General features: G+C 37.6%; 6 protein-coding genes across 15 annotated transcripts in view; 4 read left to right on the forward strand and 2 right to left on the reverse strand.

Annotated features, from left to right (window-relative positions):
* The window catches only part of LOC132111537 (disks large-associated protein 2-like), a 139,975-nt gene extending 117,857 nt beyond the window's left edge, over nucleotides 1–22,118 (forward strand). For 2 of the 3 annotated variants that reach the window (XM_059518919.1, XM_059518920.1), the window contains 12 exons: nucleotides 789–857; nucleotides 1,309–1,468; nucleotides 2,253–2,472; nucleotides 4,841–6,733; nucleotides 10,359–10,418; nucleotides 12,802–12,954; nucleotides 13,509–13,747; nucleotides 17,596–17,681; nucleotides 17,805–18,259; nucleotides 19,486–19,577; nucleotides 20,501–20,653; nucleotides 21,092–22,118. In XM_059518919.1, the coding sequence (XP_059374902.1) occupies nucleotides 789–857; nucleotides 1,309–1,468; nucleotides 2,253–2,472; nucleotides 4,841–6,733; nucleotides 10,359–10,418; nucleotides 12,802–12,954; nucleotides 13,509–13,747; nucleotides 17,596–17,681; nucleotides 17,805–18,259; nucleotides 19,486–19,577; nucleotides 20,501–20,653; nucleotides 21,092–21,292 (3,781 nt within the window). In that variant the 3' untranslated portion in view covers nucleotides 21,293–22,118. The remainder of the gene's footprint in view (nucleotides 1–788; nucleotides 858–1,308; nucleotides 1,469–2,252; nucleotides 2,473–4,840; nucleotides 6,734–10,358; nucleotides 10,419–12,801; nucleotides 12,955–13,508; nucleotides 13,748–17,595; nucleotides 17,682–17,804; nucleotides 18,260–19,485; nucleotides 19,578–20,500; nucleotides 20,654–21,091) is intronic. The other variant, XM_059518918.1, reaches the window with a different exon arrangement.
* A 4,050-nt stretch (nucleotides 22,119–26,168) lies between these two features.
* LOC132111545 (protein CLN8-like) lies at nucleotides 26,169–33,640 on the forward strand. Its single transcript, XM_059518936.1, has 4 exons — nucleotides 26,169–26,331; nucleotides 26,584–26,855; nucleotides 27,691–28,050; nucleotides 33,286–33,640. Exons 2-4 carry the CDS (start codon nucleotides 26,718–26,720, stop codon nucleotides 33,604–33,606), a joined length of 819 nt encoding a protein of 272 aa, XP_059374919.1. The 5' UTR covers nucleotides 26,169–26,331; nucleotides 26,584–26,717; the 3' UTR covers nucleotides 33,607–33,640.
* A 4,143-nt stretch (nucleotides 33,641–37,783) lies between these two features.
* On the forward strand, nucleotides 37,784–74,693 carry LOC132111541 (rho guanine nucleotide exchange factor 10-like). Of its 6 annotated transcripts, none has more exons than XM_059518926.1 (30): nucleotides 37,784–37,944; nucleotides 40,051–40,119; nucleotides 45,512–45,615; nucleotides 48,319–48,660; nucleotides 49,695–50,000; nucleotides 50,488–50,524; nucleotides 50,827–50,927; nucleotides 51,194–51,250; nucleotides 51,682–51,869; nucleotides 52,677–52,793; nucleotides 53,561–53,672; nucleotides 53,779–53,888; nucleotides 54,389–54,466; nucleotides 54,620–54,799; nucleotides 55,213–55,329; nucleotides 55,539–55,631; nucleotides 55,934–56,104; nucleotides 56,758–56,903; nucleotides 57,064–57,254; nucleotides 59,770–59,885; nucleotides 60,001–60,128; nucleotides 61,277–61,377; nucleotides 61,590–61,708; nucleotides 61,798–61,884; nucleotides 62,307–62,518; nucleotides 62,655–62,812; nucleotides 64,933–65,075; nucleotides 66,940–67,114; nucleotides 72,620–72,742; nucleotides 73,412–74,693. In XM_059518926.1, exons 2-30 carry the CDS (start codon nucleotides 40,103–40,105, stop codon nucleotides 73,903–73,905), a joined length of 4,323 nt encoding a protein of 1,440 aa, XP_059374909.1. In that variant the 5' UTR covers nucleotides 37,784–37,944; nucleotides 40,051–40,102; the 3' UTR covers nucleotides 73,906–74,693. The 6 variants fall into 6 exon arrangements, with proteins under 6 accessions (XP_059374909.1, XP_059374910.1, XP_059374912.1 ...); XM_059518927.1 differs by having other exon boundaries at nucleotides 50,839–50,927; XM_059518929.1 differs by lacking the exon at nucleotides 52,677–52,793.
* Nucleotides 60,822–84,520, reverse strand: ppie (peptidylprolyl isomerase E (cyclophilin E)). 2 transcript variants are annotated; one of them, XM_059518935.1, is made up of 11 exons: nucleotides 84,378–84,520; nucleotides 84,065–84,163; nucleotides 83,889–83,932; nucleotides 83,767–83,793; nucleotides 83,589–83,670; nucleotides 83,362–83,465; nucleotides 83,079–83,202; nucleotides 82,725–82,910; nucleotides 82,434–82,576; nucleotides 82,019–82,104; nucleotides 60,822–60,833 (listed from the first exon to the last, which is right to left on the reverse strand). In XM_059518935.1, the coding sequence occupies exons 1-10, from the start codon at nucleotides 84,406–84,408 to the stop codon at nucleotides 82,036–82,038; spliced, it is 909 nt and encodes a 302-aa protein (XP_059374918.1). In that variant the 5' UTR covers nucleotides 84,409–84,520; the 3' UTR covers nucleotides 60,822–60,833; nucleotides 82,019–82,035. The 2 variants fall into 2 exon arrangements, with proteins under 2 accessions (XP_059374918.1, XP_059374917.1); XM_059518934.1 differs by lacking the exon at nucleotides 60,822–60,833 and having other exon boundaries at nucleotides 81,210–82,104.
* Nucleotides 76,181–79,771, forward strand: LOC132111538 (kelch repeat and BTB domain-containing protein 11-like). Of its 2 annotated transcripts, none has more exons than XM_059518923.1 (2): nucleotides 76,181–76,782; nucleotides 77,185–79,771. In XM_059518923.1, the coding sequence occupies exon 2, from the start codon at nucleotides 77,506–77,508 to the stop codon at nucleotides 79,618–79,620; it is 2,115 nt and encodes a 704-aa protein (XP_059374906.1). In that variant the 5' UTR covers nucleotides 76,181–76,782; nucleotides 77,185–77,505; the 3' UTR covers nucleotides 79,621–79,771. The 2 variants fall into 2 exon arrangements, with proteins under 2 accessions (XP_059374906.1, XP_059374904.1); XM_059518921.1 differs by having other exon boundaries at nucleotides 77,188–79,771.
* A 9,131-nt stretch (nucleotides 84,521–93,651) lies between the features above and the next one.
* Nucleotides 93,652–101,674, reverse strand: LOC132111539 (polyadenylate-binding protein 4-like). Its single transcript, XM_059518924.1, has 13 exons — nucleotides 101,486–101,674; nucleotides 99,100–99,215; nucleotides 98,506–98,645; nucleotides 98,335–98,429; nucleotides 98,027–98,164; nucleotides 97,836–97,931; nucleotides 97,045–97,314; nucleotides 96,329–96,542; nucleotides 96,007–96,140; nucleotides 95,117–95,207; nucleotides 94,715–94,845; nucleotides 94,310–94,411; nucleotides 93,652–94,201 (listed from the first exon to the last, which is right to left on the reverse strand). The coding sequence occupies exons 2-12, from the start codon at nucleotides 99,129–99,131 to the stop codon at nucleotides 94,313–94,315; spliced, it is 1,440 nt and encodes a 479-aa protein (XP_059374907.1). The 5' UTR covers nucleotides 99,132–99,215; nucleotides 101,486–101,674; the 3' UTR covers nucleotides 93,652–94,201; nucleotides 94,310–94,312.
* Nucleotides 101,675–110,899: the final 9,225 nt, after the last annotated feature.

The raw sequence follows: 110,899 nt of genomic DNA on the forward strand, positions 1-110,899 counted from the left end.
GAAATGTCACCACGATCTAGACAAGGCGTTCAGGAATGTGTTTGTGTGCACATTTCTGCAGATCTCAGGAGACTGGTGAAGGAGAAAGTGTGATTATATTCCTGGAGGGGACTAGATGCAGTGTTAATACTCCAGGAAAATGTATCCAGCTAATCCCAAACTCCTACATACATGACCAGAGTTTGAAACTATTTTACTAACCTTTAAACCCGATGTTTACCATTTATCCAAGATTCTTTCCAACATAGTTTTTTCTTAGATCTGGCACCTGTATTAAAAGACACTGTTAAATGTAGAATAATATTGAGAAATATTTTTCAAAGTTTAAGAGTCATTTTAATCAAAGGTATTATTATTTTTATTAATATTATTACATATGTGCGTGATGAATTATTCACCTTTTTGGATCATATTTAAACAGTCAGTTGCATACATTGTACTGTATGTAGCATACTTTATTATTAATTTATTTAATATAAGAATATCTAGAATATATATATATATATATATATATATATATATATATATATATATATATATATATATAGTTTATTTTTAGTTTTATTTGATGTTTGATAAGTGTGTATATTACAATTAAAGTTGTATCATTTTTGTCTTTGAACAACTGTAAAAATGTACATTTGCAAGTTTGAGGCATTGCACATTAATTCAAATGACATCCCATAGGAAAATGGTGGAGTTAAGATGGCTTAAAGCATCATTACAGATGTGATTTAAATGTAAAATATTTCTTTTGATCCCAAAAAGTATCTCGTCTCTGTTCACAGCTCATATCGTTTGGACAAGTCAAGCCGAGATGTGGTCAAATACCTCACCAATATCACTGCAGATTTAAGGTGAACATGAGCAGACAAACACACATAGCTGCTTGAAACTTTTTATAGGTAATCTAGACTTTGTTGCACGAGTAGTAAGTAAAATTCATCTTCTAATCTTCTCTGAATCTTTTAGTCACTCCCATTTGAACAATTTTCAGATTTTAATATCTCTTCAAGGTTATTTTGAAGAATGACTTTTGTAAAATAGCATTATTCTTTTTCTTTCTCTGTTACTTTCTTTCCTTCGAAATGCCATTTTTAGCATGCATTGATAAATCTGGTGAAAGAGAAAGAGAGGAAGGCTGTAAAGGAAATGGATACATGATTTAAAAAAAATGTTACACAATCCTTTATCTTATAATCCTTAATAACAGATAAATAGATAGATTGATTATAGACAGATCTTTCTACTTTCTTATTAACTTTCCCTCCTTTCATTGTCGCCTTCACTGCATGTCTCACTGTGTAGTCAAAGCTACCATCTTCATACCTCTAGGGAAATCCATCCCAGCATTACACTGGAACCGTCTCCCAACTACAGCTCCCCGAAGTTCCGCTCCAGGAACCAGAGCTACATGAGAGCGGTCAGCACCCTGAGTCAGGCCAGCTGCGTCAGCCAGGTCAGCCAGGTGAGAGTCACATGTGCCCGGCTCAAGGTAATCCAGGTTTTTTTTTCACACCCATCACAGTGCAAAAAACCACAACACATACAGAGGATTTAGCGCCCGTTTTGCCATTTATATACAATGTAGTTGTTGTGTCTGTCTGTTTTCAAATTGTCAGATTTATCAGCCTCTAACATCTAAATCTCTCTCTTAAAGTAAAGTAATAGGGGTTTTATTGATTTGGCTTGAGGTCTTACAACATGTTTTTTTTTCTCCGAACCCTCATTTTGCACACAGCCACTCTCGCTTTCTAAGCGTCATCAGTGGCTTGCTGTGGTCATTAGAGGATAATTCCCTTTCAATGGAATGCGATGGCAATCTCGGATTTTAGAGATTGCTAAATTGGAATCTGATGGGTAGTAAGAATCCTATCAGACAAGTTCAACTTGACTAGACAGATATCGCTTTATAACAGAGATGCTCATCTCAGATTTTTCAAACCGATTTAAGAAGGTATTGCTCAGGAATGGGAAGGATTCAACGAAAGCATTTCATTTCCTCAGATTTCTGCTGGAAGACTTAATGTTTTATCCACAGAGATTTTATCGTGACCATATCGCAATTTTTATCTTGCGTACAGTCTTTGTAGATAAGATTAGACTGCACACTGGAATTGAGGAAGAAATATAGGCCAGCAAAACAGCAAATAAAGCCAAGAAAATTGAAGAAAGCAGCCAGAGGGGAAAAAAAGGGAGGATGGTTAGAAAAAACATCTATATATTGTCTTGGATTTTCTTTTTTTTTTCAGATGAGTGAGACTGAGGTTAATGGGCAGTTTGAGTCGGTGTGTGAATCTGTTTTCAGCGAGGTGGAGTCTCAGGCCATGGATGCTTTGGACCTGCCGGGCTGCTTCAGGACACGCAGCCACAGTTACGTACGAGCCATCCAGGCCGGATTCTCACAGGACGATGACTGCGTCCCCTCCATGACATCATCCACTGTCACCTCCACCATCAGGTCCACCACAGGTAAGTGGGCTTTCCTTGTGAATAACCATGCACATCTGTGTCTGGTCTCGGCTTGTGGTTATCTCAAAGTAGAAGTTGCGGAAAGATTTCAATGAATGAACTTACTTATTAATGAATGAACAGTTTTTATTAAAACTGTCTTAAGGTTTGCCTTCAAGCCAAAATTAACCACAGCTGTGAATGCTGAGTGATGTAGTAAATTCATGTTTACTACTGGCATTGAAACAGTATTTTTTTCAGTATTTTTTTAATGAAAAAAAAAAAAAAAATCACACACATTTGTTGACAGTTTGACCCAACTGGCAATTAACTGCATTTTATTTTATTGCCAAAGTCAGTTTTTACTATCTTTTGGAGCTTAGTCTGATTCGGATCTTAGAGGCCTTAGGGCATACCTGAGTCAGTTTTGTAAACTTTAAAACAATGAATGAGCGATTTAAATAAAATCAAATTTAAGATTTGCCTGACTTAATTGTTGAGAGTGTAAATGCTGACTCATGCAGAAACCATTGAAGAGAAAAGGATTTGTAAATTAGATTTAGATCAGAGGCAAAGCTGTTCATCCAGATGATTATTTTTCAATGAATGCATCATATTACATGTAGCATGGCATGCATGCATGTGAACTGCTTACAGCCGAGTGACTGATTTGTGTACGGCTTTATAACCGCATATAAGGTAAGTGCTGGTGTGCCTCAGAAGAATATGAACCCTATTGAATTCAATCCCTAAATTTCGTGGCAAACAATAAAATGGTGAAAAGTGATTTTTTTTTTATTATTATTATTTATATATATATATATATATATATATATATATATATATATAAATATTGTGTCCAAATTAAAATATTACCTTTTTATTCTTCCACTGTGTGTTTTGTCTCTCAAGATTTTCAATTTGGATCTCTACCTTGTCCTATTTTCTGCCTCAGTTGACTCATGGCTAACAGACAGGGAGGGGGTGAAAAGCAGTGATGGAGACATGAGGTGGTGTATTGCGATCCCAAAATGTTTCCCAGCTGGATGATTGTCACTCTGTGGGCTTTCTTTTTCTCACTCTCGCACATCTCCTAGTCTCTCTCTCCCTACCTCTCTCACTTTCTCTTTGGGGCGTGAAGCTGGTTTTAAACGCATCAGTTTTGAGTTCTCTCTCCCACAGGGTCCCCAACTGAAGCTGTGCTTGAGGGTTTGAGTTTTCAGACTGTTTAAGGGTCAGTGTTGATACTGCAACCTAAATAGATGTAATTAAGAGTATCAGAGTCCAATCCCTGGAAATGTGTCAATTAAAGCCAAAAATCAAAGGTTAGACAAAGATAAACAGTAAATATACTCTGGCGTTTTTTGCACTGCCTTCTCACTGAAAAATGCTTGCAGAATAATGAGCAATATTGGCTTTCTAACAAAGGGAGTCTCTTTAAAAACACTTGATTTAGAGCTAAATATGACTAAATCCATTATAGTAAGTCCCATATATTTTACAACAGTGACTGGGCAAGGAACATTTCAAAGAATACAATCACTGATCATAAAAATTGCATGTGTTAAACTATTGCTAAAGTAATGAGCTATTTTTTAATTTTTTTTATTTTTTTATTTTTATTTGTTTTTGTGTCAAGGTATCGGTTTGAAGACAATGATTCCCCCAGTAAAGACCTGGTCAGTGATGGGTCAAAGTGGACCTCTCATGTTCAATAGGGTTCATACCTGCTTTGCTGAGACACACACACACACACACACACACACACACACACACACAAAAGAGACTGAAAGCTTTTGCTCGCAGTTGCCTCCTTTCAAGGCACAAAGCACAGACCTGCTCTGTCAGAGGGACCTGATGATGCTCTATGGGATTCCGTTGTTATTATCCCCTGCAGGTGTCCTCAGGCTTCAGTTCTCTGTTTTGTGCTTTGAGAGATGAATATTTGCAAATAAAGGAGTGGAGTGAGAAGGCAGAGTAATAACGGAGAAAAAACGCTGTGAGTCAAAATGGGATCTGTTTGCTAGCATGATCACAATAAGTCAAAATAACTAGCTCCCATCACCTAAAGCACAGGGAGCCAAGATTGCGTTTGTTGCATAATGAGCAAAACTCAAAACAATTTGTACGATTTTACAAAGTCCTTTGATTTAAATTGTGTACATTCTTTTCTATATTCCTTCAATGCATTGTTAACATTTTCATCTGACCTGTGTGATAACGTCATTCACACACAAAAAAAGATTGAATTCTAATCTGGCCTAAAACTTATTTTGGCTCACATATATTTGGTTGAACTCTAAATGAAGCCGGCAAACAGCACAAATCCCCAGCTGGCCTCACCACTGGGCACATTATATACACTGGCATTTTTATATCTTTCTTACAGAGGGAAATGATGTGCTGGAGGGCATTGGTTTTCTTAATGAGGACAATTTACCCATCGAGGGGCCAGACTTTACCTACATGGCCCGTGGGAATACGGGGCTCCATGGGAGAGGAGTTGAATCCAGCAGCCTTTATGGTAATAGCTCACCTACGACGACTCCCCCATTACCCCCGCTGAAAACCAGCGCACCCATCAGGCCACGACCTGTTCAGTCAAGTGTCCAGGAGACAGCGGATCTGGCCCTGGTCATCAGCCATCAGTGGAGGGAGGATGTGTCAGCCATGCGTAAAGAGTTAGCCGAGCTCAGGAAAGATCTGTGCACTGAGCTCAGAGCTTTCAACAGGAACTTTTCCACCTTTACGCAACATTACAGCACCTGGTCACCGAGATGGGTAAGGGAAACCCAGACAACTGCTCCTCAAGTGTCCGTCAGCACCCAGGCAGGAAGCAAGACCCTGGTGCGACAGAACACAGCAGACGCAGCGGTTAACTGCCCCTCACCGGTTGATCCCAATGTTTTATCCATGTCTCCTTCAGAACATGCAGATAAAAATGTCCTGCAAGTCTCTACCTCTTTAACATTTTTTCAAACTGACCCCAACTCTGAATTTGTAGACATTGATGATCCTACTTTTGCAAATCTTACCCCTCCAGATCCTATTGATGTGGCGTCGCTTTGTTGGCCTGATCTAGATTCAGACTCCATGACTCCTCCAGATCCCCCAGAACCAGTGCCAGAGGTAGAACCGTATTGCTTTACGAAGTCATCCACTCCTGGGCATGTGGAATCAGTTGTTTTAGACTTCACAAATGTAGAACTAGTGAACTTGGCCAGTTTGCATTGGCCTAAACTGGATCCGGATGATACTGGTACTCTACCCCAAGAATTTCTTGATCATCCCTCTCAAGAATCTCCAGAACAACCTGGTACAAATACACCAGACCATGGTAGCATGACTACACAGGAACAGTCGGTTCTAGAATCCATGCAGACGTTTTTGCTGAGTCATCCAGATGAAGAACCTATGGACTTCACTTCACTAGAAATGGACTCCTTTGCCTTGAGTCCAGTGACCCCAGATTCTATGAATCTTCAAGACTTAAAATGGCCAAGTTTAGAATCTCTTGAGCTCAATGTTTCTGGCTCTCAAAGCCCCTCTCCTATAGATCTAGCCCTGCCAAACCCTCCGACACCAGAAACTGTCTATGAGTGTTCCTGTGAAGCCACAGTACAAGAACCACCCCTTCCAGAACTACTGGACACCATTTATCTCCAACCAGCAACTCCAGAGCCTGAATCCCGAATAGAATCTGACATATCAAACCCAGCAAGTTTTGAATCTCATTTTCCTACTTGTCAAAAGCCAGCAGCACACGAACTAGACACTCATTCTCTTGTTTTGTGGTCAAAAAAGGAAACATTCATGCGCTGTGCAGAAGAAGGTGGTGCCATGAACATCCCAGAGTCCTACTTCGAAGAAGATATTGGCCAGATTTTTTATTCTTCTGCCTCCATTTTAAATTTCCCAATCCAGCCAGACACTGTGGACTCAGCTCCCCTGGAGTCTGAGACTCTCTTCTCTGCCATTCTGTGCTCAGTTGAGTCAGATAGCTTAGATCCTGAAGTTACTAGCATAGATGGACCAATGTCACAGGAGCTGAACCCACCTGGACTTGCTACCATAGACCCAGCAACTGTGCACCCCTTCAATTTATCCCTGTTAGAGCTCCAGTCTGCCTTAGATGTATCTAAGAGTGAAACAAGCGATAATGGGTCACCAAAGGGAACAGCAGCCATAAGCAGCCCTTCTCATTCACCATCCGCTAGGGATTTCCTTTGGATTCGTTGGCAGCGGAAAGCACGTGGACGGCAGCTGATGTCACGGAGTGCCAGTATGGAAATTTTCCACAAGAAATACTCAAACAATTCAGAGATGTCCTATATGTCACTGTCACTCTGAGCTCTCCGAAAAGTGCATGAAGCTACATGGGATGTGCAATAGATAATCATATGTAATATTTACAGGCAGAATAGAGCACTGTTAGGTTATGTAGCAAGATGTTTACAGGTTTGTGTCTCTCCAGTATGTGTGTGATTATAAGAGAGAATGAGAAGTAAAGAGTGTGAACAGGGAAAATATAAAAGGGTGAGAGATTGTTACATTTGTGGCATGGATGAGGTTATGAGAGAGGTTGTAGCTAAAAGCAGTCTGATGACAGTAATAGCACTGCATTAGTGTACTTCAGACATTAAGCATCTATTTACACTGCAAAACTGGTAAGTCACCTTGAACTTCACTCCTCTCTAGGGACACTCTCTAGCTTTACAGGGACTCCGATGTATACTGTGATTGTTTTTTGGCAGAGAATGAAGACAGTCAAGACTCTCTCCAATGAACTTTAGAAACTAAAGTGTAAACTGTAAAATAAATATCTGTACGAACTGGTCTCGAATATACCAGCAATTTGTACCTTGGTCATGCTGTCTGAGGGTGGGTGTTAGGGAGAATCCTTTTTAAGATGGAACAAGTCAGACTATGAACTGGATGTTGGCCAAAGACTACCTGAAACAACTGCATATATCGCTTGGATATATTTTATGGATTTTGATAATCTTTTTTCTCTGAATGTAATATAATGGTTGTTTCTCTGGTGTAAATTATGGAATCCTTTATTCCATTCTACTCGATGTCTTCAGAGCCAAAGTCTCACTGTAAAAGTGGAGGAAAATTTAGTTCTGCAAAATTTTCAAAGGCCTAACGGCTATGTTATGGTACTCTGTGAAGTGACTGCTGTTTCTTTTTCTCCTTTTTGCCCAAATCTTGATAAGATCTGGAGGGAAATTGGATGAAAACGTTGAATGTGATATTTTCTGTTTAAATTAATATATGGAAATGTATCAGATATTAATATTAAATGGATATTTCTTAAGATTATTTACTTTTAAGGAATTTGGTTGTAGAGGTTTGAATCACTGCTTTCTGGGAACATACACTGAGCATGTGGGTCATTTTGAAGCTTATTTAAACATGGGATGTAGATGTACAGGCCACAAAATTGCATATGGGTTAGGAATTAAAACCTATGGTGTAAATGTGCACAATAAGGTAACTGGCCACTTTTTCTATGGTTAACAGTTACCTTTAAAACAAAATTGATCATGCACACTTAAAAATCCATACAAACCTTGCAAATCCACACTTATTATTATAAGTGAGATACAATATACTGTTAATATACAGTAAACCTTGATGTCTACATATAAAATATTCCCCAATGATTCTCTAAATTGTTGTAAATGTAAAGACTATTGTATACTGTGATTTTTTTTTCCCCCTCTGCATCTCATTAACCGCTCCCCATCTTTAAAATGAGATGCCAGTTCATTTGTGTCGGTAGGTTTACTGAAGATATTTGATGTCACATCAGCAGTCTGTATGTATTATTGTCCACTTCATGTACATACATGAATGGAATACTAAAGAAATAATTAAATAACTAAATACATAAAGAAAATGCTCATGCTATCTCTAACAGTTATGATTTGGTATGTATCAAGAAATACAGTGTCACGGCCTTATATCTGACAATCTGAGGAAATTTTGAAACCAGATACAGTGATTGATTTTGAATTCTTAGCAACAGTTTACATTTAATTGAAGTGACAGACTAAAACATTCTAAAGTAGTTAATGTAGTTGAGTTTGCAGGTTAACCTTATTATTATTATTAGCAGTGAATGTATTTTTTTTATCAAGTGGTTGTAGCTAATTCATCTAATTATGTTTAGATGTGTGTAGATGTGTTCTTGTTTATTTATTTAAAACCAGGACCTTCAGCACTTTCTGCTTTTTTGTTAGTCAGCCATCCAACTGACAGACACCTACAGTGCAATTTTAGAAGAGTGCAAACATTGGATAGTTTTACAAACTTTTGAAGACTTTAAATGTGTTTCCCTGGAAATTAAACCTGGCAACATATCTTTAATCTGTAAATGTTTAGTGTTAGAATGGAAAACTTTGCTAAATCCCAGTTTGCATGCCACTACCACTGTACGTGTAGTCATTAAATTGTCTTATTTCAGCATCAAAGAGCCATTACAAACAATGATCATGATATTCTTATGTAGAGGTTGTAGGAAATATTAACCTAAAAAGCACAGACAGATGCGTATTTAAAACATTCACTAGAAATAGTTTGCATTGTTGACATACTATTTTCATTTAGTGTCATTTGAGACTATTATCCTTATCTGATATACTATAATATGAATAGCATGCGTATTGGGATTTAGCCATTTCTAACAGGTCTTCCTTTATTCATAAAAGAGCCCTCTGCTGTGCTGGAGAGCTATTTGCTGAGTAATAAAAGTGGGTTTTACGTACATATCTAGATCAGACTCACAGGTGCTTTAAAGTTCAGGACATAACTGACTGTAGCAAAACAAATAAACACATTAAGATTCTCATTGGTCCAATCCCCATTTCAGTGAGCAGGAAATACCTGACAGATCCTTATACTGTAGGTAATTTAAGTGTAGTAAAAGCAGTGTTTCTCTGGGCAGAGGGGTTTCCTGGTTCTGTACATTTTCACTGGCTGCTTGTGCATTGTGTGCCTTGTCTGGCTCATGAATGTGGGCGTTTAACCACTCAGCCTCAATATTGTTGTGCCACTGTGATTTTGTTTTATTTTTTCTTAATGGCTTCAGAATTTCAGAATGAAAGCACTTTGACTGTAAAATTTAAAATATTAATCACAGAGATCTGAAGCCTGAAAATCATGTGAAAATATCTGTCAGCTGATTGTTGGATTTTCTGAGATATTCTTAAATGTCTGCAGTCTTATGATCTGCGACTAAGTGAATGTTATTTATTTCATTAAATAATAAAATGAGCACTTTTACATCAGAACCTGAACTGTTGTAGACCGTTGCATGGTGGTCTCTGAACTAGGAGTATTTTTAAACACTTTGTTGTAAGCTACAGTACCTCTCTCTTCTCATTTCTCTTCACACACACATGTACGCATCCTTTAGTTTTCTCTGTACAGGTAAGCTGCATTATAATTCTTGTTTTGCTACAATAATTTCCTATAATAATATTCATTAAGATTAAGATTTAGTTTATAGATGAGCAAATTCCAACAAGCAGTAACACTTTAGATGTCATTGCAAATAATCCTGTGTGATATTACACAAAAGCGCAATGTGATCAGAAGGTTGTGCAAAGCAGCACTGAACTGATGTGTAGGTTTCAAGAGATTCAGGTTTTGTCATTATGATTTAAACTCTGAAATTGTTCGATTTTTTAGTTGTTTTTATTTTTCTGTGGTGTGTGGTATCTCAAATACACAGTGGAAGAATAATTGTGTTTTTGGTTTATTTAAATGGTTGAGCACTTTTCATCAGGTGTAACGCTTTAATGTATGTGTACTGAGCTCAGAATGACGTGTGGTTGTATGTTTGTGTTTTTGTGAGTGTGGTCGGGCTTCAAAACGTTTATGCGTATGTTTGCTTCTAGGAATTCAGTTCCATCTCCCTTCTTCAGGCAGTGTGGACCGTCCTTCCCAGCAACCACCAGGTAAATTATAGCTTTAACTCGCCAAATTCATCCAAACTAATGTTCATGTTCCAGTACCTGCATTAGAATAATCTAATACTGTATGTTCCCAGTATGATCATTAATGCTAATGTTTCATGGTATTTGTTTGGTTTTGATTCTGAGCACTACCTCTTAGCTGAATGACTCTTCTGGCTATAGTGTATTGAAACATGCTGACAGACCCTTCTACACCTCTCTGACATTTCTTTGACCCTTTCACCTCTACCTCCTTCTTACTCACAGATCTTTACAGATGCCATGGAAGCCACGTTTTCTCCTTTTCATCTCTTCTTCTGTATTTTATGTGTCTGCAAGGCAGCACTATGTTTAACATTCTTAGATATTATGGTTGTAATATTGTAAATTAACACTTATTAAACTTCTGCAGTTAATTCAGCTCAACCACTTAATGTTCAAACTGTTTTACAAATGATTTCAGTTTACCTTTTCTCTCTCTCTGTCTTTCTCTTTCTCTCTCTCTCTCTCTCTCTCTCTCTCTCTCTCTCTCTCTCTCTCTCTCTTTAAAAGTGCAGTATTTACAAAAATGTAAGACAAACATTAGAATGAAGATAAAATCTCCTATAGAGTGCATTAGTGCCCACCCACTTTTTTCAGTGGGCTTGGTTCCAAAAGTATATTCCCATTCATTTTTTAAGTTATGAGCCATGAACCAAACCAGCCACCTATAGGTGAATCAAAACATTAAAAACTTTAAACTTTAAGATTTAAAAAATGAAGTATCTGAAAATCAGACAAAAAGATGTGTGAAGTTGTATTTATTTATTTTTTTATAAGTTGTTATAATGCGGCCTGATGGCTTCAACAAAAGAATATACCATTGATTATCAACTTTGAAGCTCACTATACAAAGTGTCATGATTAAAAATGTAACACTATTATTTTGCAGCATTGTACGGACTAGTATGTCCTCTCATTGTAATGCACTCCCACAAACTCCTTCCCCATTCCTCACTTCTTCTCTCTTCATAACGATGAAAGCACAGTGTCATCACTCTCAACTCATTTGATAAAACAGGCAGCACAGAGAGAGTTATGAGTCCCTGTTGCATTATTTGTTTTGCTGTAACATCTATTTTTGTACCAGTGCTGAATCACTCTGCTCAGTCATTCTCCTCCTCTCTCGTATATTCTTGGCTATTCAGTCTTGTCTTTCTGACTCCCTCTTTGTTACGATCCATCTTTCTCTTTTAATCTCTCTTTGTCTCTCTTTCGTTCAATTAGTCTTTCTGATTGAGTTGTACACATGACCTTTCAGTAACGTTTTAAAGCTGGCTGATGTGGTGAGAGGTGGTTTAGCGGGGTTTGATTTAAGACAAATAGTAGGGTCTTAAAGTTTGAGAACACTTAGTTTTGTGCTTCTGTTATGCATAATATGATCATCATTATAAAAACTGGAGTGAAAAGCCAAACTGATACTTCCAGTACTTCCACTACAATACTTTTGCATTAATGGCAGCAGCACTCAAGTCACATTAACTTTTCATATTTTTTAATAAATCCCGATGAATATGTTTTCCAGTATGATTTGAGATGATGTAACCAAGAGCATCTGAAGCATCACATAATCAGTCTCACATCAGTGACCTAGAAATTGTGTTGAATCTGAAATGGTTTTTATAATTTTTTTACACCATAGCATTTCTCTTTTTTTCCCAACTTTCTTTTTCTTTAAAGGTTGAAATTAGATTTTGAATCCCAGATTTTCAATGTAACTTTTAGACCCTAGGGCCTGTGACATGTGACTCACTCAAAAATTAACTATACTACACTGCAAACATGGTTATTCCTTTCATTTGGTCTACTGTAGGTCATAATAAATCCCTTACAGTGACCATCTTTTCTGTCACTTTCAATTATTGTGAATATCTAAATATTCAATACCTTTCAAAAAAATTAGTGACCTTCAAACTTTTCATCCTCAGAAATCTAAAAACATATACAAAATAAAAGGACACATCCAAATCACAGATCCATTTATCTGCCTGGTCCAGCTGTGTGGATTAGAGCAGGAAGAGATCTGCAGATAACCTTTTGCTCATCAGAATGCATGACAGGCTTCACAGTCTGTTTACAAGAACATCAGAGCACTTTTTTCTCCTTTATTAATGAAGAGGGAGTTTGTATATATAACTTGCAGTCAGCAGGCAAATTTTTTTATATATTTGTTCATTTTGAGGATGCTACTTGTCCCTCTCAATATTTAGAAGAGTGACCAGTTAATATTGTAGTTTTGGCCATTTTTTAAATGTTTACATTTGGTCCCCCTCCAGTCTTGAATATTTGGTAGCATCATGTTGATGCACTGGAGATATTTGACATTAAACCTCTCCCTTTCTAACAGCGGTCACCTACACACCCAGTACACCCACCTATAAGAGGACCCCTCCACCTGTGCCCCCTCGTTCCACCTCCAAACCTCTCATCTCCATCACAGCGCAGAGCAGCACAGAGTCCACACAGGACGCCTACCATGAGGGACAACTGGCCAGAGGGGGTATATAAACCAGTGTTATTTTAGTAATATTTATAAATTATTATAGTACTTACCCATATTTTGGGTAAGTACTATAAAATTCAGTTTAAGTTTTGCTCATTTTAGTACTTATTAAACTTATTTATTACAGTTAGCTGCCAAAACATCTAATATTTAGATTTTATTTAACTTCAGCTTTATCTCAATTACAAAAACAATTTTAATAGTTTTAGTTTACAATAACAACACTGCTTTAAATTACATTATATGTTTCTTCCATACTTCTGACTATGAAAACATAATTAAATACATTTTTGAACGAAACTTAAAACAGCAAAGGCTAGTAAGTCATTTTCTTTGTATTAAAATTATGTTAATATGCAGTAAATGTTTAAAATAAAAGAAGGGATAGGACAAAAAAAACATTTTTGTGGTAATCAACAATTGTGCTGTTGATTAAGCTTAACCTGTGACAGAATATTTATTTAATTCTGAAAATTGCATCATTTATAACCACACTATATTCTTATTTGTGGTCAAAATGACACCAGTTTCTCTTTATGCTTGTCCCAAAGGCATCTGGGGCTCTGATGGGTTGAGTCTGAGTTTGGGTCGAGCCCTTTATAACTCCACTGACAGTCTGGACAGTGCCAAGGCCGTCACTATCGCCATGGAAGCAGCTGCCATGGCAATGGCAGGAAAGAGACACCCCTCCACAGACAGCCATAGCTCAGTGATGACCTGTGATAAAGCTGTGCTGGTGTCCAAAGCGGAAGAGTACCTAAAAACACCAAGGTCTTCGATAGGAATACAGGTGAAGTGCAATAGTTTAATCTAAGAACCTGCATCACCACTTAAAAGAATGTTTCAGCTGTTTTTGTCTGTACAATGATTGTCAGTGGGGTCCAAAATAACACTGAAATCCATTGACTTTCATTGTATGGACAAAACAATAACTGAGACATTTTCAAAGCATCTTCTTTTGTGTTCCAAAGAAATTCAAACAGATTTGGAACTTTCATTTATCATTGACATTTTTTTACTACTTTTTACTACTTTTTCCCCCCTAAAAAAGTATTTATCTTTTTAAAATACCCTTTTTCATGTTTAATATGCGACAACTATAAGTATATAATATATGATCTGGGTTTTAGGGTGGGGCTAACCGTTTGGCTGACCAATGGGAAACGGACAAAGTGTTTGAGGAAAACTATTTGCAAACAGTCACCATTTTTTTCTCTCTCTCTTCTGGGTTTTTTTTCTTTCAGTTCTGCTGAAACTTCCACTTTGACTAGCTTGAATATAGAAATCTGCCTTTTTTTCCACTTCCCTCCTGTTTTGAGCTCCTGTCTGTCTGCTATAAACAAAATATTTATAAACAAAGTGCTGACTAGTGATAAATACAACATACAGGCACTCATGCAAACTGAATCTTACCTAACCAAAGCAATGTAGGCTATTTTGGAGTCCAAACACAAAAGTTTATACAAACCCATACACCTCTAGTCTGTGTTGTTATGCTAAAAATAGCTTCCTGTGAGTCGTCATACCGCAATCTATTAATTAACATTCAACTCAGGCTTCACTGAAAGGGCTCTCCCTCTCTCTCCTTCCCTTAATCTCTTTCCCCATCTCCTCTATTCGTCCTCCCTCCCTCTCTCTTGCTGTTTCTTGCCAGCAGTTAACTGTCTTTGCCTTGTGTATATCTGTTGAGATCATGTTCAAATAATGTTAAATGGGTTTGCCCCCTCAGCCATTTAGGTCATGTGTTCTGCATTCATTTTCCACACTGACCCCTAGAGGTTATGCACAGGGAGCACAATGGAGATGAATTGAGTCCATAAATATTTATTACCAGCCATGAAACAGAATTTTATAGCATTATTTTTTATTTAAAAAATATATATATGTTTGCCCCAAAGATGGCAGTTATTTAGATTAAGGTTTTTCTTGCATATTAGTGACAAACAGCACAGGTCTCTCTGTCACTGGTTGGACATGAGCCAGTCTCTATCTTTTAATGAAACAAATTCTGCTATGAAAACAATTAAAAAACACATTGTGTTTTTTTCGGCAGCTTAATGGGAGGAATATTCCATATAATGTGTTACCACATTATATATGAGTTCTGGACAACAACTAGGAAAAGTGTGGTGGTTTTATCCTGAAAATAGTTGTTGTAGCTACCATGGTTAAATTGGTAAAGGGACTTGACATAGTAGCATTTAATCAATCCATTTGAAGCATGACTGCCTGTTTGGCTGAATGACTCATGATAGACTTGTTCAGAAATAACACACTAAAATTAAATAATTTGTGATTTTTTTAGCTTGTGCAGAGGTGAAAGCTTGTTAGGTAGATGCAGAGTGGTTGTATTTTGTGAGCCGTGTTCGACAGCTTGGCTGGAAATCATTCAATATATTCAGAATTCACTTTGCTTTGACTTGTCATTAACATTTAGTAAAGGAATAGGTCATCTAATCATTAGTCATTATTTACATTCATTGAGTTATTATTTACATTATTTCAACCTTTTTTCCAAATCAATGTTCTTTTTTGTGGAAAATTTTTTTTTATTTCTCATTTATTTGTATAGTGCTTTTCACAATACATATTGAAAGTAAATCTTTTTTCTTTTCTTCTTTTTTTCACATTAACTTTTGATGAAAATAGGCTTTAGATTTTGTCAAAGTTTCTTTGTCATCAATTCATTTTAGGAAGTTTTACTCTGATCTACCAATCTACTTTTAGTTGCCACAAAGTGCATAATTAAGCATTTTATACATTAAATAAAAATATTGTTAGTGTTCTGTTAATGTCTTGTGTTATTTTCCCGTCACATCTTTGTTAACAGTATGTTTAATTAATTAATCGTTTAATTATTAGTAAAAAAAAAAAAAAAAAAGGGACAAGAAAATGTGAAATCTTCTTATCTATTTTGTAAATGTGTGTAATTCAATTCAGAAGATGTTGAATTTAACACACAAGTTATCTGTGCTTTTTTGTTTTTGTTGCTTTGATAACCCCTGGTCGCTGTCTGCTGCCCACCCTTTGCACCTCCACCACACCAGTTTGGTAAAATGTGACTGAATGAATAAGGTGGCATGTTTTTTACCTCAGTTACCCTAGGCCTAGAGTACTGCAGTCGAAGGTACTATTTTGTATCACGCAGAATACACATTATCAAAAAGTGAAGGACAGCACTGTTCATCTACTGTACTGTAGCTGTAATACTTCTGGACTGACTTGTGTCTAAAGAAACCTCTTACCCTGGCCTTTATTCTTTCATGTCTGACTCAATCAAACAGAATTCCTGTGCTCAGCCTTTCTGCTTCTTGATGTTCGGTCAGACCGATAGATCAGGGACAGCTGATTTGTCTGATCTGTGATGAGAATCATCTAGTTCTCTGATTCTAAGGTCATTCTTCCTCATCCTGTCCTTCACCAACACTTGTGTGAGTCACACTTTCTTCAGATGGTTTGATGTTCTTAGCAGTCACAGACTTTTCGAAGCATCAGACATCTTTTTTGATATACCTGAAAGATTGACCTTCAGTCCGTTATTACAGTTATTCAGAATGTATTCAGAATGAACTGTAAGTTATTACAGAATTTATTTAAGCTTACTGAGCGTATTTATCATCTCAGGAATAAATTATAACTGCTTTGCTACATTCACTTTTAATAGGAATAATTGTAAAAAATAGCAGCTTCATTATTTAAAGTAAAATAATGTATCACCGTTCAAATGTATTCCAGTCTTCAGTGTCAGACGATCCTTCAGAAATCATTCTAATATGCTGATTTGCTGCTCAAGAAACCTTTTTTATTAGTGTTAATGTTGAAGACAGTTGTATTAATAATTTTTTACTAATTGTGATACATGATTTAGGATTCTTTGATTGAAAGAAATCTCAAAAGCACAGCTTTTAAATATAAAGACTTTATTGTCACTTACTGTCACTTTTGATCAATTTAATGCATCTTTCCAGATATATACGGTTAAGCTTAGGGTCAGGGTTATCATTATACATGATTTTTTTTATTGTAAATTATATTTAAAAATGCATAATTGTATAACATAAATGTAAAATGTCAGTTGTGTAGAGATGCAGTTGGCTTGACTAAACAACTTGAGTTTCCTCAGTTGCTCTTGATCAGGCATGGAAGTTTGTCACTTGTTTGTTTTTTACTTGGAAATTGAGAAAGGAATTACCAGATTAAATTGCCAGATTACATAATGAATACAGTTATTACAATATAAGCTTCTATTCCTCTTTTGAAATGTTTGGATAGCACATTGTAATTTATACACTTGTGGACTAGACTCTGGTAAATCACACTGAACTTTTAGCCCCCCAGTGAAAATTCATAATTGAAAATTTGATGTAAACTTTGAAATAAGTTTTAGTATTTTGAAACAACACCACCAAAAAAGTTATGGTGTATTGACGGTTAAAATATTTTTAAATATAAACTTTGACGTGGACAGGAGTTTGAAACAAAAAAACAGTTATGATGTAACACAAAGAAATATTTCTGCTTCTGCACAATTTCTGGGTCACTGTTGTAATGCTAATCATATAATTTATAATTATGCAAGTATCAGAAGTATGTACATGGTCAGAAATCACCAGTTAAAGCTATGTGTTGTCATTGCAGGTGGAAGCAGCCACTGATTCTGAGTGTGAAAGCAAAGGCTCTCGAGAGTATCATTCTGTTGGGATTCAAGTGGAAGACGAGAGACGGTAGATACCCAGCACCTCTGTTTTATCTCGATGTGTGAAGGGCTTGAGAAGCGTGATTTGCTGAAGTACCAGCTGAATGTGAAATATTGTTGTTCTCATTTGAGATCTTTCTCTCTCATACAGACAGGGCCGGTTTAAGCGGTCCAACAGTGTCACTGCTGCTGTTCAGGCTGATCTGGAGTTGGAGGGTTTCCCTTTAATGGAGGATAAAGGTCTTCAGTTTGGCGGAGGTTTCCAGCGTCACAGCGAGCCCAGCACCCCTACGCAGTATGGCGCTGTTCGGACGGTCCGCACACAGGGTCTCTTCAGCTACCGCGAGGACTACCGCACCCCCACAGAGCCCCCAAGTCCCCAGCGAAGCCCTGAGCCCTGGCTGGAGCCCTCACCACGGGAACCCATCGCCACCGTGGCGGTTACAGTGACGCCACCCCAACCCACGGATTCAGGAAGAGCATCGCCCTCGTGCAGGAGGGACGGATGCTGGTTCATGCAATTGCTGCACACAGAGACAAAAAAGATGGAAGGATGGTGCAAAGAGCTGGAGGGAGAGGCAGAAGAGAACGATCTGTCAGAGGAAAGTGAGTTAACAGAGCTCTGGTTTCATGGGCTGTTAAATCTTTATATTATAATATTTGTTTGGTGTAGAGTTTGGCTCCAGATTTAAAAGTGTCAGGTATGAATCCAAAGAAGTGTCGCATTTAAAGGTGAAATGCACGCAGAGCTCCAGGTTATTAGAGGCTCACGCTGAGAGTGCTGCCATGTGAGCAATTACATCTGTCAACATCTGTCAGGTTTCCATGGCAAAGAGCTTAGAGCAGCACTGAGGCTCTGAATAACAGACTGAGGGAGATGATGCACAGAAACCGATGTGAGAATGCATAACATGATGAAAGTGTTGAGTGTGTGAGTATGCATATGACCACATTCACATACTCTCAGAGTATATACTAACTTTGACAGACACTTATAAAATACTGCATCTGCAATGTTGCCATTGTTTTTTGACCCTGCTGAAAAAGCTGGTCTGCTGGTCTTAGAAGATTTAAGTTTGTCTTCCAGCTGGTGTTTTGCAGGGTGGTCCTGACCAGCTAAAAAAAGTACCCAAGACCCCTATGAATACAGACTACAAGACCAGATAACACCAACAAATTAAGTTAAGCCGAGTTAAGAAACATGAACATTTACTTGGCTATTAAGTACAATTTCACCATAAACAACACATTTCTTAGTATCTACTTAGCACTTGAATTTCAAAAGAATGGACATATATTATGGGATAGTTCCAAAAGTTTCCACAATTCACAATCGTTCAAATGGTTATTGGTTGGAAAGAATTTTTGATGTTTTTGATCTATTTTTATGCTCACCAAGGCTCCATTTATTTGATAAAAATACAGTAAAAACTGTAATATTGTGAAATATTATTATGACTTAAAATACAACAGTTTGCTGCTTTAGTATAATTTAAAATGTAATTTATTCCAGTGATGGCAAAGCTGAATTTGTAGAAGCCATTACTCCAGTCTTCAGTGTCACATCATCCAAAAAAAAAAGAAGATCAGTGTTGAGAACTGTTTAATATTTTTGTAGAAACTTAGTTATATTTGGACATCTTAATGATTTCACATAATACTTTGTAACATAAAGTAAAGAAATGCATCTGCATGTTCATGTGCAAATTCACAGGTATATGAGTGTATTTATTAACTGCATAAACAGTTAAATATGTACTGTATAAACGTGTGAGTTCAATAGCTCTCGTGGTTATTAAACATGTATCTCTTTTTCCCTGTTTGCGTGTTAGTCCTAGGGAAGATCCGGAGTGCTGTAGGAAGCGCACAGCTCCTAATGTCCCAGAAATTCCAGCAATTTTATTGGCTTTGCCAGCAGAATCTAGTAGGTAACATCAGAGTGCACATATGCCAATTTGTGCACGAGTATCTGTGTTATATTTATGTTATTGTTATTGTGCTATGCTTTATACTATGCCACACTTCAATGGGGGTTGTCTGTGCTGGAGTAATTGTGGTGTAGTTGATGGCCTTTTGTTCTGCTGTCACATTCATTAAATATGATACACAGCAGCACATCAGTTAAATCTGAGCCAGGCATGCAGAGAACGCAAATGACCAAGTACTGTGGCATGCACAATAGAGCGATGTTTTAGTAAACAACCTAATTCCTTAATGAATAAATACTCCTCTGTTCAATGAGAAACACTCACAGTGGTAATTTGGCCACATACAGATTTAAGAAATAACAACAAATTATAACAATATAGTTACTGCATCAAATAAATATGGTTACACTTCAGCTTTCGACTTTAATACAATCTTTTATTAAGATGTGCATCATTTGGAGGATTAGGAGTGCCACCTAAAAATAAAATGAAGAAATAAACTATGATTGCATTTAATTCTGTATTTAAAATGAACTAAATCACTAGTTAACAAATTATTTAATCTGTTAAAAAATAAATTTACAGATAACAATAAATAATAACCTGATAAATGAAATGACATTTTATTTAGCGTTTAAAATAGTTTATTGTATTTTCCAAATGCTTTTGTTTATTATTTATCATTTGAGTTGCCAATGTACACTTCATAACTCTAGCAATACATAAACAAACGTATTTTAAATGATTTATAAAATAAAATTTTAATGGAGCATTTTTCAATTTCTTAGTATTTATTGTTATAATTAATACTATTTTTGAATAGTGAATTAAAAAAAATATGTGTGTCGATTTGTGATTTGTCTTAATTACACTAAAGACACTAAAGAATGTAGTGTCTTAAATCTTCATTGTGTTGCAGGACCCCAGTGCCATGCCTCGGCCCACCTCTCAGGACCTGGCCGGGTTCTGGGACCTGCTGCAGCTCTCCATCGATGATGTTACCTCCAAATTCAATGAGCTGCAGAAGATTAAATCCAATGACTGGAGACTTATTGAAAGTCCTGTGAAGAAGGTGAGAGCTTAATGGTTAGAGATTTTGTGTTGGTTGTATTTGAAATCAAAGCTAATCTGATGCTCGAGGCTGTGCTGTAAAAGATTTTTTAAAGAAATCAATACAGTAAAGACATTCATTACGTTGCAAAAAAAATCTGTTCTTTTGAACTGTCTATTCATCAAAGAATCCTAAAAAAAAAGAACCACAGTCCCCACAAAAATGTTACAAAAACTATTTTCTGTTATGTTTTCAGCTTTGGAATAAATTACATTTAAAAAAAATATATAATAATAATAATAAAAAAAAAAATTAGTGTATAGTTTATTAATTCAATTAAAATCATAATGTATCTCTAGTCTGATGCAGATATTACTTGACACACATTTAAATGAAAATATTAACACAATATTTGTACATTCATATCTTGTGTTTGTATATTATTTGTCATGGTTCCAGCTCCCGCCGCCAGTTCCAAAGAAGACATTGCGTAAGAGTGTGACAAGGGAAAAATCTCTGGACCTCCCTGACCGTCAGAGACAGGAGGCACGACGGCGCCTCATGGCAGCCAAACGTGCAGCTTCATTCCGCCAAAACTCAGCATCAGAGCGGGCCGACAGCATTGAGATCTATATACCAGAGGCCCAAACGCGGCTCTGAGAATCACAGGGAACACCTTTATCACACCATCATCACTCTCAGTGACACAGCCTGATCCTACGAAATACCACAATACATTCATCAAACAAATCATCTGAAACAAAAGAGTTTCATTCCTGTCAGAAGGGTTTTGTACCTTTCAGAACTGCCTGTGACATCCATATGAAGTTCTCCCTGTTTAAGGAGACATACTTCACCAAAATTGCACAACATATCGCAATTGTAGACCCACATTATGTTGCTTGACGAAGCAAAACTTTACATATAAGCTTTAATCACAGTCAATCTGATGAAATATCTGAGTGTCTTTATGACATCTGTTAAGCACTTTCAAAATTTAAAAATTGACATTTTTGAGGCCTCAAATTTAAACAATTCATTGGTTTTCATTACATTAAAAAACCTGAAAAGAAGTATTTAGTTCCGGTTCCATCTGGTTCCATTCATTTAAGTTCTGTAGCTTTGTTTTTCCGTTCTTACAATTAATTTATCTCTCTCTTTGTCTTTGTATTTGTGTTTTTCTTTCTTTTCTTTTCTTTCCTTTCCATCTCGCTCCACAGTGAAGTCCTTCGTATTTTTCTCATGGACTCTCTTGTGAGCATTTATGTAAGTGCCAGTGTTGAAATACCTCAATCATACATTTTAGACTGAAGCCGTTGGTCAGAGCGGACAGTCGCAGCCTTTTAAAAAACGTTGTTGGTCGGGAAAATGTAAATCTCGGCTTGAGGGTTCACATTGCCGGATTGAAGATGAGTTTTTATCATTCACCTACTTACTGATATCAAATATACAGCTGTCACATTGCTTCATACTTGATGTTATTTTAGAGGAATTGTAGTAGGTTTTGGGTGCAATTGCTTAAAACCTTAATTCAACGATTTAAACGTTCAAAAATGCATTTTTGCACTTTCTTCTAAATGTATGTTTGTATGTGTTTCCAAGGGAAATTAAGTTCTAAAAGATATCGTTGCAGTTGAATTGCAAGGTATTGTGTGACTATCGATTTATCATTTCATGTCTCTGAATGTTTAATTCCTTCAGCCTCACCTAGTCATTCATCAGTTTTATTTATTTTTATTGAACCATTTTCCACTCCATCTGCTGTTATCAAGCATCTGGCCCATGTTCTCCACAAAAAAAGAAAAAAAAAACAGCTTTTTACGTATTTTCTGTGTGTCTTGACAAAGAGAATCAATGATTCTGCCTCGACTGAAGGAGACTTTGGGTGTTCCCATTATTATCTAGATGACATGGCGGTTGGTGATAGATGTACTGTAGGCTGCATGCAGTCCACATACAGTACCACACATCTGTGAGAACGGAACGTGCAGAATGATTTAACTATACAATTCAACTGTTCTTGAGTCTATTTGATGGCATTTGTCCGAACAGGCAGTACACAGGACGGTTTATTATAGTAAATTATCAAAACCAAAAAAGTCAGTGTTGTTTTAGATTGTTATACAATCATTTAATTTTTTTTAAATGCATGCTTCATTAAGAATATATCACTGAAGGGACCCACTTTCTGTTCCAGAGAGAGATTTCAGCTTAAACCTGCAGCAGTCCAACTCTAACACTTCAGATAAAAGAGTTTGATGTTTTGTTAATAGGAAGCATAAATGCATGACCACTTATGGTTGTCTCTGAGTGACTCGCAGCCACTGAAGTATCACTGTCGACAGTCTCAAAAACCTTCACAAAGACTTACTTTATACCATATTATTTAAAAATGCCATATTTTATCCACTTTTATCCCTATCTATCATACATGGTCACGTTTAATTTCAAAAGTCAAACTATTTCGCTACGTTCTGTTGAGACTGCCCTGTTTTTGCCTCTGCATCATTGAAGGAGAGGAAGCCAGAGATTAGAGGAGATTAGTTTTGTCACTTCCATTCGACATCCTTGTAGCTTTATATTCTCAATTTCCTTCGTGAGATGACCTTGAGAAGAGCTTGTTGTTAGAAGCAAAGATTTTCTTTTAATTTCCCTGTGCTGTTTTTTTTTTTTTTTTTGCTTAAGTCATTGTTCAAACACAATTACAGCATTTCATCTAAGAGAGGCTTGTAATCGATGAAACTGGCTTCAAGCTAGAGGAAATTTTTTGAGTATTTTTTCAAAACAGCATTTCTGCTGTAAATTGTGCCTAAAGTCACAATACAGTGTTTTGGCTCTCATTTCACACCTGCGGAATTTTTGATGGATTATTTTGTTAGTCATTATTTGGAACAATTTCTGGGCAATTTATAGTTTTGTATTGCGAGTTGTGGGCTTCAGGGTTTACAGAAATCCACAGGTCATTACTGACACCCTCCTGGCCTTACCAACTTGTCAGACTGTTGAAAAATATAAAATAAATACACACTCGATGGGTAACATTTTACAATAAGGTCTCATTTGTTAACTTTAGTTAATGCATTGATTAACCTGAACTAACAATGAGCAATATATTTTTTGCAGAATTAATCTTTGTTAATGTTAATAAAATAATGAAGTCGTTCATTGTTTGTTCATGTTAACTATTGGAACGTTTTTGTAAGTGCTACCAGCTGATTATGTGATATTCATTTTTTTTATTATGGCAAATTTAAATATTGATAATGAACTTATTATTTTAATCAAGTTTTGTTTATATGCCCCCCCCCCCCATGGCAAAGATGTGTTTGTGACTATGCGGTCCTGAAATGTGGCAGCTGCTCTTTCTGATTAACCTGCTTAATTATCAATATGCAAACATGCCAATAATGCAGGCAGTGTTTATGTGCCAAATATGTTTATGTGCCACAGCTTCTGCTGTTCACAGACCTTCATGCACTTTGTCTTCTCCATGCTTCATCATATCATTTCAACATGACATCTAAACAAACATCCGGAAGAACAAATGCTCTTGCCAACTTTTAGAACAGTGGAATCAGTTTTCAAATGTTGATTTGTTTGTAGGATTGCCATATTTCCATCAGCAGGGTTGCACTGAGTTTTTTTTTTTACAGATGCTTTCATAAACACCATGTGCATTTACTCTATTCATATGTACATTTATTTCCATCAAAATAAATCATTAGTCAGTATTAAACAAAAAGAAATGATTAATTGAATATGGTTAACCCTCCGGACCACAGTATTTGAAAACAGCCAGCAGGCCTTTGGTACCTGTGCGGACAGAGATGCGCCTGTTAGCTTCATCTTGGGACTGGATTAATCCTGGATCTCAGAATGTGAAAAGATTATAAAATTTTTGTGAAATGAAAAAGGTAGTTGTTTAGCTGAGAATATTTTAATTTAATATACTGTATCATATCTATCTGAAGGGTGAATATAATACCAAATATTCATTATTTGTACAGAATTATATAAATATAAATAGTTATATATAAATATATATATATATATATAATATAAATACATAATTGTTCCTTTGTTGAAGCAAAACTCTTTCTCTGCTCTTTCTTATTTGATGAAGTATTTTTTTTGTGTGTGTGTGGCGGGGGGGGGGGGGGGGGGGGTGTGGCATGCACCATTCTGATGCTGAATGTGGGTTTTCCTGCTTCATTGCTTTCCCAAATAACTTTTTTGAATGTTGTTTATTGTTAAACTTATCAGTTTTGTTTATTTTTATGTATTCATAAAATGTTTAAATTGTGTTCTATATTTGACTTCTTTTTTTTTCATCTGGATTATTTGTGTTTCTTTTCATGACTTGATTATTGCTATGATCATATATTGTAAATAATTCAGTCATTAAATTTTTGAAGGAAATATTTTTTTGGGATTGTCTTTGCACAACATTAACAACACAATGACTTTAAGTTAACTTTCCCCAACAGTTGTCTCGCATTTGTTTCACTAGTCCAGCACCAGCAAACAAATGTGTTCAACTGTGTCTGTTTAGGGAAGTCGTGGCCTAATGGTTAGAGAGTCGGACTCCCAATTGAAGGGTTGTGAGTTTGAGTCTCGGGCCGGCAGTAATTGTGGGTGGGGGGAGTGCATGTACAGTTCTCTCCACCTTCAATACCACGACTTAGGTGCCCTTGAGCAAGGCATTGAACCCCCAACTGCTCCCTGGGCGCTGCAGCATAAATGGCTGCCCACTGCTCTGGGTGTGTGTTCACTGTGTGTGTGTGTGTGTGTGTGTGTGTGTGTGTGTGTTCACTGCTCTGTGTGTGTGCACTTTGGATGGGTTAAATGTAGAGCACGAATTCTGAGTATGGGTCACCATACTTGGCTGACTTTCACTTTCACTTTCTTAAACCCTGATCTGAGGACATTTTGATAGTCTGGCTAAACATTAACTAAAGCTCAAAACAAAACACATTCATCAAAACAGATTTAAATTTTGATTGACAGCTCTACAAAATGCCCACCACATTGGTTTTCAGATAAATTTATAACAATATCGAATTCTAAATTTCAATGTATTTCAAATTTCAATTTGTTTCAATATATAATTATTATTCAATAAAATGAAATCAAAATGAAAAGTTTCTGTAAGTAGCACTGGAACATTGATTATTAATTAAGTGTTTTTGGGTAATATATATATATATGTATATATATATATATAGATAGATAGATAGATAGATAGATAGATAGATAGATAGATAGATAGATAGATAGATAGATAGATAGATAGATAGATAGATAGATAGATAGATATATGGGGGGGGGGGGGTAGCCTACAATCATACTGGAAAATAAAGCATATTATTAAAAATGACATTTGCTGCTTTCCCAAAGAGGAAAGACGGACAGACCCTTCTCGCTATCCCTTCTAAATTCTACATCCTTTTTGTCAGCAGGGGGTGACAGACTAGGGTTTATATATTAACCATAGACCTGGTCATGTGATTGGATGAGATCACGTGAGGTCACGTGACGTAGTTTAACTGTGCAGTTGTTCGCCTCGGCTTCGCACCGGTGAAGGAGTTTGAGCTATATTATTGTCGAGCTCACATCAAAAGACATAATTCATAGTTTATGTCTTTAATGCGCAAAGCTATTAGGAATCTGTTTCATGGACGTTATTTCGTCTACAAGAGGTAAGAACAATGACAACAAGCTAAAAAAAACAGAAACTTGTAACATGTAGAAATTAAATATATTTATAGTAACTTACTAGTAAATGAGGAGGAAGCATATGGATGATGAGATTTAGATTGCAGTTTCTATTTACTTCTCATGTTGTCAGAATTTGGTTTTTAATACCGTAGTAAAGGGCAGAGTATTTTCTCAGTGTTGAATGGGCCAAAGGGCATGTCTGTATGATATAATGAGTGTCTGTCTTGTTCTAGACTGGTAATTGGTTTCATGGGAGCTGACTTTCATGTATTACCAAAGGACACTGCAGTCTGACATTCTTTCGGAGATCTGAGCAGTGTCCTCCCAACCAGATCATTTAATACTGTCCTCGAGCCACAACATCAGCATGGACTACTCCTCCCAGGACTTTCACCTGAAAATCATCAGCCTGGGCTTCATCTTCTACACCTTTATCTTCCTCCTCTCTCACATCCTATCTAGCCTGCTGTTTCACATCTACTGCTCACTGCCAGCCAAAGAAAAGGTGCCCATTAATATGGTTGAATGTTTGTTTGTTTGTTTTTAAATTGAATAAAAAACAAATTTAAATTTGCTGAAAATTCACTCATCCTTAGGCCATCCAAGATGTAGAAGTTTGTTTTTTTAACAGAGCAGATTTTGAGAAATTTAGCATTACATCACTTGCTCATTGATGGGTCCTCTGCAATGAATGGTTGCCGTCAGAACAAGAGTTCAAACAGCTGATTAAAAACATCATAATAATCCGATTAATGTCTTCTGAAGCAAAAATAATAATAATTTTTTTTAAAATCTGTCATTCAGTTTCAACTTTAAATGTCCATAACCCATAATAATGCTTCCAGCGAAAAAGTCTATCCCCTGTTGTCGTTTCACATCTGAATCTGCTGACATATTTATTTAGAACTGTTATGCACAGTTTTTACTTGTAAATGGTGTTTGATCTGTATATTTCTCTCCTAAATCAGACAAGACAGCTTTTTCACTGGAGAAAGCAATGGCTTGAAGTTAAGAGAGAATTAATTATAAACACGTTAATTGAACTGGAGTTGCATTGATTACTTGTGGATTTTTCTAATGCTTTTATCAGCTGTTTGGACTCTCATTCTGATGGCACCCATTCACTGCAGAGGATTCATTGGTGAACAAGCAATGTAATGCTAAATTTCTCCAAATCTGTTTTGATGAAAAATCAAACTCATCTACGTCTTAAATGCTCTGAGGGTAAGTCAGTTTTCAGCAAATGTTCATTTTTGCATGAACTATTCCTTTAATATGACAGTGACATTTTTGTGCCTAGATAATTTACCTAACATAACTATCTTTATCTTTCCTTCAAGGTCTTCTGGGATTTGGCTGCGACACGGGCTGTGTTTGGCATCCAGAGCACGGTGGCAGGGCTTCGGGTGCTCATGGAGGACTCTGCCATGTACTCTGATAAGATTCTTGGGCAGGAGGACTGGTCCTGGTTCAACGTGCTGACCGCTACGGGATTCTTCCTGTTTGAAAATGTGGCCCTTCATGCGTCCAATGTGGCATTCCGGTCCTTCGACCTGCCGTTAGCTGTGCATCACTTCTTCGCCCTTGCAGGGTTCGCCGGGTCCGTTGTGTGGAACTGGCTGGGTCATTTCCTCCCTATGGTGACTTTGCTGCTAGAGATGAGCACACCTTTCACCTGCATCTCCTGGATGCTGCTTAAGGTGAGACGCAAAGATCAAAGGAAAACTTTTTACTTGAAAACTCAGTTTGTTGCTATGATTTAGTGCAGTTTGTTAATAAATAATATGTACAGGAAAAGCTTTATAGTCAAAGCTGCAAATAAACAGTTTGTCTTGTGAGCTTCTGAAACGCTTTTGATTTCTCTTCTGCCGGCCAGTTTCACTTCTATTTTGCCATGGCAAAAACATGTTTTCTTCCTCAGTTCAACAGTTTATCATGTTTTAAAGCTGAGAACTCTTTATGCTATATTTATTCTTAGAAAGAGGAACTTTTTCACTAAAGTTCAACCTTTTCAACCTCTTTTAGAAGTTCAAATTCTAAAACAAAAAAAGTTCTCTAGACCTTGAGATTTTCATTCCACTGCCCTGTTTTTTTTTTTTTTTGCAAAATCAAACACATTCTGTAGGAACAACCCTTTAAGAGACATTCAAACAGAATGTGTTTTTGCATTCCACTGCACTGCTTTTCCATTTTTTTTATGTAAATATAAGTAGGCTTTAGTGGTAAATTATCTGTCAGTTTTCTTTTTCAGGTCAACTCTTGTCATGATGGAGCAACATTGACTCTAGTAAATCCTAGAAAACGGAGAAACAAATTGAGACATAATTAGTGTAGCTGCTGTTCTAACCAAGTAAAATTAATTTGTTTAACCCAAGCTAAGGAATATAATAATGCTCATTTGATCAGATATTAGGACATTCCAAGATTATGAGATGCATTATTTGAATGCCTGGCCTAAGTGATGTGTCTTTAATTTATACTTAAAAAGAGAGAGTGTGTCTGAACCCTGAACTTTATCAGGAAGGCTATTCCAGAGTTTGGGAGCCAAATGTGTCAAAGCTCTGCATTAGAGCTGAAACAACGAATCGATTTAATCGATTAAAATCGATTATTAAAATAGTTGTCAACTAATTTAGTCATCGATTCGTTGCTAAATAACTTTTATTTGCCGTAAGCGGCTCATTTCGTGCATATTTCAAATCTGCGGTGACCAAAGTGTGGCAGTAATGAGCCACCGGAGGTTTTACTCAGCCAGTACAACAGGAGAAGTAGCGAATAGCCAATAGCTGGCCTCGTTTTATGTCACGTGCTTCCCGAACAGCGTCTCTGCAGCATTCAGCGTGATGATGTGGGAGTGCTTTACTTTGAGCCTTCAAAAAAGAAGAGTAACCTGTAAACTCTGCACTACTGAACTGTTTAAGGGGACGTTCACATATCGCGTCTTTTGCGCGCTCAAGTTCGTTATTTCCAACACCGCACCGCATCGAGTTAAAAACATTTCAACTTTTCAGAATGCGGCAAGCGCACCGCGGGTCATGTGACAAGAACTAACCAATCAGCTTCATCCTTTCCCGTAACAACTTTAAAAGCTCAGTCAAGATGAAAGGAACAGCTGATCATAGTTGTATATGGATTTCCATTTTGAAATAAATTTAGTAGCAGAGCTACTGCAAGCGATTTTTTTGAGCTGCAAATCCATTTATCCTTTGCTGAAATTTCCGCGTCTTCAAGCAGAGAGCACGTCATGGTTGCTTAGCAAAGGCAGACGCCTCAGGGGTGCTTCTGCGCGAGCGCTTTGGAAAGAAGGAGAAAGCGGTGCGCCTAGCGTTTTCCACGCGTTTTTAGGCGCGATATGTGAATGGCCCCTAAGCCTTTTATTTGTGCAGATTCTCCAGTACAATGTTGTTTGCAAATGTTTAGTCGTAAAAGCTGATAACATTGATTTTTAACAGTTAACATTTAAAGCTTTACAAACATGTTCTGTGATCAGTTTGTCGTTTACCAGTTCAAAATTCAGTCGTGCAGCTTAATTATGACTGAATGAGAGAGGTAAATGTTTAAAGATATTTGAAATGATATCTGAAAAGTATTCACTGCTCTTTTTCACACAGCAGGTTTTTTGTGTGTGTCCAATTTTTTTTTCTGGACAACCTTCTGATGGATTTTACTTTAAACTGAGCTCCATTCAGGTTTCATGCCATTGGCACTTTTTCCGAAGGATTGTTTACAATTTCACAGCAAAAGCTATAAAGCGGTTTTCCAGTAAATAATAAAATACAATGCACTGCAATTTTATTGTTTTATCCTTATTCTTCGTGAAAATATGTTCTGAAAGATTCCTTAATAAGCTTTGTTCGGGATGTTAAACTACTTTAGGAGCTCTTAGGACTGCCATGGTGAAAACATTATTTGAAATCTCCTTGTGAAATTTCAATATGAGTATGGGTCAGTGTTCTGATTGCAGAAGAGTTCGACAAAAGATTACTAACACAGTAAAACAACTCCAGGTATATTTTTGATGAGGATATGACAGTGCAAAATGGTTAAAATCTCTTAAAAATCTATGCTGAAGGATAAAGACCATTTATTAATAATTTACTTGGGGGGGGGGGGGGGGGGAATGGGAAAAACTAAAATATAAGTACATAAACCGATTAACCGTAAAAATAATCGACAGATTAATCGATTATCAAAATAATCGTTAGTTGCAGCCCTACTCTGCATCCTTTAGCAGAATTTGCAATTCTAGGTACTACCAAAAGTCCAGAGTTTTGTGACCTTAGGGAGCGTGATGGATTGTAGCGTGGTAGAAGACTAGTTAAAGGAGCTAAACCATTGAGGGCCTTGTAGGTAAGTCATTATATATTTTGTTACTGATACGGGACTTAATAGGTAGCCAGTGAAGAGACTGTAAAATTGGGGTATTATGATCATATTTTCTTGAGCCGGTAGGCACTGTAGCTACTGCATTTTAGACTACTTGTAGCTTGTTTATTGAAGATGCAGACCAGCCACCTAGCAGTGCGTTAATAGTCCAGTCTAGAGGTCATAAATGCAGAACTAACTATTCTGCATCAAAAACAGGTAACATGTTTAGTAGCTTGGCAATGTTTCTAAGATGGAAGAATGCTGTTTTAGTAACATGGGAAATATGATTTTCAAAAGACAAGTTGGTGTCTGATTTTTGTAGGGCTGCAACTAACGATTATTTTGATAATCGATTAATCTGTCGATTATTTTTACGATTAATCGGTTTATGTACTTATATTTTAGTTTTTCCCATTCCCCCCCCCCCCCCCAAGTAAATTATTAATAAATGGTCTTTATCCTTCACCATAGATTTTTAAGAGATTTTAACCATTTTGCACTGTCATATCCTCATCAAAAATATACCTGGAGTTGTTTTACTGTGTTAGTAATCTTTTGTCGAACTCTTCTGCAATCAGAACACTGACCCATACTCATATTGAAATTTCACAAGGAGATTTCAAATAATGTTTTCACCATGGCAGTCCTAAGAGCTCCTAAAGTAGTTTAACATCCCGAACAAAGCTTATTAAGGAATCTTTCAGAACATATTTTCACGAAGAATAAGGATAAAACAATAAAATTGCAGTGCATTGTATTTTATTATTTACTGGAAAACCGCTTTATAGCTTTTGCTGTGAAATTGTAAACAATCCTTCGGAAAAAGTGCCAATGGCATGAAACCTGAATGGAGCTCAGTTTAAAGTAAAATCCATCAGAAGGTTGTCCAGAAAAAAAAATTGGACACACACAAAAAACCTGCTGTGTGAAAAAGAGCAGTGAATACTTTTCAGATATCATTTCAAATATCTTTAAACATTTACCTCTCTCATTCAGTCATAATTAGGCTGCACGACTGAATTTTGAACTGGTAAACGACAAACTGATCACAGAACATGTTTGTAAAGCTTTAAATGTTAACTGTTAAAAATCAATGTAATCAGCTTTTACGACTAAACATTTGCAAACAACATTGTACTGGAGAATCTGCACAAATAAAAGGCTTAGGGGCCATTCACATATCGCGCCTAAAAACGCGTGGAAAACGCTAGGCGCACCGCTTTCTCCTTCTTTCCAAAGCGCTCGCGCAGAAGCGCCCCTGAGGCGTCTGCCTTTGCTAAGCAACCATGACGTGCTCTCTGCTTGAAGACGCGGAAATTTCAGCAAAGGATAAATGGATTTGCAGCTCAAAAAAAATCGCTTGCAGTAGCTCTGCTACTAAATTTATTTCAAAATGGAAATCCATATACAACTATGATCAGCTGTTCCTTTCATCTTGACTGAGCTTTTAAAGTTGTTACGGGAAAGGATGAAGCTGATTGGTTAGTTCTTGTCACATGACCCGCGGTGCGCTTGCCGCATTCTGAAAAGTTGAAATGTTTTTAACTCGATGCGGTGCGGTGTTGGAAATAACGAACTTGAGCGCGCAAAAGACGCGATATGTGAACGTCCCCTTAAACAGTTCAGTAGTGCAGAGTTTACAGGTTACTCTTCTTTTTTGAAGGCTCAAAGTAAAGCACTCCCACATCATCACGCTGAATGCTGCAGAGACGCTGTTCGGGAAGCACGTGACATAAAACGAGGCCAGCTATTGGCTATTCGCTACTTCTCCTGTTGTACTGGCTGAGTAAAACCTCCGGTGGCTCATTACTGCCACACTTTGGTCACCGCAGATTTGAAATATTCACGAAATGAGCCGCTTACGGCAAATAAAAGTTATTTAGCAACGAATCGATGACTAAATTAGTTGACAACTATTTTAATAATCGATTTTAATCGATTAAATCGATTCGTTGTTTCAGCTCTAGATTTTTGACTGCAGAGGACGTAACAGTACATCTGTCTAGTTGCAAATTGTAATCCAAGAGTATTCTGTGTATTGTTTTTTGGTCCAATAAGTAATATCTCTCTTATCCAAATTTAAAATGAGAAAATTATAGGTCTTCCAATCTTTTACATTTTTAACGCACTCTGTTAGCTTAGATAATTTAAAAGTTTCATCTGGTCTAGTTGAGATATATAGTTGAGTATTATCATCTTAACAGTGGAAACTAATCCTGTATTTTCTAATAATATTACCAAGGGGTAACAGGTACATTGAAAATAGCAGATGACCTAGGACAGATCCTTGTGGCACTTCATATTTTATCGAAGTATTAGATGCTGTAGAATCTACATTTGCTATTGTATTTCTGATGTTCCCTTTTTTTGTCAGTGAAGAAATTCATGAAGTCATTCCTATTTAAACTGTGAGGGAATATTTAGATAAAATCCTTGGATTCTTTTGGTTATTTTCTATGAGCTTGTGGATATGCTCAGCCCTGGCAGATTTTAGAGTCTGTCTATAGCTGGACCCTGCAACCCTGTTTTGAACTTGGTATTGACTCTTACATTCCTTCTTTTCTAAGTTGGGCTGGTCTAAGACTCTGTTCTGGAAAGCTAACCAATGGATGATGATCCACATGTTCCACTGCCGGATGGTTCTGTGCTACTACATGTGGTGGGTGAGTTGGAATCATTGGGAGGAGATGAACACTCACATCCCATTGGTTCAGAGACTTCTGTTCTTCACAGGCCTCTTCCTTCTCACCTTCTTCCTCAACCCCATTTGGACCCATAAAAAAACCCTGCAGCTTCTCAATCCTGTGGACTGGAACTTTGACAACAGACCTGCAGCAGAGAACGGACCGATCCGAGACCAGGCTCAACATAAGCCCCATGCCAGCTGATTAATACTAACATCAAGTTCTTATAGGAAATACATTCTAGAGAAGATAGAGTCTGCTATACAAAGTTGTGTTTTTAGTATTATTTGAAAGTTTGTTTAAAGGGTTAGTTCAACCAAAAATGAAAATTGTCATTAATGACTCACCCTCATGTCGTTCCAAACCAGTGAGACCTCTGTTCATCTTCAGAACACAGTTTAAGATATTTTAGATTTAGTCCGATAGCTTTCTGTCCCTCCATTGAAAATCTATGTACGGTATACTGTCCATGTCCAGAAAGGTAATAAAAACATCATCAAAGTAGTCCATGTGACATCAGAGGGTCAGTTACTCCGTGTCTGTTGTGAGAGAGTTCAAAACAAAGCAGTTTGTCATATCCGGTTCGCGAACGAATCATTCGATTTAACCAGTTCTTCTTAGTGAACCGGTTGAACCAGTTCACCAAATCAAACTGAATCGTTTGAAACGGTCCGCGTCTCCAATAAACATTAATCCACAAATGACTTAAGCTGTTAACTTTTTTAATGTGGCTGACACTCCCTCTGAGTTCAAATAAACCAATATCCGGAGTAATTCATGTACTCAAACAGTACACTGACTGAACTGCTGTGAAGAGAGAACTGAAGATGAACACAGAGCCAAACCAGATAACGAATGAAAGATTGACTCGTTCTCGAGTCAAGAACCGATTGCATCGGTTTTCGGATTCGAGAGTGAGAGCGAGAGTTTGGCTCGGTGTTCATCTTCAGTTCTCTCTCGAACCGGATATCACTACACTGCAGTGAATGCACTCACAACAGACCCGGAAGAGAAGACAATGCTGAATAAAGTCGTAGTTTTTGTTATTTTTGGACCAAAATGTATTTTCGATGCTTCAACAAATTCTAACTGACCCTCTGATGTCACATGGACTACTTTGATTGTTTTTCTTACCTTTCTGGACATGGACAGTATACCGTACACACAGCTTCAATGGAGGGACTGAGAGCTCTCAGACTAAATCTAAAATATCTTAAACTGTGTCCCGAAGATGAACAGAGGTCTTACGGGTTTGGAACAACATGAGGGTGAGTCATTAATGACATAATTTTCATTTTTGGGTGGACTAACCCTTTAAGAGCTTTAAGTTTAGCACTAACTACTACTACTTGCTGTATTTCAAGGATCTGTTCACCCAAAAATGAAAGTTGTATCTTCATTTACTCACCCTTATGTTGTTCTGTCAATTTATTTTATTTTTTGTCCATAAACTGAATATCAATGGGGTCCAAAACACATGACTTCTAACTCATGACTTTCATTATATGGACCAAAATATTCTTTTAAAATACTTTACATATATATTGTCTATTGTGTTTTACTGAAGAATGAATGTCATGAAACATTTGGAATGACATGAGGGTGAGTAAATTATAGCAGAATTTTTAATTTAGGTGAACTATCTCTTTGAGTATTTCTATCTATACAGTATATGATTAGAAGTCGGATGTGTTTCAGGAAGACTTCTTTGAGCCTGCAAAAATCATGAGATCTATTTTATGCAGCTTGCTTTCAACTTCCTGTCTGAGTTGACTTGGGTGTCCTGAAAAGCCTTTTATGTGTGTTTAGGTGTTTCAGGAGTGGCTGTTTGAGTCTCATTTCTCTTTGCACATTGGCAGTCAAAAAGAATCTCTCAAGCTGGGAAATCCTTGTTTTTTTCTTAGGTTTTTATCTGATAGGGTCATGTTTGTTATTCCCACTGTGACTCTTTGTCTTGTGACAAAGAAAACCCTGACTGCTTTATGACTTGAGCATGGTCTGTCATCTCAGCCACACTAGTTCACTAAATGTCACTCAGTCTGCTTCGGAAACTTCAGCTCAAAGCCATCAGACCTGGTTTTTGTTTCAATTTACAAAGGATTTTTCTTTTACAGAAGTTGTGTATTGGTGGTCAATGGATATAGGTGTTTTTTTTAAAGTGTTTATGGATGTTTGACTAAACCCTTTGTGTTCTGCATAAAAGGGTTTGTTCTGACAGAGACTGACTAATCTCTGTAGGAAAGAGTGTGTGTGTGTGTGTGTGTGTGTGTGTGTGTGTGTTCATATGCATGCGCACCAGGGAGGGATAAGGTGTGGAAAGGAAGTTGTTTTATCTAAAAATATTGTTTCATCTCGAGAACTAGATATCGAATTAGAGTTCCTCTGTGTTTGTGTGTTATACCAAATGCTTCCTCTTTTTGTCATGATTTATATAGATTCTTTAAAAGAAGTCAAAAAGCAAAAAAGAAAATTCACATTGATGGCGTTACATTTAAGCCAAATATAACAGACAATACAAAACCTTAATGTACCAAATTAATCTGCACAAGCTAATGCTACTACAGGATATGTAAAAAAAAAATGGTTTAATGCTTGACCTTTGTACAGCTTGGTATTTTGAAAGGATGTGCAGTATTATCTGATAGCAACAGGTGAAAAGGAATTAAGGAATTTATGACAGAACTTATTTATAATGTAATAGTCACAAAAGGGCAGTTTAACTGCTATCACCAGCTGCTAAAATACCTCGGTTTTAGTTGCTCTTGTTTTTTTCAGTGTGGTTTTTTTTTTTAAAAAAAAGAGCATTTCAGCTTTTGCCAGCCTGTTCTTTCGCAATGTGAGAGTCAGAACTGTGGGTTTCTGTAAACTGTGTGATTACGTCATACATGTATAGCAGGCTAAATGATATTTAAACTGCTCACAGACACCATTCATTATTTCTAATGAGAGGGCAGGAAATAACAAAAATGTGACTAACCTTGAAACTAATTTTTTTTTTTTTAATTTCGTATGTACTATTATGGATAACAAAATGCACGAATGTATTTTCATGGTTAATTTAAAATTATTCATTTAATACTGTAACAAACTACTGCTTGTGTTTCCACACCTGTCTTCAGTATGTTTTCTGGAAATCCGTTGTGTATTTAAATATTAATTACTTATTGGGTGCACATTTCAGTTGAAATGATCACTCACAGGGAAATGCATATATTTAAATATAGGCTTAAAATTCAAGATTCAAAGCTTGAAAGCTACTGTGGATGCTCTCCTGTATTTAAGGGGTTTTCTTATTAAAAAGGAGAGCTATTAAAGATTTTACCCCCAAAATGTGTTTGTTTGTTTGTTTTCTCTGGAAACAAATTTTTCTCTCATTTCTAAGACATACCTATTTAACTTTGACAAACAAGTGCACTTCCACAATGTACTTAAAAGTGCTCTATTTTCACGCACTTTGTACTTAATATACAAAAAAATTATCCTTTAGTACTTCTTAAGAAAAGCTTAAGATCAGAAGTGTACTCCACTTTGCTATTTTGAGAAACCATGAATATGAATTAAAATGTGCTTTGATCATCTTTGTATTTAATATTTTTATTTAGTAACCACTTGTAGTACACTTGAATCCATATTCCATTCACTAGTATACACAAGTGGTAGCTAAATAAATTTTTTAAAAGCACATTTAGTTCATATTCATGGTGTCTCAAAATAATACAGTAAAAAGTATCATATGACCCCTTTAATCAGCAAGGCGCAGATATACATGACTAATCCAGTTACGTAATTACTTTATTATTATTATTATTATTAAAGTGCAGAAATTAAATTTGATTCCCCGGCCCACACAAATCGAAATGAATCGCAGGTCAACGCTAATGGATTAAAATTTGAAAACATTCAGCGAGTGTGTGACCACTAGAGTGCAGTACAACGCTGCAAATACACTACAACCATTTGCTAGACTTTGGACATTGGTGAAAGTAATGTTAGATTAAATTACAACCCACTTCAAAATTAATTTTTGATTTTCATTTTATTATTAATGCTTGAGGAAAACAAGTATTTCTGTGAAATGCTTTGATATTGCATTTAATATAGGTGTTTATTTCACCTATTTATTATAACAAACTATGTAAGAAATATCCAGCAAATTTTAGAATTATATCAACTCATGTATAACTCTGGATGTGAGAGAGACCTAAGGTTCAGCGGAGCGGTTCTCACACTTCACGTGACACAGATTGGAACGCGTTTGTCCATCTGCACCACGGAGAAACGCAGGGAATTTGATTGACGTGTCTTGAAACCAATTAGAGACCGGCAACAAACTCTCCACCAATGAGGCTACGGCTGAGGGTGGGGCCATGGAGTATTTGGGACTTGCGCGTTTGGGGAAAGCAGAGGAAAAGTTGCCTACAGTCGTTAAAACAATTATGCAGAGAATATTTTTGGTGTTTAGTCTGTTTTCACATAACCGGTGTTGTGGCAACATAGACGGAATTTATACTTCATTTTCTTCCACAAAGATCCAGAAAGATGGTGAGTTTATAAATCATGCGTATGAAATTCCCAAACACGTTAGAATCCACTGGAAGTCTATTATGTTTGAAATAAGTTTGTAATTTGTAACGCTCACGTTCAGCATAATATTGATGCATTTGTTGCCGTTTGCACCCTATTATGAAGTGTATTGCCTTAGCGCTGTCGCAATGATGATATATTTTAATAACTTAAAGTTTTCAACATCTGTGCTTGATGGGACAGCTGCGTTTTTCCTGCTGGAGTCCGCTTTACGTGGCAAGTGACAACAGCTCACAGTCATGTCAGATTTTATTAAAAAATCTTTATACTTCTGTATTAATAAGCATCGAGCTTTCACAGTAACCACTTAATTCATAAGGCTGGTATAATCTAATCTAAAACTTGTAGACTAGACAACTAGAAATGTTAGGGAATTTTAAAATTGTGATTTCCAGCCCGTGATATTATTTAATTCTCTTAAAATCTTAGAATTTCTTTTATTTAAAAAAATCAGCTAGAAAAGGCCCTATGTTTTAATTGAATTATGCACTCAGTAGTTTTTTAAAACATTAATATAAAGAACACACAAAGAAATTAACTGTACAATTAATATGGCTAATATGATTTACGCTCTATATGATATCAATTATAATCCTATCAGCACTGAGCACTCTAGGAAAAAAAAGAATGGGGAAAAAATATATATTTTATTAAAAATGGAGTAGATGCTGACATGCTGACATCACATGACCAGCTCTGTAATGCAATTGATTAATGTCAGAAATAATCACTTTTTTATCTACTTATAATACATTCAGTTATTGAAACTGTCCAAATGTCCAAACAATAACTACCTGCTAGAGCAACTAAGAATTCACACAAAAATCTGTTAGGATTGAATCCAAGGATATCCATTATATGGATGTTTGTTGTATGAGATGTAGAAAATGCAGAAAACTTACTGAGTAAAGGTGCACTCAGTTCACATTGTGGCTGGTTGAAATGGTATTTAAGAATCCAGTAATCACAAAGTCGTTAAAAAAATCATTTGAACAATCAATTTATTGTGGTACAATTAAAAAAAATAAAAGTTCAATGCTGCTGTGTCTTTCAATATGAAAACAGTTTGACTCATTCTTGAAATGTACTGGTTTGTCCTTCACAGTTTTGACAATCTGTACTAAGGCTGAAGGTTAAATTCTTCTGTGATTGTAGACAAGAAGGTTGCTGAATAGTTCCCACAGCTCTTCTAAAGATCTAAGCTTTCATGCAGACAGTGGGTCACACAGTTCTGAGCTCCATACATCCCAGTTAAATATGTATCAAATGGTTGGAAACATTTAAGGAATGCTCTTTTTAATTCATAAAACTTTCCACTTCCTCTCAGTTTTACTGCATCGTTTCCTTTTCCGGGCGCTGTAGTGCTTTTAGGAATCTGGGGCCCTCTGGCCTTTTCCTAGATGAGTGTGTGTGATACGGTGGAAGAGCTCTCTCATGTGCAACTGCATTGTTTGACTCCATGCTTTTCCGACTCACTTTGCATCAGAGCGCAAAAAAGGACAGGATTTGCTCAGATTGCTGGCAATTTGCTTAGCAAATATAGCCATACCACTGGAACAGGGGGCTTCTCCGCCCACAGTGATCTGCTCCGTAAATAAAGGCTGTGGATTACAAGCTTTTCAAGCTTGCTGAACATAGCTTGAAGCTCACTGGTTCAATCCACATCCAAGCAAGCATTTCTTTTTGTAGCCAGTCATCATTTCCTTGTTTTTCTCTAGTAGTGCTCCAAATGCAGAGAGGTTGGTATACAATAGAGCTCTTTAGGGGTGAAGGACATCCTAGATTTGATGTGGAGTGGCAAACCTTTCCTGAAGGAATCTGCAGGGAAAATGGAATTTATGACGGGGGACTTTCTTTGACCCAGTGAGAGAAAGAGACAAAAGTGCGAGAAAAACTCTTTGTTTGCTTGATATTCATTGGGTTGTTTTGTTGTGCTAACAGGGTTGGTGCAGATGGTGTTTTGTTGGGTCATGAAACATTGTGGTCATACAGTACACTTGGGATCCATGTTTGTTGATTGTTAGAGCTCCCATGTCAATGTATGTGATTGTGTTTTGTGTGAAGGATTACTGAAATCCGTGGACAGTCCAAGGAAATATCAGATTTGCCAGAAGTGATGCTACTCCTTAAAGTGTATATCAGTTAAGCACTATAAATTTGCCTTCCCTGAATGCCTACTCCAAAATGAAAATTCTGTCATTTACTCACCCTTTTGTCATTCCAAACCTAAATGAGTTTTATTCATCAGTAGAACTCAAATGAAAATACTGTATAATCAGGTGAATCTAATCATCATTTAGCCTTCATGGGGCTGTTTTGAAGAGCTTTTGTTACCATGGTGACACTAAGATAACAGGATATTATGGCTGATATATAAGGGTTTATCATCAATCTTAAGTAAGCGTCTCCTCATCCTTTGTCTTAAATGGCTAACCCAGCAGGATTTAGACTGGCTTTGACCTGCCTGTGTGCGTGTGTCTTCTTATTGGGTGTGTTGCATGAGGTCACAGAGTTTCCTTTAGATGCATATTTAACACATTTCAATCTGGCTTAAAAATAGATGGATGTCATGTGGTCTTTACTCTTCCAGGTCATTATTTAGTGGTTTGTAAAATGAACTTCTGTAAGTCTGCTATGAATTAAACTTTTGACCCTGAACAGCAGCCTAAACATCTTTTCAGACTTAATGATTTATTCTAAGAATTTAATTAATTAATTAATTAGTTTATTCTAAGACTTTAAGATATTTATTATGATACAGTGTTATGTGAGAGGGTTTACATGTACCTTTAGCATTCATTTTTTAAAGTTGTCATGAAACAGAAATTCATCCCATTTTCGAAATGCATGTTTTGCAGGTCTTTATGATCTAATTAAAAAAAAATGTTTGAGCCATAATTTTAATACAAAATATCATAACTTGTTCTTCCATGCATCTTTCTTACAAATTATGATAAGCTCACATTCAGATCAGACTCCATCTAATCAACAACCATTTGGATTGAATCAAGTCACATCTTGTTCTTTCTCCTCGTTAATCCGTTTAACTTCAATACGTCACAATATGGAAAATATTGAAAATATGGAAATCTGCTCACAAAACCTCTATTTCCCATCACAGCATTTCCTAGCTCACTGTAAAAGAAGATTAGCAGTGAACTGTGACTTAAAGGAGACATTACACACAGTTTCTGACAATCTCATGTTAATCTTGAGTACCTATAGGGTAGTATTGCATCTTTCTCATATCTCTGAAGAGTTTTTACTTTTATCAGATTTACAAAAGACAGATACAGCTTTACGCATCTTGCCGAAATCAGTCAAGCTCCTCTAGGCATGCTGTGGGCGGAGCTATAGAGTCTCGAGCTCCCTTTAAAAGGAATTCCACGCTTTATGATGTCATACAGGGCCATACTCAAAAAAAAAAAAAAACGTTCCAGAACTTATACAAACCCTCAAAGAGTGTATTTGGCACAGAAATACTCCATCATACATCCAACTTGTCTTTTGAAATTTTGGTCATGTGTAGTATGAGACTCCAACTCTTTAACATTGTAAATAAGTCAGAATGCATCAAATAGCATTAGCCCTCCACTTTAAATTTTGCTCCGTATATCACTACTAATGTTGATTAATATTTATTTACTTTAGCCATTTAGAATGCTATTTACTGTATTAATTACTATTGTGTGGCATTGTAAAATTATGAAGGTCTGGTCTCCCACATTCCATAGATTTGTCTTCTAAATGAAATGTGCGCAATAAAGCATGTCGATGTATATTACATTAACAAGTCAAGTCACCTTTATTTATATAGTGCATTTAACAATACAGATTGTGTCAAAGCAACTGTACAGCATTATTTAGGAAAATAGTGTGTCAGTAATGCAAAATGACAATAGTAAACACAAAATTTTCAGTTAAAGGCAGTTCATCATTGAATTCAGTGATGTCACCATCCGGCTCAGTTCAGGCTAAATAGTATCTGTGCAATCAAGTCAACGATATCACTGGAAATGAACAAAGTGACTTCATTCTCTCAGACGTGTCTGGATTGATACAGGGCACTGCAGACTAGCAGAAGCCCTGCAGCTTCATTTAGAAAGCAGTGTTTTTTCCTCGCTTGTACAATTACACACCCAGTGGTCAAGCTCAAACATCATGGTCAATGCTGACACACACACACGCGCAGTAATAAAAAAAATCAGTTCCCACCTCTCTGGATGTTTCATTCGTATCGCACAAGAACTGTTCTACAACAACTTTTTAAATTTATTTTCTCATGTGTTTCATAAGAAAAAAAAAATAATACATACAATTTTCAGGGAAATATTTACAGTAAAAATGAAAATGAATATAATTTTATTTGAAATATCCTTATCAGTAATAAATGGCTGTTTCAGTGTTGAGTGATTCACATCAGTGGTAGTGTGGTATGAAGGATTTACAGTCTGTTGTTTCATCAGAACAGAGAAAGAAATCTTAAGACTGTCATGTAGGAATGAATTTATATCCCATTGCGGCCTTTTCTAAAGCCACAGACCTCTGGAACGTGTCATTGAAAGCTCCGTCTTGTTAACTACCTGTCATTTGAGTGATATATTGTCATGGTGCTCTGAAGGCAAATGCTCTGTGTTAGTGTTTGATCCATCAATTAGTGTTTCTGCGTATGTAACTGTAATGTTTGTGTTGTTCTGTGCAGGTGAGTTGTTATTACCAGCTTCACACGCAATGTCCTTGCTCGGTTTCCTTTTGGATGGTTTGTGTGTGTGTCTGGTCTTTTCCCTCAAAGCACAGTTTTATCAGAAATTGTTTCACACACACGTTTATGTTGTAAAATGGGGACATACCATACATTTATATCATTATTTTAATTTTAATATTACAATTATTTTATTTATGAGTAGTTTTTTTTTTTTTTCGTATTTATTAATACAACCCGAATTCCGGAAAAGTTGGGACGTTTTTTTAAATTTTAATAAAATGAAAACTAAAGGAATTTCAAATCACATGAGCCAATATTTTATTCACAATAGAACATAGATATTTAAAATTTAATGCCTGCTACAGGTCTCAAAAAAGTTGGCACGGGGGCAACAAATGGCTAAAAAAGCAAGCAGTTTTGAAAAGATTCAGCTGGGAGAACATCTAGTGATTAATTAAGTTAATTGATATCAGGTCTGTAACATGATTAGCTATAAAAGCTTTGTCTTAGAGAAGCAGAGTCTCTCAGAAGTAAAGATGGGCAGAGGCTCTCCAATCTGTGAAAGACTGCGTAAAAAAATTGTGGAAAACTTTAAAAACAATGTTCCTCAACGTCAAATTGCAAAGGCTTTGCAAATCTCATCATCTACAGTGCATAACATCATCAAAAGATTCAGAGAAACTGGAGAAATCTCTGTGCGTAAGGGACAAGGCCGGAGACCTTTATTGGATGCCCGTGGTCTTCGGGCTCTCAGACGACACTGCATCACTCATTGGCATGATTGTGTCAATGACATTACTAAATGGGCCCAGGAATACTTTCAGAAACCACTGTCTGTAAACACAATCCGCCGTGCCATCAGCAGATGCCAACTAAAGCTCTATCATGCAAAAAGGAAGCCATATGTGAACATGGTCCAGAAGCGCCGTCGTGTCCTGTGGGCCAAGGCTCATTTAAAATGGACTATTTCAAAGTGGAATAGTGTTTTATGGTCAGACATGTCCAAATTTGACATTCTTGTTGGAAATCACGGACGCCGTGTCCTCCGGGCTAAAGAGGAGGGAGACCTTCCAGCATGTTATCAGCGTTCAGTTCAAAAGCCAGCATCTCTGATGGTATGGGGGTGCATAAGTGCATACGGTATGGGCAGCTTGCATGTTTTGGAAGGCTCTGTGAATGCTGAAAGGTATATAAAGGTTTTAGAGCAACATATGCTTCCCTCCAAACAACGTCTATTTCAGGGAAGGCCTTGTTTATTTCAGCAGGACAATGCAAAACCACATACTGCAGCTATAACAACAGCATGGCTTCGTCGTAGAAGAGTCCGGGTGCTAACCTGGCCTGCCTGCAGTCCAGATCTTTCACCTATTTCAACAAGCAAAATATATGTCTGATTTTCCTACCCAAAGCTGGGTAGACATCTTTTCTTGTTTCTCTAATATCTCGAAGAACATTATGACGTATGGAAGTAAAAATGCCATTTATTTCTCCACAGAGAAATACATGTACACTAACGGTCAAAAGTTTGGAATAATTAAGATTATTGCAATGCTCTTTTTGCCTCTTATGCTTACAAGGCTGCATTTTATTAAAAAAAAAAAAAAACAGTAATATTGTGAAATATTATTGCATTGTCCAATTGAATATATTGTAAAATGCAAATTATTCCTGTGATTGCAAATCTAAATTTTCAGCACCGTTTCTCCAGTCTTCACTGTCAATTTAAGAAACCTTTCTAATGCTGATTTGGTGCTCAAGAAACATTTATTATTATCAATGTTGAAAACAGTTGTTCTGCTTAATCTTTTTGTGGAATTAGTGCTGTTATAATGGTTGGCAGTGACTTATTGCTGTGTCGTTCCATTTCAAACGGCCGTCAGCAAAACAGATTTTCGTCTTGTTATGTTTGACTCATGAGTCATTGCGTGTAGAATGTATTAAGTGCTGTAAAAGTGAGAGAACAGCTTGCGTGCCTGTGCCAGGATCTTATTGTCTGTGATAATACAGTCGTGCGTCAGTCAGTCCGCCTCGTCTCTTGCTGACCCTGAGGGTCTTGCACACAGCAGCCTCATGAGAAACCCCTCTGTTCCACAGAATGACTTCACTGTTCCACTGACCCTCATCTGGAAACACAGTTAAGAGGAAAACACTGTTGTGTCTGTGTCTGTGCGAGAGAGAGATACAGAAAGAGATAAAGGGTTTTTCTATCCCTCACTGTAACAGATAGGAGGGGGGACGCTCATGCCTGTGCATGAATGTGTGTTTGCAGTTTGGATGTAATAATTGGGCCAAAAGTGAGCTGCCACTCCACTGAATCATGTGACATTTGATTACATATCTGACTTTGACACGCTGTACAGCATAGCTTGCTGAAAGGGTGGTGGGGAATTGTTAGCCCAGTATTTCCTGGTGGAGTACTTTCCTGCAATAATGCAAATCATATCAGTGCAAACAGATGCAAGATAATGAGAGTCATCAGGGTTGAATATGACTGAGGTAAAATGTAAATGTAAATGTAAATATGCACACAGTAATAATATGGACATTTTTAATGGTCCTTTTAGAGCTTGTTGGGCCCTGATCATGACTGTGAACAACCATTGAATAGAAGGAACGGTTTAACAATTATTAAAAAAAATATCAACTTTTTCCCTTGAAAGTATAACATCTTCTGGGATTTTAACAACATGAGGATGAATAAACTATGACATTATCGTATTTTTGGATGAACTGTTGCTTTAGCTGTGAGGTCATTCTTGTGAGTGTTTGTGTGGGTGATCTATGTCTCTGTGGCTAACCGCTGTCTCTCTGCTCCTGTAGGTTTGTAAGAGTTGGTGAAGGATCTTTCCCTGATCATCAGTGTGTGTCTCAGATGAGCATGTTCAGCATGGATGTGGAGGATTTCCCCCCTCCTCCCCCTGACAGTAAGCAGCTCTGTTCTCTCACAGCTCTCAGCACACACACTGTGTTTACATTGACAAGCGGACAGTATGTAAATGCATATATGGGTTTGAAAATTCTGGCACAAATGAAACTGTTAATTTTTAAAGCATTTAAAAGCAACAAAAGTTTTACTGACCAGTATCTTGGTCATAATCACTCTCACTGTGTCGAATGCATTGGAAAATCATGCTTACAGGAGCCCAAAGGACAGAGAGAAGAGAATGAACAGTGTAAACACATTCCATTGCTCAGCCACTAAGGAGCGTGTGGGCTGAAGAATGGAGGAACGCCAGAACGAATGCAGGGGAGGTGAAAAAAAGTAGCCCGAAAACATAGCTCTTTCTTGATGCTGAGAGAATGACAGATGAGAGAGAAGGATTAGTTTTTAGTCAGCAAATTGGTATTCACTTTATGATTTTACACTGCCTGTAGCTCTGAGATCTTTGCCAAAAACAGCTAATCAAGGATCAGCAATTGTAAGGAATGAGACCCATTTGAGGTGATCAGCTGGTGTTAAAGTTTAAACCAAAACTGCACACTTTCCACATTATTTTAAAGCTCTTACTTTATCTCCCTCTTACTCCATTAATTATCATAGAGAGCTGATAAAGCCACTTTCAGGTCTCTCTGTGTTCATGCCTCAGGTACTTTCTTTAGACTAGTATTTTTTCCCATCACTCAGTTAAGTGAAGAAAGCTAACTAATCGGAAGCCCCTCCACCTTTCCTGAACTCTTAACCTTTGACATTTGCCTTTAAAGATGTGGCCAAGTGGAGATCTGCATGCCTGTTCTGCCCTGTACTTCCACACCAGGTGCTCAGTGTCTCACTGTGATGAGTGATCCTTGAGGTCGTAGTTTGACCTTTAGTTTAACCTTTGATGCTGTTTTTACACTGAGTCAGATTTTCCTGTTTGTTTCATTGTAAACTGTTCATTCACAGTACTGAATGTCATGTTGATGGGTACATGGAGATTGTTTCTGTTTGCATGCCGACTGTCATGTGTAGATGTAAGGCATGCAGGGACGTCGCTCCTGCCAGCTCACAGTGAATAAAGATGACATCCCATCTGTCAACAAGTAACAGTGGTAAACCAAACTACTTTAAGATGGGTTCACACTCGACTGTTTTTTTTTTATCATTTAAAATTGTTGCCTGTCAGATTTTATGATATGAGCCCAGTGAGACCTTTGGTACAAGCCAGTGTTCTATGTTCTTTTTATTTTTTTAGGATATTGTGTATAATGTGGCCCTGATGAATGAAAGTATTATTGTTTAAAAAAAAAAAAGCCCAGCAGTAGAGGGTTATTTAATATGTTAAAAAAATTTGTGGTCAAAAACCAAGACGTGTGCACCTGGCTTTAAGTGCCTTAAAATAAGATATTCTTTACATATGGAAGTCAGCAGAGGAAATTGGTCTAACGGGGTTGATTTTGGACTCAAAATTAACCCTGAAGGGGGGACTGAAGGGGGGGGACAGCATGTTTTCACTATGTTTGGAATCTCTGCTATTCCACTGAGCAAACTCATACTAGTGGAACATGGTGGATTTATCAACTTAAGAGATAACTGTTTCCGTCAGCAGAAACATGGTTTCCTGGGCAGAGGTCCAGAGTCTTTCAGTTTTACCACTCCTCTCATTATCCCTGTAAGAGTAAAAAACATTATTTAAAACTCTTAGTGGTTTAAAGATGTTCATGTCTGCATACACATTCTTGTTTTGTAAATAAACTGTCTGTAAAACTCTGTAATGGGCTTAATTGCTGTAGTGTAGTATAATTGCCACTGTGTGTGTGCACTTCTGCCCTGTGAGGGAGGCTGTGATTGGACAGGGGGATCCAGAGCTGAATGGAGGAAAAGAACTCTCACATTACTCACATTTTTAAAGAGTGAGTCACTGGGTCAAGAGAATCCATGAACTGCCAAGTGTTTGCTTCATAATGGCCTCACACCGTCAAGGGCTCCCTCCCTGTCTCTTCTCTATTCCTCTGTCCTCCAATCTTGGATATCTTTCATCCATACTGTAAAGCTGGCATTCTTTTTTTTTTTCAGTTTTTTGCTGATGCAGATTCTTTAATGACTGATGGAAAGAGACCAACTAAGACAAAACGTTCCTTAAAGGGACAGTTCTCCCAAAATGTAAATTCTGACATTTATGCTTCACTTCATGCTGTTCCAAACCAGTACGTTTTCATCTTAAAAAAAAATGCTAATTTTTAAGACTTACAGTGGCTTTCCAATTTATTTATTTATCTTTTTCATTTCTTTCTTTTTTTTTCCCTCTGTCTTTTGTTCTCTGGTCCCAGTAGACTTGTTTCCTCTTCAACACGTCAGCCCTGTGGAAAATAAACAGTTGTTTTTTTTTACCCTGTTTCCTTTCAGCATATGTGTGCTTCCTGTACCCCAGTTTAGTGTTCAATTTTGCTTCACTGTTTCCGTACAACTTTGTGCCATTTGTAACTCTGAGAGGCAGTTTGAGAAGAGGGTTCTTGTACATACCCTAAAATTACATTTTGCTATTAAAAGTCTGAACATGTGTCTTTGTAAACCTTGGCTGGGCAGAGAGGAAGGAGGGAACAAACCTCAACCACAAAATACTCCATTCACAGAGTATCTTGAGCCATTTCTTATTTATAGTTTGTACCATACTCAACATCAGTAAAAGCATCTTTTTCTCTCTCTTTAGTGTTGGATGAGGAAGATGAAGGTGAGAGGTTTGAGTTTGATGACAGTGGTGATGAAGCCCCCGAGGCAGATCGGCCACCCCCTGAACCTGAGGGAATCCCCGTGCCTCCCCCCTGCTCATCAGCAGCTGGGGACGCACCCGTAAATAGAACAAGTCCAAACCCGGAGAACTTACTCACCGCAGAGGCTGATCTGCCCCCTCCACCTCAGGACTGCCCCACTAATAACAGCCCTTTGGCTCTTGCACCCTTCCCACAGTGTGATCTACCCCCTCCTCCTGTAGAACTAGAGAGAGGGCCACCGGAGGGCGCTACAGGAGCTGCTGTTGACAGCGAGCAGGACAGTAAGTTTACAGTACATATTAAGATGAATGATTTCATCTGTGAAATTTGTTTTAAAATTATTTAGTTAATTCTGCTTTAGAAATCACAAGAGTATGATTATTCCATTGACAGAACTATAGTTTTTAGGGAAAAAGTCATAAACTCAGATATGCTTCAGATAAGCTTAATAAACAAAGTATATTACATTTACATTTATTCACTTAGCTGACGCTTTTATCCAAAGCGACTTACAATTGCCACATATGTCAGAGGGCGCACACCTCTGGAGCAACTAGGGGTTAAGTGTCTTGCTCAGGGACACATTGGTGTTTCACAGTGGATTCGAACCCGGGTCTCTCACACCGAAGACATGTGTCTTATCCACTGCGCTAGCACCACCCCATTTATATATTTGCCATGTAATTTTTTTTAATGATTTTGTTTATCTACAATAAAAATATAAAAGACTTATTGCGGTCACTCAGTCACAAGAATTAATTTTGGAATTTTGTATTTTATTTTATTTTCTGTACAATATTACACATCATATTTTTTTTTAAAAATGGGGGTTTTATGCATGAAAATATATAGATGAAGGGGGTCTTTCACAGGAGACCATCATATTTAGGCATCCTTGCTATTAAACATTTTGAAAACCCTGTTCTATGGTATTTCGTTGTGATGGTTTGTGGTTTTTATGGTTTGTGAGTTTTATGCAGTTTAACCACTTCCTTTTGTGAGCATGAAACCATGACAATTCAATTGACAAATCAGTCTGCACCACTACAACAGCTTTGTGTATTACTTATTTTATTTTATTTTATTTTTTTCTTACATGGTTTCTGAGGATACATCTGTCTCTTTCTCTTTCTTTCTAACTGTTGTTAATGTAGGTATTCATCTCAGGAATCCCTCCCACATATGAATTAGCAATGATTATTCACTAGAATAGCTGCAGAAACTGTATTTTCCAAGGGAAATGTAGTTTTCAATTTCCTAGAAGACTTGCAGTCTCAGACTGTCCTGATAAGTCACTGTACTTTCTGATCAATAGTGAACAGAGGTGCTGGTGTGGTTCCTACCTCTGCGTCCAACTCCAGGCTCAAAGTCAGCCCCTACTCTGTGATTGACATCGGCCCTATCCAGCAGCAGCTGCTCTCAGAGCAGAGCGGCACTCCCTCCTCTCCCTCAGCCAATGAGAGTGAAAACGACATTTGGGATGTACCCAGTAGCCCTGGGTTGTCCTCTGGGTATTCAGTGCCAGTGCCATGTGGTTATGCAACGCCCTCAAATGTGCCGTTGATCCCACCAACCTACACCACCCCAGTTATCATCCGACACTTCTCTATGGATGAAGATGGTAAAAAAGAGAGATTATTCCCACCTGTTTCCATTTAATTTGTTCTCTCAATTGGTCTGGTTGGAATAGGGGTTTACCATCCCCATACATATCCTCTCTCTTTTCTCTTTCCTTGCTCTCAACTAATTTCTCTCATGCTATCCATTTTTTTTTATGAAGTTTTGCCATGAAGAAGTTGGGGATAATTTTAGCTGTGGCTTTGGCTGTGATGAAGTTTTCTGTTTTCTCTAAAGTGTAACGGTATCCTGAATGTTAACTCAATTTTACATGATCATCCAGTCTGTAGGTAGACACACAACAGCACATTGCTGTCCTCTTGTGGTATAAAGGTGTTCGAACTATAAACCTGATGCAAACTAAACATTTTTCGGTTTTGACATGGTCTGAACTTGACTTTATGTGATTTTAAGAATTTTATGAAGCATGTTTGAATGTGTTTATCTGTGCTATTCTGTTAATGCATGCATTATTTTGTTGTGTCCTGCAGTGACTGTGGTGGGAGCAGGAAATACTCCAGTGGACAGGTGAGTCAGACCGCACAGATGCAACATTATGTGAGATATAACATTATATGAGTCTGAGATGTCGGATGCATATTAATTTCCTTCTGCTGTATGACAATTATTTTTATTTATCTTTTGTTCTATTTTAGTGCATTTCTTTCTATATTTGTGTGGCGGTTTTTTTAATTGCATGATAATGTACAAAATAGTTTGGACTTCATGTTCTCATATTAATATATAAACACTGCAGTGCAAACACAGATGGATATTTAAAGTGAAGTTTGTGTGTGTGTGTGTGTGTGTGTGTGTGTACTAATTCCAAGTGGTATGTCCAGTGTTTTCAGCGAAGAGTGTCCAGTCATCAGAGAGGAAGATGCTCTTGCTAAGTGGGTGTCAGACCCAGCGAACACGGCCTGGATGGACAGTAAGTTCTTAGCATTTTGCTAAGCTGATAAAATTTTTAGATTTAGACGTGAATGTACTGTACATATGAAGCCTTGTTTGGCTGTTTCCCCTGTTTCTGAAGAGAATCTCAGACATTTCCTTCCTTCTCACTGAGGAACTGCTCAGCTTCCTTCTCAGGATTTGTTAACACATACTGTATGCGTACTCTGAGACCCAATGCTTTGGTTTGGCTGGACATGAGAATTGAGCCTTGTGTGTTTGTTGGCATATTTCTGTTTGCTTTAGGTCCTGATGAAGTGATTTATGATGATGTACCGAGAGAGAACTCTGGATCCACTACAGGTGTGTTCATCTGGTCTTTTTCTTTATCTGAACTTATTGTATGATGTATTTGTTCATGTTTATTAACCTTTCTGGTAACAGCTGGAATACAATCATGTTGAGATTGCACACCACATTGCACATTTTGTATCTGTTTTATCCTCCATATGGTTTTCAATTACTACAGTTATTAGTAATTAGATTCTAATTCAGATTAGTTGATTGATTCAGAATTGTTTGAGAGAATTGATGCATCTATAAATGAATTGTTTTTCCACCCCTGTAGCCTGGCTATGAAAATGTGAGAGATATGAAAACTGAGAGTAAAATGTGACTACTCAGCGATAAGAAAGTGTCATGTGACTGACAGCGCTGATGTTACAGTTGATGACAGTCACGAGGGACTGAATGGGGACTGTTTTTGAACAATGTGAAAACTGTGTGCATGTCAGACCCAGATGAGATGATCTATGATGATGTTGAGCTCGGGGAAGAGGGTGGCAGCAGCTCTCTGGACAACGGCTGGAGCTCCAGTGAGTTTGAAAGCTATGAGGAAGCCAGTGACACAGAGAATGGACATGGAGAGAACGGCCTCCCCGATGCCTTTGTCAGGGGCCGTGCACCCAGCAAGAAAACACACGTGTGTATTCACACTCATACCATCTCTCTCTCTCATGTTATTTCTCTTTTTTCTTCTGCTGTCTATAATTCAACTGTTTCTTTGGCTTGAGCAGCAGAGATAAAGTGTGAAAGCGGTTTAGAGGTGTCTGTGAGTATAATGAGATCTGGTGCCTAGATCATAGGTTTTTCACATTTGCCCACACTAATATTTAGAAACAATAGGAAAAGACAGCTTGTAATGGTTTTGGTTTTGTTTGTGTGTGTGTAAGTACTGATCTAATAAGAAGAGGTTTATTTGAGCCAATACTGTGTGTGTGTGTGTGTGTGTGTGTGTGTGTGTGTGTGTGTGTGTGTGTGTGTGTGTGTGTGTGTGTGTTTATTTAAAAGTCTAGCCAAGGCATTGGTTTATTTCTGAACTGATGGAACAAATGGAGTCATAATTTTGAAACTTCCGATGAGAGAGAGATTTATGGGAGTTTGTTTAAGAGTGTGCGTGTCTGTGTGTGTGTGAGGTATAAGATTCATTTATGAGAAAGTGCCTAAAAAAATTAATTTGTTAAAAGTAATATTTCTGAATTGTAATCTCTAACATTCCATTTATAACCAACAATAATTTTGTTTTTATATAAAATAAGTAATCATGTATTTAAGAATTATTTCAGAATTAATTAGATTTTCATTTTTGTGTATGTTTATATTATGGAATTTTATTTTCAGTGAATAGTAAACAACAGAATGTTATGTAGACATTATTACTGGAATGAGATTCTGAATAGAATGAGGAAATGAAGTGATGGCAGTAACTCGTTCTCTGCCCCTTGTTCAGCTGTCTGAAGATCTGGTGCGTTTGAAAGAGCACTATGAGAGAAAGATGCGAGATCTCATGGTAAACACAGTGGGGACAGTAGAGCTACAGCAGCTCAAACACAAACACGAACAAAAGGTAAAAGAACAAGAATACGTATGTCAGCTTGACTGACAGCTCTCCGTCTCTGCTAGTCGTCCTGGTGTTGGGCTTCCTCTGTGCCATCCCTAGACCTCCGTCATCCCCACTAAACATCTGTTTGTGTCTCCATTGATGTAGCTGTTGTCATCTGTGGAGAGTGAATGTTGTTCACAGTTTTACCTCTCATTCATGCTCACTTCATGTGTGGCTTCGCATGCCGTTCTGTGTTTGAAAACATTGTTGGTATATGATTTTCCCCTTCAGTGACTGCCACAGCAGGGCAAACATTTATTAAATATTTGAATAATGGGACTGCTTTTTGCAAAAGTTCTGCAGATTTGCAGTTGCGGAGCTGCAGTTGCAGTCGCTGTTTCTTTTATTTATCCATCAGTCTTCATGTTCTGTAATCCTTCCTTTTACTCATCTGGTGTCAGTGTCGATCTTTTCATCGTATGTTTAGATGCATGTTTAGTTGAGATCATATGTTCAAGTAGAATAGTTATTCTCCACGGTGGTGGGTATCTTGTTATCTTGAAATCTCAGGGGTGAATTCAGTGTTGCAACGTTTTTGTGTGCGGCATTCCTGAAGCTAACTTTGCTCAAATAAATTAGGAATTGCAGTGTGTGTAGGTTTCTTTATAGTTTTTGTGTATTGTTACCTGATTTGCATAATTTCTTAATCCAATTTTTAGTTAATTTCCCCTTGTTATTTTAAGTGATTGTAATTCAGAACTCACTGCTGAATGATGTTGCATGTGCTACAGATGCAGCGGCTCGTAAAAGCAGCCAAAGATGGAACTAAAGATGGTCTGCAGAAAACCAAAGATGCGGTCAGAAAGGGACGATCTTTCATTCGCACCAGATCTCTCTGTCATGGTAAGAGAACATTAGTACATCTTCCAGCTTAATTAATTCACAAATGACTGTCGTCTTGATTAAATGCCTTCTCCTGTTTTATTCATTTAATTCATTATTTCCTTAGAGAAGAAACCCAGCTGCTTTGATGAAGAGTCAGATCTGTTCATTGAGGTGGAGTGTTTCAATGTGGACCCTGTGCTGGGACCTGCACCAGATGGGCTTTCTCAATACCAGGTACTGTCTCAAAACAGCCTTTTTTGATATACATCACTGTTCAAATGTTTGTGGTCTGTCTTTTTTTTATTATTATTATAAACTAATCTGATAAATACATCATGGTTTCCACAGAAATACTAAGCAGCACAACTGTTTTCAACACTGATAATAGGAAGAACGGTTTCTTAAGCATCAAATCAGCAATAATGGTTTCTGAAAGATCATGTGACACTGGAGTAATGGCATGCTGGAAATTTAGTTTTGCCATCACTGGAATACATTTTGTTTTAAAATATATTAAAATAGAAAAAAAAGTATTTTAAATCGTAATAATATTTTGCAGTGTTATTGTTGTTTCTGTATTTTTGATCAGATAAAGCGACACCATCTTACTGATTCGGTAGTGAATGAAGTCATTTCTTTGAAATAAATACCAGTTCAAGAAATTCATATATTTCCTGCTTGAGACTTAAGTGCAGCTCTATGTTCTTACTATGTGTGCATGATCATTTTAACAGGTGATGAGGAGGTGCATTCTGGAGACGATTCTAGAGAGTGAGAAGAATTATCTGGAAGCTCTGAAGAGAATTTTAGAGGTTTTTACTATTTTTGTCTGTGATACTTTACATTGCAGTGGAAAATTAGCTTTTTTTTAAAAATGCATTATAATGTAAAACCTTTATTTTAGTTTCTGCACACATCAATCATCCAATAATGTAAATTATGTTTACATGCTTTGCACATAACAGCAATATGAGAAGTCCCTGGCTGAGATTGAGCCTCGCTTACTGAGTGACCGCAAGCGTAAGGTGGTGTTTTACCGGATACGTGAGATCCTACAGTCCCATGCCCTGTTCCAGATGGCATTGGCCAGCCGTGTGTCCGACTGGGATGAGCTGGAGATGATCGGAGATGTGTTTGTAGCATCGGTGAGATATCTGATTTTGTGATTGAATTATTTGTTGTGGGAGCTCTGGTGTAAATATTTACAGCACTAATCATCTCAGGGACTGATTTTTTTTATCAGCATTTTATTACATTATGTGTTTTTCTATGTAAAACGAACTACATTAACGTAGCACTTGTGTGCCCTGTCTTAACTCCTAAACATTCATGTTTTAATCACACACCACACCCTCCATCGAAGTTTCTACATGTACAAACTTTCTCCACCCTTTACCTATTGTCAAGTGTGTGTGTGTGTGTGTGTGTGTGTGTGTGTGTGTCTAAAATTTATCTGCATCAGTAAAAACTCCTTTAGTTCATGAGGGAACAATCTTGTTAAAAAAAAAAGCATCATGTCATTTCTGTGCCATCACCACGCTCTCGATCTCTCTTGCAGTTTTCTAAGTCCATGGTGTTGGATGCTTACAGTGAATATGTGAATAACTTCAGCTTGGCGATGGGAGTGGTGAGGAAGGCATGTGCCGCTAAGCCCAGTTTCCTTGACTTCCTCAAGGTTAGATATCCCAAAAGAGCCCAGAATGTTCATGTGGTGCTGTAATTACATGTCAACCAGTTCTACATTGTTCTGCTATGTAAATCACTACACTACTTTCAAGGCTTTGGTGATCTAATCCCAAACCTTTGAATGGTAGTGTATGTTTTTGTTCATAATTCATTCTAAACAACAAGTTTAAGTTAAACAAGTTTGTGTTGTTTCCATAGCATCGTCAGGAAACCAGTAAAGATCATCTGACCCTCTTTGGACTGATGATGAAGCCTATTCAGCGGTTCCCCCAGTTCATACTGCTGCTGCAAGTGTGTCTTATCTCACACAAACACACTCAAACTTTCAGTTCTTGTACTATTTAAAAAAACAATACATGTGCTCCAGTATACTTAAATATTAAAACATCTCCAGAAGAGGGCGCCTCTTTGTTTCTGATCAGCATCACATCAATAGTCTCTCTGATATGGAGTCACTTTCATGTAGTTTGTGAACTCACATAAGAGACAGAATGCTTTCATGCATGCTTAGGTTTTTTATTATATCAGTTTTTCTGTTGTCATACTTTCCCAGGCTACTTTAAAATCCATTGATCTTTTACATCTCTTTGTAGGACATGCTAAAAAACACGCCTGTAGGTCATCCCGACCGTCTTCCACTCCAGATGGCTCTCACTGAACTGGAAACACTTGCCGAAAAATTAAATGAGAGGAAAAGAGAGGCAGATCAGCGCTGTGAGATCAGACACATCGCTAAGGCTATGAATGAACATTACCTCAACAAGGTACTGCAGCCCCTCTGCTCCAAGAGCTGGCGTGAGAACCTGTCCTCAGATTGATCACAGATAAAAATATGAATGTGTATGTGGGTGGGAGGTTAGTCAAATTTGTTATTTGACATTTGGTAGTTTCCGATTGTGTGGTTAAACCCAGAGTGTGTTTGGTTTTAGTGAAGCCCTGCTGTCACTCATATGAAGTCAGTACTGAGCCAATCCTGTAAACAGAACCAGCTTGAACGCTCCACACCATCTGGGGCTCTGATATATTTTGCTAAACTATGACTCTGTGACTGCTTGCTCTTTCTTGTGGATGGATAGGTGTGTTTTATTCCCTCTGAATTAAGTCTAACAAAAGGTATGAAACACATTTTAGCTTTTAATTCTATGGTCTGTTTAGGCTAACAATAGAATATTTTCACTATTTTAAAATGATGTAATAAGTAGATGTTAATGTTTTTAGAATATTATACTTTTGATTATTTTCCTCAAATCAACCCTCAGACCGTTTTGGACGAGTGTGTGTGTGTGTGTGTGTGTCCAGGGTCAACTGATGAATGACTGTGACAAAGAAGAACCCTTACATTTTTAATTCCCAGCTCAGTCCTTTTATTGCTGTTTGTGCTTCTCTCTCCATTTCTCTCTCTTTCTCTGTCTCTCAGCTGCTGAGCAGTGGCAGCCGTTATCTGATTCGTTCTGATGACGTTGTGGAAACCGTTTATAACGATCGCGGGGAGATCATTAAGACAAAAGAACGGCGAGTCTTTCTTCTGAATGATGTGCTCATGTGTGCCACCCCCAACTGGCGGTATGACCCATTACACACATCCATTATCTGTAATAACTGTCAACTGTTTAGCACAGCATCACTCCAGAATACATTTTAATATCTAAATCTTTACAGTAAAATTTCTTCCCCCACATAAATCTCTCCCCTGTCTGAGTAAATTAGCCTTTCTCTCTTTCAGCCCCTCTCAGGATGGTGTGAGTGTGGGACCCGGAGGTGAAGGTGTTCCCTCAGGGCAGCGCTTCCTGCTCAAGTGGAGCGTGCCTTTGAGTTTGGTTGAGGTCGTAGAGTTTGGCTCGAGTGAGGAGTTGGGCGAATCACGATTTCCCCCCTCGCACTCAGGAGATAAAGTCGTCATTAATGCTAAACCTAGTAAGTTCCTGTTTACAGACAAAAATATGTATGCAATTGTAAACACATCTACTTTGTGGCAAATTTCTTTAGTTAACTAGAAGTCTGACTGAATCTTGGTACTGAGTCAGTTTCATGTATTACTGGAGGTCAAGGTCAAATGGTGGTTCAGGTTCTGGGTTGAAAACCCAATCTTTTCCCATTCAAGCACTGGCTGGTCCATGAATTAAAGAGATCACAACTATTTCCTTGAATGAGGCTTTTCCAGAAGTAATAAAGTTGTATTGGATAGAAATTTCAGCTTGATTTAAAAAATAATCAAAAAGCTTACCATTGCCAAGTGATTGTAGCAATAGGTGGAAGTGCTTAGAGAGTAAAAATTCTGCACCACCCTTTAGCAACAATGCACTTATGTTATATTTAATATGCAGAGATGTGACATTTCTGAAAAAAAACATGGTCAGATTTCAGACACATTCAGATAAAGATATCATAGATTATTCCATGTTGTTCTATGGAAAATACGACTCTGAAGATACTGGCGTCAGACACAGTTCACTGTGCTTTTCCAGAGTCCCAGACATTTTGACATGTCTGACAGAATCATGATTGAAGTCTGGATTTTAATGTAACATCCTAAAAATAAATTATTGATGGAAACATGTCAGGAAAAATGGCAAAGACCGAAAACTAAAGAGAGATGGGGACAGGGAGAGAAAAAGTGATAGAGAAAACTAAAAAGCTTTCTGCTTAAAGCGCAGAAGTTAAACACACAACATTTCTCTTCATTATACCAAGCAAAACAAGATGCTTTGAAGTGTTCGCTTAGTGCTGTGCTAGTCCACTAAAAGTAATCTCTCCTGGATTGCTTGTTTCCTCAGGGATTTTAGTTAAAGTGTTGTTTTAAAAAGGCTGCTGTCCCACCTCCTGCTGTTCCAGTGCATTTGTAAATATTGATTTTAATGTAATGCCTGATGAATATTTATAATGTTGTGTATATATAATATGTATAATATATAATCTCTTGGATTCTGCAGTTCTTGCAGCTCTCATAGATGCCAGTGCAGAAAACACAGGATAAAAATAAAACAGCCCTTCAGTGCTTGACCCCTAATGCTGCAACATTTCTTTTCAAAATCATCTGCCGTTGAGGATGTCTTTCCTCCCCTCGGAGGCTGTCTGCTCCGTTTTTGTGGTTTGGAGAGAACGGGTCGGACTGACTCACGAAGCTGAACAACAGAGGAAAAACTTTTTTCTGTTTCATTTCGTGTGTGCTCTATTCAGCACAGCTGAGGTGACAAAAGAAGGGATTCCAGTGGGATTTTTACAAGACATTATGCAAAAACCCAAGCTGTAGAAGTACAACACTGTAGGTCTGTAGGCAATTGGATGCTTGTTTAAGCTTTTACAGTTTTAGACAAAGATGAAACACACCAGACTCTTCAGACTTTTTCAGCGCATTTGAAAAAGAATGTCTCTATGTCTCTATGGTTACTGAAAACACAGTCTGTGTGCAAGAGCAAGTCTGATTTAATCTAGAGCTCTTGCATTCCAAGCCTCTTTCTTTCTCTATTCTCTCTCGTTTTACTTTTCCAAAACTAATTAACCATGAATAATAAAAGCTACCAGGAGGGAAGGTGATATCATTGGTACAGATGCTGTGAAAAGGTTATGGAGAAGTTCTATGTTACATTTATTAGTTTTGCTAAAACTTAATAATGTCTACATTTTCTATGTAGTTTTTCTGTTAAATTTAGTTAGAAACTTTGTGCTGAATTAGTCTTTGTCTGCAGAAGTCTTTGTCGTTGTATATTTAATTTATGTACTATTAGTATTATACTATTAGTGTTAGTATTTATTAATATTTTGTATTTGTTTGTATTTTTATATTTTCATAGTTTACTTTTTAATTGTAATTCATATTTTAGAAATTGTATTGCTTTTTATATTTCCTCATAGCTGTAATTAATTTTTAATTTCACTTTAATAATTTTAGTACTTGAACATATTTCAGCTATTTGGCCTATGGCTGACTCTCCCTTCCGAGCCTCATGTTTGGCATTTTCCTTTGGTGTATCCGTGTGTGTGTGTGTGTGTTTAAATATATATATGTGTGTGTGTTTGTGTGTGAGAGAGAGAGAGAGAGACTCTCATTTTACTTCAGCTCTGAGTAGAAGAAAATACATTCTTGCTCCTTTTGTCTCTCTTTCTCTCTATCTCCTTTTCCCCCTCACTCTCTACTCTACATTTCTGTCTCTCTCTCTATCTCGGAAGAGCAGAGCAGCACAAAGCAGTCTATTGTATGGGACAGTATTTGAGAAACGGACAGCACAGTCTCATAATGACTCATCTGAACCAGCATTTAATGATTCACTGTATAATATGATTCAGTTTCAGCTGTAATCCTTCTAGCTAGGGAAGAAGGGAAATTTGAATGGCCCCAAAATAAACAAACAGCATTGTATTTGTTGGAATTATTTAAGCTTTTTAAACGTAAGAATTGTTATTACTTTAATCGGCTGTGTCTCATTTGCAGATAAATTGTATATGGGTCCAGGGCAGCTTTACCAGGACCTACAGAACCTGATCCATGACCTGGGTTTGGTGAACCAGATCTCCACTATGATCAGCAGTTTGAAGGGGAATTATCAGGTGAGATGTTCATATCACATTCACTGTTATGCTGAAACACTTTAGGATCGATCTTTGAACCAGGGTGCACACAGTTCTTACCACTCAAATTCTGATTTACACTCTCTCTTTCCAGAATGTTAATGGGTCAGTGGCTCAGGATTGGGTTTCAGGTCTCCAGCGCCTGATTTTAAAGAAAGAGGAGGAGATTCGGGCAGCTGATCGCTGTAGGATACAACTACAGTTACCAGGGAAACAAGACAAGTATGTGTGACCTCAATTTGACCGTGACATTTCTTATTATTATCAATGTTAAAAACAGTTGTGCTGATTAATATTTTTGTGGAAACCTTGATGCTATTTTTTCAGGATTCATTGATGAATAGAAATTTTAAAAGAACTGCCTTTGTTTAAAATGAGATCTTTTGTCAAGTTATAAATGTCTTTACTGTTACTTTTGATAAATTTAATGCAGCATTGGTGAATAAAAGTATTAATTTCTTTATAAAGAAATCTTGTCGATCCAGTTTTGAGGGCTTTACATATATTTACATATTTCATTGTAATTAAACTCTTTATTGTAGTTAATTTTGTGTTCATAATGTTACATTGCAATTTTTTTGTATTATTATTATCATTTATTTGAGAGCAGAAATATACCATAATTTGAATTGATTTGATGTCTGTATTGATTTAAATGTCTTAAAACTCAGGCTTTTAAATGATAAAACTTCCATGTCTGTGTTTATGTGACTCAGTGCTTAAAGAATGACCCAAGACTGTCTTGTGCTGTTTTTATCCTCCTCTTGTGGATCAGGGGCTTTGGAGTGTGCAGTCGTCAAAAACATACGCACACACCGATTATTTGCGACTGTATGCTTGGATTTTCGTGTCTGGATTATAGGAGTATCTTTAGCCTGTCAGCTGTCAAACTAATTCCTCTGATAACATAAATATCTCTCACACACTGTGACTTTTGAAAAACGTATGATGTTGATTTGTTTTGTTAATGGTGGGTGTATTCTGGATTACATGCCTCACTATTTTGGTTCTGGTCATTATAATTCTGCACAATGAAAGTTGAAGAGCCCCTTCAAGTCCTAAAAATACTAAGCATTACCAAATTAAACAGTGTAGAAAAGTTATTATGTCTGTGGTCATTAGTATTGAAACTGGCCAATTATGAAATCATATCCTGCAGAGTCACTGATAAACAGGATGGGACCTTGTCTGTTTCTCCAGGTGTCAGACCTTTTGCCAGACCATCTGAACCTGTGCTGAGATATTTAGACTACCCAAGAGATTTGTATACCGCCTGATGCACTTAACTAAATTCAGACAATGTTTGTTTCTATTGTTTACGCATTTGCAGAGAAGAATCTGAACTGTTTTTGTTATTCTGACTTTTTAAGGTACGGTAGACCCACGTTCTTCACTGCAGTCTTCAACGCTTTCAGTCCATCTATCAAGCAAGCTTGGATCAGTAATCTGCAGATGGCTAAATTGGCTCTACGTATGTGTCATGTAATGTTGTAATACATAGAAAAAAAATGGTCCCTTCTGGATTAATATTGTTTAGTGTGTGAATCATCGCTCAGTTTAGCCACAACTAAAAGTTTGGTGCAAACAAATGGATTATAATACTGGCAGCAGGAGGACACATTTGGAAATACCATTTTTTGTAGAATCTGAGGAAAGCTTCACTAATGTGATGTGTTTTTACAGTTGAAGACAACATCCAAGGTTGGTTTTGTGCTGAAGATGATAATCAGATGAGGAAGCAGAACCATCCTCTCTTACTCAAGCAGATGGCTGTGGTCATGTCCAAACTACAGGAGTTCAAGGTGACAAAGCGAACGTCTTGCGTCCTCATTATCGTTATTTGTTTATAATAGCAAAAATGGTCTAACAAACCAATGTGTATTTGTGTTAGGTGGAGTGTGCAGTTCACAACCCTGAGCCTCATGTGAACACTGACAGCACTGCAGATCTGCCTGTTGTGGGTCACGGATGTGTGTGGGTGAGTCTAGAGACAATTTACGGTCAAAACTTCAAATGCTTTTCTATTACATTAGTTCAGCTTCCTTATTAGAGTCCAACATGGGACGAATCTGTCTGGTGTGTGAATCTTTGTTGCCAAATTGCTCTTTTGAGCTCTAAAAGCATCACTAAACACTGTTCTGTGTGGACAGTGTGAGTATAAGGTTGCATTAAAGGCTTTTATGCTGTATTTACGGTGTAGAAGGTCATAAAATAACTCTCCTCTCTGAAACATCTGAGAGCCTGCATTGATGGGCTACATTCCGTTGAGAGCACTCAGCATGTGTACCATCGATCTGAGACATCACCTTTGGAAAAAGCCTCAGACTTTATCACTCAAATCAGTTCTGTTGAGATGTTTTTATTGGTGTGTAGATTCTGAAATCCTCTCTTTCTTTTCAGGTGGCCAGCTGCACCAATCACATGGGTCAGATCTCCATTGTGGCACTGCAGAACTCAAATCCCAAAGTGACTGAGTGTTTCAATGTGGAGTCTCGTATTCTTTGCATGACGTACGTGCCCATGGGTGAACCATTGGAAAATGGCGAGATAAAACCTGAATACCAGAAAGCCGGTGAGACACCGACTGTGTGTCTGGGAATGGAGGAAGGCAGGTGTGTACATCCACCAGTACATCCACAGACACCTTATAGATGAAGAGGAGAGTGCGATGTCTTCCATTTGTTTGTCTTGTGATTCTTGGTCTATTAACCTAAGTCTAATCAGATGAATTGATGTTTTATTTTTCAGTATATCTGTGTATAAAAGCAGCCAACGGTCTAAGAAGGTTCGTCTGCAGCACTTCTTCTCCCCTGATAAGTCTAGCGTCACATGTCTGGTGTACAAGAGTGGCTGTCTGTACGCAGGCCTGGTCAGTGGTTCTCTGGTTGTCTATTCCAGGGCTGATGGTAAGGAGTTTTTTTCTGCTGTATGAATCTTGATAAGGGTTTGATTTGGTTGAATGCTTTTGATTTTTATTTTGGTACTCGGAAAAGTAATCCACCCATCCCTGCTGACAAAAAACAGTATGGGATGCTGGTGTGCTTCTTGACTAGCTTAACCAGCAAGATTTCCTTGGTCAACCAGTCAAAGCGAAGTTTTGCATATGACTATGATATTAAGTAACCAGCATAGACTAGCCTTCAGAATTCACACTGGTCTAAGCAGGTTTCAGCAGGGAGTGCTCTGGAAAGTGAGACGTTTAAAAATATTTTTCCCTGTCTCTCATTAATTCTTTCCACATCTGCTTTTCTCTATGGGACGCTCATATCCCATTTCACTCTCGCTCCAGTTTTCTGCTGCCACAGATATTTAGTAAATAATTTTGAGATATTATTTAATATGCTGAATGAGCTTAATTGATTACTCAGAATTATTAGTGCAATTAAAAAAAAACACACACAACTAACACAACTGACACAACTAAATAGTCTTTATAAATTTGCATTTTTATACCCAAATTTGAGCTGGCACATTCAGCATCTCTCAAAATTCGAGATTTAATCAAGTATAACATCGAACCATTAAAACTTATTTTTCTGTTAAGGACTGTAAGTAAATATCTGTAATTGGGCATCTGAATAAAATTAAGTGTTTTAGGTGTTTTACTTTTTTTTATAGTTATAGTTTTACTGTATTTTGTGATCAAATAACCATTTTTTTAACCAAAATAAAAAATGACCCCAGACTTTAGCTGGTAGTTTGTATAACTATTTTCTAATACTTTTTCCAGTGTTCTCCTCTTAGTATTCATGTAATGTAATGTAATATGTAACTTTTAGTGATACTTATAGAATGAGCCATTTCAGAAATGCTGCACAGTTCCAGATGAATGCAACAACACAGTGAGATTTTCATCATGTGGTAGCATTATCAGATCATGAGCCTTGTGTTCTGAATCTAAACCGGTCTTCATTTACATTTTACTCATTCGGTTAAATACAGAACATCTTTAGTGCTAATCTAAAGATTGACATTTAATCAGTAAAATGTGGGTCTTCATTAAAACTGTGCTCATCACAAGTCTGTTTGAATCAGAGCAAGAGACGAAGAGAGAGGGTTTGGGAATGCTGTGTAGGCGCTGCTGTTATGTAATCAGAGCCTCTTGAGGCAAACAGGCTGAATAAAGATCCGCTCAAATACGCTGGAGGGTGGGAAGGTGCAGGAAGAAACAGATGCAGGCTATCAGTGATTTGTGAAGATTATTATGGGTCACTTTAAATCTTATTAAACCTGTTGTAAATCATTTCATTAAATCTTTTGTTCAGCTTCGCCATCACAGGTATAAATTACATTTTAAAATATATTCAAATGAAAAACAGTTATTTTAAATTGTAATAATTTAGTTTTTGATCAAATAAATCCAGCCTTGGTGGAAAAAAATATATATAATTTTTGAACAACAGTGTGTCACGTTCCACAGTGGAACCAGCCACATTTTTCCTAATCTGTCTTTTATAAAATGATTAAACGTACAAATATCTGTGTTAATTGATTTGCCATTATTTTATTCATTGTATATTTAAGTCCATTGCATTAAAATAATCACTTGCTCCTGAATCAAATTACTTAAATGTCAGACTGTGTTCTCAAAAAATTAGACCTCAACAGAATCGTTCAGTTCAACATTCAGCTGATGCTGAAAGAGGTTTGCTGATACCCAGTCAGAACACCAGCTCCAGGATGAGATCCAACATTTTTCTGGTTTTCTAGTATTTCCACCATGAGAAGTGTTCTTTAACCTCGATTTTCAGGTCTCTCTTCAATAATGCTTTTGTGACTTAAACACTCAACACGCCTCCATTCTGCTCTCTGGATCCTGTGAGGTCACTATATTTTTGCAGGAAACCCACACACGCAGTGTGGGTGAGAAGCACAGGATGTAGTATCAGCCCTACCCTCTGTGGGACAACATCATATGTAACCTTTAACCTAATTTCTCTCAAAAGAAATCTGTCACACTCAGTGCTGACAAACCCTTATCCTCTCTGAGATTCAGATAGTCTCCATGTCTTTCTCTCCCTCACAGACGGTTCCTGGGTCGAGTCAGGGGCCCGTGTGCTGAAGCTGGGGGTGTTGCCGGTTAAAGCCCTGATGGTGGTGGGTGAACACGTCTGGGCCTCATCAGGAGGGCAGATCTTCATCATCAGCACACATACACACACTGTGGAGGTAGTACAGCACTTTTCTCACACATTTCTGCACTGACACCTGTTTTACTACTGAAATAACCAGGTTTTAGTTTAGCAAATAGTGTTACAATTTTCAAAAATCTATTTATTACTATAAAATCTCAATAATATTAACATTATAAAACATGTATATATGTATGTTATGACTTCAGAATAAAATAAGATTTTCCCCACACTCTCAATTCATTATGTCTTATACAAAGTTTGTTGCAATAAACCCAGCTAACAGAATATTGCAAGGGTTCTGCATGGCAAGAGAATCTTGCGTATGGAAATTAGGGTTGTTGTTTTAGCGTGTTAATTAATTAGTTACAGAAAATAATGTGATTAAAATATTTTTATGCAATTTTAATGCTCAGCCCCAGACCAGTACGTAATCTTACATTTCATACAGTTGACTGTTGACAAACATAATGCAGGGCAACAACTGCGTAATGTAGTCCATAAATGCAGTTAGATGTCCTTAAAATGTAAGATATTGGGGCAAAAAATTTCCCTGTGTGATAATATGTATTTATATAATGCCATATCACATGAGCGGCAAAAGTAATATCACATGAGTGCTGTTTTTGTCCCGAATAGCACGAGTGCTGATGTGATTTTAACAGTTCGGCTATGTATTGTGCTATATTTTATATAGGTCACAATATTGTCTGTTTTGCTCCATTTTGCCTAAGAAAATATTACCTATAAAGCCACAGCAGAACTGTTGTGTCTCTTAGCAACATAGAGCAGTGATTCATTTCTGAATGAATCCACATTTTAATGAATCAGGTGAACCAATGATTCAATGGCCCATTCATAAAGAGAGTCATTTACTTTTTTCCTGAATGAATCAGCAGTTTGTACGAGTCGAATGAATGAATGACTCAATTACTTAATCATAAAGACATTAACCATAACCTACTGGCAGTTTTAGTTTCTTATTTAGAGTATAATTTCAGTAAAAAAAATAAAACAAAAAAAAAGAATCTATGTGTTCTCACATTATCTTCTTTTATACTGTAGTTTGTTAGGCCATTGTAGCCTAAACGTTTATGTTTAATATATGTTGAATCAAATAAAATATTTCTTTCTAAAGCTATTTTTTGTAATATCTACTTGATATTTTTCTCATTTAACACAATAATGACTTTAAATTATTTTTAAAATTGTATTTGCTATTAATTAGATTAATTAATCAGCACATCATGTAATGAATTAGATTAAACGTTTTAATCGACTGACAGCCCTAATTTAATTTATTCTCACAGCACATGAGATCTCAGCATATTAACTCTAACATGCAGACAATGACACACTGACCTGTTATCCAGCCAGCTTCTCTAAGCTCATTACCCTTCAACAGCTCTGCTTACTGTTAAACAATTGGCTGGAATGGAAGAGCGAGTGAAGGATGAATATGTGAGAGGTGTGGTAGAAAGAAAGAAATATCAGTGATGCAAATAAAAAGTGGTATTTGAGATCATCTTGAATGAGATGAATATAACAGATTCTGATGTGCTTATGGGACATATATTTGTCAAACCCTGTTAAATTTCCCATTGCAGTTCCTTATTATTTTGTTTGTTCAAACAAGGACATCAAGCTGTCGTATATCAGAATCTAAATGTCATTCTCCCCCTCTCTGAGTGAAGTGGGGGATCTCTTTTTCCTACTCTGGAGCTTCTTTTGAGTTACCTCATTCCTCAGTTCAGCAGGTTACGCAGGCCGAATTTTCCAGAAATTAAGCCAAGCAAAGTCAGACCAGTGTTTTCCAGTCCAGCCAAGCCTAGTATCTGGTGCATAGAAGTATATTTGAATTTGGATGCTTGTGTATTAATGAAAAGTGTGTATGTTAACAGCGTCACTTTGAAGCCCATCAGGAAGAGGGAATGGTCGTGTCCCACATGGTGGTGGCCGGGGTCGGGATCTGGATATCCTTCAGCACCGGCTCCACCCTCCGACTCTTCCACACCGAGACTCTCGACCACCTGCAAGACATCAACATCGCCACAGCTGTCAACAACATACTCCCAGGTACAGTATACTACAATACGTCAACACAAAAATACTCACCTATATATTCTACACTACGATTCTCAAAGATAAGCCCTCAGGAAGTGTTCCCTGTCATTTGTACGTAGTCCTCGGACAGTGAAAGATTACAGGTGACTCTGCCAAAATACAGCTCTCTGTTTATATAACAACATGACATCATGAGTGGACATGTTGCTTTGTCATGTGATTTCTTTCATTTGGACTCCGATACCTCATTTAACACTTTTTAAACAGATCTTGTTCATTTTTGTACTCGGATGAGGTCTTTTTGGTCTGCTTTTGTTTGTCCTTAAAGCAAAACAAATAAGTATTCTGTTTTTGGCATTATTGAATTGAAGCAACCTTATTTATAGAAAAGCTTTTTAGGGGATATCCGGGGTGGAGTCTCCTTAGTGGGGCAGCATTTCACATTTCTACTCATTGTGTTATTTGGATTTCATCCAGCATTTGTTGTACTGAATGGGCCATTTGTGCAGCTCAACACAAACCAGTGTGTTCCGGAAGCCATTCAGAGAGCGATTATACTAGAAATGACCTCACCATTGATTTTTGTTCTGTCTTTCTGCTTTTAATGGTGGCTACATAATAGATTTAATGTTTTTGTGTGTGTGTGTGTGCGCTCTTGTTTTTGTGACATATCAGGACACAACTCTGTATAATGACATGGGTATGACACAGGTATTACAAGGAGAGGGTGACTTGTGAGGACATAACCCATGTCCCCATTTTTCAAAACGCTTATAAACCATACAGAATGATTTTTTTTTTTTGAGAAAGTAAAAATGCACAAAGTTTCCTGTAAGGGTTAGGGTTAGGTGTAGGGTTGGTGTAGGGCCATAGAATATACAGTTTGTACAGTATAAAAACCATTACGCCTATGGGATGAACCCACTTTTCACAAAAACAAACGTGTGTGTGTGTGTGTGTGTGTGTGTGTGTGTGAGAGAGATTGGTTCAAATGTTCGAATGCTCAGATCTCTTAATTAAATGTCCACATTGGGCTTTAATAATCCTCGCCAAATATTCCCAAAATAACCAACAGTGTCAGTCGGGCAACAGGCATTTTGGCCTCTTAAACACCAGCTGGGTTTAGGACTGGGGCTGTAATCTCCTTGAACTGTAATCTCTGCCAAAATGTCTTTTGAGTGATTGGTAAAATGCAGTCTTAGGAATTTAGTCTTGCATAGCCAGATAAAACCACATGAGATTTGGTCCATATTGCACATTATTCTGGGCAAGAACCACCTACTTAGACAGGAAGAGACCCTCTGACCAACATTTTAAGCTACTAATCACAGTTTATTTTATATTTATGTGCCATTTTGGGGGCAAGCTCATCTGAAAGAGTCAACAGAATAGTACTAGAAATAGTAGAAAAGCCCAGTTTTGTGGCACTCTGGAATGGTGTGGTATTTCTGGCACTTTTCATTGCAACATCATATAACAGTGTCTTCTGTCTTATAGAGGTGTTTTAGTATGAAAACCTGTCTATAAATGAATCAGATTTTATAGTGTTGAATTTGTAGATAAGGTTTGAGTCACTCCCTGCACATGTGCTCTGTTAATGAGGTGTCTCCAGGGCTGAATAAAGAAGCTTTATTTAACTCTCAACAGTGACAGGGGAGTCCAGGCACGCTCTGACTGTGTGTTGGGGGTTCCTCACTGAATATCTTTTCTCCTTATGCATGTTGTTCTAGACCTGGAAATGGGAAGGATTGTTAGTTTGAGCTCATTTATATAATTTTTCCTAACGTTTTCTAAAATACTTTCATTTTACAGGCAAATATCACAGTAGTAATACTTCTCATTTTGTTTATTATTTTAATACCACTCATATTGATATATAATAAAATAATGTTTGAAGCCCTACAAACAAGCACACCGAACTTGGGGCTTTTATAAATTGCATTTTAAATTGCAATTGCAATTCTTTATTTATTTTTAAATTCCAAGAGAATCCAAATCAAGCAGCCCTGATCTGAAATGGCCTTGTGTAACCCTGGCAGTATAATTCCCCACCACACACTGTATGCTCTGTAGGAAGTTAGAAACATTGCAAAAGACCTCATTTAGATGCGGTGCTTCTGTGCAGCTGCAGAACAATGTTTTTCTAATCTATTATTAGATACATCAAGGATTTGTTTCTAACAGTCAGTGCATGCTAGTATTATTCCCCATGACCTTCATTAGAAGAGGAAATTGCTCTGTCAGCTCTATCACAGTGTTTTGTTTGGGTGGGGAGGGTTTTTTTTTTCTGAGATCAAATGTTTGAAGGATAATGTGGTGAGGTTGAGTAGAGTTCAGCGATCCCTCACCATGAGCTTGTGCAGAAGTTTGCCACACAGGAAACTGTCTGCATGGAGACACTGGCCACAAAGAGGACTTCCTGTGTGAGAGTATCAGGGTGTGTCTCTGACTGCAGTTGTAGTTCCCTCAAGCTGATACACTGCTGCTTATAACAGTGCTTGAATAAATCATGGATTTTTCATTTTATCTAAGTTTAGGACCTCTAATATTTTGGTTTTAGAGGTTACTCATTTTCATAATTCAATAAATCCATTTAATTCACACTTCCTAATTCAACATATAACACAACACTTTGGTCAAGATGAGTCCTGCTAAAGTTTCCTTCGATCTGATTGGTCAGATCTCAGTAATATTTTGGCATATGTCTTTACCTGCTGTTGTTAGGATAACTTGCTAGATTTGTTGCCTAACAATAAAAAGGGCTGTTGGTACTGAGTTGGATTTGACTCATCTTTAAAAGGGTGTGGACCTGCCAGCTTACTGTTCAATTCCCTGCAGAAATCTGTGCATTGGAAGTGCCTACAAACTTTTCATCAAGCTTACTTGTTTAAGGTTAAGGTTACTTTTTTCAACATTTTATGTTATAAACCAAAGAATGCATTGATTACCACCAGGATTGCTTTGTAATGTCATATGGCATTATTGAATGCATCAAACTGATTTTGAACAGAAGTAACTTTAACTCAAATGCAGGTTGTCTTTTTATATTTCAGCACCATTTTGCCTCTGGCTGGCCTGCAGAATCCTTCAAGCTTGGTTGTGCTGAGTATGTCAGATCATGCCCAGCTATTCCTTAAGCTCTGGGGCTTATTTGTCAGGGCAGGATTTCGTTCATGAAAGGCAGTGCTGGTCACCTCCTTTGCCGTGTTGTGTCATTACTTGTCTCTGAGGTGTTTCTTGGGATTTTAGGGTATTTTCTTTCGTTCTGTTGGCAGATCAGTGGCTTATCATGGGAATGATGTGAAGCTTGAATAACCTTGAAGGACGAGAAACGTTTATTGCTGACACTTAATGGAAATCCATTCAGTTTCAACCCTCAAACTGAAAAAAAATAAAGCTTTATTTTACAAGGTATTGGCTCTACAAAGCATTTTTTACCTTAACACTTTTTTTCTCACAATAAAGATTGGTGTGAACTATCAAAGGAGGGAAATTCGTCTGTATCATATTTCTGCAGTTGTTGAGTTTCACTTCAGTACAGCTGAATACAATAATTTTGCATGGCTAGCAGTAACTTCAGACAGAGAGAACCTGAAACCCTTTTAAGTTTGATTTATGTTCAGTAACGCAAGAGCAGATTTTAGGATGAATTATTGGTAGTGTAATTCCTTTGTGTTGTGTCCTGACCTTGTCACAATGTCACACATCACTTTGTCTGTACAACAGTGTTATTTGTAACATTTGCTGAAATGATTGGTAGACATGGTCATGATCCCTTTGCTTGGTAATGGATTTTACAGCTGCTAAAAGATTTGCTGAACAGATTATTTGTGTTCCATATGTGCTGTTGTTTGTCTGTTATATTACAAATGTTCAGAAGCTCTTTGAATCCATTTGTCATTGTAATATGTATAACCTCCTTTTTTATGAGTTTCAGAAGAGTCATCCTCTATCAAGCATGGAATGAAGGTCTTGAAATGCATATTATGGCCTTTATGGATTATTATTATTAGACCTATATCAGTGTGTGTTTGTATGTGTTAATAGAGGTCTTTGTCTCTGATGGCTTTGTCTCCTGTGACCCAAATATTCACTCACGTGTGCAGTAATGGCACAAACAGAGCCGCCACCACAAAACAGCTGCACTGACTCTTGGGGTTCAGTTAGGTCTTCATTATCACATCAATTATGTATGGACAATATGTTTAATTTTAAATTAAAAGGATGTTACTTAAGGAACTCTTTTAGCCCCATTAGTGGTTAATGGTTGGATAGATTTTTTTCTCTTAATGTCTGGAAAATTGCACAATGTCAGATTTTCCTCCAGCCTGTTAGATCTGCATTAGAGCTTATTAAATTCTGGCATGTTGATACTGGTTATGATTTGGTTGGTTATAATATAATTAAATGCATTACAGAGAGTAATTTTTCATACTATTCATAAGAACAACCCCCCCCCCCCCCACACACACACACACAAACACACACAGTCACCACCAGCACATCAGCACATGATTTTCTGAGTGTCTCATTGACAAATCAGTCTTGATAGTTTGTGACGTCATTTACAACAAAGTGTGTCAGTCTTTTGATGGTAGTGCAAAGACATCAGCTACAATATCAACTGACCACAACAGCTTAGCTTGTTTAAAACACTAAAGACACCTTGTACAGATTTAAAAAAATTTTGACAGTGTTGTTCCTTTTTATCTGCTGTTCTGCTTGCTCGTGTGTAATAAGTGACAAAAGAACAGCTCTGTGCACGATGGCATTCTTCCTTCTGTCACACTATTAAAAATTACAAGCACATTTTTATTGTTTAGATAAGTCTCTGAAAAGTGTAGTGCATAAAATCCTTTAAAATCCTACTAAAACAGATCCCAAAGTTTATATTCTAATCTATACCATATATATTTTTTAATAATTGGAGTAACATACTTTAAATATTATCTAAGAATGTGCTTTTATGGTGTTTTCGTGATGTTCTTCACAGTGTCAATCTATAGCTTATTCTTTACCAATAATGGGTCGAAAATGACAGAAAGTGTCATGAAAGTGCTTATGATTTTATTTAATCAACAAGATGCCATAGATTGAATATCATTCAAAGAACTGTGTGGATTTATAATATTTTTTTTAATTTTAAATTATTCAATTTAATGTACAGTACATGATGTACAGATTTAGAGTTGTTTGTTTAACCAAATGTCTGAACATTTGCCATTCTTTTCTTGCTAATGAGACCTCCTTACCATTTCTAAGTGTGCCTCGTGTCAGGTTTCTTTGGAAACCAACTGCTGTTCAGTTTCGTCCCCATAGTAACCTACCCACACATGCTGTCGGGGTTCCTGCCCACACAGCCTAGCATGTGTGGATGATGTTATTATTCCACTGGGTGAACGTTTCACCAAGTACCTCTAGTCATGAGTGCTTGCCACAAGTGTTTTATAGTATGTGATTTTCTCTGATTTAGTTTACAGTACAAGTAATTAAAGCAAATGAATTGGTCCCTTTCAGGACAGCAGAGAGTCTCTGTGAGCAGTCTGTTAGTGTGTCATGGACTGCTGTTGGTGGGGACCAATCTCGGGGTCACAGTGGCCCTGTCCGTGCCCAGACTGCAGGGCATCCCAAAAGTCACAGGTGGGTGTTATCCATTCTGTCATGTGTAGGACATAGAGATCCAGAAAAACAGTTTTTGATGTGTATTGCTGTGGAATTGTGCTAATGGCAGAGGTTTGTTTGCTGCCCAGTGCCCTGTGGGTAATTTTTAGTCTGAAGCACAAGTTTAGGAACAAACCACACCCAACAATGAAAAAACCTGCCTGAACTTTTGATACCACTTTCATTTTTACAGACCGTTAATGAGCACTGTTAACTAAAACTACAAGAATAAAGCTGAATAAAAGTTGATGAAATAAAATATAAATATTAGATTAACAAAATTTAACTATATAAAAAACCTTGAAATGTAATTTTAAAGTTGAAGTACTACAATGAAATAAAAATACATTTAAATAGAAATATTAAAAGGAAAATAATTGAAAAATAATAATAAATATAAACATATATAAATAATGCTCAAATAAAAAATTTTTATTCATCAGTTTTCAGGGAAAGTTTTTTAATAATCATCATACTAAAATTTTGTTTTGATGAGAAATATATTTTTACTTCCCTTATATATCTTGTTATTGTGTTCTGTTCTGTTTTTGTGTATGTGGGTGTACTTTTATCTATTTTTTGTTTTCTACTGCCTGAGCAAACTTTTTAAAATCTTTGTCATTCCTCTTCCTCGTTGTATCGCTCCAGGTCGAGGAATGGTCTCTTTTCATGCTCACCATGGCCCAGTCAAGTTCCTCACCATGGCAACAGCAGTGTGTAATGTCTCCCAAGCAACAATGGCAACTCTCACCTCCAGCACACCCAGCCAGTGCCAGCCTGGGGCCCATGAGGAGGAGGGAACCCAACTGGATGAGAACTGCTCCGGACTGGGGCGCAGCAGCACCAGCTCTCCCTCACATGCTCCAGTTCTCCAGGACTCCCTGTCCTCCTCATGTGGCTCTCTGGCTCTGTCTCAGGGCTCTTTAGAGCACGGCCCAGAGGACGGGGCAATATACGACCTGCTGAATGAGCCAGCGCACTTCCAGAAGGCCAAGCAGACTGAGAGAGTGAATGTGAGCTCAGTGTTGGTGGTGTCTGGAGGACTGGGACACCGCAGAATCAACAGAAAAACAAAACCATCTAAGCATGAGGAGATGGTGTCCACCATTATGGTGTGGCAGATACCACTGCCCAGCCTGTGAGGGCAAATAATTGAGGATTTCATAGAACAGTGAGGATCAGGTTTAGTCTGGATGCAGCTGCACAAACACCAGTGTCTATGTGTCAATCTTTTTTTTTCTTTTACTCATCTAATGATTTTTTTACTGTATGTCTTCTTTATAGGCCATTGCACGTCATAGAGATCAGTTGCTTAGACTGTCCCTGCATTCAGTCATGGGACAAGGAAAAAAAGATTAATGAATGAAGGGAAAAAAAAGAATGTGTTCCAGGAATGAGCTATACTACCAAGTACTCGGTCATGAATCAGAGAAATGTGTTTTACCACTCGACACATTCAGCCTAAATTAAAAAGTGCATTTGTGAAAATGTCAGTACCACTGCAGTGTGATAATATTCAGGTCTAATTGTGGTGATATACATTTAACATTTTGAACTACTATATAATTACATTTCACAAAAAAGGAAGCAGAACATAGCAAACAGCAGAACTCATGCTATCATTTGTCACATTTTAAACATGCTTACCTGCATCTCTTCAGCTCTTTAATTTCATGTGCTTTTCTTTAAAGAACATTCATGAATGGACATGACATCTCAAAATGTTTGCTTCCAGGAATGTTTGTTATTTTAAAGAAGTCCTAAAACAATTGTTGAATCTGGTTTTATCTGAGGTTTCTGGCCTTTAGATTGGCCTCTGTGAATGGCTACATACTATGACTGACTTGTATGGGATTCTCTGGCGGGCCAGAGTTTCTGTTTGGGTTCTGTAGTGAAGTTGGTGTCCAGTGATGTCCAAAAAAATTTAATTTAAAGGTTGATGCTTATCAATATTAAAAGGTATGGAAAAAGCTTTATATTGACATATTGTGATATATATATATATATATCTGACTTCGTTTTAACCAGTGTTCTTTGTATATCTGTGCAAGTGTAACCATAACCACATGTGATTTTGTTTGCTATGAATTGTTTTCAACTGGATCTTTTTATTTTCTGTCCATTTTAGTTTCTTTTGCTTTTGATGGACTACAACAGCCAGCTCATATATAAGGGAATGACCCATGAAGAACATTGAATTTGAAGCTGAACAGAGGTTGAACGGATTTCTGTGAAATGCACTTTACCAACAGCAACACTGATTTTAGAGCTTAGAGTAAAAAATGTACCTGGGCATGGATAAAAGGAAGGAAAGAAATGTAATTTAAAAATGAAAATGCAAAGTTGTTGTCATCGTTGTTTTCAGTGTGATGCATTTCAGAAAAGAAATTGGTCTTGAAATAAATGATTTTGCAAGGTAACTGCCTAAAAGGGAAATAAAAAAGGTCATATTTATATCTTAACTGTGACTATTGATAATCATTGGATGTTTAGACATTCTAACTTGGATCAACACACTGAGTGAGAATATTAATATTTGTATAAATACGGATAATATTTGAGCAGATTTTTTTTTTACATATCAATACAATAATAGAATACACCCTTAAAATAATCATTTTGCAAAATGCTATATAAACAGTTCTTATAATTATTGTATTTAGAGTTTTTGAGATAATAGCTGATATCTCAGTGTTTGTTAAAATCTCAGTGTTTTGCTCTGAAATCTGTTTGTCATAAAGTGTAGAAAACTTTTGATGTTTGCGATACAAACTTAAGAGTGCTGTAAAAGCATTATGCCTCCTCCAGATAAACTGATGGGTGAGATGTAGTTATCCTGCAGGAGGCCACACTAATAAATGCAATGCTTTCAGACTTTGTGGGCTCAGGGATCTTTGTGAGTCCCCTCAGACACACACCAGCTGATGTGTGTATTTAGAGGACTAATAGTAACATCTCAGTCTGACCATGTGCTGTCAGGCTGACAGATAGCCTCAACTCTGGTGTGTTGCTCTCTGAAATCAAGAGGTTACCCTAGTAACACTCTTAAAGGGCGGTGTAGCCCATAAAATTAGCATGGAGAGTAACGGTCTTCCTTAATGTGCTCCTAAAACTTCACCTCACTTGAGAAAGCCACATGAAGTCGTGCTGCTTTTGACCATTTATCAAGCTTTACTGAGTAGGCTATAACTTGACATTTGTAAACTTTTTATATAGTAGTCATTTATATAGACATGCAAAAAAAAAATTTAATGTAGTTTGTCAAGACTATCAAATATCAAATCCCTGTTCTTCACGGATTGCGCTAGTTTCTGTGCTTTAGAAAATCACTAACACCTTTTGTTACTGTATAATAAGATGATTTAACATAAAATAATTTTGGATTTGAAGCAATAAACGTTGCAATGCGCTGAGCTTTGGGAGTTCCCTTTTGAGCGTTGTGCAACATCCTTCATCTGGGCGCGTGCTGCGCGTCGAGTGTGCGGGAACGTCGCGCTCGCCGTGGATTTAATCATCAGTTCTGATGTGTAGAGGGTGAACATAAAACGGGGGTGTGGTTTAGATCAATAACTACCTCAGCAGACAATGAAATAAATAAAATACTCCAAAGCACTCCGAGGGCAGAGAGGCGGTGTGGATCAGATCCGAAGCACAGGGTCGCTTCTGTGGAATATATTTCGTTTTATTCGCTTCTTTGAGATAATGACATGTTGTGGACGCCGATTCTCCAGTCGAGGCTTTCAGACGCATACAGTTGGACGAGGATGAGGAGAAGGAAGAGAAGTTCTCATTGAACTGCTCTTTTTTTTACATAATGGTATAAATGGTACATTTCTGTGAATGGTTAAGTGGTCTAAATTTGTGAAAAAAACTAAACCAAAACAAAAAAACTCAGCTCGATAGACTAAATGTGTAGATTCACTGCAGCGCGGTGTATTTAGATCTACGTTACAGTCACTGACTTACATAAGATTGCTCTGCGTAAAGGAATTGCGCAAAGAAACCCCGCCGTTTAACGCGTAAGTACTGGGTTTATTGAATCATTTGGAATCTGTTCAATGTGATTATTTTAAAGACCGCTTTATCTGTCTGAAAATGCCTCATCTTTTCCTCAGCCTTAATATCTTTGGCTTCTGTCCGCTCTACATTTTTTGTAGGTCTATTAGAATGGGTGATTCAACAACTATAGTGACAAAACATTAACTAAAGGTGTAAATTAATCTTACTGTTTCACGATCTGTTTAAGATTCAATGTTTCACGATCTGTTTAAGATTCAATCCATAAAGCAGTCAGTAGGTTTGTGAGTAGTGCGCATGCGCATTAGTGATTTATTCATTTGGATTGCATGAATTATTTAAGTGATATGAATTTGGGTAATACAATTGTAATTATATGAATGAATAACATATTCTTTTCTCAGAAGGTTTGGACCCAGAGCTGAGAACACAGAGACAAACGGAGCTGGCGTTAAAGTGTGTTAATTTTTTAATGTTTATCTGGATGAAAATATACATTGATGGAACAAACAGCAAACCTTTCCAGCTTGGACAATCCCAGCAATGTTGACTCTGAGATCATTACCCCAATCATTTTTTATTGCATATGCCAGTCATTCCTGAGGCTCACTGGGATTAATTTTACTCTACTGTTGGGAAAGGAGGAACTTCTGAGTTGTTTTTCTAACCCTATTGTTCTGAAAGCACTAAATGAGTGACCTAAGGTTTACTGCAACTACAGAAAGATGAACAACACTCTGCAAGACAGAAACATGTTTACAGTACAAGCAGACGTTATATTTCACGCGGCAAACCCTGACTCTCCAGAATCACCTATCTCAGCTGAAGGGAACAACAACAATGTCACCGCTATAGGGAAAACAGGCATGGAAATACTGCAGGGTCTCCCGGGTACATGGGATACATCAGAATCAACTGACAATAGTATTTTGGGAAACTATGGCGCTGTAACAGGTGCAGAATACACACAAGATGCCGTCTCTAGTGACAGTGGATTTCAAGAGCACATACAGCCTCTGGACTCATCTAAAGCACAATATCTGGACCTTAGTTTGAGAAATATGTGTGAGGCTCCAAGTCAAGGAAATGTTAGAGAAGAAACGAATGGAACAAAGGTAGCTTCCAGTTTGGCACCCTCTCTGTGCTTCAGACCAGGGAACAAGGAGGAAACTGACAAATTATCCAATCTCCTAAGAGACGGTGAGGTGGCTCGGAGTCAGTTTGACATTAAAAATGTCTCCTCCACATCAGAGGCCAAAAATAATTCCTGTTCAACCTCTCAGAAAATGAGGTCACTTGAAAAAACCCTGGGATGCTTTATAAGTTCCTCTGAAGGAGCAGATCAGACTCACTACAGAACATCGCTTGGACAGACTAGGCAGGAATCGAGCCAAGGGCTAAAGCAAAGTGGATCTGCAGTAAGAGAAGCTCTATCTGCAAAAGAAGAGCCGAATTTAATCATAGAGGTGGGTGGACAGAAAATACAAGCACACAAATCAGTATTAGCAGAGAAAAGTGATTATTTTAAGGCCAGGCTTTCTCGAGACATCCTGAAGGTAAAAGGAATGAGCTACAAGACCTTATTAGTGCTCGTAGATTATGTTTACTCCTCCCAGATGAACGTAAGTAAAGACAATATTGTGGATGTCATCACAGGAGCAAAGATCCTGCAGATGCCCTGTGCAGTACAAGCTGCTATCGACACCATCTCCACACAGATCACTCATGAGAACTGCTATGAGATCCTGATGATCGCCAAAAAGCAGCGACTAAATGAACTGAAAGAAACAGCCTATCGGTTCATGAGTGACAACTTTCTCCAGGTTCTGAGAGATCCCGCTGTCTACGGGCGCCTCACAGGCTCAGAGAGAGAACTCATACTGCGCAAACGGATGGAGAGCCGCCAGTGTCTGATGCTAGCTGAAATCAACGACGTGTTTGAGCGTGTAGGAAGTAGACCGCCCAGCAGAAACAGCAGCCGTCCCCAGAGTCCTCTCTCCATCACCTCTTTTGAGGACAATCACATGATCTACTACTACAATAAAAGCAGTAAGGACTGGCACACCCTGACCGTCATGCCAGAAGACATCAACACCAGGGGCTGCGGTATCTGTACTATGTACAACTACTTGTTTGTGGCCGGCGGGATCAGGGGAACTAGGGAGAAAAGCAAAGTCTCTGACAAAGTATTCTGCTACAATCCCATCACAGACCGCTGGAGCGAAGTCCGACCCATGAACCAAGCACGATCGCAACTCAAACTCGTATCCATGGATGGGAACCTGTATGCCATTGGCGGTGAATGTCTTTTCACCGTGGAGAAGTACGATCCTCGAATGGACCGCTGGATGGCAGTGGCTCCTCTACCTAAAGGAGCATTTGCTGTGGCTCACGAAGCCACTACTTGTAACGGTGAGCTGTATGTCTCAGGAGGATCTCTGTTCTATCGGTTGCTGAAATATGACCCCAAGAGAGACGAATGGCAGGAGTGCCCATACAACAACAGCAGGAAAAAATCCACAGACATGGTGGCTCTCAAGAGCTTCATCTACCGATTTGATGTAAACCGTGAACAGGGCATCAGTGTCTTTAAATACAACACCATCGTGAAGATGTGGCATGATTGTGCCTCCCAGCAGCAGGGCTGCACACTGCCGTTTCGATGCGCTGTCATTGATAACTGCATCTACTGTGTGAATAAATCTCAGACTCTTCAATTCATTGTAGAAGAGGATGGAGGTCGATTCAAAGACGAGTCTCTGAAAGCACCTGTGGATGCCAAAGGCATCTTATTTCCCTTTGTTCTCAGCTTGCCTGAGAGAGGTGGAAGAATTGCATGAGTAGGATATTTCATCCCTCAGATGACACTTCGGAGTCACTCCAAACATGGAGAAAGAGAATGCCTGGTCAATATTTATAGATTAAACATTATCTCCAGAGAAGTTCAAAGAGCCAGCACGTAGTGCTTGAAACTGGAATGTGTTTCTTGCATGGTAAGAAAAACATGTCAAACAAATGTAAAATCACAGCTCCACTATTCAATAGCTCATTTGTGCAGTCTCTTTTTTTTTCTTCTTTTTTTTGTGCACTTTGTATAGGATATTAATTTAGGCTGAATCTAAAAATCCATTCATTTGTAAAGGCTAGTTTATTGCACCAACAGCCCTGACCAACAGCAAATATCACCAGAAATTCCACGACCTCGATTAATACAATTAAACATTCAGTATCTCAATACAAACTTTTGACCAACTCAGGGTTAACACACTGATCCGACTGAACCCAACAAACTTCTGTTGCTGTTGTTCGGCTTCTGTCAGTGCAGTGCGAATTAACCTTAAAATGGCAATGAAGAGCACAAAAGAACAATTGAAGCACATGATGTAATAATGTGACCCTGTTTCCTAGCAACAGATTCTATGCAAATAGATTTTGAAGTAAAAATTATACACTTTTTGAACTACATAGCAAAAAATAGCTCTTAATTCTAGAACTTTGATACAGCAGGGGTCAGCTAACAAATGTCCTGAGGCAGCTGAAGGAGAAGCCATAACTTTGGATGACATTGGAGTAACAAAGGAAACTTAAAGAGCACAAAGCACTTGACTTCTGTAATTGCTGCTCCTCTAATATTACTGGATCGCAGATGTTCAAACCAGTGCATTCTTATGACAGCACACTCAGCAGCTCATTGTCTCTGAGACTCTTCTAGGAGAGATTTTAAGCACTTTCTTTGGGGAAAGTCCAGAAGGCTAAAGAAAAGGTGTGTGTTCCTTATTTCTGAATCATTGCAAAAGAAAAAAGTTGATATTTTGCAGGCAGACAAACAATCATTTAAATTACTTTTTATGAGCAATACCGGTACATTTTTTGTTTGAAATATCATTCATCAGTGTTTTAGGATTTAAGATCAAACTGTTGTTAATGGAGACTACAATTACAGTTTAGCAGAATAACATTTATCCATAATAAACACTCCAGATTCTCAGACACCTGAGATCTTCAACAGCTAGGGAGAAAATATTGTCTTTATGGTGTTGTCTTACATGAATTTAGGATGAACCTATCAAAGAGAAACAGACACTGTCACAAAACTCAAAACATTCATATGGTATCCATAGCATGTAATGAGGTATTGTAATGTCATTTATAACTTGGATGTTGCAATCTGAGTAGACACCCTGTGATATTTATTATCCAGCAGTATTTTACTGAGATATAATTGTCCACGCTTCAGTATTCCCCTAGACATTTACGAGCTGATGGAGAATGTGAGATGAGTAATAGTTCGAGGATATGGATTTTATAAATGTTTCTTTAGTGTTATTCTTTTGAAATAAACTTATGGGAATTTGAATATGATTGTTGGTATGATAATGAACTTGAATGTGAATGTTTTATTAGTTTTTTTTTTTTTAAATCAACCCCATGTGCTTTAATCATGTTTAATGAACCTGGACAAACAACACAATTCCAGTAAACATTTAAAAATGTATTCACTGATAAATTAATCATCAATCCCTCCAACTTTGCAATGGTTCCCTACACATTTAAACCATAACAACTTATTTCTAGGGTTTTTTAAAGATGTTTTTAAATAATCTGGTAATTGGAAAACTCTTCAAACATTTAAATGAAAGTGTATATAATACTGGTCATATGGGTGGTATTGCTTGCTTATGTGTATAAAGCTAATATGCTTTTAAAACAAATGACTTGATGGCTTCACATTTTCAGTGGCTTTATGTCAGTTTAACATCTCACAAACTAATGTTTCTGTGTTTACAATAAAGGATCTTTTGTTTCCTGGTTCATTATTGTAGCTGTTTTACAGTTTGTTTTACTGATTTGTATGTAAATGCGGCTCTATGATCTGAGGAAACAGAACATGTCTCTGTTCTTTAGAGTGTGACATGGCTGCAAAGATTTCCTGGAGCACTAATGCCATCTAGAGGATGGAGTCAGTAACACATTTTACACTCGAGGACAAATTGCAGAGATTCAAACATGAGAAGCAGATGCCCAGTTTAAATCCAACAAATATATGTATGTCATCACATATGACTTGAAAATGAATAAAATAATTGTTATTGAATTACTGACCTAAAATGACAACTTGTATACAAACCACCATTTAACGGAAAAAAAAATGTAAGAAAATATGTATAAACGTTTTCTTTGGAAATAGAATAATGTTTTATTATAAAACAGAAACACTCTCTCTCTCACACACACACACACACAATATGTTGAATTCACACATACTCTCCACAGTTGGAAATGATGACTTTCTGTTTGGTTTTGCCATCTTTTGATCCCTGAGCCTGAGGAAACGGTACAGATACAAAGCCATTAGAAAACAGGACTCCTTAAAAGAATCACTAAATAAATAAGAATAAATGTTTCTTGAACAGCAAATAAGCATATTGCAAAGATTTCTGTAGGATCATGAGACACTGAAGACCACAGTAATGACTTGTGAAATTTCAGCTTTGCAATCAGGACTAATACCATTTTAAATATATTAAATAGAAAACAGTTATTTCAAATTTTAAAGGATATTTCCCAATATCAAATAAATACAGCCTTGGTGAGCAGAAGAGACTTATAGTCATGTGATTGCAAATCTAATCTCCCTCAATCAGTAACTCACCTCCATGGCCCGGAGTACATCCATGCCCTCTATGAGCTCTCCGAACACCACATGTTTGCCATCCAGCCAGTCTGTTTTATCAACAGTGATGAAGAACTGCGAGCCGTTAGAATTGGGACCAGAGTTTGCCATTGACAGCTGACCTATGAGCACACAGCAAAACAACACGAGACCAGTCTTCATTTCAGATCAACCTCAACAGATACACTTACTGATCCTTACTGAATATTCAGTTGAAACAATCTCACACAAAACACACACACAAGTTCCCAAAATGAAGACTGGTCTCACCTGGTTCAGTGTGCTTGAGGACAAAGTTCTCATCGTCAAACTTGTGTCCATATATGGACTTCCCCCCGGTGCCGTTGTGGTTGGTAAAATCTCCACCTTGGCACATAAACTGAGGAATGATTCGGTGGAAGCTGCTGCCCTTGAATCCAAAGCCTTTCTCGTGTGTGCATAAACAACGGAAGTTTTCTACAGAAGAACAAACGAACAAAACAGCTGTGATGCCCTGAGACATGTCGCAATGAAACAAAAGTAGCGACAAATATTTTCTTCCAGATTGTGAAGTACACCCGGGCAAAACAGATTCTCGAAAAAGGAAAAAGAAAGAGCCTCTAAAGCTGGTTTACTGATTCTGACCTGCAGTCATGGGCACGACGTCCGCTCGCAGGAGGAAGCGCAGCCGGCCTGCAGGTTTGTTGCCGATCTTGATGTCCATGTAGACCTGTGGGTTATTTCTGCCTTTTTTCGCCGGAGGTTCTCCCTGCTCGGAAACACAAAATGCTTAATCTAAGAAATTAAAATCTAAAACAGAACATCAGACAGGGAGCAGAAATATTTATAAACAGCTATACAAAATGACAATTTATCACACACTATTATTTTATACTAAAACCAACCAATTATATTTCAACATTCCCACCTCCTGTGTATTTGTACTGGCTGATTCTGCGGCTGACTCCGCCTCCTCGCTCTCCTCAACAGTCTTCCCTGAGAACTTCTTCAGCCAGTCATCTTCAGACCACACTATAAGCAGAACAGCAACGAAACATACATTCACTTTTCATGGGCATGCAAGTATTGAGTTAAAATCACAAATAGTAACGAAAGACAAGCGGCAGATTTATTGAAACCAAAAAAATCCTTCACCTGGTCGAGAGGAACCCTCTTTAATTCTCATGGGTTTGGCAATGTTCACCCGGATGGTTCTTCCGAACAGCTCCGACTCATTCTGCACAACACAAAACCAAACAGACATGACCCAGCACTAATTTAGCTGTGTTTTGGATTTTATGAGACGACAGAAGTCAGTGGTTCAGTCACCTACCATGTTATCGATGGCAGCAGCTGCATCCTAGAGAAAAAGCAGAAAGTAGTTTACATTGGGAGCTAGTGAGTATAGGGAGCTAATGAGGAGCATTTTTAAAGAGGGTTTTAGCAGAAATTCACCTCTGCCAGTTCAAACTCGATGAATGCAAAGCCCCTGTGCTTCTCTGTGGACAGAAAGAGTCAGACACAATAACGTTATTTTGTTAAAGCCTTAAAACTGTTTCTGTGTTAAAGTGTGCTTTTGAGTTATGATGATGAGAGAATGTATTTGGTGTATATTTATGTGCGTTTGTCACCTGTCTCATAATCCAGCGGGATCTGAATATCTGTGATGTCACCAAAGGGAATGAACGCAGCGTGCAACACTTTCTCGTCCACCTCCTCCGCGAGACCACCTGAGAAAAACAGGACCGTAGATTTGTCTTTTTATAATATTTCATTTTCAAAGCACGGAACGTTCAATGTAAGCTCATATTTCATCTTCTGGCGTTTTCCCGACTACAGCTGGTAACTGGAACCGCATCACTGCCATGCATATGCGATTAAATTAGTCGACTTTGAGAACGAAACGGTTGTTATTTTAAACTATTATTTTGATGTTTTTCTTACCGACATAAAGAACACGTTTAGTCGCCGCCATCTTGACTTTTGACTATCTTCTTCGCCACCTCGAGACGGCATGTCAACCTCTAGTGTTGCGGAGGACAAATAACATCACAGGAAAAAAAAAACACAAATCCTTTGCTCAGCGGAGGATTTCAGGTGTATTTTCCCTGCTAAGTGAACAGATGTATTTTACTCCTTGGATAACTGTGTAAAACATTTCCAATTGTGTTTAATTAACAGTCACTGCTGTAAACGGTGGGAAAACCATATGTATGTATAGCCTATTATGACTTAAAGGGTTCAGGGGCGCAGATGGGATTTTTTAACTGGGGGGGACCAAGCTGCTCAGCAGTAAAAAAAATTCAATCCAGAAAAATCACCAGCTCAGTCATAGACAACAGTACAATTGCATCTCAAAAAAATTGAGTATCATAGAAAAGGTCTTGTAACTTAATTAAAAAAGCAAACTTTTTTATATTCTAGATTCATTGCACACAAACTGAAATATTTCAATATTTTTTTTGTTTAAATTCTGATGGTTACGACTTACAGCTTAAGAAAATAAAAAAATTCTGTATCTCAAAAATTAAATTTTTTTTTTTTTTTTTTTTTTTGAGTATAAATACAGGGTACCTCCTGGGCTAGTTCAGAACATGCAACCACACTTATGGGAAAGACTATTGACTTGACAGTTGTCCAGAAGACAATCATCAACACCCTCCACAAGGAGGTTAAGCCACAGAAGATAATTGCTGAAATGACTGGCTGTTCACAGAGTGCTGTATCAAAATATATTCATAGACAGTTGATTAAAAGGAAAAGGTGTGGTAGGAAAAGTGCACAAGCAACAGGGATGACCACAGCCTTGAGAAGATTAACAGGAAACAAGTGTCACAAGGAGTGGACTGAAGCTAGGGTCAGTGCATCAAGAGTCAGACTCAGACGTCTTCAGGAAAAGAGCTACAGCTGTCACATTCCTAGAACCATGCAACTCTTGAACCAGAAAAAACATCAGAAGCATTTCACCTGGGGTAAGGAGAAAATCAACTGGACTGTTGCTCAGTGGTCCACAGTCCTCTTTTCAGATGAAAGTAAATTCAGCATTTCATTTGGAAATCAAGGGCACCTAAGTCGTGGTATTGAAGGTGGAGAGAGAACTGTACATGCACTCCCCCCACCCACAATTCCTGCCAGCCCGGGACTCGAACTCACAACCTTTCGATTGGGAGTCCGACTCTCAAGGCCACGACTTCCCAGATAAGTAACACAAGTAACATCTGACAAACAATACAGAGGAGCTGAAGGGCGCTATTAAAGCAACCTGGGCTTCAATAAAACCTCAGCAGAGCCACAGGCTGATCACCTCCATGCCACGCCACACTGAAGCCCCAACCAAGTATTGAGTGTAGGGCTGTGACGGTGGCTGATTTTTACCCCCGCGGTAGTCATGGACTAACAACCGCCGGTGGCGCGGTGTTGATAAAAAAAAAAAAAAAAAAAATATATATATATATATATATATATATATATATATATATATATATATATATATATATATATATATATATATATATATATATATATATATATATATATATTTACATTATTTTTTTAATGTATAAATATATAAGTGTCAAAATTTGCTCGTAAACGAAGGCGATCGTTTTTTTTTTCAGTTTAATGTATTCTAAATATTTAACGTAGGGGCGGGGATGGCCACCCAGTCACAACTGCTGCTTCTGTCACTTTTTCTCATGACAAGAAGTGAATGTATTCCTTTGTGCGTATCCTTTCGTATCAAACTGCGAAATAAACTATGTGCAAGCAGTGTTGTGGTCAGTTAATTCATGGAATTACCAAAAAGGGTGATTAAAGCTGACTTAAACTGTGCATGCATGTAATACATTTTATATATATTATATACAGGATATATTTATATATATGCACGTCTATGAAGTCAGACCAGCACTGTCTCACTCATCTAACACCAGTGTTCGAATTGAGGGGGGGCTGGGGGGGTCCGGGACCCCCCATAAGCATCAAGGGACCCCCCATAAGGCCCAAAAAAATGACCTTGGGGGGGTCCCCTGGTTTTTCATTAAAACTAAAATAGAAACAATATTTGACATAGCCCTATCTATCTATTTTTTACCAAAGTATTGCGCTGCCGCTCCATAGACTGTAAAAAGTGCCGCTCCCATAAAAAGCTACTTCAAATTAGATGTGCATCTGAAAATACGCTCAAGTGCGCCACACGCTGTTTTCTGAAGGAATTTACAGACTGCGGGCGCGATGTCGCTGTGTGATTGGCTGACAGAGTGATCCTTCGTCATTATTTTACCTCACGATAACGGTAAGATAATATTTCTTTGTTTTATGATTGTTTGGTACACCTAATTTATTGCTACTGAATAAGTGTTATCTTAGAATCAGAGAGTCACTTATAATCTTGGTCTGTCAATAGGTGTTTTTTTTATCTTATGATGCTAGCTCACTATCGGCTTGTTAGTTGTAATTAGCCATCTAACGTAATTCTGAGAAAAATAGAATCTTGTTTGGAGCTAGCATTGCACCCATTCTGAATTAAACAAATCATTTTAAATCTAGTAACCTTAACTGCTCAAAAACAGTGTTAATTTAATTAAGGACATTATTACTGATGAAAATGTTCATCAGGTGAAGGCTTTTTTTGTGTCAACGATGATAAAGCAGGGTTGCTAACTCTCACGAATTGTGCGTGAGACACACATGCATTGATTATTACGCCGAAGACAAACATGCAGATCAACCGTTTTTGTTATGAATTGTATCCTATTTTCCATTATGTATAGCCTAATACAATTAGTGTAGTATTTAAGGTTAAGTGGAGAAAAGGATTTTAAATTCAATGCAAAGAGGCAAATTAAAGTCATTTTGTGGCCAGAAAAATAATAATTTCCATTTGCAATGCCATTGTTTACCCACTCTAATAAATATACATACTCTAGTTGCTCAAAAGAGTATTGCAGGTCATAACTGCTTACTTATTTTTAGGTTTTGCATTTAAATAAATATTTAGACATGATCAAACACTAGATTATACATTTGAAAAAGATACTCGTATAAGCACACACAAGTGAATATTAATTAATGCAAGAAAATACTGAGTTTAACCCAAGAAAAGTAAGTACAGTAGGCCTATTCATGTGAATTGATAGTGAATCAAGAGATCAAAATTGATTAATGGTCATCAGCATCGTAATCGTATCAAATTATTTCTATTTTTTCCCTCTTGTAGAAACACTATTGTGACAAAACATATATTTAAACATATACTCTCATTCACCACTATAGAAGTTTACCCAACTATGACAACTTCTGCTTGAAAATATGAAAGGGTTATGTAACTACATTCAAGATAAATTAGTTTTTTTAATGAAATAAAATGCCTACATGTGCACTGTTCATAGTATATCACCATTAATAACCTTAATAAGTAGCATGAATAACATGGAGTTCTTTCTTAAATATATTCACAGTAACGACAACAAATATAATATTACAACTTACATCTTACATTATTTTCTCAGATATGGACAAGGGAAAGAAGAGAAGAGCCATCTTGTTATTTCATAGATTTTTATTTAATTTTACATAGTAAATGCTCAGCTGCAAAACCATGTTATGAAACACACAAAGTAAATTAAATTCACAAGTAAAGTAAAGTAAATTATATTATTATATGAAATAAATAAATACAAATATGTATATTATTAGTTGTTTTTTTTTGGGGGGGGGGGGGGGGGGCGGGTTGGGGGACCCCCCAAGAGCTTTGACTCAATTCGAACACTGTCTAACACATCCTATTTAACACGTCAGTTCGTGTTTATTTGAGCACTGATGTCAGTGAACGCCGCCTGCAAAACACTAAAATAAATATCAAAGAAATAATACAGTTAAACAAGAAAGTAGCCTAAATAAGCACCTTAACGGACGCGAGCGACGCAGCGCGACAAAATACTCATTATAATCAGTGATGCTACACTGGATGCTGCATGACAAGACATGATAAATCCCCGTCCGGTCTGTGAGATACTGACACAGAGTTCAAACGTCCTGTATAGACACAGACTAAACCTGTCGCAACGCGGTTGTGTTGCGTCCGGTTTACTTTTCCGCCACCAAGCGAGCTCATTAACTCCTCATCTGCATGCGCTCTCTTTGAAATAGGAATCGTTGTCATATTTCTTTTTACCATCTTTTATTTATCGCTGTCTCGTTTGTATTTGGCCAGTTTGGAGAAAGCCTCAACAAACCTGAGCCAAGCCAGCGTTTGCGAACACGAGAACTTGTGCGAACGCTGATGGGTGACATGAATGCAGATGACTCCAGATCGGCGATGTGGTATTTGGTGGTAATATCACACCACTATTACAGTCATTACACTTATACAAAACTTTGTATTATGCTTGCTATAGAGTTTGTGACGTCACGCGCACTACCGCCGGTGGCAGTAGACAACCGCGATAGCAACCGACCACCGCGGTGACGCGGTTGTCACGGCAACCGTCACAGCCCTAATTGAGTGCATAATTAAACCTACTTTGGATTTATATTTTTCTTTAAAAGTTTCCTACTTTTGATTTTTCTAAGCTATAAGTCACCATCAGAATTAAAACAAAAAAACTCTTGAAATATTTCAGTCTGTGTGCAATGAATCTAGAATATAAGAAAGTTTGCTTTTTTTAATTAAATTACAAAAAATAAAGAACTTTTCCATGACATTCAAATTTTTTGAGATGATCCTTATGGTTACTGTTACAGGCACAATTGAGGCAGCTACCAGCTCCTCGTAGGACCCGGGGTCAAGAGTCATAGCACATACACACACAGAGAACATAAATGTCAGGGGCAGCACCATCGTCGTGTGTTTGACAACAGAACAGCGTGTAGTGAGAAGTTGGGTACAGAGTAATGGTTAGATTATTATTGTGCTTCAGCCTGCCCACATGGAAAAAACCTATATAAACATATATGTTCCAATATAGGTTTTGATATAGGTTTTTAATATATGTGACATATATAAAATTGGCCGTTTTCCTATATTATATGTACATATATATGCACTTATATGTTCACCTATAATGGTAAAATTAAAATCCATAGCTGCTAGGCAACATAAATAAATGCCCAAAATGTAGAAATGTACATTATTTATTTACTCAAGATCAATCAAATAGTACAAAACAAAAGATATAGTACAAGAACAAAAATAAGACAAAAAACCTGCTAGGCAACATAAAATAAAAGTCCAAAATATAGAAATGTACATAATGTATTTACAAGAACAATCAAATAGTACAAGAACAAAAATAAGACAAAAAACTAAACTTTTTTTTTTCTTTATTATTCTTTGAAGGTCTGTCATGACGCGCCTCATCATCCTCCTCCTCCTCCGCCGCCTCCTCCTCCTCCTCTTCCTCTTCCTCTTCCTTCCTGCACTATCCAATGACGTTTGATAGGGTGTCCGAGATTATTCTTTTTTTTTTTCGTCGCACAAATTTTTTAGCGGATAGGCATTTTCGTCCACACGGTTCTGGCGTTTTGGAAGAGTGAAACCGATGTTTTGAAACCGGGTCCCAGAGTGGATATATTTGAAAACGCCGCCTTTGCGTTTCGTCTTGACGGCGGATCCATACATTTTCTGAAAATATGACGTCATCAGCCCACGTCTCGCCCCTAGTCAAACACCACTACATCACGTAACAGCAACAAAAACATGAACAAACACTGAACGCTAACATTAACACGGATTAATAAATGTATTGTTCCATGTTCGTTTGTGTACCACGCGCAAGGTGTATCAGCAAATCCATGTCTTCTTCTCCGTTTTAAGTGTATTTCTGTGGCAGAATTACAGTGCCACATGCTGGTCTGGCATGTATGCTACATCGGTTTCGTGTGGACGTGGATATTTCTTGAGACGAGGGAAAAAAAGATCGGGGGTCGGTCTCCGTGTGGACAGGGCCGAAGAAGTAATGGGTCCTCACGGTTATGGATAGAAATGTAGCGGAGTAAAGAGTACAATATTTGCCTCTCAAATGTACTTGAGTAAAGTCATGAGTACTCCCCTAAAATGATACTACAGATACTAAAGTACAGATCCCTCAAAATTGTACTTAAGTACTGTACTCAAGTAAATGTACTCTGTTACTGTCCGGCTCTGTATATTATGTTAATATATTGCCATAGTTAAATTCCATAACATGCCAATTACATGTGATACCAATTTCACATGTTCGCACATACATAAGTTCTTGCATAATTTTTTTCATTAATTCTTAGTTTTTGCCTTGATAATAGAAAATATGAGCTAGGCATCATGTATGACAGTCAAAAATTGCCATTAGCTATATAGAAGACTTATCTTGTATGTATAGGGCTTATATGTGGATATGAAGAAGCAATACAGGAGACCTATATTTCCTGTATATGCACATATATGCACCTCAATTTTGCCTATATGTGGCATATATACGCATATATGTAGCATATATGCAGTGTATATACAGCATATATTTACATTTACATTTATTCACTTAGCTGACGCTTTTATCCAAAGCGACTTACAATTGCCACATATGTCAGAGGTCGCACACCTCTGGAGCAACTAGGGGTTAAGTGTCTTGCTCAGGGACACATTGGTGTCTCACAGTGGATTCGAACCCGGGTCTCTCACACCAAAGACATGTGTCTTATCCACTGCGCTAGCACCAACCCATATATGCAGTATATATATGCATACTGTATATGCACATATATGCACCTCAATTTTGCCTATATTTGGCATATATACACATATATATGCAGCATATATGCAGTATATATACAGAATATATGCAGCATATATGTGCATATACACTGCATATAGGTTTCATATATGCGCATATATCCACATATAGGTTCTTTCCATGTGGGTGCGTCTGCCCTGACCCGAATCTTTAGCACCAAAACAAACACACCCATACCCCAACAGGACCTGCTCTTCCGGTGGCAGAAAGAGCTAAATGTACTGCAAATGACAAAAAAACCTGCAAATTAAGAAAACATCTTCATCAGTTTGACAACACTTGCTGCAAATACTCACAATACAAACAAATAAAGAAATGTGCTGCAAAAACACAGACCACATCAGAAATATTTAAGGGAACTGTAAAGTGACAAATATGGCTGGGACATAATTTATCAATGTTTGATCTGAAAAGATCTTTGTTTATTTTAACAATCCTGGTCATACGATTCCTTAGCTTTTTTTTGTGTGTGGATATTATTAGCCTAAATAAGCTTACTAAATACACAATTACTGTAACTGTGAACGGTTATGTAAACTGGCCAACTTAATTTTACAACTTACCTTACAAAAACTAAACTTAGCCTGTGGTTTTACTATTGAAATGAATGAATTAATAAATGCATTTATTATATTAAAAAAGCACACAAAAAGTGGTTACTGTAATCATGCACAAATTAACCATGGATTTACTACTCTAACCATAGTTTAACCATGGTATTTGTACAACTGTGGTTATACAAATGGTAATCAATACTCAAAAAAAATGTTAGCATTTGCAGCTTGTTTTTTGTATTTCGGTGTGTTGCGAGTATTTGCAGCACGTGTGCTGTCAAACTGATGAAGATGTTTTCTTAATTTGCTGGTGCTTTTTCTATTTGAACACGTTTTGTGAAGTTGCAGCGCGTTGAGCTCTCTCGGCCACCGTGCCTCGCCCCTTTTATGAAATCTTTACCCCACAGGTACATACACAACCATGGCAACGAAGATCGCGGAAACAAGCAAAGATGACAAACACGAAAAAATTCAAACAAATGCCAACATGGATAAGTTGTGTGAAACAACGCAAAATCAACGTTACTCACCTATCAAAAAGAAACAAAGAAACCTCGGCGTCCGCTTCGAGCACTTCCCAATCCTTGAGTTTCTCTCCACCGCTGGAAAGCTGCTCCGATATTTACGCGGGTCCTACCTCTTGTTTATCTGCAATCTCTCTCAATCTGTAGTCGATCTGCTAATATGCTAAATTTTGAATAAAAGCGTCTGCTAAATGACTAAATGTAAATGTAATGTAATATGCGTCCTGTGCAGTCAAATTGAGCGCTCTCTTCTCGCTATCAGGACAAGACACGCCCCTTACCGCTGATTGGCTACAAGTGTGTTTTGGGACTCTGTCAGACACACTGCGGTCAAAAGCGTGTTTCAAAAATCGTTTAGTACACGTTTAAGGAGCGGCGGGCCGGGTCGCCACTACTTAGGCTACTGTACATAGTGGAAACTCAGATTAATCCTCTGTTCACCAATAGAGCCTTTCATTGAGACAGTGAGGGGGACGGATCGGGTCACTATGAATCTGGGGGGGTCATGTCCCCCCCCCCGTCCCCAGTGCCATCTGCGCACCTGAAAGGGTTAGTTCACCCAAAAATGAAAATTATGTCATTAATGATTCACCCTCATGTCGTTCCAAACCCGTAAGACCTCCGTTCATCTTCGGAACACAGTTTAAGATATTTTAGATTAAGTCCGAGAGCTCTCAGTCCCTCCATTGAAACTTTGTGCATGGTATACTGTCCATGTCCAGAAAGATAATAAAAACATCTTCAAAGTAGTCCATGTGACATCAGAGGGTCAGTTCGAATTTTTTAAATAATCGAAAATACATTTTGGTACAAAAACAGCAAAAACTATGACTTTATTCAGCGTTGTCTTCTCTTCCGGGTCTGTTGTGAGCGCGTTCAAAACACTCTAGTTTAGTGATATCCGGTTCGCGAACGAATCACTCTGTAAACGAATCTTGCTATTTTAGGACCAAAATGTATTTTCGATGCTTCAAAAAATTCTAACTGACCCTCTGATGTCACATGGACTACTTTGAAGATGTTTTTATTATCTTTCTGGACATGGACAGTATACCGTGCACACAGTTTCAATGGAGGGACTGAGAGCTCTCGGAATCAATCTAAAATATCTTAAACTGTGTTCCGAAGATGAACAGAGGTCTTACGGATTTGGAACGACATGATGGTGAGTCATTAATGACATAATTGTAATATTTGGGTGAACTAACCCTTTAAATAGGACCATCTTTCGTGTGCTCATGATTTATATCTTGATAATGCGATAGACCAATTAAATATGGTAGCTGTATTTGTAAGAGCTTTTATAGAGCTTTGACACAGACATCCTCCTTCAGAGGATGCAAACTGGAATTAAATAGGTTTGGTCATGTGACTAGTGTCAGGTAAAGGTGAAATGGGATGTTATGAATATTTCCGTTATTATTGGGCCCTTGAGGAAAAAAATGTAACCTATAACGGGACTGTTCCTGTACTGCAAGTCACTTTGGATAAAGAGTGTCTGTAAAATGACCTTTGTCTCTACTTAAAAATGAAGAAGAAGACGGCTACAGTATATTTCATTTTAAATAGTTTCCCTTTATTTAGAGTGCCACACCACTCGGGTCATGGGACAAGTGAGGTCCAATCAAAGCAGCAAACACACAGCTCACTGAAGAATCAAGTGTCCCACTTCCTCATAGAAAAAGTCAGTCCTGGCCAGAATACAGAGGCTGTTCCTTCACAGAACTGCCGCTTTTTAAAATGAACTTCAGGTTGTAAAAATGATTACAGAGTTAAAAATATAAGCCCTGCAACAGATTTTTATTCTTTATGCTCCAGTAGTATTTTGTATTTTTCTTTTTTTTTTCATGTTTTATTTTTTGTGTTCTTATTGGTTGCCACCAGATGACACAATCTCTCTTCAGTCTTTCTGCTTCACCCTGCAGAAAACAATTTCAAATGATAAGTTTTTCATAAAAATGTCATACCTTGGTCATTATAACAACAAGCACTGCAATTATAACACTACTGATAATAAGAAAAGTTACTTGTCATGATGTTGCGGCTACAGTCACAGCAGTGACTCCCACTTTCTGTGTGGCATCTTTCTTGGCCTGGTGAGCCTGAAGCACTGCAACAGCCTCCTCCACCTGACAACAGAGACAAATCATCAGTCCTGCAAACCCCAAACCATCTTCACCACACAGATTCATGTCTCTAATATGCAGTTAACTTCTAAAACGTCATTATCATTTATAAATTACATCTCAGGAAGAGTCTTTGCTATGCAAAGCATAAATCCTAATAAATGAGTGCACAATTTTTATTATGTCCCTGGTCCAGTCAATAGGCTTTGCATTGTTAAAAGCTTGTCACTCTTTACAAATTATTGCACAAAACAGCAGAGCTAGTGTCTGCTACTGGAGGCTTTTATCATAGTTAACGGCTGTCACCTTGGAGCGCAGAGACTCATGGGACTCCAGCATGTGCAGCAGCTCGGAGTTGTCGATCTCAAGCAGCATTCCTGTGATCTTCCCGGCTAGACTGGGGTGCATTGCCTGGATGAGAGGAAACAACCGCTCACCTGAGGGAAAAACAGAACAGGCACATGTAAGACAGACAATAAACAATAAGAGATAGCTACAAGGAAGAATAAAATAAGAAAGTAATTAAAGGGATAGTCCACACACAATTTTTGTTCCAAGAGATAAAAAAAATTGTTCCAAAGTTGTTCCAAGGGTGCGCAAACGACCCGCATTTTTGGGTGAACTTGAAACTCTAATGCACAAAAATGTCCTGGGAGTATAAGAATATGTTTAGAAAAGCTGAACATGCTTACAGCCTCCTCATCTCACCAAGCATCTGTTTCTGTTCCTGAGGAGGAGCGGCAGCTAACATGGAGGCAGTGAGAGGCTCCTGACCCTGCACGTGAACCGCTGGCTGAGCCTGCAGAACACAGTAAACCACAACATGTGAATGTGATTGTGTTTTTCAAATCTATATCTTAATTCTAGCAGTGCACAATAATATTCTGTTTGGAAAAGTCAATATTTTCATGTTCTGGAAAAGTCAATCATTTTCATGTTCTGGTTTTCTGATAACTGATTAACTGCCAGTATTCAAATTCTTTATAATTTTGAATCAACAAGTTTTTTAAATAAAATAACAAAAAAACTAAATCAACATTGTAATGTACAGTATGAAAAATGGATATTAATTTTGAGATTTGTCATATGTTAAGAGTTAAATTCTTTGTGTTTTTAAAGATACGAGATGTACGTATATATTGTGCAACCCTACTTAATTGATTTACCATGCTCTCTAACATAGCTTTGAACCTTACCCTTATGACTGTTCTTTACATGCCAATATTTTATGACAAAAAATTTATTCTATTCCTATTTATAGCTAAAAGATAGACACATTTAACCTTTGTGATTAAATATGTATCAGTGAATTAAATATACAATCCATAACATCAGAAATAAAACAACTGGACAACTAGAATTACTGAGTCAAAAGTGTATTTTTTACGTGCATATATAAATAAAAAATACAAAAATTAAAATTTATGCATTTAGCAGACACTTTTATCCAAAAATATTATTCAGCTTATTCAGGCTATCAATTTTTACCTATCATGTGTTCCCAGGGAATCAAACCCCCAACATTGCGCTTGATAGCGCAATGCTCTACCAATTGAGCTACAGGAACGCTATATGACTAATATATGACTGCATATTACCTGTTGCAGAGTAATAGGCTGCATGACCTGAGGCTGAGTGTTTCGTATGGCAGTGGCGTACTTGTATGGGGGAATGGCACGTGGGGTCGTCACCCCCATGGCAGGGCGGGGACCCATTGGTTGGCTACTGCCTCCTGTTTGTGGAAAGAGGTTAATAACATTAAAGCTATGGCCAGGACAGAATGATCACCAAACTCATTTGTTGTTATCAGTAAATGTGAAGTTTGTAGGGGTTATAAATTTTTTAGGTGTCTGGGTCTGGAAAACAGGTCAATGTTTGTCACAACAGGGCATCCCATCAGCAGTGGGTGGGTTTTCTCACCCACTCTCTGTGCACCTGTGGGGATCCCGCGTGGGCCTTGGGTGGAAGCACTGGGAGCCAGGTGGCGTATGTTGGCCCAGGGCTCTGGTTGGCGCAAGGAGCTGGCCATGCCCTGGAAGCCCCCCTGACCTCTGCCACCCTGCTGCTGCCAGCGAGGGTTCGGACGCATCTGGCTAAGCTGCTTTGGTGCATAGTATGTTGTTCTGTTCTGGGCCTGTGATGCATAAGAAGAAAATAAAAATATATAATCCGAAAATGTATTAATCGTTTAATGGACTACTTCTACTTTTGTGATTATGAATTAATATGCTATAATTATGATTTTCAATGTCATTATTTTTGACTTTTTGTGCCATGACTATGACTTTCTATCTCATAATTATGACTTAATATCTCAGAATTTATTTATCACAATTTTGACTCTTTATGTCATAATTATAACTTAGTATCTGACAATTATTTGATTTAGCATAACAATTTTGACTGGGTATCTCATAATGTTTTTATTTCTTTATGTCATAATTATGATTTACCAAAGATGATTTTTTTTCTTCTATGGTGTAAATGACCTTCCATAATATACAGCCAGGTCTTAAATATATATATATATTTTTTAAATTATTTCTTTTTCTTTTATAAAATATAATCTATTTCCAGGTTTAAATAGGATTGAAATCCCATGTTTTCGTTGCCTTAAATTTTTGGATCTCACCCACCTGTGGCACAGCTGGCATGAAGTAACCACCGGCAGGCTGGAACTGGTTGAAGATAGCATTGGCAGGCATGTCCCTCATACCAGCGATACGCTGCATGTACTGGTTGGTCAGATGAGCTTTGCGTTCTTCTTTGCATTGGGCCAGGGCTACGTACAGTGGTTTAGAGCCCACAATACGCCCGTTCATTTCTGTCACGGCCTTTGTGGCCTCCTCAGGTGAAGAGAAACACACAAAGCCAAAACCTTTGGACCTGCCGTCCTCCAGCATCACCTACAGCAAGATATAAACTACATAAGATCTCACCTCGTCCTTCCATCAGTTAAAGTCAAAATAGCAGAATACTATATAACTGGATCAAATATAGCCTATTCGCGTCTTCAAACTGATTTCAACTAGAGTACAGTCTATTCATGTGGTGTCTTCTAAAAACAAATATGACAATGTATGTAAAAATACAAATGTGCAAGGAATATTGCTAGTTGGGTTTAAATGTCTTTAAATCCCAGGTAATATCTCAATTAAACTAGTTTTTCAGTTTTTTCTTAATTAATCATGAGAATGTGCCACCCAGGATCATCATGTTATTATAAACAGCAAAAAATACATTAACAAAATTCTTCCCTAAAGTGACCTACGCATATACCGTTTCTTAATGACCTTGTGGGAGGGTGGAAAGGCCCTTCAAATACCATCCCCTTCTCACCGTGCCCTTCAATGGTGCAAAAATGTTGTTTGGAATTTGCCCAAAGTGCTCAAACAGAAAAAGTCTAAACCGTCTCCCTTTGACCCACCTTGGCACTGGTAATGGAGCCGAAAGGAGAGAACTCGTTACGAAGTTTCTCATCATCGATGGTGTCATCAAGATTTTTGATATACAAGTTTACTCCCTGTAAACACAAATATACACACAAATTGAAACAAATTATTACAAATTTTTTAACTAAATACACATGCACAAAGACACAACGGGGCAGTTCCTTACCTGATATCTGCTGATTCTTTTCTGTTTGAGCTGTTCAAACTTCCTCTTGAGTTCTGCTTGTCTCTCCATCTTTTTCTGTGCTCGGCCAACACACACCGTCTTACCACTGAGCTCCGTACCATTCATCCCCTCCACAGCCTGAGACAGAAATATCATCACAATAAATCAGCTTTCTGTTCACCTCTTTATCCGTCAGTCCATCCATCTATCTAGTTCAATGAAACTTCAATGACAATGTCAGTGTATCACTACAGTCATTTCCATGCTGATTTTAAACACGAGCAAATCATAGTATAAATCCACTGTACCTTGTTAGCATCCTCATACTTCTCGTAGCTTATAAACCCAAATCCACGAGATTTCCCAGTGGGGTCAGTCATGACCTTCGCGCTCAGAGTTTTACCTGCAGGTCAAAACAAAATCTTCAGATAAAAAGTCCAGACTGCAAGGCTACCACCACTACATTCTCTCAAATGCACCGTATTTATCAAAAAGCTCCTTCAGTCTCTGATCATCCATGTCCTCGCCAAAGTTCTTGATGTAAACATTTGTGAATTCTTTGGCTTTGGCACCCATCTCTGCTTCCCTCTCCTTCCTGGACTTGAAACGCCCCACAAACCTACAAAAAACAGTGGAGACAGAAACGTGACTGTGCAGAAATGCATTACAGACTCAGACCAACAGCTGCAGACCAACCATAGACACAAAACAGCTGCAGCAGGGACAAAACCGACTGATAAACATTAAAATGCTAGAAGACTAACAGAAGATAATTTACAATAAAGTCAGAAGGGTCCAAAATAATGCTGCACCGTGCTAACTTTAATAAAAAAAAAAAGAGACATTTTTCAATTGAATACTTTTGCATTCCACAGAATTAAGAAAGGCATGTAGGTTTGGAACAACACGAGAGTGAGTAAATGATTCTGATTCTCTGAATCTGATTGGTTAACAAACTTTCACCCAAAAGTTCTTCTCTGTAACATTAGTGATTAAAAACTACACACTGTCCTTATTAATAATCAAATCAATAGAGCGCCTTTACGGTCACATGACCCTGCTTGAACACTCACACCTTGCGGTCATTCAGCAACATGCCATTCATCTTCTCTATGGCACGGTCGGCTGCGTCCTGAGTTTCAAAATGCACAAAGGAGTAACCCTTGGATCCGTTCTCGTCACACACCACCTGTTGAGACGGCATCAAGAATCGGATTACAGAAAGTTTTTCTTATGCATCTGAACTATCACAGCTTCTCTGATGTATGAAATATGTTTTAATAAACTAATCCAGGATTAATTGATTGAATAGAGTATTAAAGAATCTATCTATTAAAGAAATAGAAACTAAATATAGAAACATTACTATATACAGGTCCTTCTCAGAAAATTAGCATATTGTGATTAAGTTCATTATTTTCCATAATGTAATGATAAAAATTTAACTTTCATATATTTTAGATTCATTGCACACCAACTGAAATATTTCAGGTCTTTTATTGTTTTAATACTGATGATTTTGGCATACAGCTCATGAAAACCCAAAATGCCTGTCTCAAAAAATTAGCATATTTCATCCGACCAATAAAAGAAAAGCGTTTTTAATACAAAAAAAAGTCAACCTTCAAATAATTATGTTCAGTTATGCACTCAATATTTGGTCGGGAATCCTTTTGCAGAAATGACTTCTTCAATGCGGCGTGGCATGGAGGCAATCAGCCCGTGGCACTGCTGAGGTGTTATGGAGGCCCAGGATGCTTCGATAGCGGCCTTAAGCTCATCCAGAGTGTTGGGTCTTGCGTCTCTCAACTTTCTCTTTACAATATCCCACAGATTCTCTATGGGGTTCAGGTCAGGAGAGTTGGCAGGCCAATTGAGCACAGTAATACCATGGTCAGTAAACCATTTACCAGTGGTTTTGGCACTGTGAGCAGGTGCCAGGTGGTGCTGCAAAATGAAATCTTCATCTCCATAAAGCTTTTCAGCAGATGGAAGCATGAAGTGCTCCAAAATCTCCTGATAACTAGCTGCATTGACCCTGCCCTTGATAAAACACAGTGGACCAACACCAGCAGCTGACATGGCACCCCAGACCATCACTGACTGTGGGTACTTGACACTGGACTTCAGGCATTTTGGCATTTCCTTCTCCCCAGTCTTCCTTCAGACTCTGGCACCTTGATTTCCGAATGACATGCAGAATTTGTCCAAAAGTCCAGTGCTGCTTCTCTGTAGCCCAGGTCAGGCGCTTCTGCCGCTGTTTCTGGTTCAAAAGTGGCTTGACCTGGGGAATGCGGCACCTGTAGCCCATTTCCTGCACACGCCTGTGCACGGTGGCTCTGGATGTTTCTACCCCAGACTCAGTCCACTGCTTCCGCAGGTCCCCCAAGGTCTGGAATCGGTCCTTCTCCACAATCTTCCTCAGGGTCCGGTCACCTCTTCTCGTTGTGCAGCGTTTTTTGTCACACTTTTTCCTTCCCACAGACTTCCCACTGAGGTGCCTTGATACAGCACTCTGGGAACAGCCTGTTCGTTCAGAAATTTCTTTCTGTGTCTTACCCTCTTGCTTGAGGGTGTCAATGATGGCCTTCTGGACAGCAGTCAGGTCGGCAGTCTTACCCATGATTGCGGTTTTGAGTAATGAACCAGGCTGGGAGTTTTTAAAAGCCTCAGGAATCTTTTGAAGGTGTTTAGAGTTAATTAGTTGATTCAGATGATTAGGTTAATAGCTTGTTTAGAGAACCTTTTCATGATATGCTAATTTTTTGAGATAGGAATTTTGGGTTTTCATGAGCTGTATGCCAAAATCATCAGTATTAAAACAATAAAAGACCTGAAATATTTCAGTTGGTGTGCAATGAATCTAAAATATATGAAAGTTAAATTTTTATCATTACATTATGGAAAATAATGAACTTTATCACAATATGCTAATGTTTTGAGAAGGACCTGTAAAATTATTATTTCAGACAGCTTTTTTGAACAGAATTATTATTATTTTTGCTTTATTTTTTTTATTTTTTTGTTGCCACTAATGACACAGAAAATCATCTTTTGCCTTTAAGAAACAAATAAATATCCAAATAGTTACACAACATGGCAAAAGCCAAATATAAGGCTAAGACCTTTCTGACGTTATCTTTATTAACAGAAATTGGGAAAATTGCTAATAATTATGAACTACAATTCATTTTGTTATTGCAGAAATTTGAATAACATGTTCAAACCCATTATGTATGTTCAAAGAAAATTGAGGGGGACTGAAGGAGAAAAAAATGAAATACCATTGTGTTTTTGTTTTGTTTTGTTTTTTACTTTTCTTTTTACTTTTTTTTTTTTTTTTGCCTTTGGAGGGCAGCCCAGTACATAAATAAAATAATAATAATCATTAATAATAATAAAATACAATAAAAATTATTGTGTTCATTTCAGCTTCTGAAGATCTTAGTCACTTCTCACCTTGCAGGACAGGATGTTTCCGAAAGCAGAGAAGGTGTCTCACAGGGCCTTGTTGTCAATGGACTTGTCCAGATTTTTGATAAAGACATTTCCAACCCCAGATTTCCTAAGTGACGGATCTCTTTGTGACCACATGATTCTGATCGGCTTTCCTTTGACCACATCAAAGTTCATTGTGTCCAAAGCTCTCTCCGCTGAAACCACAAAAACATGTGACATAAGACATCTCAGCACCTAAATTACTAGCAATAACTACAGGATTAAAACCTGCCATAACCAAATATGTATCTGAATTATTGATTAATGATATATTTAAATCCATAGAATGAGCATTTTCGTATTAGCCACAACAAGCTTGAAACTTGAAACTAGAAAGCCCCTTGAAACTGTACTCCAATATTCCCTGATAGCACATCATCATCTATTTGACATCTGCATTTACATCTACAAGATACATATTTTTTAGTGTTTGCTCATCTGCAATACGTCTATAGGACGTTTCCAATCAGATGTCAGACAGATGTTTAGAAGATGTCTTTAAGATGTTTATGATTTAGAATGCATGTAAAACTGACATCTGAAAGATGTCTATCAGATGATTGTACAAAGCAGATGCTTTCCAGATGAGGTGATCTTGCAGACATACGTGTGCTGTTGGGGTTACATGTAAACATTACATGTTAAGGTCTACTGCCCAGATATTTTAAGATGATTAGATCAGTAGATATATAAGAATTTCCTTGTTTTAACACTTAGACTGAAACACACGCACACAAAACAGTTGGCATTTAAGCTAAATGTCTTTCATTATTTGTATGTACTGGCAGCACAGCAAAGCAGGACTCCAGGGACATATCATCAGATTTGATCCATACCAGGTCTCAGAAAAAAATTTTCAGACCTCAAAATAGCACTTTAGTTCAACCTTATATACATTTAATCCACAATCCATCTCTCTATAGACTTACCAGTGCTCTGTATACTGTCGCTATATACAGTATGGAGATTGTGAATCAAATATATATTTATGTCTGGTTAAGTCTGTAGACTGAATATTAGGTTTAAGGTTTGTGAGAAGCTTTCTAAAATTACTTTCTAATCAAATTGATGGCATATGAGGGACAAGTTTCCTATTGTAATACATTATGATGGGTCTCTCCCTCTTTTTTAAACCTCAGAGTTTTGGTTTGGTTTGAAGCTAAATTTTAAACCTTTGGTTTGAAGCTAAATTGTTATTTATATTTTATCTGATGCACTGACAGCATATATAGCTGTCAATATTGTCATATAATTGTCAAAATAATAGACAATCTAAAGTAATTCAGAAGTAGGCCTGATTAAGCAGATGCATGGCGTGGCTGCCCTATGAATTTGCCTGTCAGTTTGTTTCTTTACACACCTTTCAGAAAAGACAGGCACAATGCAGGCAGCCCTCACTGACTCTATATTTAGCAGTATTGGGTCCTTTGAGCAATGTGCTGGCAGGCCGCATGTGTTCAAGGCTCTGTGTCCATTGATGGGGCTAAGACACTGGAATGTGTGTGGCTGAAGCTTACACAACTGTTTACAAATGCAGCTATAGTTGCAGTTACATGCCGAAAACCAAACCATGTGCTTAAGCACATTTGCTGAGCATATGCATGCTGTAAACTACTATTGTACTGACACAATGTGCAAAAAAAATGCATAAAACAACCTAAAGCCTAGTTACACTTCCAGATGTACATCCTACGGTGGTCACCAACCGCTTTTGACTCTTATATGTAAACATGTTGACTATCAGTTGCCATTCTGAGTTACTAAATGGAGGTGAGCGAGTTCAACTCTGACCTTTTAACCTTTGTTAAATGTGGGCTATCAGACACACACACAAGCACTGCTCCCCTTGATATATACCTAGTGTTCTTTAGACAGCAACAACATGGAATTATCCTAATGATCAGGTTTGCATCTGTCTAGAATGTCTCATATCAAGGTTTATGGTAGATGTAGGACACTGACTATATGCAGGTCAAGCAGTACATCCAATTCTAATCTAGTTCTTTAATCTGATTATAAACTATAATTTATACTGCTTGGCTCTATTGATTAGATGTATTTCTTACACTTGTAGTCACTATGTGCTTTCAGATCTCTACTATCACTACTAACACTCGAATAGCACGCTACGTACATCGCAGGAAGGCCTGTCTGACAAACCTACAGCCTGTCCCTCTGACCTCTACTACTACTACGCTCTCTATTCCAGTTGGTCTCTGGAACTGCCAGTCTGCAGTTAACAAAGCAGACTTCATTTCATCTATTGCTACTCATTCCGGTCTCAACCTCATGGCACTGACTGAGACTTGGATCAAACCTGAAGACACTGCCACCCCTGCAGCCCTCTCCACTAATTTCACTTGTTCCCACACTCCTCGTACCACTGCGAGGGGTGGAGGTACTGGTCTCCTTATATCAAAAGAATGGAAATTTGATCTTCAGCCATCACCTACAGGTAACGGTTCATTTGAATCACATGCTATTACTGTAAACCACCCTGTTAAAATCCACTTTGTGGTCATTTATCGTCCCCCAGGTCAATTGGGAAACTTTTTGGAGGAGTTGGATGTGCTGCTATCAAACTTTCCTGAAGATGGTACTCCTCTGGTACTGCTTGGTGACTTCAACATCCACCTAGATAAGCCCCAGGCTGCTGACTTCAAAACTCTGCTCACCTCATCTGATCTCAAGCAAGTGTCTACTACAGCGACTCACAAATCAGGCAACCAACTGGACCTCATCTACACGCACTGTTCCTCTGTACAAGGCGACCACTGGAACGGCACCAACATACCTAAACTCACTGGTTAAATCTCATGTGCCCTCCAGAAGTTTGCGCTCTCCAAGTGAACGACGCCTTGTGGTGCCATCCCAAAGAAGTTCAAAATCACTCTCACAGACCTTTTCCTGGACTGTGCCGAGCTGGTGGAATGACCTCCCAATCTCAATTCGTACAGCTGAATCTTATGGGGTTAGAATTGTTGCTTTATTCCAAATAAATAGATTATGATCCACAAATAAATGTAACAAGATTCACAAAAATATATCAAATTCACAAATAAATGTACAGAGTTTAAAAAAAATATATAAAACTCACAAATAAATAAAATCAGATTTGCAAATAAAAATATATATATTTACAAATGTGTTTAATGTCACAAACACAACTCTACCTGGTATTTATTTGTGAACCGCTGTCTGTGCATTTGTAAATCACTGCACGCATTTGTGGATCGGTTCCTGTGCATTTGTGGATTTGAAACACTTCTAGCGTCGACGTGCAGATAAATCCACAAATAAGTGGACTCCACCCACCGTTTACTCAAGCCAATCAAATAACGGCCACATTGAGCTGACCAATCGTAGCACGTTATCGCTTCAACCAATCACGTTTTGGCTTAAATCCAGGGGGGGGGGGGCGTCTTGCCTGATCGGCCATGTTATGCGTACTTGTCTGTAACGTTACTTGTGGACTTGTGAAATGTCATCAGTCGCTGCCCAAGTACTGTTTCCCTTTTCAAAGTTCACATCTAGCCAAGTCCAGTTCAAATCCCCGGATGTGTTCTTGCTCCGCTCCTTTTACCGAGGATGCATGGAGAGGTGACTTGTGCGGACTTGATACGGGCCATAACCCAGAATTCAGCTCGAACCAGGTTAGCATCAATGGCGGAGGAGAAAACTCACAACTGTAAGTTATACATTTCGAAATACTATTGTTGTTTTATCACAAAATGTAACGTAGTTCTAAGAGTTTTGATGCCAGAATGTTGTTTAAACTTCAAAGCTACCGTCGAATTTTAAGGAACTATTTGAAAATTTGCTCAGACGATTTCGTTACGAGTTGAAAAGTAGCCTAACCCTCGACAAGTCCTCCAAAAAAGTAGCTAGGCCCTGTAACATTTTGTAAAATATGGGGCTGCCTGTGTTGATTCTGTAGTGGATAAACATTTGATATATTTTGCTTTGGGTATATCTAATGGGCAATTGTTTTGCCTGAGGGAAAAGTTTCCTAACTAACGTTTGCCTAACGATACTTATATCAAATGCAAACCTTATTTTAGAGTGCTCTTGTCATTTTAACCAAATAGTTTGCTTGTCTTTATTTAAATTTTTTTTACAAGTTCTTTTATAATTGTATTATTTTTCATCAACTTAAATTAAGCATTATTTTTTATCAAGGGACTGCTGAGGAAACTCGGGCCTTGATAGAGTGGCGGGCGGCCAACGAAAGGCTTTTCACCGGGAGGCGCAATTCCTCCAAAAGTTGATGGGAGTGAGTATTCATTTTGAGTGCTTGTATAATTCCCTGCATGTCTGAAGGTTTGGAGCTAGATTTGGACAGTCTTCATTCATAAGAATGAATACGTTATTGAAGTGGAATCATGTAAATCTTTATGGGTTTGTTTTGCCTATAGGCATTTTGTTCCACTTCTGGTTTGGCCATAACTGCCAAACAGGCAAAGAAAAAATTGAATAACCTAAAAGATAAATACAAGGTAATCTGCCTGTTTCTCTACTTTCTGTTACTGAAAGAGGCTTACCAAGATGTGTGTAAAGACTTTCCGGTCATATTTGAAACCTAACATAGATGCATTGGCCCTTACATTTTATTTTGTAAAATGTAGTTTACTCCGTTTACATTGTTTACTCTAAGACTGTAAAAAGAATAGTTCACCCCAAAATGAACATTCTGCCATTCACCTACAATTTTAAGTTGTTTCACACCTGTATACACTATTTATTTATTCTTTTTTTTTGCTTTACACAAAGGAAGAATATTTGTAACCTAAGAGTTCTGGGGCACCACTGACATGTGTAATTTTTTGGTGCCTCAAACTGTTAGGTTACAAAAATTCTTAAGAATATCTTTCTCTGTGTAGAGCAAAAATAAAAAATGTCTAAAAGTGTGGAACAACGTGAGGTGAGAACATGACAGCATTTTGCTTTATTTCAGGAGCTTAGGGACCCACCCACAGGAAAAGGGGTAGAGGCCGGTAGTGTGACTGCTGCCACCTGGCAGTGGTACACTGCAATGGATGCTGCACTCCAAGGGCAGCACTCGGTTACTATGCCGTAGTTGTTGCATCAAACCCACTGCCACTACAGGTGGCTCAGTCAGCACACCAGGTTCTACCCCTTCTGTGGAAGCCAGGAGTAGCCAGCAGTCAAGAAAGAGGCGACGGGACAGCCAGGCTCTTCTTGAGTTTCTAAAAGAACAGGCAGAGAGGGAAGAGAAGAGGGAGAGAGAAGCATTGGCGAGAGAAGAGGAGAGAGAGAGGGCAGCAACAGCCAGAGCAGAGACATATCTGTCTCTGTTTGAAAAACTTAATAAATTCTAAATTAATGTTGTATTTAATGATAAATGATTTTATATAGATTATTTGAATAAAAAAAAAAAAAAAATGAATGTTTCAATTTCAACCCTGGCAAATCATTGTTATAGCAACAGTGTATTCTTTATATTTACAACAAAAACACAAATAATATAAAATAATGTAATATCCAATGTCTATAGTGGTATACAATTATTTACAATCATGCAGTTAAATCTCAAGAAGAACATACCAAAATTAAGAAAACGTATAAATGTATCTATACCCATCTACTTGCACATTTATTCATACCTATCTTTCTAATTAATGTCATAGCTATTTCAACTGTTTATGTTGCTCTTTTAATGAACATGACAACATCTGGAAAGGTTTACTGTCTAGATGTAGTACTGTTCAGTTAGACACCCAGGCAGTTCCACGGGAGAAGAAAGCTGCGCAGCCAGACGTCCTCGGAGATGGTTCCCTGATAGGTCCCTCTCACCCACTGCTGCATTCTCACCATCCTCGCGGTCTTTTTGTCCTTGGCTTTCCTCCTCCTCCTCCAAGAGATCACCTCCCATCACACAGATGTTGTGGAGGATACAACAGGCACCAATCACCTTTGGGGCGAACAGTGGCCTGATCTCCAGGGCCCGCAAGAAAATTGCACGCCAGTGAGTTTTTAACATCCCAAAAGTGCGCTCGATGATGTTCCGTGCTTGTGCATAATGCCTGTTGTATCGGGCTTCAACTTGGCCTGTTAATCAAAAATCGTGTAGAAAATGTGTAGTGTATTGCAAATTCATAACAGTAAAAATTTGGTTTATCGTGTGTGTCTGTCTGTCTGTCTGACATAAAAAAAAGTGTTCTTACTTGCGACAGGCTGGCGGTATGGGGTCATGATTGCAATAGGATGCTGCAAGCAAGGGTATCCCCCATCTCCCAAAAGATAGTATCCAGCTGGTGAATACAGAGCCTGCTGGTACATTGGTGATCTGCGCAGCACAAGGGCATCGTGTACAGAGCCTGGATTGCCAATATACACATCTATAAATATGCCTTTAGCATCACAGGTGCACTGTAGAATGATGGAAGGGGAGATCTTTCTATTTATGTAGCATCTTTTTTGTGGCATTGCAGGAGGAACATTCCTGATGTGGCACCAGCAGCACAGCGGAATGCCTCATGGCCAGCAAGGTGAGCAAAGCCACCCCCCACCTCATCCATTTCCTCTGCTTTTGGAAAATGAATAATTTTGTGGAGGATGGTCATCATCTCCTCCACAACATTGTGAACAGTCCTACAAACTGTTGAAAGTGGCATGCTGAAGTCATCTGATGTGACCCTGTAGGATGCTCCACAGGCAAGCCAATAAACCGTAACAAGTACTTCAATTTCACGGCTCCATCCATGGGCTTTTTGACGGGGCAGCATCTGTACCAGCATGTTGATGCTGTTCCTGGAGAGCCTGAAAGCTGGCTTTAAATCCTCTCCAGAAAAAAACTTGACCAGGATTGGTACCTGGTCATTGATCTGTGAATACCTGCGAGTGGGACTTTGTTCCTGTTAAAATATATAGATAATATATTAAGAATGTTTTTACTTTTGTTGTATTATGTATTTGTTATATGTATTGCTTTTAAAAAGTTGTTACTATATGTACTGTCGTTGCATTGTATTTATTATATTTTTGGATTTAATGTAAGCTATATACTCAGTTGTTTTAAGGATTTTGTCTCAAATTTACTAAAATCTGCCATAATTAAATCTCCCTCTAACATTTGCTCTTTTCGTGAAGTATTTCTTTATACTCTATTTCGGTTTCATTCATTTATTGATAAGCTCTAGCACAACATTCATCCCAGAGTCTAAAAGTTGTAGCCTATATGATTATTATAGATATTAAATTGTCCTGTTTGTGTTAATGCAGTAATATGATGTGCACCTAGCTATATAAAGATGATAAACTATAAACTTATTTGAGCACCACAAAGACAAATAAAAGGTGTGTGAAGTGTAAGCTAGTTAATTTAAATGTTATCAACTGTCAAACCTATTGTACTTGTCAGTTTATTTGGTATACTGAAAAATCTAATGTAGTCTCATTACATCCCTGCAATAGTTTACATAACTTTTTGTGAGATAGTACTTTGTAGTCTGTAAATAGGGTGCCTATATGATACATTATAATACATTTTTATTATGACTTTTCATTTGGATATACCTAACTAAGTCCACATAAGTATATGGGCAGTTTATGAAGAAAGAATAATTAGAAAAACATACAATGCTAGAGAGACATGCTAATATGGCACCTCTCTTCGCCATCCTCCGCTGCATCCTGGCTTTTCTTTGAAGGATTCGTCTCCTCCGTTCGGCAGCCTCCTCTTCAGCATCTTGATAAATAGCAATTGCAATGGCAATCCTAAGCTGTTCCATTTTGATTTACACTTATTTACAATTGATTTACACCTTTCAACCGTTTTTCCCGCTTTTTTATTTAAATTGTAGCTGAGTGGGTTTATTGCTAGATTGTTCTTAATGAAAAGAGGCAGTTGTTTCCACATATTTTATTTATTTTGAACGACGTAAATATAATCACAGTATTGATGTTACCTGAACCACATATTAATGTTTAATAGTTTTTAAAATAAAAAAGAGACAGTCGTTTAATATTATATTAAATTTCATTATAAATATAAAGTGAAAATAATCAGAGTAGGTACATATTAGTTTTTTAATACTAATATATTTAATATATTGAAAATAAAAAAGAAGTTAATTCAAGTAAAACATGCATGCTGAGTGAAGCTATCAAGTACGCTGCCGTTCCATTTGTAGAATGACTGGACTCGCGTCCTCCCGTCCTCGAGAGTTCGTTCTTCTGAGTCCAACTTGGCATGTCCAAACTCGGAAGGACGGAAGTCCAGACTCTGCGAACTTGGTATTGAGAAATGCCCTGACTGTCTGTTGTTGGTCTCAAGTTCGGTGTCTATTCCCGCAGTTCCCCTGGCTGTAAGCCAAAACGTGATTGGTTGAAGCGATAACGTGCTACGATTGGTCAGCTCAATGTGGCCGTTATTTGATTGGCTTGAGTAAACGGTGGGTGGAGTCCACTTATTTGTGGATTTATCTGCATGTCGACGCTAGAAGTGTTTCAAATCCACAAATGCACAGGAACCGATCCACAAATGCGTGCAGTGATTTACAAATGCACAGACAGCGGTTCACAAATAAATACCAGGTAGAGTTGTGTTTGTGACATTAAACACATTTGTAAATATATATATTTTTATTTGCAAATCTGATTTTATTTATTTGTGAGTTTTAAATTTTTTTGTGAAACTCTTTATATTAATTTGTGAATTTGATATATTTTTGTGAATCTCGTTACATTTATTTGTGGATCATAATCTATTTATTTGGAATAATGCAACAATTCTAACCCCATAGAATCTTTACTCATTTTCAAGAAACATCTAAAGACTCATCTTTTTTGACAGCACTTAACCAGCTAATACTAGCACTTTTCCTTTTCTTGTCTTTTCATTTATTAAAAAAAAAAAAAAAAAACCTGGCTATTCGTTCTACTGTATATTAGACTAACTGAGACTTGTCATGGAAATTGTATACTGTTGTTGTTCTCTTGTTGACCTGACTGCTTCTATTGTTCTCATTTGTAAGTCGCTTTGGATAAAAGCGTCTGCTAAATGATTAAATGTAAATGTATTGAGTGTTGAGATTTTTATATTAAATTTTTCCCTTTCTATATATTTATTTTTTCAGACAGAATATGAAAAGAATGCGTGAATGTTTTTCCTCTAACTCTTGATGTGTTTCAGGAATGGAGAATAGGCAAGCTCAACAGAACAAAATATCAGTCCTCCACAGGGTGCATGGCATCAGATTCATACAGTACAGACATGCCATGCTGCATACTCAACTTTGTATCACTAAGTGAATATATTATTTCAGACCAGGTGAAATGATAAAGCATGTATTTGTACAGCAAGCTGATTTTTAATATAATTTAACATTTGTAACTTTGAAATGCAATGTATTT

The sequence above is a fragment of the Carassius carassius genome, chromosome 31 (assembly GCF_963082965.1).
Source record: "Carassius carassius chromosome 31, fCarCar2.1, whole genome shotgun sequence".
Classification (NCBI taxonomy): domain Eukaryota; kingdom Metazoa; phylum Chordata; class Actinopteri; order Cypriniformes; family Cyprinidae; genus Carassius; species Carassius carassius.

What these genes read in the sequence shown, in the direction of transcription:
- LOC132111545 (XM_059518936.1), top strand. Translation starts at nt 26,718, where the DNA reads ATGGACTACTCCTCCCAGGACTTTCACCTGAAAATCATCAGCCTGGGC. An exon ending in CACTGCCAGCCAAAGAAAAG is followed by an intron (nt 26,856 to 27,690) that starts GTGCCCATTAAT and finishes CTTTCCTTCAAG; the next exon opens with GTCTTCTGGGATTTGGCTGC. An exon ending in TCTCCTGGATGCTGCTTAAG is followed by an intron (nt 28,051 to 33,285) that starts GTGAGACGCAAA and finishes TTCTTTTCTAAG; the next exon opens with TTGGGCTGGTCTAAGACTCT.
- LOC132111541 (XM_059518926.1), top strand. An exon ending in TGTTGACAGCGAGCAGGACA is followed by an intron (nt 48,661 to 49,694) that starts GTAAGTTTACAG and finishes TCTGATCAATAG; the next exon opens with TGAACAGAGGTGCTGGTGTG. An exon ending in TGGGTCACGGATGTGTGTGG is followed by an intron (nt 61,885 to 62,306) that starts GTGAGTCTAGAG and finishes CTTTCTTTTCAG; the next exon opens with GTGGCCAGCTGCACCAATCA.
- LOC132111538 (XM_059518923.1), top strand. Translation starts at nt 77,506, where the DNA reads ATGAACAACACTCTGCAAGACAGAAACATGTTTACAGTACAAGCAGAC.
- ppie (XM_059518935.1), bottom strand. Translation starts at nt 84,408, where the DNA reads ATGGCGGCGACTAAACGTGTTCTTTATGTCG. An exon ending in CCAGTACAAATACACAGGAG is followed by an intron (nt 83,203 to 83,361) that starts GTGGGAATGTTG and finishes GTTTCCGAGCAG; the next exon opens with GGAGAACCTCCGGCGAAAAA. An exon ending in CGTCGTGCCCATGACTGCAG is followed by an intron (nt 82,911 to 83,078) that starts GTCAGAATCAGT and finishes GTTCTTCTGTAG; the next exon opens with AAAACTTCCGTTGTTTATGC.
- LOC132111539 (XM_059518924.1), bottom strand. Translation starts at nt 99,131, where the DNA reads ATGAATGGCATGTTGCTGAATGACCGCAAGGT. An exon ending in CACAGGTGCACAGAGAGTGG is followed by an intron (nt 96,141 to 96,328) that starts GTGAGAAAACCC and finishes TTCCACAAACAG; the next exon opens with GAGGCAGTAGCCAACCAATG. An exon ending in AGCCTATTACTCTGCAACAG is followed by an intron (nt 95,208 to 96,006) that starts GTAATATGCAGT and finishes TGTGTTCTGCAG; the next exon opens with GCTCAGCCAGCGGTTCACGT.